The sequence below is a fragment of the Manis pentadactyla genome, chromosome 5, assembly GCF_030020395.1.
Source record: "Manis pentadactyla isolate mManPen7 chromosome 5, mManPen7.hap1, whole genome shotgun sequence".
Taxonomy (NCBI): domain Eukaryota; kingdom Metazoa; phylum Chordata; class Mammalia; order Pholidota; family Manidae; genus Manis; species Manis pentadactyla.
In genome coordinates this window covers 158,906,829-159,025,549 of record NC_080023.1, presented here as the reverse complement: position 1 = coordinate 159,025,549, position 118,721 = coordinate 158,906,829, and the positions used below count along the sequence as shown (strand labels likewise).

General features: G+C 46.5%; 2 protein-coding genes across 2 annotated transcripts; both read right to left on the bottom strand.

The window, feature by feature from the left end:
• Window positions 1-21,638: 21,638 nt before the first annotated feature.
• LBP (lipopolysaccharide binding protein) lies at window positions 21,639-49,083 on the bottom strand. Its single transcript, XM_036902302.2, has 15 exons — window positions 48,903-49,083; window positions 46,683-46,797; window positions 44,169-44,297; window positions 41,250-41,405; window positions 40,560-40,623; window positions 37,222-37,285; window positions 35,794-35,885; window positions 35,099-35,275; window positions 33,659-33,718; window positions 31,622-31,789; window positions 30,252-30,319; window positions 29,687-29,729; window positions 27,917-27,980; window positions 27,024-27,100; window positions 21,639-25,024 (listed from the first exon to the last, which is right to left on the bottom strand). The coding sequence occupies exons 1-15, from the start codon at window positions 49,024-49,026 to the stop codon at window positions 24,980-24,982; spliced, it is 1,446 nt and encodes a 481-aa protein (XP_036758197.2). The 5' UTR covers window positions 49,027-49,083; the 3' UTR covers window positions 21,639-24,979.
• Window positions 49,084-57,382: 8,299 nt separating this feature from the next.
• Window positions 57,383-89,922, bottom strand: BPI (bactericidal permeability increasing protein). The gene is made up of 15 exons (XM_036902303.2): window positions 89,720-89,922; window positions 86,900-87,014; window positions 85,474-85,602; window positions 83,833-83,994; window positions 82,547-82,610; window positions 79,397-79,460; window positions 77,750-77,841; window positions 74,586-74,762; window positions 73,457-73,516; window positions 71,808-71,975; window positions 70,648-70,715; window positions 63,132-63,174; window positions 60,382-60,445; window positions 59,236-59,312; window positions 57,383-57,721 (listed from the first exon to the last, which is right to left on the bottom strand). The coding sequence occupies exons 1-15, from the start codon at window positions 89,847-89,849 to the stop codon at window positions 57,683-57,685; spliced, it is 1,452 nt and encodes a 483-aa protein (XP_036758198.1). The 5' UTR covers window positions 89,850-89,922; the 3' UTR covers window positions 57,383-57,682.
• Window positions 89,923-118,721: the final 28,799 nt, after the last annotated feature.

Genomic DNA, 118,721 nt, shown 5'->3' with positions numbered 1-118,721 from the left:
ATCTGCCATGACCCTATTTCCAAACAAGGTCACATTAGGGCTAGGACTTCAACATATGAATTTAAGGGAGGGGGACAATTCAACCCATAACAGTGTCCTGTCAGCTGTAAGAAGTGAGGATGACAGTTAAAGTCATGGTGATGCTGACATGTGAGACAAGGTCCAGTACCACTGTTCCTCCGTGAGCCTGTATCCCGTCCCCTAGATGAACATAATGCTATTAATCTTGTAGGGTTCTCAAATAAGATAACACTTGGGAATGTGCCGAGTTCCTGGTATCTGCTGAGCCGGGACAGTGAGGTCATCTGCATTTGGGGCTATCCCTGAGCTGGCCTCATGAGATCAAATCTTCCTGGAAATGTAGAACCAACAGTAGAGAGAAACTTCTAATCATGGTTTTCACTTCTATTTTGGGTGAGACGTGAGGTCATGGCCAGAAAACTGGAAGTTCATGCTTCGGAATTCAAGAATTAAAGCTCCTCAAAAGCTCTGGGCTGACAATGTGCTCTGGAGACATCTTTACAGGCGCTATCTTTTTCGTTGGGCCCTCCAGGGCATCTTGAACATGTCTGATTTAATGTTTCTTTTGCCACCTCATCCTAGGACTGGTCTCCTCACTGCTGTCCACCCAAATCCCTCCTTTCCCAAGGACAAGGAGCTCACTCCAACCTGTGAATGCCCATGGGTGGCCTAGCCTTAGCATTTTTTGTTCTCTCCTTCCATGGGGCCAGTTGACCTCTAGCTTGTGCCCACCCCTCTCCTGCACAGACTTGATCAAAGCAGGGGGCTTGTGTCTGTCGTAAGTCCTTTATCCAGGCTCAGTTCCATCCATCTGCTTCTGCCAGGACTGGACCTGAACTCTAGTTTACCTAATTAAAAAATATCTTCACAGGCAATATCTGTACATGATAAAAAAATGGCACAAAAGGGTGAGAATAACTCTTCCTTCCACCACTGACTCAGCTCTCCAGCTGCCTTCCTCAGAGGCAGTATCTTTCTCACCCTTCCAGAAGCACTTTGTGACCACGGAAGCACACACGGTAACACAAATTCTCAACACCTTGCTCTTTGCACTTAACTAGAGCTTAGAGATGGTTTCACGTCAGCACATGTAGACCTGGTTCATCTAATTTAATGACTGCGGAGTATTCCATTATATGGAAGTTCACAATTTTTATTTACCCTGTCTCCTCCTGGTGGACATTTGGATTACTTCCATTGTTGCCATGACAAACTATACTGCAAATAACATCATTGTGCAAATGTGTTTGTGTGCAAGTATGAATAAGTCTGTGGGAGTTATTCTTGGAAGCAAATATTCTGGGGATATTTGCATTTACAAATTCTGCTAGATTTTTGCTATATTCCCTTCTAACACATTGAGCTCATCCATATTTGTCTGTTTCATTGTGGGAAGGGATGGGGGCTTTGCCTCTGAAGCTTGGTCCAGGAGCTGGAACCCACTTCTGATTTGTAGCCCATCACATGTCTTTTTCCTGACCACTGTTCTGTAATTTTTTCCCCCTCTGAAACACATGCTGAAATATATTTACTGTATAGAAGACAGTCTTCCTTATCTTATTTACAATTGTATGCCTATCTTCCAACATGCTATCTGCATATAGTAGGCAGTCAATAAATATTTGATAAATGAATGAGTGAAGGGAGACTGATGAACTTAAGAACTTGCCTTTCCATCGCTCACACTCAAATGGGCAAAATGAAGAAACATTTTGTGGTAGAACCAGTCGGCTGCCTAACCCAAAGCCATTTTCCTGCAAGCAAAATGTTCACTCATCCCCCATGTGACTCTAGTATATTCTGACTTGTCTAAGGTAGTTAATATCATTCCTTTGCCAGTGATGAGCTTAGAAACATGTGATCCAGTTCTGGCCACTGTTAGGTGTAGAAGTCCCCTGAGGAAGGTTTCCAAGGGACAATAAATAAGCTGTATGGGGAGATATAGCCCCTCTTCTGCTGGAGGTTGTCATACAGGAATGTGATACCTGGAGCTGTGGCAGTTATCTTGGGATAATGAGGGGAGCCAGCCAAGGACAGCCTGACATGCCAAGGATGGCAGAGCAGAAAGAGAAAGAAGCTATGGCTTTGGTTAAACAGGGAGCCACTGAATGAGCCAACCCTAGAGCTGCTGGATGTGGAACTTGCCATTATAGGAGATAATCATTTATTGCCATTTTCTCTTACTTACAGCCAAAAGCAACCTAAATGAAACCTATTGCCTTGATAAGTTATAAAACTCACATGCCTAAAGTATATTTACAATGCAGACAAAGGACATTGGAAATGTCAGGAGCCTTATATATAATGAATTTGTTTTGCCTAATCAAATTAGGGGGAAAAATGAAAACAAAAGTACTATATATATGTATTGTTGAAAATTTGGTAATATAGGCAAGCACAGAGGAAATAAAAGATTTCCATTTCCTTATTGTCAAAGGTAAGCAGTTTCAACATTTTGAAATATATTCTGCCAGTATTATTTCTCTATCTCTGTTTCCTTTCCTTACATATGAGGTAAAATATGTATAACAGTAAAATGTAATGTGATTTATTTAGGTGTTTTGTTTTGTTTAGCAAGCAGAAACATTTCCTCTCTGCTGTCAAATAGCCTTTGACAGTGTGATTTTTGATGGTTGTGTGCGCTTTGGGAGACTGCTCTGCTGGATTTCCTGTTGCAGCACCCTGCCCTCCAGTTAGGGATCTAAAAGGTGGTGACCAAATGTGGTGAGACTGCATTTCTCAAAGTGTGGTCCTCTAGTCATTGCAATAAGTCATCCAGATAACATTTTAAGATGCAGATTCCAGGGCCCATGACAGCAGCACTAAAGTGGACTCTATGAGTGGGGCTCAAGAATCTCCAACTATAACCAGCCCACCAGGTAATTCTGATGCACACGGAAGTGTGAGAACCTCAATACTCATCCCTGATCACTTTCGAGGTGAAACCTACCCACTCACAAGCTGAGTCAGGGCACATCTTCCATGTCCATTTTGGGTGAGTTTGGTTTTATGCCAGTCTCTCCTTTTCTTAGCTTGGACCATTCTTTGTATCTTCTACAACAACTGCTCCATATTCTGGACAATCTTGGGCCATCACATTGTTTTCTGTTATGAGTATTCTAATTGACAATTATGCTCTACTTCCCTGCAGCTCCCACTTGATGGCTCCAGTCCTGACTAGAACTGTCAAGAAAATGCCTAATTCCTTTCACGTACAATTTTACACCCATTCCTTCTTTCCTTTGTTCATTCAGTACAAATGCACTGGGTACCTGCCATGTGCCACACACTGCCCTAGAGCTGAGGCATAGTGGTGAGTGAGACTTCTCCCAAGGCTGGCTGCTACTCATCTGCCAGGTTCCAGCTTATGTATTGCTTCTCAGTGAGGCTTCCCTGGATGACTCCATCCAAATGGGCCCCACCACCCTTATTCTCTATCTCAGTACCCTCTTCATTGTTTAATTTGTTTTGCCTACATTCTTGAAGGATACTTTTGTTGGGTATAGAATCCAGTTCTTCCTTTCAACACTTTAAAGATGTTGTTACACTGTTTCACGGCTTTCATTGTTTCAGACCCCAAGTCATCGATCACTCCAATCACTGTTCCAAGTGTGACATTTTCCTCTCCATTTTTGTTTTTTCAGCAGTTGTATTATGATGTGTCTAACTGTGATTTGCTTGTATTTATCCTGCTTAGGGTTAGTTGAACTTCTTGAACCTGCAGTTTATATCTTCCACCAAATTTGAAAAAATTCTGGCCATTATTTTTTTAAATGCTTTTCTTCTGCCTTCTTTGCTCTCTTTTATCTTTCTGGGATGACAATTACATGTAAGTTGGGTCTTTTGATAATGTCCCATAAGTTCCTGAGGATTAGTTCACTATTTTTTCCATCTTTTTCTCTTTCTGTTCTCAGATTGGCTACTTTCTATTGAGGTTGCTTCATTTTTTATCACTTTCAACATGCTGTTAAGTCCATCCAGTGAATTTAAAATCTTCAAATATCGTAAGTTTTCAGTTCTTGGATTTCCACTTGGCTCTTCTTAAAAGAGTTTCCATATTTCTGCTGAAATGTCCTTTTGTTCATATGTTCATGAGCAAATTTTCCTTATGTCCTTGAGCATAGTTACAATAGGTACTTTAAAATTGTTGTCTACTAATTCTAACAGTTGGATCTCTAGATGTAGGTCTCTTGATTGCTTTTCCTTTTGAGTGTAGGTCATAGTTTGCTGTTTTTCACCACTGAGTAATTTAGGATGTATCCAAGACATTGTGAATGATACAAAAGCTATAGATTTTGTTATGATCCTCTAAAGAGCATTGCCTTTTTTTTTTTTAAGCAGCCAATTACTTTGGTTGATCTTAATGCAAAACTTGTTCTTTTCTGGGCTGGGAAGCAGCTGAAATTTCAGTGCAGTTGTTTTAGCCTTCATGGGGCTGTTTAGAGTCTGCATCACGCGTGCGTACTTCAGGAGTTAGCCAGAGATTTGGGAGTTCATACACGGAATTTGAGGCTCCTCCCTCTCTGACAGGTGTCTTCCCTTGCTTTCTGCCACTGTGGTTACCCCAAACGGTGTCTTCAGGCTCTTTACACCAGCAAGACTCTGACCTTCCCTCAAATTAAAAGCCATGAACCATGGGAAATTCATTGCTCTTATTTCAAAGTTTAACCCCCACCAGGATCTCCCTGCCTTGGATTGTTATTCAAGTGTCTGCAGATGGTTGTTTTTCACATTCTATGCAGCATTTAGAGCTGTGACAGGAGAGAGAGAGAGAGAGAGAGAGAGAGAGAGAGAGAGAGAGAGAGAGAGAGAGAGAGAGAGAAAGTCTGCTAGGAGTTGCTTGGCTAATACCTGATAAGAAAGAATCTCTATTTTTAAAATTATTTTTAATAGTCTGCCCTCCCATCAGACTATAAACTTCTTGAGGAGGGTGGGGATGGAACCGTGTCAATTTTGTTCATAATTGTATCCCCAACTCATGGTACAGTGCAAATGGTAGGGGCTTGGCACATGTTTGTTGAGTGTATTAATGAAGTTAGTTTCAGTCCTTACCTTCATGGAGCATATAGTCTATCAGAGAAGATAGATATTAAACAAATAATCTCAAGGTTAGAAAAAGGAAACAGAGTTAAGCAATATAAAAAAGATGACTACAGGTAAGACAAGTAATGACTCTATAGCCTCTTCCTATGTTGATAGTGACTGCAGTGGGGCGGTGGGGGACTTGATAATATGGATGAGTGCTGAAACCATAATATTTTCCAGGGAACTTCTTATGAACATGTCTGGGTTCCATCATGGAACAGGTAGCTCAGTGGGACTGGAGCTGGTTCTTGGATAACAAAAATTTCAAAATGCTGAACGATGTGGATGCTGCCCAGCGTTAGTGATGAGGGGCCAAACGCACACACTCTTGCTGGAGTGTAAGTGTGCACTTCACAGGGGTGTAATAGACTGAAGAGTGTCTCTCCAAGTTCATGTTGGAGCCTAGACTATGACCTTATTTGGAAGCAGGGTCTTTGAAGATATAATTAAGGTAAGGATTGAGATGAGGTCATACTAGACTAGATTGAGCCCTAAGTCCAATGAGAGTGTCCTTGAAAGAGGAGAGGACACAGAAAGACACTTCAGGAGAAGGCCATGTGAACATGCTGGCAGAAACTGGAGTGACGCTGTCACAAACCGAGGGACACCAGGAGCCGCCAGAAGCTGGAAGAGGCGAGAAAAGATCCTCCCTTGGAGTCAGGAAGGATCGTAATCCTGCTGACACCTTGATTTCAGACTTCTGGCTTCTAGAACTGTGAGAGAAACATTTCTATTGTAAGCCACCCAGTTTGGGTAATTTGTTAGAGCAGCCCTAGGATGCTAATGCAGAGGCAATTCGATAGTATTTATTTAAGTCACTTCAACCCATTAGTTCCACTGCCAAGAAATTACTGGAAGGATATTCTCCCATATCTTACCTTATCTCCCTGGCTCCGTTTTTGCTCCCCTGTAGACTGTTTGCCACGGAGCAGCCAAAGCCATCCTCTTAAAGCTGTTGATCTGATCGTGTCACATCCTCATTTAAAACACCTCCACGGCTTCCCACATCTCCTGAAATCTAAACCCCACAAGACCTTACACTGACAAAAGAGAGAGGAGGTTGGCCCCTCTCCATCTTGGAGACTGGCTACCACAGTCCATTAGCCAAGAGGTGCCCCAGTTTCTTCATTCCTTGTATTTTGTCAGTAAAGGAACAATGGAGCTCATGGGGAAGGGGCCTCTGGGCATGTGGATTTGAGAAAATTGGCATTGCTATAAGGAGGGTGGGCAAGAGTCATCAAGTATTCTTCCCAATAGAAAAATTGGATTGTTTCTTAATTTTAAATAAAAATCAGTCCTTTTTGTGGTTGCTTCCTTATTGTCAGTATTTATAATACTTAATGCAGTATTCCATAATCCCAGAATAACCTTAGCAAGGCCTAGGGTGATAGGGGTGAGAGGCAGTGGGAAAAGGGCACTGTTTGGTTGGGCCTCCTCTTCTCACAGGGCCCTTTGATTTAGACTCCCAGGAAGCTAATCCTCAAAGATAAATTTGTGCCTCTTAACTAGACCAGCATTGTGTCTGGTGCACCGGGAATGAATGTTTTAGAACACAGATCCTATATTTACCTTGTGCATAGCACAGGTACTTTCATGGTGTTTTTGTGAGTCCACACAGATCAGCCTCCCAGGGTACAGAGCAGAGTAGAGACGAATAGAGTGTATATATTTATTTGTAAAATGTAAGTATCTAAGTTTTTATACATTTATAAACCTATTTAGAATTTCTTCTTTTTGAAAATAGTCTAGCAGCCCCCGCATGGAAAAGGCCTGACCTTGTTAAAAGGCTCAGAACTGTTTTAGGTTATGCACAGTTATGGGTATTTCTTTTGGGGGTGATTAAAATGTTCTGGAGTCAGACAATAGTGATGCTTGTGCAACTCTATGAATATATTAAAAACACTGAATTGTACATTTCAAAAGAACCAGTGTTATGGCATGTGAATTGTATCTCACTAAAGCTGTTATAAACAATGTACATACAACCCCTCTCACACCTGGCACGTTCTGACGTGTGGTGCCTCAGTCCTTGCTCTCCAAACCTCATGACCTCTCTTTAGGTCAGTGCTATACAATAAAAATGCAATGTGAGAGGTGAGGCTTAGAACCTCACCCCACCTGTTCTGAGAGAAATCTTCTGCATACGTGGATGTTTTATTGCCCTGGTCTAGCTTGGATTAACACATAGTCTACAGGCACACACCTGATCATCTACATTTGCTCTCTTACAACACTAAACTATGTTTTCTACCTTTATCTTGTATCTACCTACCACTTCAGCATTTTATTAAAAATAATAATCATAAAGAGAGAAATGTGGTATCCACATATAAATCAAGTATAAAAATCAAATGAGTATTCATATTTGAACTGTGTATAGTTCATAATGCATGAGCAAAACCGAAAGTTTCTATGATGGCTGCCCTTGTAATGTTCACCATGTAACTTATTCACTATGTAAGAATTTGTTCTCCATGTAAGAACTTGTTCATTATGCTTCAGAAGATTGGAGACTGACGAAAATTAGGCTTGGGGTGGATTAATGATTGTGCATTGAGCATTGACTCCCCTATACAGAATTTTATTGTTGTTAACAACCATTTGATCAATAAATATGAGAGATGCCCTCACAACAACAACAACAACAACAAAAAAGTACACACTTCCAATTGTAAAATAAATAAGTAACAGGGATGTAATGTAATGTATAGCATAAGGAATATAGTCAAAATATTGTAACAACTTGGTATGGTGATAGCTGGTACCTAGAATAATCATGTATATAAATGTTGAATCACTGTGTTGTACACCTGAAACTAATGTAATACTGTGTGTCAACTACTCTTCAATAAAAAATAATTATCTACAAAAAAAAAAAATGCAATGTGAGGCGCACATGTGTAATTTCAATTTTTCTGGCCTTCTACCAGTCTTCTAGCTCATGCAGACAGGCCTGCCTTCTAATGTTCAGCTAGGAGCATGTGACAGTTTTCTGGAGCTGAATCATCTTCCATCCTCCCTGGGGATCCCCAAGGGGTCTCACAACCCACCTGGGGTACGCAACTGGAATCCCAGGGGCTTCGAGAGGGTATGGTTGGTTTATAGGGGAGAAAGAGTTGGAGAAGATAGGGAGGAAGGGAAGATGGTGGGAAGTGAGAGAAGAAAGAGGAGGAAACATTACCACTTCACCCAACTTAACTCAGACTCAAATGTGCATCCAATTACCTAGAAGTCTTGTTAAAACACAGATTTTGGGTGTCACTCCAGAGTTTTTGATTCAGTTTTGATTGTTGGGAGTGGGGACCAACAATTCTCATGTTTAATACATTTTCAGGTGATGCTGATGTTTTTGGTCAGGGGACCACACTTTGAGGTCCAGATTGGAGACAGTGCACCCCTTTTAGACACTGTTTTGCTCTTCATAATGGGTAAGCGGATCTGCTCCTTCCAAAATAAGCTTGCAGCCAACAGCTGAGTCCATTTGTTTGTTCACACAGCAGCAAGATGTCCAACAAGTCCCTAAAGGAGCTAATGAGCAACGTGGATTCACCTTGTCGTTGTCTGTCAGAGGAAAGGCTTCCATGCTTGGTAATGGGCCTTTGGTTGCTCCACGGGGCTCTGTGGCCAGAATAAAGCACCTTGTCATCTAAGTGGTAAAGGCCTTTCTTGACTGCATGCGCTGTCGGCACCTTACTTGACCTCATTGGAGCCACATGTCCCCATCACCATGCACTTGGGCCAGAAAGCCTAACCAAGCCACATTCTCCTGAATAACACCTGCTGATTCCCCACTAAACTGGGGGAGTAGTGGATGGCTTCTACCTATCCTCAGAATCCATTTATTTCTATCTTGCGGGTGTGGAGGTCAGGAGAGGGTGTGTGTCCCCACTGTGCAAAGGCCTAGGACATAGTGGCCACCACTCCCATGTACTGTTCTAGGAAGATTTGCTAGCCACCTGCACAGTCTGACCCCTACCTATGTGGAGCAGCGATGAAAGAGGGCAATGATGATATGCATCCCGGGTCTGCTTCAAGGCCAGGCCTGTGGCACAGCTCCAGGCTGGCTGCACAGCGAGGCCTCAAGAAATGCCAGTCTGGATAATTGTGGGTATGATTAGGAAAAGTGTCCCAATCATGGGCTGATATAGACTCTCTTGCTTGATGCAATTCACAGCCTCTGTCTGGAAGGAAATTAGCATTCCTGATAAATGCTTAAGCAATTTTCTGATGAACTTTAACAAGATTAAAACCTCTTCGGGGAAATCAGTGCCACACACTGAGCTGATTACCAGACATTCTTTGTCTTGTATTTAGTTTAATAGTGATTATCCAGCCATTCTCTTTTCCTGTGAAATGTCCTTAACAAAAGGGAACTGTGACTTGGCTTTGTGGCAAGATTGAAGTAAAACTTTGACATGTGCTTATAACTACTTAATCTGAAAAAATGTAAAACAGTCATTATAGACCAGACAGAACACAGGAATATTAGTTAACATTTATTACCTACTTTCTGCTTGCCAGGCATTATATGAAAAGTTTTATATAGCTCAGGTTAATTTTTCTTTATAATGAGTTGGGTTGTAAGAGCTATTTGTCTTGTAAGATGCTTAGAGAGGTGAAGTGACTTGCCCAAGATCACAGAGCCAATAAATGGCAGAGCTGGGTTTTGAATTCAGGCCTGTCTGAGTTCAGAGCTGGGGCTAGCAATAGCTACACTCGTCTGCCTCTGCCAGAGGAATCATAGCAGGAGATGAAGAGAGGGATGGTGTCTGCGAGAGGGCAGGGAACTGCAGTGGAGGGAGAGGGCCCTCCCAGGTAGAGGGCATGGGAAGGTACAATGGGGGAAGAGGAGGCTCAGCCAAGAATGGGAGGCAAGGGAGGGATACTGGAGATGGTGAGAAGGGCAGTCAGGAGCAAAGACGAGGGCGGGGGCAGAGCCAAGGCACAGGCATGTTGAGAGGAGATCGTAGAGTTCAGACTGGCAGCCGCAGAAATGGTCTCCAGGCCTCTCAGTAGTGAGAATGTTTGTCATCGAGGCATGTGCTGCTAGCTGGATTTTCATGGCTCAGGACTCCGAGAGCCCATCCCAATCCCACCATTTCTAGCTGTGTGACCTTGGACAGGTCGCTTCACCTCTCTGAGGTGAAGGTTTCCTCAGCTGAAAACTGGGGAGTAATGATAGCTTTTCTCTTACAGGATTGCTATGAAGATTAAATGAGGTAAACTACAAAAAGTAATAGCATCTGTCTGGCACCTACTAAGGCTCCACAAAAAGGTGAAATGTCTGTTTTCATGTTAAATGAATTTATGCTATCATGTGTCACTATATTCTCAGGAAAGCTGAGAAAAAAAAGTTTTAACTTCTTATTTTAGTAAATTTCAGACTGTTTGAAAAGTTGCAAAAAACAGTAGAAAGAATTCTTGACCACTCTTCACCAAGATTTTATACACACACACACACACACGCATGCACATTTCCCTCCTGAACTATTTGCAAGTCAGATGCAGGCCTGATGGCCCTTTACCCCTCAGTATGTCACTGTGTATTCCCTAAAAGCAAGCACATTCTGCAAAATGGGCACAGTACAATGATGGAAATCATGAAATTGACCTTGCCACAATACTATTATCAGCAGAGCACATTCAGGTTTTGTCCATGGTCCCATAAAATCTTGGCTCATATATTGCATTCAGTCGCCCTGTATCTTTAGTCTCTGAGTGGGTAACGGTTCTTTAGTCTTTTTTGTCTATCATGACCTTGACATTTTTGAAGAGTACAGGCCAGTCACTCTCTTGAGGCTTGTCTGATGTTTCCTTATAATTACATTCAGGGCAGGTATTTTGGGCAGGAGGGTGCTCAGTGCATCACATTACTCTGAACATTTTTGTTCACAACCTTAAAAGAGGGTCCCCTCGTGGGACGAATCCCCTGAGGGAATCGATCAGCATGCAGACAGGCCCCCACCCCCAGGACCCTGAGGGTGTGGGCCGGGTATCGGAGGTTAACAAGCATCCTAGGCCACCAGGGACCTATTTCCTTCCAGCCACACCATTCAAGACATGGCCAGTAGATGGCGGTACAGCCTGCACTTTAAACGCAGCTTCTGCATTTCTGGAAAAATCTGAGTGAGAAGCTTCCAGAGAATTCAAGTTAACATCTAAGCCAAGGAGAGCCTGGCTGCTTAAGCTGCCTGCCTCCTGTCCCTTCAGAGAGATTTCTCTTGATGGCCCAGGACTTCAAAGTGGTTAGAAGTTACCTGGTGTGTCCTAAGCCAGAATGGCCCACTCCTCTAGATGAAGACCCCTCTTTCTAAAAAGCTAGCCAGGAACTGCTAAAATAATAGTAGCAATAATGCCCCTTTGTCCCAAGCACTTAATGAACACTTTTGGTATGCTAGGCACTGTGACAAGCACGACTCATTCTCTTTATCATTTGATGCTCACAACCCACCGCTGAGGAGGGATTGTCAGAGGGGGTAACCTGCCCGAAGTCACACAGCAGGTCATTGTCACTCACTGCCTGTCTCCATCTTGGCTGAATCTTGTGCTTGAGTTAGAGGAGTGGGTGGGGAGTAATTATGTCTGTGTCCCCCTGAGAAAGAAGGGGATGCTCTTCCCTGCCTGTGGTGGCCGGGCCAACTGGGACAGGGAGCTGCAAGGGATAGGCACTAGACCAGTCCTCCTGGAAAGGGGGGCTCAATGGTCAGGGGGCAGAAGTGACATGGATCGCAGCACATGGAGGGCCAAAGGCACTGCTGTCTAGCAGACTCTGAGAGGCTGGAGGGTCTGGGGGCCTGGGTGGGACCCTGGGGGACATTTGGCCTTGCAATGTCCATTTTGGAGCAAATCATACTTGTTGAATTTGTTTCCAATATATTGCACTGAGGGGATTATCAAGGGGAGGGATCCATAGTATCTGGGAAGATGGTGAGAAATGAGCCAGGAGACATTGGCAGGCAGGGCTTTTCAGATGGAGACGTGGGCTGGGGGGCTTTTCATTGACGGGTGTGGTCAAGAGAAGTGTCCTAGAGAACAGAGAAGTTCGCCTGGAGCTCTGGAGGGCATCCTTATGAATATATATTGCTATGGAGGCAGGCGCTGCCAGTTGCTTATGCAAGACCTTATCTCCCCTTCCTTACCTGCAGAACCCTGATTTAGTTGAAGCGGCCACCTGCCCAGCTAAAGAGCTACATTTCCCAGCACTGGCAGCCCGTCCTGGCCAGTGAGACATGAGTCAACAATGCTGGGCGGGTGTCTTAGCCTGAATTCAATCAGGAGAGAAAACCACATGGTAATTTGAATAAGGAGTTTAATATACCGAATTATTAACTGTTACAGGGGATTGCAATAATGTGGGGTTGGCTAGTAAGAAGGAGAAGGAAGTCTGAAGAATACACAAGTAGCAGACCTAAGAAGCAGCCACTACTCTTAGGGCCGAGATAGAGCTCTCCCTCCCTGCCTGACTCCCCCCAGGGCTGCAATCCGGACGTTAGTGGGGACGGCATGGCTGTACTTCACTGGATGGCAGAGAAGCCGCTGTGTCTGTGCTGGCGGAGTTTGCCAGAAAACTGCCCTCTATGGTACCAGGGAAAGATATTCACAGGAAGGTATCTCAGTGGAGGTGCTTGGATACAAAATGAGCGCAGCTGCGGATGCGGGGGGAGGCTGCTGGCCTCTGTGCTGATGCCCGACCCTGCACTGCAGGCACCCGGTTCCTGCTGGAGTGGCTGCAGGAGGCTGCTAGGCGAGCCCACCCGAACCAGGGATGGCTGGGCTCCTGGAAGAAATCTCTGAAAGGAATTCAATTTAGTGAGCTTGCCCTTTTGCACTGCGATCTTCTCTTTCTTCCTACAGCCTGGATCCAGAGTGAAGAGGACTTGGAACAGAGCTGCTGCTGGCAATGTGAGCCAGAAGTCAACCATTGTGGTGGCAGCCCGCTGAGACCTTGGGGTTGTTTGTTTTGTAGCATACCCTGGTGAAACCTGACTAATACACATGACAAATATTTTTATACAATTTTTTAAATTAAGGTATTATTGATATACACTCTTATGAAGGTTTCACATGAAAAACAATGTGGTTACTGCATTCACCCATATTATTGAGTCCCCACCCCACCCCAATGCAGTCACTGACCAGCAGTGTAGTAAGATGCCACAGAGTCACTACTTGTCTCACATGAAGAAATTGTATATAATTGCCAGATAAAGCAAGTAGAAGTTTCCTCTGTATTGTAGAAGATGAGGAGGAGGTAAGAATTATGGTTAAAGGAAGAGCTAGAAAGGTCTTATACAAAGAAAAAGAGAAAGAGTCATAAAAATACTTCCTGGACATTAGAAATACTGGTGCTTACAAATGTGTTACAGGATCAGAGGAGTAAAAAGAACAAAATGGCAAGAAAGAGGTAAAACATTAAAGGAAATGTGAAAATACTCTATTTATATAGAACTCAAAAGACTCCCTGATTTGGGCAGGAATATAAAAGGAATATTATTAAATCAATAAAGCCTGGTTGTTAATTACCTAGAGGCTGAGCAGAGTTGTGTGTGTAAGACACAACTGGGAGCATCTCTGTCCTTGAGACTTCTGATTTGAAGCCACTGTGTTCTTTCTCAGAGGCACCTTAGCATGCCTTGTCCGTCCTCATCAGCAGGCACACAGGCTTCCTGCTGAACTCCAGTTTCAGAACGACCTTTGAGGGTGTCCCCAGGGATCCACAAAGTTAATAGCTTTTATTTTTAGTCAGATAGTTCAACACACAACCTCTCAATTTAGTGAGCATCCAGCTACTGGCTTTCCCAACGTGGCAAAAGATGGAAGCAACTGGCTTAGCTGGGTATAAGGAGGAAAAAAGGTGGCAGAGTAAAAGCCCCCGGTGGCCTCCCTCCAACATCTCTCAGGTGAACAACAGCAGAGACAAAATGACAGAGCGAGCAACAGAAGAACATGCCATCTAAAATGAATTTGGCAGATTTGAGCAAACGGGCAGTAGATCCCAGACACACAGATATCTGTGACGCATTAAAGGAAGACCTTGAGAGCCCCCTCCTATCTCCCGGATATTAAGTAGGTGTAACTTTCCTAAAAGTAACTGACATGATCTAGAAGGGTCTGGCCAATGTCTTTATTGGAAAGATGAGGACTCCGGGCAGAGGTGGACTCAAGAGACTCAGGGAAGATCGAACCTGGACTTGTCTTCAAGCCCTGGGGTGGTGGGAACCTGGGTGGGAGGGGACCCAGGAACCTCACCACTCTTACTTTCTCTGAGCCAGGCTCCTAATCCAAACCAAGCAAGGTGAGGAGAGGAGAATTGGGAGTGACACTCTGACATCACCCTTGCACAAGGCCAGCTGAACAGAGATAAGTAAACTGAATCACACTGAATAAATGGTGGCCCAAGTCCTTACCATGAGCCACATGTCACAAAGGGATACAGAGAGTCTGAATGAAAAACAAATCAGGTGGATATTAGTGATAATATTGCATTGTATATCCTGCCAACAGAGAATAAACCTTCCATTGAAACACCCATGAGAGCATTTACAAAAATTGACCTTTCCCCAAAATAGGGATAGTAGAGACCTCTTTGACCACCAAGTAATAAACCCAGAAATTAAAAAACAAAAGTAGAAATGAGATCAAAACAACCCAACCACATGAATAATTTAAAACCCCCTTCTCAAAATTTAAAGCTCCACTTAAAGTCAAAATTGCAAGTTCAAGCCCGATTGGGAAAAAAGAAAGAAAAGACTATGTCTCAAAACCAATGAGAAACAGCTAAAGCATACTGAAAGGAAAATTCAGCCCCAAACACTCACATTTCTGAAAAAGAAAAAGAAAAACAAGGATAGACGAATCAAGCACTCAACCGAGGATGATCTAGGATGAGCAACAAAATTAATCTAACGAAAGACAGGCAGAATGAAGATGGGCAGAAATGATTGAATTAGAAGACAAAATGAAAGTAGAATTGATAAATTGAAGAGCTGAGTCCTTGTGGGAAAAAAACCCACAAAATAATAGATAAGCCACTAGCTAGCCTAATCAAGGGGCAGGGGTGGGAGGCAGAGAGACACAGTGCAGAGAAGGCACAATTTGAGAAATGAAAGATAAGCATGGCAAGAGAACATTTTAATATGTATTTTTTAATTACATAAATAATGCACAGATACATGTGCATTAGAAACAAAAGTCAAGTAAGAAGAAAAAAATAGAGTAAAAAGGCAAAGCCCTTTGTATTAGTTTGTTAAGTTTGCCATAAAAATACCAGACTATGTGGCTTGAACAACAAAAACTTACGTTCTTATAGTTCTGGAGGCTGGAAGTTCAAGGTCAAGGTGCATGCAGGGCTGGTGTGTTCTGAGGCTTCTCTCCTTGGGGTACTGATGGCCACCCTCTTGCTCTCTCTTTACACGCCCTCTCTACACGTGCCCCTGGTGTCTCTCTGTGTGTCCGCATTTCCTCTTCTTATAAAGGCACCAGCCAATTTGGATTAGACCCCTGCCAATGGCCTCATTTTAACTTAATCACCTCATTGAAGACCCTATTTCCAAATATGGTCATATTCTGAGGTACAGGAGGCTAGGGCTTTAACACACGAATTTTGGGGGGACAAATTCAGCCCATAACTCCCTCTGTGACCTTTCCCCCTCATGTCTCACCTTTCTCCCCAGGAGTAACATGACTAACCAGGCCTTCCCATGATGTCTGGGGGGCCCAGGATGAGTCAAACCGAGGCCCACAGGACATACATCTCCATATTTTTTGTAAATCCAGTTAACAAATAGTTACATTAAAGCATTCTATCCTCCCACATGGACAAATATACCTTCACATTGATCTGGAAAACGAGGTTTGGATTTAGAATTTCTGGATTCCTCAGAGTTCCTGGCTGGAGCATGGAAGTGGGGCCTCCCTTAGGTTCCCATGCCCTGCCCTGTCTACACTACATGTGCCTCATGTGCCCACGTATGGAGGCTCCAACCTGCACATCCACGTTCCTCCACACCCGCCTCAAACCATGCCCCTTGGCTCCTGGTTGGCCCGGCTGTGGTCACAGCAGCGGCGGGCTCCATCCTCAGGAGCACGTACCTGGGGCGAGGCCCCTGCGGACCCTGGCAGGAATTCCAAGGTCCCAGGAATAGGAAGCCTGATCTAGAAGGAACAGCTGCAGTTATTTTTCAAACTCAGTGAGAAGCTGACCTTTGCATGACTAATTTAAAACCCATTGGCCTCTTTTATTTTTTATTAAAGTATAGTTGATATACAATATTATATTAGTTTCAGGTATCCAAGCCCCTCGGTACCTTTATCCCAGCCAAAACCCTTCTGCTCTGGTGAGGTTGATATTAGGTGCCCATTTTATGGGGGATAAGGCAGGGGCAGCATGGAGAAAGCAAGTGTGTCAGTTCCTGGGGCTGCCATCACAGGGCACCACAAACTAAGGGGCTTAAAACGACAGAGATACTGGAGGCCGGAAAGTCTGAAACTGAGGTAGCACAGGGCCACACTTCCTCTGAGACTTAGGGAGAATCCTTGCTTCCCTCTTCCTAGCTTCTGCAGCCTCAAACATTCTTGGTTGCAGTCTCTGTATTGGTCTGGTCTCTGCCTCTGTCATCATACGGCTGTCGTCACATCACCTTGCCTCTGTGGCTGGCCGTCTGTGTGCCCAAATTTCCCCTTCTTATAAGGACACCAGTCATACTGGGTTAAGGCCCACCCTAATGACCTCACTTTAACTTGATTACGTCTACCAAGACCCTATTTCCAAATAAGGTCATATTTTGAGTTATTGGGAGCTAGGGCTTCAACATATCTTTCTTGGAGGACAAAATTCAACTTATAACAGCAAGTAACTTCAAATCATGAAACGTTAGAGCTAAAAGGGAATTTCTCTGTTGGGGTCAGCCGGCTCCATACTCTCTCTCTGCATGACCTTAACCATGCCTAACCTCTCTGAAAATAGAAAGTTGTCAAGGAAATTCACCAAAATATTAACTATGGCAAAGGTCATCTCAGTCTACCAGGCCTCCCATCCCTGCTGCCTTTGTTTACCCTCCAGAACGTAGGCCCTTCAGGCTCCCTCTTGTTGCCTGCAGTCCTGTGTTTCCACACTCCTCACTTAATATTTCATGTCTCCTCTGCCTCCCACGCACCCTCTGAAGCCCCAGTAGATGGCTTAGAACCACCAGCAAGAGTGAGATCTGGGTGAGATATCCTTTGGGAGCACTATGATCTGAACAGCAGTGACAGGAACATGAAAGGCAGGGGCGCTGAGCATGTGTGGCACCAGCAGAGGCATAGATATGGAGATAATTAACTGTGGACTAGAAACTGGAGGAGCAATGTGACAAGGGCCTAGGGCAGCTTGTAATGGGAAAACAATTGGAGTATTAGGTTAAGTGACAAGAGATTTCAAATCAAATCAGCAGGTACATAGTAAGTGCCTGAGTCAGGGCTGCAATGAACCGTGGGTGATACTAAGGCATATAATATCTGTTTCTTGCCCTCAAGGAAATTATTATCTATTTAGGGAGGTTAGACATAAAACTCAGGAGAAGTTAGGTAACAGAATATTTAAATAGCAGTTCACAATGCCATACCATCAGTTGCCAAGTGTACTGAAGAGCAGATAACAAGCTTTTAGCATTCTGAACCAGGAGACATTATTTGGTTATTTATGGTCTAGATAGAGGCATATTTTCCTGCCTGGGAGAAGGAAGGGGTTAACCGAGCAGGGTAAGTCAGTGAAACTAAGAGCTGGTTTTTTACAGAATCAACAAAATTGACAGGCTTTTAGCTAGACTAGTAAAAAAGAGAAGATTCAAATAAAATCAGAAATGAAAGAGGAGACATTACATCTGATGACATGGAAATAAAAAGGGTGATAACAAATTACTATGAATAATTACGTGCCGATAAATTGGGTAAGTTAGAAGATAAGTTAGAAGATATGGATATGTTCCTAGACACATTTAACCAACCAAGGTTGGATCATGAAGAAATGGAAAATCTGAGTGGACTTATGACTAGTAAGGAGATTGAATCAGCAATTAAAAAACTCCCAACAAAGAAAAGCCAGGATCAGATGGCTTCACTGAGAAGTCTATCAAACATTTAAAGAATTAATGCCAATCCTTCTCAAAGTCTTCCAAATTACTGAAGAGGAAGGAACATTTCCAAACTCATCTTATGAGGCCAGTGTTACCCTGATGCCAAAGCCAGACAAAGACAGTACAAGAAAAGAAAAGAACAGGGCAATATCACTGATGACTATCGGTGCAAAAATACTCAGCAAAATACTAGCAAATGGAATTCAGCAGTACATTAAAATGATCATACACCATGACCAAGTTGGATATATCCATGGGATGCAAGGTTGGTTCAACATATGCAAATCATTCACCATGTTAACAGAAAGAAGGATAAAAATCACATGATCATTTCAATAGATGCAGACAGCATTTGACAAAATTCAACACTCTTTCAGGATAAAAACATTCAACAAACTAGGGAAAGAAGGAAACTACCTCAGCATAATAAAGTCTGTATATGAAAAACCCACAGCTGACATCATACCTGAAGGTGAAAGACTGAAAGCTTTTCCTCTAAGATTAGGAACAAGGCAAGGTTCCCCCACTCACCTTGCTAATCACCCTCCTCTGACACCAGATGCTGTGGTGTTTTTTTTCCCTACAAGTATGTCTAACAGTAACAATATTATACACAGCACTAATGGTAGTATAACTCCATTTGGATTCCTGGACCTGATTCCAATGTGTGTAAGGATGTGGAAGGGGGTCTTCCCACATATGCTAACACCAAGTAGTTTGTGAACACCAGCAGGGTGTTCAAGAACTCAACTCAATTCCGACCTATCTGCCCAGAGACAGCACCAGATTCCCTAGGTTAAGGGCTCTGTTCTACAAGACTGCCCTCCACTCCCCAACACCAGACACCAGTCATAAGCCCCAGGCAGTTTCCTGTTCTTCTGACCTACTGGCTACAGATTGGCAGTTCCAACGACCTCCCCATTAGGTTCTGTTAATTTGATAGAGTGACTCACAGAACTCAGGAAAACACTTAGGTTTACCAATGCAGTAAAGGATACCATAAAGGATACAAGTTAACAGCCAGATGAAGAGAGACACAGGGCAAGGTCCCAAATAAAGGAGCTTCTGTCCTCGTGGAGCTTGGGGCCTGGCTCGACATGTGGAGGCATTCTGGTTCCCCAAGCATAGAAACTCCCCCTGACTGAGAAGCTGGATCCAACACAGCAGAAGAGTGATAAGCTCTCCTCAGGGGGTTTGTGAGGGCTCATTGCATAGTCATGATTGACTAAATTATTGGCCATTGGCTGATTCAGCCTTCAGCCCCTGCCTTCTGGTAGGGGTCCAAAAGTCTTTCATTAACATCTTGCTACACTGATGGACAGTGATTTCAATGGGGTAGGGGGGGACTTGATAATATGGGTGAATGTAGTAACCACAATGTTTCTCATGTGAAACCTTCATAAGAGTGTATATCAATGATACCTTAATATATACATATATATATATAAAGTCTTTCGTTAACATGACAAAACACCCATTTCACCTTTAAGACTGCAGTGTTTTCAGGAACTGTAGATGAAGACCAAATATACCTTGGAAATATGTATTTCTTATAGTTCATTATATCACACACCACTTCTATCCAAACTAGTACTGGAAGTCCTTTCTAGAGCAATCAGGCAAGAAAAATAAACAAAAGGCATCCGAATTCCAGTGACATGTTTTGGCCAACGGTTGTGCCAATTGGCACTGCCACCCGCAGTGGACAAGTGTTTCAGTTACTCGACATTCTTGCCAACAATTAGATTTTGTCTGTGTTTTTCATTTTAGCCATTTTATATTGACTCTTACAATGATTCTGTGCAAGGACAGTTCTTAGAGGACCACTCCTGACTGAACTGCTGGTCCTAGAAAGCCAGCTAGGGCTGAAAGAAAGCTGGGTTTGACTGGGTCTGGGGGACTCAGGTAATGGCTCTGGGCCTACCTCTCCAAGATGAGATGATAATGGTGAGAACATTTTTTTAAAAACAGCCTACCTGTTCCTGGTATTTCTGTTGCTAGATCTGCACTAAGGGCCCCAAGAGATCACTTAAAGCAGGAAGAAAGCCATCTCCAAGGGAAGTAAAGAATTGAGCCCTGTATTCTTTAGTGGCCCCAGGAGGGAAATAGTTTTCTTCTGGCTCATAAAGCAGTTGTCCATTCTGCTGTGTTTTACTGCCAGTGCTCCTCTGCAGGCTGGGAGAAGCAGGCACAGGTGAACGTGCTGTGGGGGGAATTTATGCACCAGCCTCCAGAGGAAATCCTCAGGATACCTTTACAGATTTCTCTGTCACATGGGCCAGGTGCAGCCCCCTAGATCCAGGCAGCCTGAGGGGCTGTCAAGCCTGCAGTTAGGGGTTAGGTAAGAGTCTCAGGAGAGCTCTGGACTGCAGACATATAAAGAGGGGTCAATGCAACACGGATGGCCTTCAAAGCCTTGGAGGCTGACACCCCCTTTCTGCTCATACTAACCAGCGTGGATTCTGGAGTTGGCAGTTAGGAAGCCTGGCCAACACAGGGTTTGTAGTGCTGACAAGAGCGGAGTTGAGGATGAGTCAGCAGGTGGCAGGAGGTGGGGGCCCTCCAGGCCCAGCCAAGCCACAGAGAGCAGATATCAAGTGTCATCAGCTTCACACTGGTGTCTGAAGCCAGCAGTGTGGTGACCAAAGGAGTGGGAGGACAGAAGCCCCTGTGCGGTTAGAGGCAGAGAGGCCACAAGACCACCCTCACTTCTGACACTGATTGCAAGTTTGAGGGTTCCCAAGACCACCGTAAGTCCCATTATTTGCTAGAAGGACTCACAGCACTCACAGAAAGCCGTGCACTCATGATTACAGCTTGTTAAAGGGAAAGGACACTGCCTGAAACCAGGCAAGGGAAGAGGTGCATGGGGCAGAGTCTAGGAAAGTTGTAACTCAGAGCTTCTGGCGGACCTGTTCCCATGGGTCTGTGATGGCCTCACTTTCCCTGGCATCAGTGTGTGACAATATACACCGCGTGTGGGCGACCAGGGAAGCCCACCCAAGCCTGGGTGTCCAAAGTCTCTGCTGGGGCTCCATCTGCAGGCCTGGCTCTCCATCCACATGGGTGACCACAGTCTCCAGCCCCGGAGGTCCAGATGGCCCCATGTGACCCGAAGTCCCCAGCTTAGGTCACACTGTTGGAATGCCTGGTGTGACCCAATGCCCCCAGAGAGAAAAAAGACTCTCTTCAGGCAGGACTTCCCAAGGGCTTAGAGATTACCTCTCGGGGGCTGAGGGTGAGACCAGGTGGCCTCTTGAGCAATTTGAGTTCCTTACTCCTTGACCCTCATACTCCACAGCCATGATTCCACGTGCACCCCTCCCCTACCTACTCAGGCCCCAGCTCAGGAGAACGGGAGAGTGTGCAGATGGAGAGACCACGAGCGAATACCCAGTTGCTAAATTATGGAAGAGTCTCTTTAAGTTACTGGATCCCATTTCTGGGCATTTATTTAATGGATGTACCTACACACATACATGTACAGCATGACTAAGCAATGATGTACAGATGAAGGCATTCACTGAAGCACTATTTAGCATCGACCATTTGGCTGAGCTGGAGAGAGCTGAGCTGCCAGGTGTCAGAGTACTTGATTAAAGCGGCAACAAGCCAAAATGCTGGTGACTGGGAAGCCTTTAGTCACTCCAAATCCTATAAACAAGGGCTTGAACCAGAGAAAGTGGAGTGCGGGGGAGTTGGTGCAAATGTGGGGGCCATCTCACTGGTGAGGAGCACCAAACAGAAGGCTCTGGCAGTTTTACAGACCCTGGGAATGAGGTGTTGGGGGGAAATGGACGCAGGGCTGGGAGTAGAAAGTAATGACTACTTACTTATTCCTGGTGGGCAAAAGTTTTTCTCCCTGATAAAAGAGTCCTTGGCAGAGGTACTGAAGATGATCTCTGATGAAGGCCTCTCAGATAGAGATTTGGGAACGAAGGCCCCAGGGCTAGGAATGGGTAAAGCAAGACCAGCCTAGGGGCCTGAGCCTTGACTTCCACCCCTGGAGCCTGCAGTGCGTGGGCTGGGCACCAAGCCTGGTGTGGAGGGGGGCAGCCCCCTCCTCCAGGAGGCCTGTCAGGGGAAGCCTTTGTAATCGCCTACCAGCCTCAGAAAGCACACATCTAAGTTTTTGGTTAAAATGCTGGGCTTAGGTCCATCAGTATATAAAAGTGAAGTACTGGAAACAACCTAAGAAACCATCAGTGGGGGATTGGTTAAATAAATTGTGGTATATCCCCACCAGAAAATCCTATGCATCTTTAAGAAAGGGGAAGCTGTCTCATACATACACAAGTATGGAATTCTGTGCAGCCGTAAGGAGGGGTCATCGGGAAGTCAGTTAAAAGCAGAGCAGGAGAAACAGGCTATAGTCCACGGGGGGGTGTCTGGGGCAGTGTCTTAGTTTGGTGTCAGGATGAGGTCTGTGGTGCAATGAGCCTGTGGGCTCTTGGGGGTTCTTTGACAGCCCAGAGTTCTGACCATTTAAATCAGAATGTTGTGGCCCACATCTGGTCCTTAAAAATATGCAGAGCAGAACAACCTACAACTTTCCCAGGCAACATGACAAACTATTTTACAGTTTGTCCAGGATACTGAGCTGGTGGCTCCTACCGCACTGCGGGGCCGTGTGGAGGCCTTGTCAGTGCCCGGCTCGTCTCCCCACAGCAGTGCACGCAAACCTGATTCCTACCTGCTGGCACTTGTGGTTCCTGTGGCCGCTAGAGCCCGCTCTGCTCAGACTAGGGGAACCAGAGGGCCGATGGCTCCCAGGAGCTCCCCGCAACCAGCGACTGATAGAGGACGGTGTACAAGTACCCTGCCTCCTTGGCCCTTGGGTGGGTGCTCTGAGGAGGGGTGTACACTGGCTCACAGCCCACCTCCCCAGTGGGATTAAGCTCCAGCTACCTACTGTGCTAGCTGCGCCTTTATAGGCTGCCTTCCCCTCCCCACTGCATTTTCTGTCCTCCACAGTATGTCCTGGGCTCTTCCTCCACAGAAGCCGCTAATGCTCACCTCGTTGTCTCAGGGTCTGCTTCTGGGGAGCCCAAAGCAAGACAGGTGCTCATCACAGCAGCCATTTATCAGGACCTGGTTATGCCCCAGGCCCCCCCAGTAGCTTGACATGAAGCCATCAAATCCCTAGTCACCCATAAGGAGCCACATTTGATAGATGAGGGCACGGAGACATGGAGTTCTCCTCTGCATATTTTTGAGGACCAGGCTCGGGACACAGCATTCTGATTTAAATGATCAGAACTCTGGACTGTCAAAGAACCATCAAGAGCCCACAGGGGCCCAGGGGCCCAAAGCAAGTAAGCTGGAATGAAGGCCAGCTCTTTCCCCCAGTCCTGAGGCAATGTTCCTAAAGGCAGGGATGGGAACTGGGTCTGCACTGCCTCTACTTCCCCAACGCCCAGCAGCCCAGCACCTGCAGATAGGAGATGCATGTCCAGCCAATAACTATCAAATCCACACTAGGGCTAAATAAATCATTTACACGGATTATTCAGCCTCATTATAACAGCCCTTTGAAGTGGCTACTACTATTATCACCCTTATTTTATAGATGAGGGTCCCCAGGGGGAAAGGACCCGTCCAAGGCTGCAGGGCTAGTACTGCGTGACCCTCCCCCAGTCTCCCACAGGGAGGAGGATGGTGGTGGACAAGTGAACAAAAGGAAAGAGGAGGGAAGAAGGGAAGCCACGGCATACCCTGCCACCAGCTGGGTGACAGAGCATTGTCCCATCTTGGATGGCACCTCTGTGCTCTGTCACACACAGGGGAAATGGGTCTATTCCCTGTGAATTATCTGCCAGCCGGCAGCTCCATCCATCTGCTCACTAACTCAAATAAAAAAAAAAATCAAATGAGCTTTCTGATTCCCAGTGCCCAGGGGCCCAACTACATAACTTGGAAATGACTCTTCAGTAAGTCTGATCAAAGGCTGGTTGTTCAGTAATTAGAAATCATGGCCTCTTCCCTCAGGCTTGGGGCTCATAAACAACAATTGGAGGAGCTTTTTATTTGGGTCAGACCCAAAACCTAGCAGGAACCAATTTCTCCTAATTTACACCCATTTCCAAGGGGAAAAAGCAGCAGGAGGCTGAGCCTTTGCTCTGGGAGACCCACTGGCTCCCAGATCTGCAGCAGGGAAGAGCTGAGGGAGGGGCACATACGGAAATGAGCCCAGGAACTGCCCATGCCCTGGGGTGGGCAAGAACCACAGAGTGGGCATTGGCCAGGGCGGAGGGGGGAGCAGAAACCCTTGTTCTGCCACGAGGTTCCCAAAGCAGCGGCCGATGAGAAGGGACTGGTGGTTAGGGTTGTGCTTTGCAGCCCTCAGATGGGACTGACCATCCGAAGGCAAAAGAGGGTGGGCAGCAGGGAGGTTTACCTAGAGTTCCAGGTGGCCCCTTCATTGAACCATCCAGTAAATACTTATTGAGTCCCTGCTAAGTGCCAGCACTCTGTTAGGCGTGGAGATCGGATGGTGAATAACAAGATTGCCTTCCCTTAAATAAAGATAGTACAAGCTAGTGTGGAGGATGGTCCATCCTGGAAAAGTGCAAAGTCCAGAGTTAGAGGGTGTGGTGCCCTTGTTGAAGAGGAATGTGGGGGCAGAGGCCAGCAGACCTTCTTTCCAAGCTGAGACTAGGAGAGACTTCATCCTCCCAGAATCTCCAGGAATGTGTTGTGCATCTGGAATCGTAACTTGCTGAACCAGCTGTGGCCTCCAAGCCCCACCTTTTTCCTTGCGCTCAAACTCTCTTGTACTGGACGTTGGAGCCCAGGAACAGGAAGTCCTAGGAGAGACAAGACAGGATAGGGTGGTAAAAGCATCCTCTACTCCACAAAGATGCATCTCCGATGTAAAGGGAGGCCCACATCTGGCGAAACATAAGCTCTCCCGAGAAACCAGGTCAGTGCATAAATCGTGTGCCTCTGTCCCCAAGGTGTTCATAAAACACGGCTTTTGCCAGCTACCTTTTTTAAGGTGGTGATTTATCTGTCATTTCCCAAGCTGCTGCTTCCTGGCAGGCCTCATAAATGTCCTTTGTGTCACCTAAATTTTCTCTCCTTGGCGAATAACACAAAATTGTGAACTGTTGGAGTTTATCTTCCTACCTCCTTGTAAGTTTCCATCACCCAAAGGAGTGGGGATTCTGAACTCAAGGCAAAGTCCAATTCTTTACTCTCAGAGGTTCACTCCCTGCTTTTGGGGATCAAATGGACAGAGTTGACCTCCAAATTCTAATGAATATGATTGTATTATAATAAATCTTCGAATGACTTCCCATGTACCAAACCAAGCTAAAAGCTTTCATACTTGGCCTCTAATCTTCAGAAGAGCCAAGCAAAGTTTGGGCTACACCCCATTTTACAGAGGAGAAAGCTGAGGCCGGCTGCGTGGATGGTCACTCAGTCTTTGCTTTGAACAACGATCTGACTCCTTGTAAACACGCCACATAGCTGGAAGTTGGGTACCTCTAGAACAGGAGGACTTTGGACATTTGTTTTCCAAATCTAACAGTTGGTCAGTGTTTCGGTGTTTCTGACCACTCTGCTGCCCTCACTTTCTTTGGTAGCTGTTATCTGATGGATGTTGATGGTGTACCAGACACAAAACAGCATCTCCTTTAATGCTCCCAAGCCTGCTGTCCCAGTCATCCCACCTTACAGATGATATTCTAGAAAGATAACCTGAACTGTGGGGCAGAGACATAAAAATGCTTGGTCAGAAGAGTGGAGGGAATAGCGAAGAATCAGACATATTCTTTGGTATTGTGGATATCACTGCAGTATTTCCAGAATCTCTTGCCTGGCCTTAGTGCATCTCCATACCAATAGGTGTTTCCGAGGGGTGGAGAGAAGTAGTCCATCTCTATATCAATAGGTGATTAAGAGGGGGAGCAATCTGGACCAGAGAGGTTGGGTGGGGTCCCTTTTAGCATCTGGGTGGCAAGAGACATGGATGAGCAGAAGTGGATGACTGCTTGTAAGAAATAAATGGGTTTCTCCCACTTTATTTCTCCCTTTGATTTTGAGTTCAAAGATAATTTGCCCTGGGCTGGGAACATATTTAAGTATTACAGTATTAAAATAGTTAAGTAATTAAAATAGTTATAGTATTAAAATAGTTAAGTAAATTAGGGTCCATTTGATGGATAAGACAGTATTTAACATGGGGTGGTGTTTGGGGGAGGGTGCCCATTAGATTACAACAAAAAGAACAAAGGAAAAGAAAGACAATAGATGTTTTGGATGGTTGCAGTGCAACCATCCAAAACTGTTTTTAAAATGCTTAAAGGAAACAAAAAGACTGGAAGGAAGTATGCCAAAATTCAACCCGTGGGGAAGCACACCAAACATATTTATAATAAATATATTTATATATATTATTTTATAGTTATATAAATACATTCATAATAAAGCTCTTCCACTTAAGAATTTAGAAGAAATTTAAAAATTTTCCAATTGGCTTTTAGAACCTGGCCTGTTGGCATGCCTACGATTGCAGTATTTTCAAAATGGGCTGGTCTTGATGTTCCCCAGGCCACCCACGATGGTGGGTGGGGGGCAGTGTGGTACAGGCTGTGTTGTATACTTTCTGCCCCAATAGACGTGCTGCTTCTGAAGGATGTGTGGATGACCTCACAGCATTTCGCCCTGCCCGGAGCATCTGCCCCGTCTAGGCTTTCCCGGCTGCATGGCTGGGTCCCAACCGCTGAGTTATGGCCCCTGAACCCGAAAAGCTAAACATCCTCCTCCTGAAATCCTCCGGGCTCCCCTGAACACACTGACCTTGTGGATCTGGAGAACAGGATCACAGAGCTGAATATGCTTTAGCAGAGGGAGAGGGATGCCTTTTGCCAAGTTATCTGGAAGTTGGGGTACAACATTGAGAGAGACGTGTTCATAAATAACAATTTTTAGACAGTCCCCCCCCCAAAAAAGAGGTCCTCTCTGCAAACTCTATACATAGTATATTCCATTTAATTATTACCACAGACCATGAGGTAGATATATTATTGCCATTTTATAGATAAGGAAATTGAGGCACAAAGCAGCCCAGCAACTTGTCCTAGGTCGAGAGCTAGGAAGTGGCAGAACTGGGATTTGAACCCAGGTTGCCTGAGCTCTCAGCCGTGGTGTTATCCGGAGGAAGTGGCAGATGTGAGGCAGCATACACTCATGATTAGAAGCCAGGGGTATTTGGCTTTGCCCTCCATTCCCCGTCCTGCTTTCTACTGCAGCCAAATGAAAAGGGCCTCGTGGAAACAGGGTTTAGGTCTCTGCTTTATTTTTTGACCTGGGAGTTGGCAACTCACTGGGAAGTGAGATCAGAGCTGGGCTGCCTTGTGTCCTCTATATTAACTTGCTCTCAGTCTTTCCCCAGACACTTCAGGGGTAGGAGTGGGGGGCACTTCTGTGAGTCTCTCCTTCTCCCTTAGGAGGAGGTTTCCTGTGCTCCAAAGAGCTGCACCAATTTCCAAACCCCATGAGAACTCTGGAGGGAGATGAGGCCAACTTCCACACTCCCATCTCACAGACAGGCCACTGAAGCTCAGACAAGTGACTCACTCAAGGTCACAAAGCCTGCCGGAGAGCCCTGTTTCCCAATTCCAAGTCCATCTCCCTTTCCCCCAAAGAGCAGTGTCCACTCTTGATTTGGAAAAATCCATAGTGATTCTTACCATTGACGTTGGGATACAGGTTGTTGAGAATGTAGAAGTTGAGCAGTGCCTCCAACAGCGCCACCTGGTGGAAAGCAGGAGAGGTACACTGTGACACCTGTCATCTTGCCCAACACTAACTGCCACACTACCACCCTGGTGGGGGTGGTTCTGTGTGTGCTGACATAACAAACGTCTTGTAAAAAGTAAATTTCAGATAGATACCTATACCATGCTACTATTTTATAAGAGAAAACTGTTTTGAGATGCACATTTATAGGTGTGCAAAGGGACAGAAAAAATCTGGAAGACTACACACTCAACTGTTTCCTCTAGGAAGAACATCAAGGTTTGGCTTAGTCTTATCTTTAGTATTAGATTTTTTCTTTTACGGTGAGAATATTTTCCTGAATTAGTTGTGTAATAAAAAAATTTGAAAGTTCAAACAAAAATGAGACACAAATTTTTGCATTCACTGTGTGCCAGGTATAGGGCTCAGAGCATTACATATATATCTGATTCAATCTTTGCAATAACCCCTCGAAATTGGTGTTAATGTCCCCATTTCACAGATGAGAAAAACTGAGGCCCACAGAATGAAAGTGACTTGTTAGGAACTGGGCAGCAGGATCAGAATTTGAATCCAGATCTATCTGATTCTACAGTTTTTGCTTTTTCCATTGCACATTTGTAAGACCTCATAGGATGACTTTCTGTGAATCTTTACATATGAATGTTTTACTCCACAGACATTTTTACATGCCATGCACAGATGCAGTATTAGTGTGTCATTACCCACTTTATCCTTCATTCTCTGAAAGGAGTCATCCTTGGGGTCGCTGTGGGCAGTGTCTCTCCCCACACTTAATATGTTTCCATTTCATAAGTACTTAAGGGAACATCTGAGCAGTGGACGGCAGGGTGAGGATTATCAGCGGGGGCCAGTATCCATGGGGTGGGAAGGAAGAAGACAACTACTGCAAGTTAAAGTCTATGGATCTCCTCCTCAGCTTCTGAGGAACAGCTGTCATCACCCCACTGTCCCTCTTTTCAGAAATCTCTCCTTGATCGCTTCAGCCCGCACTGATTTTCCCATTCTCTTCCCTCGTTTAATATGGGGCTCTCCATTTCACGACTTTTTCATCTTTGTGGAAATCGCCTCTTAGTTTTGCCTGCCCAGTGATCCATTCTACTTGTTTTTAATAACAGGTTTCTCCCAGGGAACCCTCCCTTCTGATCTCAGGCCGTATGCTTTGGGATTGCAGATCCATGGGTTCCAGCTGTAGTTGAAAACCGTGCTTGGCCGATTGGCCTTGTCCAATTCCTGGCCACGGTGATTGGCAAAAGAAGGGGCACATGAACAAGGTCAACCAAATGAGAAAACGTGCCTGAGAATGAAGCCAAAACAGACAGGAGCGACACAGAGATGGAGAATCCTGACGCACTATTTTGAGCAACTAATCCAGGTACACCTGAAATCTCCAACCTTAGTTTCCTTTTAAATTATATGACCCTGTGTGTTCCTCCTTTTTGCTTAAGACTTTTAGCTGACTTTCTATTCCTGGCAGTTAAAATAATTCTGTCCAATAGATGATTTAATTACATATTGTCATATGGGGATGTAACTGTTCCTTGGCCCTATGTTTCACGTCCTTGAGGGCTTCTACATATTCCAGGGCAGAGAGCATCTCTTTCCTTTTCTGTTTCTTACTATATGTGCCATAGCATAGCTTAAACACTAAAATAATTAATGCCCTAATAATTTTATAAATAAAAACAATAATAACTTACATTGAATGCTCCAACTTTAGATTCTTTCAGTTCCACTTGCACCCTATAATGAATCAGAGAAGATTCAGAGATGTGGGCATTATGCCATGGGAAACCTAAGCAAAGTAGGGGTCCTTAGAAAGGAGGAGGCATTGACTTGGATGGCACAGGGCTGAGGATGGGTAGGGGTGAGAGTGAAAAAGATGATTGAGTAATGACAAAATGACACAACTTTACTGGGAAGACTCACAGAGGGGACGTGGTAGTGTAAAAGAGCTCAGTCGTTATCTGTCATTTCAGGAAGTCTAAAATTCATAGATTAAGAAAAAGCAGTATTGGTAAATTCTTTAGAAATTTGAAAGTAGTGGGGGTTAGGTGGAAATGAAATTTGTGGAGGCAGGATCAGTGGGGCAAAATGATTGGGCCAACTGGAGTCAAGTTGAAGTTTCCTTCCCAAATGGCGGGCCCCTAACATTGGTATCAGAATCTCATCGCATCCCCACCCCCAGCTACAGAGAATCCACGACTGTGTCCAAATGGAGTGAGCACAGTTCAGTGCTCCCATATGGGCAGGAAGCTGACTCACTTTTCTGGCTTCAGGAACCCAGTGATCTTGCTGGTATTGAAGGTCAACATGGCGGACACATTTGTGGCCTGTAAATTCCAGTAGAAGGAAACATGTCTAAATGAGGGAGGTTGTTGTGTACAGATGGGATAACTAAGAGGACAAGCTGTCTCCTCTAAGCAAACAGCTCAATGAGTTAAAAACAGGAACTTGCCCCCTTGACTGTAGACTCCCAGAGGGCTCACTATAGGTGCTCAATAAATATTTGAACTTGGACTTGAACATTTTTACTTTAAATTGCTGATTATGGTAGCAATTAAACTTTGAACAGATTCTCAAGAGAAGGTGCAGAGTGCTTACCCCCAGAGATCACTAAAGGATTGTTTCTAGCTAATCTTAGGGCCAAAAGTCAGCTGTAAAAACTATAATAATAATAATAATAATAATAAATGTTTTAATTTAAAATATATTGCAAACCACAATTTTGATAATGTAACAATGATATCAGTTGCAGATGTAGTATCTAGGAGCAATTGACCAGCCAGAAATTTGTCTTGTTGAATTTCAAACCTGAAACATGGGGGAAAAATTCTCCATCCAGTGAGTAGGACCCCCCCAAAGGATTCAAAATCCCTTTTCTGTTAGAGAAGATCCATTAAGAAAAGAGAGACCACTCTCAATATTTAACTCAGAGGGAATTTAATACAAGGAATTGGTTAAACTAGTGGTGGAATTGCTGAGAGGCTGAAGAGTTGGAGAGGCAACTCAGAGATTAGCAGAGGCAGAGAGCTGCTTCCACCCCAGGACTAGAAAAACAGAGGGAGAAACTGGGGTTTGGGAGTCACTGTGGAGGAGACATAGTCACTGCCCAAGTCTCAGTCCAGGACAGAGAGGGGAAAAAAATACTCTAGCTTCTTCCTTCTTCCTGTCTGTCACTCCTTTCAGTGCTTTCTATTGGCTAACCTGGTTGGAAGTCAGAGTGCTAGGGAGCCTGGGAGATGTAGTCTTCAGGGTCAGATATAGATGAGAGCAGAGCAGACAGGTCAAAGACCCCTATACCTTCCTCCCCACAATAGCCTAGTCTCACTTAGTGGGAGATATATATATATATATATATATATATATATATATATATATATATATATAAACAAATGAATATGCAAACAGCTACATAAATACCTTTATAATAAATATGAAGAAAAATAATAGGGTGCTATAAGAAAAAAATGACTAGGGGCTTAAGGTAGGTCAAGGGTAAGGCCAGTCAAGTAGGGCCTCTCTGAAGAAGTGATGTTTGAGTTGAGATCTGAAGGAATTAGCCAGGTGGTGAGTGGGGCAGGAAGCATTCAGGGAAAGGGAGCAAATGCTTTTGCAAAGGCTTTGAACCTTACCACACCAAGCCGGAAGATAGGTGCCCTGACAGAGCTGGGCAGGAGCACAAAGCCCTCAATCTCCATCTGGGGGGCCAAGGACAGATTCCCAGGGCTGAGGTGCAGTAAGGGAGCAGAGACCACCGCTCCCTGGAGCTCCAAGTTCATGTTGGGGTAGAGTCGGGCTAACTGTGGGCAGAATGAAGAGATTATGTCAAAAGGAGATATGCAGGTTTGCTGGGAGAGCCTTGCGGGAGTCTGATAAAGCTGAGAAGGAAGGCTTCTGGTTGGTTTTATTTGAAGAAAATACTCTGGGCCTTTTCCTCTTAACAGTATAAAAGGACATATAGAGTCTGTGTCATCTATTTCATGGCTGCATTGTACTCCATTGTGCATGGGGACTTAGTTGATCTAGCTCTACAGGGCATAAAGTTGTCTCCTAGGTCATTATAATGCCACCCCCTGTACACCCTTGGCTATTATTTGGGGAGATACATTTCTAGAATTGCTGAGTCAAAGGACAGGGATATTTTTAAAGCTTCTGACAGGTATTGCCAAACTGTTCTCCAGAAAGGTTGGAACAATTTTCCACTCCCCACTCATCCCTGGGCAGTGGGTGAGAGCTTTTGTTTCTCCATACCCTTATGATGCTCAGTAACTGTACATATGGAGGCCAGACACCAACACTTTCGAAATATGACACAACTAGATTCCACCATTTCAAAAGGGCTCGTAGTTTAACTAGAACTGAACTTGGGGACAAGACCTTCTCTTTGAAGGGAAATTGGTGGAAGAACAACAGTCTCACAAGCCTTTTGGTTATGCAAATATAAAATCTACATTCTACTATAGAAGGTTGGGGAGGCAAGCTGCTTTACTAAGAAGATGGGCTGATTTGCTTCTCTGCCAGATTATTGTGCAATCAGGAAGTGGGAGGGAGAATTACCTCCTCTTTTGGGGGTACAAAGGCTGTTGGAGCCAGGATGTGGTCAAGGGCCCTCCAAAGCTATCTCTGACAACATGGCAGCAAGATTGGTTGTTTGGGGGGGTCTAGGGAGAGAAAAGGGCCTGGAGGTGCCTTATGGCAGGAATGACTACGCACTGCAGGACCTGACATTTAAAAACTTTCCCACCATTATAATTCTTCTCAGTCATCATCCAAACTTCTTCAAGGCATGTTAAACACTATTGTCTTTCTGAGCTTCTTCTGTGTGGGGAGACTCGGAAGGTAGAGGGGAGGACAGGTGCATTTCTGTGGGATTGAATGAGATCCTGCACATGAAGACATAGCCCAGCGATGAAAGAGCTACAGGGTTATTCACTACAACACTGACGTAGCAAAAGACAGGAAACAACCTACGTTTCCTTCCATGGGAGGCTGGCGAAACAAACTATGGCCGGTCCATATAATGGTGGATGCACCAAAACAAGAGTGAGGGAACTCTTTATCCACCTAGATGGAATGACACTAAGGGGAAAAAGTAAGGTACAAAATGGTGTGTACAATGTGCTGCCATAAGTGAAAAAAAATGGGGGATTAAGTCACACATTTGTTTGTATTTACACAGAATATTCCCAGGGTGTATACAATCTGATAATATTGGTAGACTTGGGATAGAAACTAGGTGGTTAGTGGGCAGAAGTGGATGGGAGACTTTCCACTCTGTAGCTTTTGAATGTTGAGCCATGAGAATTTATTATCCAGTCAAAAGCAAATTTTTTAAAGCACCGAAACAGGGCTTGATCCCAGCGTGCCCTGTATACTTGTTTGATGTTATTAATTAGGGTGCATTTTGTGTTGACATTTCTTGGGGTTGTCAGATATCATCAGTAAAAGACTGGGCAACCTGTGGTCCCATGAGACATGGTGCTCAGGCCTCTGTTATTTGGGTTTTGAAGGGAAGAAACTGCAGAAAGAAGCCCCAGCCTTCACTGTGGGCCTCACTGCTGGCCTTCTGACTCTGGATCAAGCTGAGAGGAGTGTGGAGGTTTTAAAGAGAAGCCCCTGGTGGCTGGTGGGCTTGGCTTGCACCCACTGAGGGCCGGGGGAAGCCTTACCCGGGGGACGAAGGTACGGAAGGACTTGGTGGTCAGTCGGATGTTAGAGTTTGGTGGAATCTGCAGCAAAGAGACACAAGGACATGTTAGGATACTCCCGCCATTGCTGAAGGTCCAAAGGGAGATGGGGAGATGGGGATGTTCAAGACCATAGCTTCCTGACTGCCTGGAGTTACCATGGCCGTGATGAGATGCCTGTACCACATTCACCATGAGAACATGTTACTCTGGGGTCCCGGCTACTCTCCTTGGGGCCTTGGTGACATGGGGGACATACTCAGAAGATCTGCAAGGGTGAGATCTGCAGTCACACAGACTTAGGTATGGCTCTGGGCCTCATTACTTTGTGGTCTCAAGCTAGTCCCTTCACCCCTCTGAGTCTCAACTTCCTCATCTGTAAAATGGGAGCCATAGTGGTCCCCACCTGTAGGGTCATTGTGAGGGCTCAGTGAGCTGTGTGTACAAAGCATAATGCCTAGCATGTAGTGAGAGCTCAATAAATCAGGTACTATGATCCCATCCACTAAAAGAAAGGGCTGCACCATAGGTGGGAGGGGTGAATGAAACATGATAATAGAAGCAAAAGGCTTGGGCATGTGTGAGAAATCATTCAAAACACAGTTACTCCAACCATCCACCCCATGGCCTCCAATTTATTATCAGACCAAGGTGGATCACCCAAGTTGGACTGTATTGTGTTTCCCCCACCATCCTGGCATTGTTCACAATACCTGAGCATTACAAAAGGTACGAGAAAAAAAATCTTCTAAAACCCAGATATATTAAAGAAACTGAAGAAATGTTAAAGATGTGGCCCACTATAAGTTTTAGTATTCCTTATACAAAGGCCCATTTGAAACAGTTGTTTTAGAGGTAAATGCTAGAAAGACTGTCTCCCCTTTTCATCAAGAATCACTAAATCATATGCCCTTTTCACTTTGGCTACAAGGAAGCTCCTAGATAGATTTTTTTTTTTTAATTAAAAATATCAATTTATGGGCACAGTGTTTTCATAATTGGGCTTTACTTTTAACTTGGCCTTTATTTCCTATTCTATGTAACTTCATGTACTTATCAGTGTATCTGTTCTGCCTCATTAACTAAAATCTTTTTTTAAAAAAAGATTTAGAACATACCTCCACAAACCATCATGATGAGAGAAAATATGAATTAGAATAATAGGTCTAGACTGGGGGAAAAGTAAAATAGAGACAAGCAAGCCACAAAGCCTTCCATAGTCAAAAGGGAGAAAGAATTTTGACTTTGAGCCTCCTGGAAACCAAAGGAAAAAGGAAAATTGTGCTAACTTATATTTTCCCTGTTTTGATCTTTTTTCTCAGTCATAATTTACCATTTCAGTGATGTAAATGGGGTGGAAAGGAAAAAGGGAAGGACAGTTCACATTGTCATCTGTGAGCGCTATTCTGCCACCATCCTCACCGTGTCATCTGTGACGGAGAAGTTCAGATACCCTGCCTCGTGGTAAACCAGGCTGGCTGTGTTGAAGACATAGTCAGAGATGGCAAAGTAGACCATTTGACTGTGTTCCTCAGGAAGGTTCATGACAGGAGCAACAAAGGCAGCTGGGGAACGGTGGTGATGGTTAAAAAATTCACCCTGGAGAGAGAAATAGGATCCATTTGAACTTTTCAAAGTCTAAGCCAGGGGTGGACATCTGAGCTAGGGAGTCACGTATACAGCCTGACGAGGGGCACTGGCTGGAGACACTGCCTGAAACACGACCACTAAAGATGTTTTCCTTTGGGTCGAAGTGCTTCATGTCCAGAATCCCTTAATGAAAACTCCCTAATTTCTGTATATGAACTACGAGACCTACTGGCCAGCCCCTCTACACCACCTACACCCAGCTGTGACTGACTTCTCTTGCAGGGTGGGCAAAATGAAGGAGGGGAAGAGCAGGGAGCTTCAAGGCCTCAGAGTCCTGTGGGAGGATCCCGGCTGTGGGAACACTCCCCACCACTCCATATTGCCCTGCCCTTGACACAGCTGGAACCACCAGGGAGATGAGGGTGGATCTGAAGCCAGAGGGACAAGAGGTCCCAAGAAAGGGCTGATCCTGTGGGAATGCTGCACTGGAATGAGAACCACCCAAGCCCCTGCTCTAGAACCCTCACCTTAAACATCACGTCCAGCATTTGGGCTGTTGCCCGTGGGGCCTCCATTAAGCTGTAATCAATGCTGGCAAAATGGTCCATTTCTGTTGTCACTGTGAACCAGAGAAGGGGCAGAATTAGGAGCCAGGCAGTGGAGAAGGGGTGAGGGCTCTGACTGACCCAGGTCCAGTGACTTTCTTCAGAGACCCCTGCCCTCTGCCTTAAGACCCTTCACCTAGTTCAGCCCTGGGACAAAGAGCTGCTTCTCCAGGAGACAATGTGGGCTGCCTTGTCCCACTGGTAGATTAGCCACAGCGGGTGGTATGCTCATCCTGGGGCCTGAGTGGGTTTCAGGGTCTCACTCTCTCTCCCCTCTCTCTCTCTCTCTCTCTCTCTCTCTCTCACACACACACACGCACACACACACACACAGGGCAGAAGCCCTGATCTGGCAGCCCCTCAACACCTGGAGCTTCATGCTGAGGAAGCCACTCAATGGGGAGAATTCTCCAACCCAGGGTATTGCTCCCCAAGTTTATAACCAAGGCCTTAAACTTGGAGGGAAGCCAACCTCTTATCAACATGAACTAAATACCCAGGAAGGTCAGGCCGTGTCCAAAAGGCCCAGACCCTCCCTTCCGAAGCCCCAGGGGAATGGGAGTTCTGTGTCCCATGCGCTGGTTTATCTTTGCCTGCCTGGACCTCCACGGAAGGCAAATGTCACCCAGTCGGTGTGGGGGGCCTGGGGACCGAGACATCAGAGAACTTCTCAGACAGTCTATCAGGGACTGTACTGTCCCTCCACTTTATGTGTGCACCCGAGATCCAGGACCTCCACTTACAGAGGATTGTTCTACAAGTACATTTACATGTGAGGGTGAAGTTGTATGGACTGTACCCTGCCCTGCTGTTGGCAGTAGAGAAGGATGGCAAAAAACCTACATGTCCAGCAGCTGGGAACTTATTAAATAAATGAAGACATAGCCATGTGACAGAATACTACACAGCTATTAAAATGAGGTCTGTTAGAACCACTTTGGAAAACTGTTTGGCAGGATCTGATAATGCTAAACCTATGCACACCATGTGAGCCTGGAACTGACCATAGGTGTGTACCCGAAGACATGCATCCATAGGTACAGCTCACAGTTGAACACCATGGGGGTTGGGATGTGAACTGACCTCTGTGTAGTCGAAAATCTGCATGTAACTTTTGACTCCTGCAAAACTTGACTACTAATACTAGCCTACCGTTAATTTTGTGTTAGTAAATGATAAAAACAGACTAGAAGCTACATATATTTTACATAATCAAGACATGGGGAGGAAAGGAGACTTAAAATTTTTACTTTGTACATATCTGTCTTACTTAATGTTTTATAAGGTATGTATATGCGCTTATAGAAAATGAGAAATAAAGAGGCTTAGGGATGGGTGGGCTGTCCCTACCTGGCACAGTTTGGAGATAAAGCTGTAGGTCAGAGTTAACCAGTTTCTGGACCATTTCACAAATCTGAAAAATATGGGAGGAGAAAGGCTGAGTGAGTTCCCAGCTTTGGTCTGGCACCTTGCTAATTGCTTCAGTTGTGTTATTTCACAAATTTGCTATTAATCATCACCTCTACAAAGATTTGTCAGTGCTCATCATGTGCCAGGTACTGAAAAAACAAAAATGATCAAACACACATAGGTCCCAATGGGTCCAATTGGACCTTTAGAAATTGAAAGGCTGGACATCTACACAGCCTGCACAACCTGAGGAGGCGACATTGGTTGGAGGCACTGCCTGAAACTCTACTGTTAAAGATGCCCCAGTCCCCCAGAATTTAGGTTGAGTAGCAGAACTAGACAGTCAGTAGAAATAGCCACAAAAATAAGTGTATAATTAATGTAAATCTTAAATGTCATCACTCCGCAAGTTGGGTGGATTGACCGATACTCCTCGTTTCCCCTGGTGCCCTTGGAAGACTGAATGCTCACGTCTGGTAGGCTACAGTATACAGTAGGCACACAGAACTTGAGTTGCATACTTTTCAAGAAAAGGAAATGTGTGTTCCCAAACCGAGTTTCCTATGCTTGCTTTTGTAATCACTCAAATTAAGTATGATGTAAACCAGTGAAATATGACCGAGAAAATACTTATTATTCATATTCTATGAACATCTAAGATAAGTGCTCTGGAAAGGCAAGTTGCTTAAAGAAAATACTGTTAAATTTGGTGTGGACAAGAAAAATCATAAATATCTCAAAGGATTTTGCACTGGGATTGCTTTGCACATGTTTTAAATTCTCATTGTGGCTAAAGAAATTAGAGCTGGAATTCGCAGCAGATCAATGTTTTATGCAACATGACAAAGTGCAATGCCAATCAAGAGACCGTGTTCAAAGGACAGTGCTGGGCCCCAGGTCAAAATATGATAATTGAAGTTACATTTACTGGGTCTTAAAACATTTGGATTTATATGTAAATATTTTGTTTATGTGTGTGAGAGATCTCACTCTGAACAGCTTTTTTGACTAACTAGCTACCACCTCCTGTGCGAATGGATCCATGTGTTCATGAAGGGGAGGGACATGGGTGGGGGGCTCCAAGACTATGGGATGGGGCCCTGGCCTTATGTAGGGGTCATAGGTGCCTCCTTTGAAGGGGAGGGCATTTTAAGGGCAAGCCAAAGGGTGAGCAGACATAAATCAGGCACAGGGGAGTGGGGAAGGGCCTTGCAGTGGGTCGGGCAGGCAAGGAGTGAACTCCTTATCCTCCCTCTGCAGCTGGCCCAGTTTTGGGAGAGGAGACTGGTAGTGTGGAGCTGCCAGAAAGCAAAGAAAAGGAGTAGTGAGGAACATTCGTGGATGATTTCCCAGGAATAAGGAAACTGTCAGCCTCACCCAAGACTGTTCCTTTCCTGCTTTTCCTTCCCATCAGACTATCCCAGAGGCCCTGAGCCTGGATGTCTCACCTTTGAGGGGACCTGCATGATTGGGGATGCGAGGCCTAGGCCTCCATCCCAGACACACAATAGGGCCTCCCAGAGAGGCAGGTGGGGGTAGCGGCTAAGGGTGTGGTTGAGTTGAACAAACTTGGGTTCAAATTTGTCAAAATTGGGTCCTCCCCTACTGTGCAGCCTTTGCAGAATCTCTGTATCTATTTTGGGCTCCTTGCCCACAGAATACAGTGACAAGGCCAAGTGTTTCCCAAGGATTTTGGGGTGGTGGTGAGAGGATGAACAGTGAGTATATGTGACCCAGAGAGCAAGCACTCAGCATGCCCATTATTCTTAGCCCTGCTGGTCAGATACCATATCCTGCCCTGAGTGGGAAATTAGAAAGGTCTTGTACCAGGCTTACTTTTCCTGGGAGAAGGAGATTTCTGAAGATCTATAAAGATCAGGGGTCAGGTGAGATCTCCATCTTTCCCAAAGCACCAACTCCTGCTATAAAGCCTTTAGGATAAGCTGCTCTAAGTTCCAGAAGTTCAAATCCTGACCAAGCCCCTTACCAGCAAGGTGACCACAGGGCAAATTACTCCACCTTTCAGAGCCTCCTCTGTCAAATGTGAAAAAGGGCACCTCCTTCAGAGGTTGTGCTTAGGATTCAATGGTACTGCACCTGTACAGTAGTGAGCACATTGCTCCTGGCCAACCAAGGCTCACTAAATAGCCACCTTTATTATTATAAATAGTTATACAATGATATGTTATGTAAAACGATTAATTATATTAATTTCTCAAAACAACAATTATCATGGTAATGTATTACGATAATTACTATATAATTGATTATAATATATTGCTATTGTTACATCATTACTAATCATTATCACCATCATCAACATGGGAGTATTAAATCCACACCACGGAAGAATATCGTGTCCTACTCAGGCGTGGCAGCATGGCAATGGGGTGCGCAAGAACGCGGCTCGCGTATTTTCCAAGCCCAGCTACATCCCAGGATCCCAGACACAAAAAGGAACGGAACGCAGCTTGCCACACCCAACGTCTGCTATTCCCATCCTAACCACCAGGGGGCACTCAAAACCGAACCAGAAGATGGACAAAGAAGGGGGCGGGGTTGTGCGTGCGTGTGCGCGTGTGCGTGTGTGTGTGCGTGTGCGTGTTTTCCCGTTTACTCCTCCATTGCTTTCTCTCAAGCTAAGGGCACTGCTACAGACGCAGCTTCTGGCAGATGATGCCTCTGAGATGGGATTTGGGGTTGAAGTGAGTGGGAAAACAGGGTCAACAGGAAACCTCTTTGTTTTAGCCAGAAATTACATTTGGAGATTTCTCATATATACATACATATACAGATATATGTATGTATGTGTATATTTTTATATATAAAACTGACACTGCTGCCGCCTTCCTGTCCAGGGCAGGTGCTTATGAGCTTACCAGGTAAGAATCAAGTTTTGGGGTTCACACACTCCCAGAGTTTCTGTGGTCTCCACAAGCACCTAAGTGCTGGTTTCCTCTTCGACCTTGTGGGATGTAGGGCAGTGGGAGGCATCAAGCAAGGCCAAGCAGTGGGAGGCAGGAGTCTCCATTTGGCCGCTGCTGTATCACCCCCGGCCAAACAGGAACCATTCTCTCCCCATCTGTGCGGACTCAGAGGCCAGAGACTGGGGTTTTGTCTCCAGCTTTGCACATTTCGGCTGGGTGACATTGAGCTAATTACTTGTCCTCTCTGAGCCTTGGGCCAGACCCCATGGCTGTCCAGGGCCAGAGGTCAGTGAGGACTTGCACCAGTCCTTGAGTGGCTGGCCGGACGCCCATCTGCTTGGACATTCTTACCTTGCTCTCCAACACTCTTCGGAACCTGGACTCAATCTGACTGTGGAAGAGATTCAGCAACCACCTGGAGGCGGGAGCACAGTGGATGGTCAGCTGTGTGCCATGCAGAGTCCACGGGGTGCCTGGGAATGCCAGGCCCTGGACTCTGGCCAGACCAGTCCCCAAAGAGAGCCCACCCTACCCCATCCTGGTACTATACTGTGTCCCAGAATCTGAGACAGACGGAAGTAGAGTCCCAGCACCCAGCATACCCACAGATTGCACTGGCATCCCAGCCCCTTCTGGGCCCCCATCAAATTCTCTAGATTTGGGTGGGGGGACAGGGAGGTCAGCTTGAGAATCTACATTTTTCTAATCAAAGAAACTGAGATTCAAAGAGACTTGCCCAAGGGCTTGTGTGCTTTTCACAAAGTCTCCTTTGACCAAAAGCCTTTGTGTTCATTCTAATAGCGAAATTTCATTTGCCTGATGTTGGTTTCCCCTGAGTTGCTTTTTTGGTGCAAATGGCACACCAATATGCCTTGAACTTGTGTCTGTTAATATCAGCAGGGTCCCCCAAAGAAAGATCTCCAAGTGTCCCTGATGTGCTTGTGCATTACACCTGGACCCTTATGCTTATCAGAGGCAGGGCTATGGGCCAGATGATCTCAGGCCACAACCAAACTGGCTACTGTCCCAGCGGTGACCTACCCCAAATTTCCCGACATGTCTGCCTCCACATCGCGGATATAGCTGCTGCAGCTGGAGGCAGTGACTGTGGGCCTCCCAGGGGGCTGGCTGCCCAAGAGAAGGTTGACCGAAAGGGTGATGCCCTTGACCTGAAGGTCAAATGAGCCCTGTAGTTTCCTGGAAGAGATGAAAGAAGCAATCATTGGTTCCTAGATTAGGGTCAGCCACATTTGGGGAAGAAAATATGAAGCTCAATTCTTAGCCCAAAATAAGTGGAGCTGGAGCAAAAATATTATTACAAAAATTAATTACAAATGTGTATTATGAAGTAAAGATTTTTACAATATTGCAAATAAGACCACAAAAGATGAATAAGAAAGCCTGGGTCCATCTATTTATGGTCAGGGATGGGCAAGGCTTTTCTAGGTGGGATCCAAGACTCAGAAGCATAAAAGAAATGATTAATAAGCTTGCCAGCCTAGAAAATTAAACTTAACTGAGCAAAAAAATGTCCTTTGCAAAGTAAAAAAAAAATTGCCTCATGAGCCATCCAAAGAGCTAATTTCCTTAACATATGAGCTAATATACGAGCTAATTTCCTTCACATATGAGCTAATATATGAGCTAATTTCCTTAATACACAAAAAGCAAACCTCTTCAAATTAATAAGGGAAGGACAAAACAACCCAGAAGAGAAAAAAAGAGATCAAAGATATGAACAGAAAGTTCAGTTGCAGATAAGCATATGCAAAGTTATTAAAAATGAAAATAATAATGATGCCAATTTTCCCCTAACAGATTGATAAAAGTGTGAAGTTTGAACACCCACTGCTTGTGAAGGTGTGGGTCAAGAAGTCTCAGACACTGTGTTTAGGAGAGCATGTGGGATACAAATTGGTGGGATCTATCCTAATTTTAACACACGTATCTTTGGCCTAGTAAATTTACTTCTAAGTCTTTATTCTCTAGCTCCTGTGAAGATTTATGAATGGGGCAGCTCATTGAAGCATCATGGGTAATAGCAAAAAGTGAGAAAACAACCTAAATGTCAATTGTCGGGACAGATTCACAAGTCATGAGCATCTATGCTATGCAGCTTTAAAAAGAATGGGGCCAAATATAGTCCATCTATATAATGAAATATCAATCATCCATAAAAAGGAATAAAGTACTGATGTATGCTAAAATGTGGATGAACCTGAAAATCATTTTGCTCAGTGAAAGAAGCCAGCCACCAAATGTCACATATTGTGTAAATCCATTTATGTGAAATGTTCCAAATAGGCAAATCTATGGAGACTTATCTCAGATGGTGGTTGCCCAGGAATGTGTGTGAAGGGAAACAGGACTGCCTAATGGGTAGGAAATGATCTTTTGGGGTGATGAAAATGTTTTGGAACTAGCTAGAGGTGGTCCCTGCACAACACTGAATGTCCATAATGCCACTGAACTGTTTACTTCAAAATGGTTAATTTTATGTGATGTGAATTTCACCCCAATAAAAAGAATACATTTTTAAAAAGGAAAAAAAAATGGAGGTAGAATTTCATATTCTCATACAAAGAGATCTTTAGGAATATGTCACTGAAAAAGCCAGGACAGAAGAGTGTGGCCTGATTCCTTTCATGGAAATTGAATGAATGTACATATGTAGGTGATGTCTATACCGGGCACTGCTCTGAAGCAGTGCTGGCCAACAGAAATATAATGGGAGCCACATAGATAATTTAAAATTTTCTAATAGCCACATTAAAAAAGGCAAAAAGAAAGAGGTGAAATTAATTTTAGTAGTATTTATTATTTCAACATGTAATCGATATAAGAATTATTAATGAGAATTCTTATGTTCTTTTTGTACTAGATCTTCAAATCTGGTGTTTCACACTTACAGAAGATCTCTATTTGTATCAGCCTCTTTTCAAGTACTCAGTAAAGACATGTGGCTAGAGGCCACTAGATTGGACAGAGTGGGTCTAAAATGTGGTCAGGTCACCCAGAAGAGACAAATCAACCCTCCTGTTATGGGCTGAATTGTGACCCCCTCCAAACTCATAGGTTGAAGGCCTAAACTCCAGTACCTCCGAGTGTGACTATATTTGAGACAGTCTTTAAAGGGGTGATTACATTACAACGAGGCCATTAGGGTGTCTTAGGAGAAGAGATTAGGATGCAGCGAGAGACACCCTGGAGCTGTGCACACTGAGCGGAGGACCATGTGAGGACACACTGAGAGGGTGGCCATCTGCTAGTCAAAGAGGGAGGCCCCAGAAGGAGCTAGTCCTCTTGCACCATGACCTTGGACTTCCAGCCTCCAGAAGTGTAAAAAAACACGTTTCCGTCGTTTAAGCCCCCCAGTCCAGGACATTTTGTTATGGCAGCCAGAGAAGACTAATCCACCTTTCATCTGAGGACCTTGGAGGTCAAGGAATAGTTCAGAATGCTAGAGAGTTGGTGCCCATGGGAGTCACCCTTGACCAATGGCGAACAGGAGGATGGGGTCCCACTGCTGACTTGGGGTAACTTAGGAGTGTCTTTGACTGTACTGCCTCCATAGGTCCCCAGGAGGGGTGAGCTCCAGTTGGCTGCCAAGCTGACTTCCTTCCCTCTCTGCCTCCCTCCCCCACAACCCAATGGACACTTCCTTAGGTCACTTCCCAGATAAAGTCCTTGCACATGAATTCCTGCTTTAGGGTCTGCTGCTGGGGGAAGAAACCCAGAAGGCACAATATTAGTGAGCTTGCCCACAACCCCACAAGGAAGCCCGAGAGGGGAAGAGGCTCACCCATAAGAGCCAGGACTTGGACCCCAGTTCACCCCTGGGCCTGGGCTCCTTCCATCCACCATGGGGCCTTCTCATGAGCTAGAATGCCGCAGACCACAGGAGGATGGGACAAAGGCCACGGCCAAGGGCCCGAGAGCCTGGGAGCAAAGTCAACTTACAGGAACCTCTTGCGCACTTTCCACTTGCCCTGGACCCTGATGAAGGAGTCAGAGATGGTGAACGTCAGGCCCTGGCCGGGAAGGGGCTTCAGAGTGGAGCTGAGCAGCTCACAGCTGCGGATGTCCAGGCTGTAGAGAGAGACGAGCAGAGGGCAGCGCGGGCCCAGATTAGGTTCAGCCTTAGCAGGGGTTTCAGTCTCACTCCCCTGCCCCTGTCCTGTGGCATCTGGCTCCCCCACCTTACTGAGCACCTACTGTGAGCCTGCACCGACCAGACAGCCATGCTAAGGGCTTTACATCCATTATGTCAGGCCTCACAGAGGGGGGTCAGCACCGTTCTTGCTCCCTTTCTCCAGAGGAAGAAAGAACCTCCTAGAAGGGATGCATTTACCCAAAGTTACACCAGCAGGATGAGAGCTCACAAGTCCTGTGATCCCGGGTGGGATCCAGAGTGGGACATCAACACCCCTCTCTGGGTTTGCAGAGCCATCCCTCCCAGGACACCTCCAGGTGGGAGAACAGGATAATTAGATTCAGAGAGGGCTGGGGGTAGCCTCAAGAAAAGACACAAAAAGGGCTGGGAGAAGCAAACCAGACAGTTCCTATTGTGGGGCTGCCACTGGGAAAAGGAAGGCCACGTTCCATTGCACTTGCCTGGCACATAGCAGATGCTCACTAAATGTTTGCTGATGGAAAGAATAAAGAAGGAATGAATGAAGCCATCAAAGGTCCTGAGCAGGGAGGAGGGTTATGAGCTGTGAGCTTGATTGCCCTCCCTCTTTGCCTAACCCTCAAATAGTGTTTCAGGCCTTTTTTTTTTTTAGCATCAGCTGCTTGTGTCTAACGATCCTTTGAAGACACAGCTCAAAATGCCACCACATCTGGGAAGCCTTTGTTGACTCCTCCAGATGTGCAAACCTCAGGTGTTAATACTGGGCTACTTAAAGCTTAAGGTCTATCTTCCCTTCTCGCCTACATCCAGTGGCTACACTGGAGCCTGGATTGTCACTTGAAGAAGGTGGCAGTGTACTCTCTACTTTACAGATAAGGAAACTGAGGCTCAGGTCAGTCACACAGCTGGTACGTCTTCATTCATGGGTTATATGGCGGAAGCCATGCTACTTAAGCTATGTAGCAAAGCTCAGGCTTGATTTTGTTATTCTCCATTATACTATTGGCTTTGCTTTTGCTTTCATTTTTGCCAAGGGCTAAGCTAACCTTTGATGAGCAGCACGGAAAAGAGGAGAACATAAACTTCCCAGAAGCTTTTCAGGACAGTGCTCCTGAAGAATGGAACACACAGGGGCCAGATGGCGATCTTGGCATGGAATACTGAAACCTGCAGTTAGTTAGTCAAACATTGACTACCCTATCTCCACCTTTTGCAATGCCCCCCCTTTTGCAATCTAGTGAAGTTAGTGATGAAGAGTTTTATAGGAAAATTACGGAAATGGAGTTATGGGAGAATACTGAATGGAATAACCCTGTTAGTCAGCAATGCCATGAAAAAACTCCCAGATTAGTCCCTACAGTGATGGGGCCATGGGGACCTGCATATTATATATCAGGGAAATTTTGGTTTCCCCCAGAGGAAAGAGAAATATGGATAAGATAGGGAATTTAATTTTGCTGCCTACTGTGCCCTATGAAGGGATGTATGATGAAGATATAAATTTATGGTTTTAGATTGATTATAAATTTATTGAAGCCTCTAGAACATCTTTGTGGGAAAGAATAAAGCAAAGAAAATGAGAGTGGTGCCTGTGGATGAAGGCAGAACGAAGGGCTTGGAAGGCACGATAGAATAAATATTATGAAGGGATAAAATGTACCCGTTGCGTTAGAAATATAGATGATGATACCTGCCTAGCTAACTGTGACAGTGGGTGACCTGTATTTCAGCCTGAGCTGATAGACTCCATAGTCACTGCTACATGCTGCACGCTTCTGGGGTCACATGCATTACTTAGAAACCGCTTTGCATAGAAATGAGAGACACAATAGAGTACATGTTACTAAGAAAAGTTTAGGTCAAGGAACAGGAAAAGGTCACCTGTCTGATACTTGGCTAACCATGTATAGATCAGAAGGAAATAGAAAGAAAAGGCTTGCCTATGCTTGTTAATTAAAAGAATAAATAAAAAGTAATTTAAAAAAACCTCCCTGTCATTGCAGAAGAAGAAAAAAAAAGTAATCATATCCTTGTGCAAAACGGTGTAAATAAAGATGTCATCAGCACTTTGTCGAGAGACCTCCTCCAACTGACTCCGTGTCCTGTCTGTCCATGCGCCGACTCCGTCTCATCCTTTCGGGCAACCCACCTCTCGCGGGAGCTGGACTCCGGCAATTGTATGAATGGAGGAACTGAATCCCTTGCAGAACTTCCCTCTGAACTCCGCAAGTAGCCAACCTTGTACGCCCCTCCTGACACAATCCTGGGGCTCTCCGTTTTTCCTTACCAGGCCCTGTGCCCCTGCCCAGCTACCTGGGGGCCCCAGCAGAAGAGGGCCTCACCTGTGGAACTCATACTGCCCATGGCCAGCGTGCTTGATCTTGAAGTCCCCGGTGAAGTCAGGCAGCATGATTTTGTGCAGCTCACTCTGCAGAGCCACCAGCCCCTCCCTGGCCACTGTGGACAGACAGAAGCTGGGAGTCGGTGTGGTCCGCCTGCCTCCCTCCCTTCTAAGCCCTTCAGTGGCTCCTGCCTGCCCTGGGGAGAGAACCTGACTTCCTTACTAACAGTTATCACAGGGGCAGCTCATGGAGCCCCTCTTGTGTACCAAGGGCCTGAGAAACACTAGGGGGCATCATCCCATCTCAGGAGGTGGTGGGATGTGGGTGCCCATTTTATGGATGAGGAAACAGAATGCCTCTGTCAGCAGCCCCACAAGGGGAGGAATGCTGTGTGCTTGGGTGGGTTGTCCTCTGCTGTCCTTCCCAGCATCTAGCCTGTAGAAGATCTGTAAGGATTTTAGGCATAGATTCCTGCTGTTGGCATCTTTCTAGCTGGACAACCTTGAGCAAGCCCCCGACCTTCACTTCCTCCATCTGCCCAACCACAGTGACAACAATGGTTTCCTTGCTGGAGTGGCATGAGGATTAAAGGAGGTCGTTGCAAAGCAAATGAGGGTCTGGGAGGGTAAAGGCTTGGTGCCTTGCACACAGCAGGCCCTCCGTAAGTGCCTGGAACAACAAAGCAGGGTTTACATTATTAAAAAATATGGAAAGGACCAAAAAATCCAACTCTAGTAAAGGATTGGTTAAGTAAACATGGTACAGATAAAGAGAAACACCATCTGACTTCACTTATGTGTGGAATCTAAAAGAACAAATGAACAAACAAACAGAAATAGACTCAAATACAGAGAACAAGCTGGTGGTTGCCATAGGGAAGGGGGGCAGGGGGACTGGCGAAATAGGTGAAGGAGATAAAGAGGTACAAGCTTTTAGTTATAAAATGAGTAAGTCATAGGGATGAAATGTACGGCTTGGGGAAATAGTCACTAATACTGTAATGTCTTTGTATGGTGACAGGTGGTAACTACACTTACTCTGGTGAGCATTTCATAATATATATTATTGGTGAATGTAGTACCCTTAAATCAATATAATATTGTGTATCAACTATACTTCAATAAGTGAAAATAAAGATAAGAAAACAACATCAACAACAACAAAAAAACATGGTTAATTTGTACAGTGGAAAGGAACAAAGGGCAAATTTTGCCTGATTTAATAAGCAGCATTTACTAGGACCCTCTGTTTGTTCTGAGATGCAAGAGACCCAAGATTCTGCCTTCAAGGAAGGCATGTGTACACAGAAGTCCAGAGGCCTCCCTACTTCAGCTTGCAGTCTTCCCTCCAGCAAACGCAGGGCGGTCCTTCTGTCAGAATGGTACCTCTTGTCCCAGGTGAATTCCCACTTTATCTTTTCTACCTCACCTCCTTCAAGAAGCCTTCTCTGATTTCCTTCTCTCTGCCCCCACCAAGTCTGGGTTCCCAACAACCCTACCCGAGGGAATGTTGTTACCCCATTTAACAGATAAGGCGATCAAGGCTCCATGGATGTGAGGAGCAGCCCTGGGTGAATTACTGTGGAGAGCCGTATATAAACACCTCAGCTCCCTTGGATGGATTAATCCTGAGGCTTTGTTTCAGCATCTTTTTTAAAAAGAGTCCTACCTCGCACAGTCTTTAACACTGAGGTATAACAGTTAAGAAGTACCTAAAGGTCATGAATCTTAAAGACATTGCTAGGCCATTTTTAAACGTTTATGGGCCCATGTAATCATCACCCAGAGCAAGATACGGCATCTTCCCAGCACCCCTGCAGGCTCTCTTGTGCCCCTCTGGTCACTCCTGCCTCCAGAGGTAACCACCACTCTGACTTCTAGTTTTAAGGCGTATGTTTTGTTCCGGTCACAGGGGTGGTTGCTGCCTTCCTTTCCCATCTCATGTTCTCACCTTCCTATGGTGTTCCCTGAAATCATCTCCCAAATCAACTACTTGCACCCAAATCCTTATGTCTTTTGGCTAGTGGGGAGCCCAGTTAAGACAAGCAACATGTCCAAGCTGAACAGTGGCTGGCCAGTGAGGCCAAAATCCGAGCCAGGGCTGCCTGGCCGGGAAGGCAGCTACACCCCTGAGGGAAAGTGACCTGTGTTCCTGCTGTACCCAGCGCAGCCTGGTACCAAGCGGATCAGCCAAGTCCAGCCAACTGCCCCAGCTTCTTACCATACTCCAAGCCCTTGTCAGTGATCCTGGCGACCAGGCCAGCGTTGGCCCCCAGGGCCCCTGGGGCGGACATGAGCAGTAATCCCAGCAGTAGTGGGGGCAGGGCCCTGGCCGAGTTCGCCATCCTGGATTCCCAGTGGGGTGGGCCAGGACTGTTACCGCTGCTGGCTGGGCCCAGCTCCCTCATGTAGCCAGAGGGTGAGGGAGGGTGTGGCTTCAGAGTGGGGGCAGGCTCCTGGGACCAGGAATGGGAGGCTCAGGGACAGGAACTTGCTTGCGACACTGTTAGGGTCACGTGTTGGACACAGAAGCCCGTTGTTGCTGCACCAAGGCAGAGGGTGGATTGGCCTGGCCCCAGGTGACAATCTCTACCCATCCTTCCCACAAGAAGACCCAGTTTTACAAACTAGGAAACAGCCTCAGAGCAGCCACATTACTGGCTGAGGACCACACACCTGGTGAGTGGCAGAGCTGGGAGTCAAAGCCAGGTCTGGTGCCATGCAAATTCTCTCTTCTTTATCCTTGACTCTTGTTTATTTAAAAAAGAAATCTCCCCCACCTCCCGCCCTGCCCCACATGGGGAAACAGGCTTCCTCAAACCCTGCTGGTAGTAAGATTTTCTGGAAGACAACTTGGCAAATCTTTAAGCACCTGTATGCCTAGTGACCCAGCAATTTTACTTCTGGAACTTGACCCTAAGTACATAACGAAGTCAGCGTGCAAATATGTCACTGCACCAAGATGCCCACTGGTGTGCTCTGTGAAACAGGAAAGGGAAGAGAAGATCCCCACCTAAAGTGTCTGACAAAAGGGCATGGGTCAGATTGAATACGATACACTTAAAGCAGGGCTGCAGAAACAATTGCATTTATTGATATGGAAGATGTTCATGGGGATCAGTTTTCAATGGCACCACATAGCAACGTTCTTCAGCCTATTCCCATGTTTGTCGATCTGAAAAATTTTTAGCAAGGAGTTATGAGGGATTGTCTCTGGCTGGATGGGCAGGATTATGAGTGTTTTAAAAATCTTTTTGTTTGTTGGCATTTAAATTTTTAATTTTCTTAGAGATATATTTTATTTGCAATAAGTAAAGATAACACAATTTCATTTTTGAAAACAAAATTTATAGTAAGGATTTGGCTTAGTTTGTAGGGACCCTCCCTCAGGACTCCTTATATTTGTGAGCTTTGTTTCGCACTCCCCCACCTCCAGGAAGCCTTCCCTGATCACTGCCATGTTTCCCTGAGTCAGGGAAAGGTCCTCCTCTGAGGTCCCAGAATCTTCCATACTTTCTCCATCATAGCATTAACTATTCTCTGATTTTTCATAATTGTGGTCCTCTAAAAATATGCCCACAGATTTTCTGATATCCTTTCCATCAAAAAGTGGAGTCCTTTGAAATTGGGTGGGACTTTATGACTGCCTTAACAAACTGAATGAAGTGGGAGTAACAGTTTCTTCCCAGTGGGTCATAAAAGGCACTGGAATTGGGGTCAAGATCAGAACTTCATGTGCTGGGCAGAGGGAAACCTATAGCGGGGCCTCTCTGTTCCTCTGGACCCCTGTGTTCCCACCCATCAGGCTGAGGTCTGTTGGGGGTCCTCTGTCCCCCAACCAGCCTGCGTGCTCCTGAGGGTGGGACTGAGCCTTCTGAGCCCTGTGACCCTGCCAGCGTTAGGCAGGACCCGGCAGGACACTGATACTTACAGAGCTCCTACTACATTCTAGACCCTTGTGCCGGTTATGCACACTGCCTCTCAGCCCTGAGGCAGCCCTGGAAGGTGGGCATCCAGTCTCATTTTGAGCTGAAGAAACTGAGGCTCCACAGGGTGATGTGATCACTGGATGATTTTGGCCATAGTCACCCAGTAGAGATTTGAACTCAGATCTGTGGATGCCGTTCCATAACAATGGTTAGGGAAGGCTTCTCTGAGGCAACATGCTGAGGCAAGGCCCTAAGGACCAGAAGGAGCCAGCTTTTGGAAGAGCCATTCCAGCCTGGGCAGAGAGCAAGGACAAAGACCTGGCTGTGGGCAAGCGCCCGCAGGCGGCTCCTCGTTTGCCAGGGGTGTTTGCTTCCTGGGCTCAGGCTGTGGAGTGGGTAGGGGTCCTAGGCTAGGAGTTGGGAAACCAGGGTTCTGAGCTGGCTCAGCACCTGCCTGGCCATGTGGGCCTCAGCAAACCTTGTTTCCTCCTTGTACCTCAGTTTCCCTGTGTAAAATGAGGGACACAGAGCAGGGAACTCCCATCGGCTCTTCCAGCTAGGAAAGTGGGGGGCACAGTCTGGAGAGGGGGTCTTGGGGGGTACAGATGTCACCCTTCTTCTGGAGGTACGCTGAGGATGACCTAGGCTGGGGACCCTTGGCAGGGGCAGGAATTCCCACAGCAGCGACCTTAGGACCAGTGTGCCGCCTGGGCCCCTGGCAAGTCTCCACTTGCCCAGGGGTGAGCCCCTGGCTCAAGGTCTGTGCTGGTGACCCAGGACCCAGAGAGGCTCCTGGGAGCAGCGGGACTCCAGTGTTGCTGGGACCCCAGTGTTGCTCAGACCCTGGGCCTTTCTTCTGCCAGGCTGTCCACCCGCTTCCCTGGCAGTGATAACTACCACTGTCACCAGGTCTACAGCAATGAAACACTGGCCCCTTTAACAAGAGTGGTGTTTATTGTACTGTCGTTACAAAACTATTGATTGAAAGAGTTTGGAAAACCCACAATTTGCAAACCACAGTGCCTGGAATACTAAGCAGCATAGAATAGGTAATTGTTGGAAGTGTGACTGAACATAAAGCAGAAAACAGCATCAGGTGATGGCCATGGCCTCTGGGGCCAGATGGTCTGGGTTTGAATTCTGACACACCCACTGCATGACCTTGGGCACTTGGTGACTCGATTCCTCCTCTACAGGTGGGCTCAGCCAAAGGGCGGTGCAGCAGGAGGTCAGAGGTCAGGAGGAGAGAGGGGTCAGAGCACATGTCTGCTCCCTCTGCTTTGGTTTTCCGTTCTGGTAGTGGGTGTGTCAGTCCCCAAACCCTTGGCTCCAGCCCAGGATACTCCAGCCCCTTTCTTTGCAGCTTCAAGCCTAAGGACAATCGTTCCTGGGGGCTTGACATCTTTTGCCAGTGTCTTACGCCTGTTCCCCAACTCTATAAACAGTGCCTTCATTCGAATCCCAAGAGCCATCTGCCTTGGGTTCTGCTCTCCAGCCTAGTCCTGGACCTCGGTCAACACAATTAGCACACTGAGCATTTCTTCTGCACTTATCGATCTTTTGTGGCAAATGCCTTCCTCTTGTGTAAAGCTTTAAATTCTCTTTCAAGGTCTCTACAGGTCTTGTGTAGGGACAGCAGACTGCAAAAGTCAGAACTGAGAATACACAGCAACCCATGCTCTGCCACCAAGGATGTCTCTGGGGGCCACCGAGGAAGCCTTTGCATAGAGGTGACATCCTGTTGGAGCGTGAAGGTCACATGGAGGTTTGGTGTGGGAGAGAGCAAAGGGCAGTCTAGGAGGAGGGAGCAGCAAGCGCAGGAACACGGAGCAGTGAGGTGTGAGGGACTGGCTGCAGGAAGCCTGAGTCCTTGCAGAGGCTCTGGGTGACATGGGGCCGACCAGGCCCCTCTCTGATCCTCACTTCCCCGCAAATGCAGATGAAGCCATTGAACCAGGACAGCATTTCTCAAATCACCCAGGGAGCTTGTTTATTTACCCATTTATTTTAAACATATCTTTCTTGAGGTATAAGTTCAAGGTGTACATTTTATATTGCAATACGATTACCACTATAGTGTGAACTGACATCTCTATCAGGTCATATAGTTATCATATCCCTTCTTTGTGGTGGGAACAATTCAGACCTAGTTTCTTAGCAAATCTGAAGTTTATTATATGGTATTGTTATCTCTAATCAGTATGCTGTGCATTAGATCTCCAGAGCTTATTTATCTACCAGTTCCAAGAATGTACCCTTAAATAACATCTCCCCAGCTCCCTAACCCCAGCCTCTGGTAACCACTTTCCTACTCTCTGTTTTTATGAATTTGGCTTTTTTTTAGATTCCACATGTAAGTGATAGCACACAGTATTTTTCTCTCTCTGCCTGACTTATTTCACTTGGTATAATGCCCTCAAGTTCCATTAATGTTGTTGCAAATGGCAGATTCTCCCTCTTTTCCAGGACTGAAATATATTCCATTTCATGTGTGTTTGTGTGTGTGTGTGTACACACCTTCTTGATATGGGTGTTCTTGCCCTTGATGTGGGTACTTCCTTGCTAAGGGAACTCTTGTACTCTGCTGGTGGGAACATAAACTGGTGCAGCCGCTACGGAAAACAGTACGGAAGTTCCTCAAAAAATTAAAAATAGGACTACCGCAGGATCCTGCATGTCCATGATTATCGCAGCATTATTCACAATAGCCAAGACATGGTAATAACTCTTTATCCACTCATCAGGAGTCTGACAACAGATGAATCGATAAAGAAGAGGTGGTATATATATGCACCAAGAATCTTGTTACGTGCAAATTCTGCCTCATCAGTTCCTTTGGGGGCTGAGACTCTGCATTTCTAACAAGCTCCCACACGGGGCCAGTCTTGGACCATGCTTTGAGAACAAGGGATTACCTGAGCTCCAAGTTCCCTTCAAGCTCAGTGGTTCTGTAACTCTGGTCACTCTTATTGTCAGGGTGTTTTTCTGCCATGCCGCCCACACTCCTGAGAACATCGGCTCTAGCTGGAATAGAACCAGGTTATGGAGACCTGCAATTCGGATCTCTGTAGGGTAATATGGAGCTGAGAGTTTGATATTTATGGCAGACCCCCTCCTCCAGCCCCATCACCTGCAGATCTGTACACATACACATGGGCCCTAAGTCATGTGGATTTACAGAAGAAAAATAGTACTCTAGTGATGATTCAGTGTGGTTTGAAGATTGTGTCACCTACTTGGGGTGCTAGGAGACCCTCTGGAACAGGGTGACCCCACAGCCCCTCACCCCAGGGAGACTCTAAGGAACTTGAGGACCCTCCCATCTCTCCCTCCACCCACTCCTCGCCTCTACAATTGGCAGCATCTAAAATCCTGGCAGTAGCCTTAATAGGTTTGGGGACCCTAAGGAGCTTCTGTTAAAATCAAAATTTCTCAGCAAGAAAAGATTCTTGATATTTGCCAGAGCTCACTTTATTGGGTTGCTTTCCTGGAATTCCAGAGGGCCCTTGCTTTTACAGACAAAGAAATTGAGACCTAGGGAGGGGGAAGGACTAGTCGCACTGTGAGTCCATCCATGAACCTAGATTTCTGGCCACATTTCAGTGGTTCTGATTCTTGGGGTCAGGCCCAGCCAGGCAGGCAGCCCTAGATCATCCTTTGAAAATAATGACATAGGGACTTTGAGTCACACAAGTGTAAATTCAAAATCTAGATCATTTAATAAATGTTTATTGAGTATCAACTGTATGGCAGGCGTTGGGAACACAACTATGGCAAGCCAGGTATAGTCCTTACAGAATAGTGAGAATTACTGGCCTTACTAATATCTAGAACTTTGATTTCTTTGATTACTACTTGTTAGGTCCTATATCACAGATTTCACATACATTTGATTCTTATAACATCTCTAGGAGGTAGTTACTATTACGCTCCTCACTTTGCAGATGAGGAGGCTGAAGCCAAAGAGTTAATTGTTCAGGGTCACACAGCTAGTAAATAGCAAAGCTAGGATATGAACCCATGGGGCCTGGGACCACAGCTCTTGCTCTTAACCACCATGCCAAGAACCTACTGACGATACCACTTACTCCTCCCAACAACCTCACACCAAAGAGGAGGGCAGTGTTTCAGCTCCACTTTTTAGAAGACAAAATGGGACCAGAGAGGTGAAGTGATATTTGGCAAGTTGTGCAGCACATGAGGGGCTAGGCTGGCAGTTGAAATCAGGGCCGGGGGACTCCACAGGCCAAGCTCTGAACACTGAGCTCAGTGACCTCGGGCAGGACACACAGCCTCTCTAAATCTCAGACTCTCCATCTACCTTCAGAGGGGAGTCATGAGGATTCAGTGAGATAATATGAAGAGATTGGCCCAGGGCAGGGCCACTCATGGCCACTGACCAGATGTAGCAAAGTGGTGAACACAGTGGCTTATCTCCTTGTGACACATTGTACCCTTTCTCTGCCTCAGTTGGGGTCCCGTCTTTCATATTTCATAAGACAGCATTTTTTTCCCTAAAGGAACCCAAACAGGGCAATGCTTAACTCAGAAGGGACACTGCTCCAATGGTGAGCTTTTAGGCAATCCTTTAAAAAAAACAACAAAAAAGATTTATTGGCCTATATTTCACATATTGTTACAGTCACCCATTAAAAGTGTACAGTTCAGTGGTTTTTAGTATATGGACAGAGTTGGCCAACGTTCACCACAATCTAATTTTAGAACACTTTCAACAGCCCCCAAAGAGATGCCATACCCTTTAGCGGTCATTTGGAGCGGGCAATGCTTGGCCTAAAGGGAGAAGCTGCTTAAATAGTGGTTTCGTAGGCAGCGTGGCAGATAATTTGGAGTGTCCTGGGGGATGCGCTTCCAATCATACCTCCAAACAACTGCCTATTTTTCAGCCATTAGGGAGCCGTCCACAGGGCACAGTGTGTTCCACTCACCAGTCTTTAGGTCTAAGAGATAATTGCATTTTTTTTCTGTAGAGAGTGGGGCAGGGGCTGCCTGAATGTTTTGGAAAGTAGAGGCTAGGTGCAGGAGGGGGCCAACTATACCCAAAGAGAATGGTGGGAGAAGAAGAGGGGGTCGGGGAGAACAGGGTTATGTCCTTGTACTTACCAGCTATGCTTCCCTCCACAGTCAGAGGGGTCTTTAAAAAATGTAAATTGGATTGTATTGTTCTCCTGCTCAAAATTATCCAGTTATTTTCTTTGGAACAAAGTCCAGAGTCCTTAATAGTCTTCCAGGTCTCCCAGCCTCATCCCATGCTATGCTCCCACTTGCTCTCTTCCTTCCAGCCTCACAGGCTGATTTTCTGTCCCTATTCAGTGCTTCCATTTGCCTTTGGCAAATAGAAAAAGATATACTCTCTTGGTGGGCAGATTAGAGAAAGGAGTTTGTTCCTTCAGCCTGGTGCCTTTTTACAGTGTACAACCTGTACAACTGAACACAGTAGTCTTGCCTAAAATACGCTCAGCCCCAAGCAGATAAGGATTTGACTTCTGGGAGAGGTAGAAGAAGTGTGAGCTCTGATGGCAGAAAGGGTGGGAATCCCAGCTCTGCCACTTGCCGCTGTGTGATCCCGGGAGAGTGACTCAGTCTAAAAGGATTGAGCAATTTCCACCTTTGGGGACAGAAAATGCTGTGAGGAATACACGAAATCATTCATGTGCTGTGCTTGAGCGATGTCCCTCCCCTCCCCAGTGTGGCCCCAGAGTCTCTACCTCCACTTAACAGAGAATCAGGGATGTTAGCAGAAGCAGGTGCATTTTTCTTTAAAATTAAAATTAAAAATATCTTTCATCTGCTTTTCCTCAGTACAGACGCTTCTCTCCATTTTTACTAACCAACTTGAATGAAATCTGAATGACAGCAGAGTCCTAAGTTGTGCCCACTTCCTTCCACTCTTGACCTTCCAATGCTGTCAGAAGTCACAACAAAACATTTTAAAAACTAAAGCCGGTTGTGTCCTCCCGTATCCCACTGCCTACTTCAAACTCTTTCTTATCCTCTGGTCTCAGACCACAGGTCAACAGCTGAAGGGTTTGCCTGGACTGCTTAATCAACTTGAAGTACGATGCTTACCAGGACCCACGTAATGGCCTGAGATAGCCACTCCTCATGCCCCAGGCCAGTCAATGGTGCAAAGCCCCCGGGGAGACTTACCAAGAGTCCAAGGACAGTCTGGGCTGGTGATCTGGTTCCATACCAGCCTGGAGAGTCAAGGGGAAGTGCTAATTGCAGCCGAGGATGTGACTGACTAAAAACTCCAATACATTGTTCTGCTTTGGGACCAGTGGCTGGGCAGGAGAGGTGGAGTAGTGGAGCCATCACCTTGGTGCCCAAGTGTGGTTAAGAAAACTGGCTGGATAGCGACACCGTGTGGTGGTGACAGGAGCAACAGTCACCTTGGATTGATTACATAGCAAGGCGATGGGCTATGCTGAATCACTGTTCAACAGCGACACCGAGCGGCGATATGAGGAACAACAGCCCAGTGGATGGATCCACTCCACAGACCAGCTTGACATGGAAGCAAGTTCCCTTTGGACTGAGTAAACTCCCTTTGGACTTAGTAAACCCCAAGTCTTCTTGGGCTGTATGGAATGAGGGGTGTCTCAAAAAGGGACAATGGGACTTTCTGCTAAGGAAGGCATTTGGAGGCTCAAGAAACTAACTGAAGAAACAGGTGATTGTGCTGGAAACTGGCCCTTCAAGCCAATGAATGAATGAATGAATATAAAACAAGAAACAATACCATCACACAGAATTCCTCAGACAAAACATTTTTTGGGGGGCAAGGGGTGAAGCACAAATAGAAATATTGTGGTTATAACTGAAATGCAATTCCTGGACGAGATGTCTGTGCAGTCTTGGCTTTTGAAAGACACCCATAATCCCTAAAATAGACACCACACAATTTTCCAATGATCTGAGTTCAGAGAAGCTGACAAAACTCTCTGGTGAGAGCTGGAGAGGGATGCCTGGAGGAAGGTGGCCTGTCATGAACAGGTGTTGACAGTCGCTCACCTCCTGGCGCAGCTGACAGCCCCCAGCCCCCATGGCGACTTCAGCTGTACTGAACATCTGCACCAAACAGCAGGAAATCCTACGGAGAGATGGAAATGCTGTCATCAGCTGGACGTGCACCCCTTGTTTGTGAGTGGGGGTGGGGCACTGGGTTTTTAGGAAACTTTGGGAGCCTGCTTATTGGGAAGGAGAGAGCAGAGCAAGGCCTGTCTGTTGACAGAAATGCAGGGGTAGGTGGTAGCCACTCGGGGTCTCTGTGCTGGGGTCTGCTTGTCTGTGGCTGCCAACACCTATGAATCTGTCAGCAGCCTCCCTGGTAGCTGCTTCCTTCTCAGATGTGGAGAGGTTCGGGTTGCTGTGGAAGCCTTCATTTGTCATCCTTGCCTGATGGCAGCTCAGGAGAGCTCTTGGTCCAGTCAAGGCTACAAAACCACTTCTCTTTGCCCCTTCCTGCCCTTCACTCAGAATTTTCAGAAATTAAGAAATTAAATTGTGCCATGGGTCATTTTTTTTTCAATAGATGAACTTGGTAAAATGTGGGGAACATGGAGGATGAGTTTCCTCTGCTCTGCCAACTATTTTTCTACAGTCTCTTAGCCCCAGTGCTTCCCTGGTCTATAGAACTGGGGATTGACTGACTAGACATTGGGAGTGAGGGGCAGCAAGGAATCTGGGTGATGTGGAGATTCCCATGAGGGCCACAAGGTTATCAGGAAAGCCAAGGCAAGAAATGCAATAGTTTTCTTGCAGAATTATCAGCTTTGTTGGGACATGAGGGTCTTAAGAATCCTCAGGGTCCAGATACAGAGGAAGCCAGCAAATGTAACATTCAGGACTGTAGAAACTGGAAGTGTGTCTGGGTCACTGGGTGGCACAAAGATGGCTGTTAACCTGAGTGGATGAAAGTGACCAGGCAAAGTCAATTGTGGGGAAAAGGCAGAGGCCTGGGCAGAAGCCCTGGAGAACTCCACTGGTGAGTGAAGAAAGGGGAAGGAGGAACCAGCAAAGGAGTCTGCAAGGGCTGGGAGAGGTGGCTGGGACGCCGGGAGAGGAAGTCTTGAAGCTAAGAAGAGAAAGTATTTCAAGGACAGAGAAATAGTCTCAGATACTAGGGGTGTGGGTGTGGGTGTGGGGATGGGGAGAAGGTCAGGTTAGGGGAAAGCAAGAGATGGTCACCCATTCTGGTATCTAAATCCACCAGACTCTGACCACATTTTATACCCTGCAGGTTAGAATGATGCTGGATGCAGAGGAAGGCATGCAACCCATATTTGTCATATATTTAAATGCATTCACCTTATAAAAGAGGCCATCACAGATGGCCACCAAATGAGTTCTATTTTCACCAAGTGTAGTGTGGGAATGATGCATCCAATAGCTAAAGCAGGGACCTGGCTTTAATGTTGGACAGCATTTTATATCTGTGTGGCTTTTCTGAGACTTGGCCTTTCCCCTCTGTTCATTAACAGCACCCACCTGCAGGACTGTTGGAAAGGTAGAAAGCTTGATCCCAGGCTTGCACAGAGGAAGCTTCTTGGCAAAGGGTTGCTATTGTTGGGGGAGATTTGGCAAAAAGAGACCTCTGGGACTCACCTGCTTAGATTGAAGCACCAGATTGAAGAGCTGGACATGGGTGGGCAGTGGGAGAGGGAACCCCTTCTGCAGCCTCTCTGCAATGGAGAGAGAAGGTAAGGGCCAGGGATGGGTAAGGTAGAGGTCAGGCAGAGGACCCAAGAGAGCCACGTGGGTGGCCTCCCTGAACCAGTATGCCGGCTCTAGGTAGGGATTGGCACGTGTGTGCAGGCTGCCCTGGAGCATCCCACTCTCTCCTCCACCATGCTTCAGGGTCCTGGGACCTGCACATTCCCATGCTATCAGCCCCAGGGCCACATCCAGGACCTGTGTAGGCTTCGTCCCCAAGACCATCCTCCTCTGCAGGTGATGGCATTGCTAGTGTACACGAGGCCCGAATGGCAGTGGGGGTGGATGCTTGCAAGGGAGACATCCGCGGACGTGGGATTGGGGATATCTACTCGCGTGCACACAAAGCCTCTCAATGTTTAGGATGAAACCAGAGTTGGGCAGTGGTCAAGAGCATGCTCCCCACTACCATCTCATTCTACATGGAACTCCAGAGAATTCTAAAGTCATACCGGTTTCCCTGGTTATTATGGAGCCACATTTGTCAAGACAGGAGGATACATTATATTCTATATAATAATTTGTTGTCTGAATTTGTAATTTCCAAAAATTCTAGTTGCATGATATGTGGGCTTCTATTTGTACTCCTGCGCCTGGCTATGCAAACATCAGGGGCTTTGCGGATGTGGGGAGTGTAAGCCTTTAGCTGCCCTTTCTCAGTGTTGGAAAAACCAAGGGCTGTGGCTTCAAAGCTGGGATCAAATCCAAGCTCCATCTCTCACCTACTCTGTGACTCAGAACACGTCACTTAACGTCTCTGATCTTCCAATTTCCCCCAAGAAAAGCAGAGATATTAATAATCCCCCATCTTATGGGGTTTAGGATTGGATGAAGTAATGGATGGGTATGTGGTAGGAACTCAACCCATGAGAATTTCCCTTTATCCATCCCTTTCTGGGTCAGATGCCATTTGAGGTTTGTTTGAGGGGACCACCCTGCAGCCTGCACAACAGAGGCCAGGTATTAGGCGGCTCTAGGACTTCACCCCACCGACTTTCCCGAGGACTAAAAGTCAACTGTTTCCCCAAAGCTCCTTACCATTCACCTTAGGAAGCACAACTGTGGGCACGACATAATTCATGACAGCCTGCAGCAATTCAACCTGGCAGTCAGAGGGACAGGACCCACGTCAGGGCACTGTGGCATCGGGCTTCTGTCACCCTCCCTCTCACCCGGGGCCACCTCAGAGCCGGGAACTGCAGAGAGATGGCCACAGTGAGGATGTGAAAACTCTGCAGCCCCGTCAAGGTCACTGAAATGATCATTTGTGCTCTAAAGGTTCCAGATTTAAAGCACATTCTAAACTGTAAGGGGCAAGACGGGGACGAAGGTCACCAGAGAGTATTTAACATGAAAACCTTTGTGTAAGAAATGCATCCTCGTGGATATTGCAGGCTATAGGGCAAAGTGGTTCAACCTTCCTGAGGGCTATTCAGCAATTTCACTGAAAGCCTTAAAAATGTGTGTGCCTGGTGGGCCAGCACACATGCCTCTAACGCGTTTACCTTAAGGAAATGATGCAGGGTGGGGCAAGAACTTAGATGTAAGGATGCTCACCAGAGCTATAAATTTAACCCAAACAATAAATTAACAGCAACCTATATGTCCAACAACTGGGGAATCATCTGGGGCACTTCAACTCTAGGAAAAACTATGCAACTGTTAAGAGTGGTACTGTAGAAATAATTATCCACACTGAGATATTCATGATATAGTTTTGAGCAAGAAAAAACTGGCAGTGGAAACCATGAAATTCTATTTCATTACTAAATACAGCACAGCAAAAGGTCAGGAAGGATATACTCCAAATTAATAACTAAGTGGCTAAAATAGGAATGGTTTTTATTTTCTTTGTTCTGATTGTTCCATTATGTATATATTCAGCTTTTGTAATAATAAAATTCAAAAATAAGGTAACACCCTCAAGATAATTGCCTGGTGACATTTACAACTTATAAATATGTACATTTCTGTTTCTGGAACAATTAAGTTTTCTTCCCCAGTCTGTAATACCCTGGGCTCATCAAATGTGGTGCCCTTCTTCCCATGAATCTGGGAACTTTAAATTTTTACTTTCTGCAGAAGCAGAAGTTAGTTACTGACTCAGGTGAGAGGCTGTCACAGCCTTGGCGTCAGGAAATCCATGAAAATACAATGAATTTGCCTTGGGTCCTGCTGTTCATTGTCATCTTATCAGATGGAAATGCTGGCAGGATTTCCTTCGGGTTTGAAGGGCATGTTGGGATGGTCTGGCTTCAGGGTTCGGTTGCTTACAAGGTACCCACTAGGTGGTGATTTTGGGGGTGCATTTCAGAGATCCAGGGAAATGTTCTCCAGGGGTTCCACAGCAGGCCCCTGGGAGAATCAGGCCATGTATAGTAAGACACTCTGGACAGAATCACCGTACCATGACTCTAGGGAGTCGCGGGGGTGATGCTCGTCCAGGGCAGGGTGGCTGTGAAGAGCATCTGAGCTGATATTTACGTGGGCACCTCACCACCTGTGCCCTGGGGCAGGGATGGGAGGCAGGGATGAGTCTACTCGATGATGATCAGTGACTCTGGGTAGCGGAATAAGGGCTGGGGAGATGCCTGCTCCTCCCCTCCCACTTGCCCTTCTCCGTCTCTTACCAACTCTGCTGGTCACCCAGCTGCTCAAGCCAAAAAGCTAGGAGTCCTTCACCACCGTCTGACTTGCCGCACACATCAGATCTCTCGCCAATGTCTGTCTAATTCTAATGCCAAAGTATATTTCCATCTAATTCTACTTCAAAAGTGTCTCCAATCCTCCATCGTTGTCTTCCCTGGTTGGGTCCCAGGCTCCATGGTCTCTCACATGGACAGTGCACCTGTCTCCCCACCAGTCCACACGGTCTGACTCCTGTCCCTCGAGACCCAGTCCCTCCATCTCAGACAGGGGCATCTTTCATAAAGATATAAACCAGATCATGTCACTCTGCAGGAAACAGTTCACCGGCTTCTCCGATGCCCTTTGAGCACAATCTACTCTAGCCCAGAAGGCCTGGGGCAAGCCAGCCCTCCCTGCCTCTCCAGCCACATCTCTTATGCCCTCTAGCTACTCTGCTCCAGCCAAACTGGCTTCCTTTCACTCCCCAAACGTGCCAGGCTTGTTCCCACCACACAGTCTTTTCCCCTGCTATTCCCACTGCCTGCAACAGATCTTCACTCCACTGACTCCTTCAGCCCAAATATCGCCTCCTAGAGAGGCTTTCCCTGATCATGCGATCTAACCCTCAACCTTCCCCACTGCTTTCTACTCCACCCCCACTTTGTTTTCCTATAGCATTGATCTTGACTGGAATGATCTTCATTTCTTATTGTCTGCTTCCCTACGACAATGTAAGGTGCTAGAAGGGGTGACTTCCCTGTCTTCATCATTGGCATGTGTCCATTCCTGGAACAGTGCCTGCCACACAGCAGGTGCTCAATAAAATGTATAACTTGTTCAATCAACAAACATTTGTGGAGCAGATTTTCTTTGTCAGATTGTGCACATTTAACGTTACACCTCACCACACTAACTCAGGTGGAAAGGATTATCTCTGGTTTGCGAGGAACGTCTGAACGTCAGAGGGGCCCGCAGTTAGTAAGCACTGAGCGGAGTTTCCAGCTCAGGTCTCTCTGCTCACAAAGCTCCGCCCAGCAATCCTTCATATGCAAATTTATGCAAACGAACCAGAGGCCACTTGAAATGATGCGAAGAGCCAGAGTGACCCTCAGGACAGTTATCTCAAGAGAAAGGGGAGACACCCAGGGCCTCAGACTCACCGAGAAGGGGCCGATGTCTGAGTGCTTCAGTTCTAAGAGCAACCTGTGAGAAGGGGAGGGGAAGCTGAGGCCGCAGTTTGCCTGAGCTGTGTTAGAGCCCAGGGCAGAAGGGGCCACTCTGGTGGATGCTGCCTGGTTTTCCCACCAATATCCATTCCCCTTCCTCTGGTCACAGCCCCCTGATTTTTCCTTTGGGGAAGTCACCCATTCCCTACAATGTTAGTGCTTAGTGCTGGGGCGGGCTGGCCAAAAGGCAGAGTCCACTCCCCACCAGCGATTGTTTCAAGGAGGGACCTTTAATCCAATGGGACCCCATGTGTGACCCAATGGGAGTTGGTTCCAGGACTACTTCTGGAAATACTGGGAATGAGGTGTTCTCTTTGCTCTAGAAAAATTAGGGAGCTGCTGGTGGACACTTGTGCCACCATGTGGTGACGGCCTGGTGGGAAATGAAGCAAGCATAGTGGATAGCCGAGCCATGAGACAGAGAGAGGCAGAGGCCTAAAGACATCATTCGAGTACTTGGGTCCACCTTTGCCTAAAACCCTTGGACTTATCAGTTATCTGAGCCAATTAACTGTCTCTTCTTTAAAGCCTTTATTGCATTTTAACAGTGACCTAAAATAAAGAGGGAAATAGAGGAGGGGCAGAAGATGGCGGCGTGAGTAGAGCAGCGGAAATCTCCTCCCAAAACAACATATATCTATGAAAATATAACAAAGACAACCCTTCCTAGAATAAAGACCAGAGGACACAGGACAATATCCAGACCACATCCGCACCTGAGAGAACCCAGCGCCTCGCGAAGGGGGTAAGATACAAGCCCCGGCCCGGCGGGAGCCGAGCGCCCCTCCCCCCAGCTCTCGGAGGGAGAAGAGCAGGCAGAGCGGGAGGGAGACGGAGCCCAGGACTGCCGAACACCCAGCCCCCGCCATCCGGGCCAGAGTGCAGGGCGCTCGATACTAGGAAAACAGGGCAGCAAGAACAGTGAGCAGGCACTGGAGGCTGGGCGACAGAGGGCATAAGAAAAGCGCGCGACCATTTTTTTTTTTGCTTTTTTGCTGTTTTGTTTTGGCGAGCGCTTTTTGGAAGTCTTAAAGGGATAGGGACCCCAATACTAGGGAAACAGGGCAGAAAGACCGGTGAGCAGAGGCCTGAGGCTGGCACCGCAGAATAAAGAAAAACGAACGACCACCTTTTTTTTTTTTTTTAATTAAAAAAAATTTTTTTTTTTTTTTAATTAAAAAAATTTTTTTTTCTTTTTTTTTGGTGGGCGTTGTTTTGTTTTGGCGGGTGCTTTTTGGAAGTCTTAAAGGGGCAGGGCGGGTCACTTAATCCAGAGGTAGGGAATCCAGGATCTCTGGGCACCCTAACCCCTGGGCTGCAGGGAGCAGGGAGGCCCCTTACGGAGATAAATAGCCTCCCAGCCGCTCCCCCTCCAATGTGACTCCACCACTTTGGAGCAGCTGCCCGAGCCAGGCCACGCCCACAGCAACAGCGGAGATTAACTCCATAGCAGCCGGGCAGGAAGCAGAAACCCTGTCTGCGCGCAGCCGCGCAGCACAAGCCACTAGAGGTCGCTGTTCTCCCAGGAGAGGAGGGCCACAAACCAACAAGAAAGGAAGTCCTTCCAGCCGTCACTCGTCCCAGCTCTGCAGACTATTCCTATCACCATGAAAAGGCAAAGCTACAGGCAGACAAAGATCACAGAGACAACACCAGAGAAGGAGACAGACCTAACCAGTCTCCCTGAAAAAGAATTCAAAATAAGAATCATAAACATGCTGACAGAGATGCAGAGAAATACGCAAGAGAAATGGGATGAAGTCCGGAAGGAGATCACAGATGCCAGAAAGGAGATCGCAGAAATGAAACAAACTCTGGAAGGGTTTATAAGCAGAATGGATAGAATGCAAGAGGCCATTGATGGAATTGAAATCAGAGAACAGGAACGCATAGAAGCTGACATAGAGAGAGACAAAAGGATCTCCAGGAATGAAACAATATTAAGAGAACTGTGTGACCAATCCAAAAGGAACAATATCCGTATTATAGGGGTCCCAGAAGAAGAAGAGAGAGGAAAAGAGATGGAAAGTATCTTAGAAGAAATAATTGCTGAAAACTTCCCCACACTGGGGGAGGAAGTAATCGAACAGACCACGGAAATACACAGAACCCCCAACAGAAAGGATCCAAGAAGGGCAACACCAAGACACATAATAATTAAAATGGCAAAGATCAAGGACAAGGAAAGAGTGTTAAAGGCAGCTAGAGAGAAAAAGGTCACCTATAAAGGGAAACCCATCAGGCTAACGTCAGATTTCTCAACAGAAACCCTACAGGCCAGAAGAGAATGGCGTGATATATTTAATACAATGAAACAGAAGGGCCTTGAACCAAGGATACTGTATCCAGCACGACTATCATTCAAATATGACGGTGGGATTAAACAATTCCCAGACAAACAAAAGCTGAGGGAATTTGCTTTCCACAAACCACCTCTACAGAACATCTTACAGGGACTGCTCTAGATGGGAGCACTCCTAGAAAGAGCACAGCACAAAACACCCAACATATGAAGAATCGAGGAGGAGGAACAAGAAGGGAGAGAAGAAAAGAATCTCCAGATAGTGTATATAACAGCTCAATAAGTGAGCTAAGTTAGGCAGTAAGATACTAAAGAGGCTAACCTTGAACCTTTGGTAACCACGAATTTAAAGCCTGCAATGGCAATAAGTACATACCTTTCAATAGTCACCCTAAATGTTAATGGGTTGAATGCACCAATCAAAAGACACAGAGTAACAGAATGGATAAAAAAGCAAGACCCATCTATATGCTGCTTACACTGCTGGTGGGAATGTAAACTAGTTCAACCATTGTGGAAAGCAGTATGGAGGTATATCAAAATGCTCAAAACAGACTTACCATTTGACCCAGGAATTCCACTCCTAGGAATTTACCCTAAGAACGCAGCAATCAAGTTTGAGAAAGACAGATGCACCCCTATGTCTATTGCAGCACTATTTACAATAGCCAAGAATTGGAAGCAACCTAAATGTCCATCAATAGATGAATGGATAAAGAAGATGTGGTACATATACACAATGGAATACTACTCAGCCATAAGAAAAGGGCAAATCCAATCATTTGCAGCAACATGGATGGAGCTGGAGGGTATTATGCTCAGTGAAACAAGCCAAGCGGAGAAAGAGAAATACCAAATGATTTCACTTATCTGTGGAATATAAGAACAAAGGAAAAACTGAAGGAACAAAACAGCAGCAGAATCACAGAACTCAAGAATGGACTAACAGGTACCAAAGGGAAAGGGACTGGGGAGGATGGGTGGGTAGGGAGGGATAAGGGGGGGAGAAGTAGGGGGGTATTAAGATTAACATACATGGGGGGGTAGGAGAAAAGGGAGGGCTGTACAACACAGAGAAGGCAAGTAGTGATTCTACAACATTTTGCTATGCTGATGGGCAGTGACTGTAAAGGGGTTTATAGGGGAGACCTGGTATAGGGGAGAGCCTAGTAAACATAATATTCGTCATGTAAGTGTAGATTAGTGATACCAAAAACAAAGCAAAAAAAAAAAAAAAAAGGGCAGTTCCTGTGTGGTAACCTCCAACGAGTTCTACACAAGGGTATAAAGGGCATATAAAAGTGTAGGCAAAGGGTCTGTTTGTGTTTATACAGAGGATCAAAGCCTAATTGGGCTACCCCGAAAATGAACTAAGATACGATATGAAAAAGAACTTCCAACATCTGCACTCTCTGGAAGACTCATGCCAGAAGATGATCATCAAAAAACCCCAACAAAGATCCACGCACTGCTACAGCTGTAGATGCACTCATCCCACCAGTTCCTGGACTTGCCATGGGAATGAGGAAGGAGATATCTAAGCTGGCCTGTGCATACAGTAAAACAACAAATTTGACTGGATCTATACTGTTGGAACTCAATCAAGAATTTGGAGAAGTGCAAATTGTAGCGCTCCAAACTCTTACAACTACAGACTATTTACTGTTAAAAGAACCTATGGCATGTGAACAGTCCCCAGGAATGGGTTGTTTTAATTTGTCTGATTTCTCTCAGACTGTTCAAGTTCAGTTGGACAATATCCACCATATCATAGATAAGTTTTCACAAATGCCTAAGGTGCCTTAATGGTTTTCTTGGTTTCACTGGAGATGGCTGGTAATTATAGATATGCTTTGGTGATGTAACTATACTCCTATTATGTTAATGTGTGTGCGCAATTTAAGTAGTAGCTTAAAACCTATATATGCTGAAGTTACTCTACAAGAAGATATGTCAAAGAAATAATCAATCTTCCCATGTTTTCTTCCGCCTGCTACTTCTATAGCTTTTCTTCTTCCTTCCTAATTACAACCCTTAAATAGAATTCGTGCCTCATATCAAATTTACCGAGTATCATAACTCCTCCAAGTGGTAAAGATACCTCAAGACAAATGCTGGGCATAGAAGCCACAGGGCATAAATATGCAAAGAAGTAAAAAGCTATCCTTTTCAAACAATAAGGCTTCCCTCTCACTTACCAACTTCACATTTCCCTGTATGGCCCCGGAAGATGACTGGTTAGCCAGAGACGGGTAAGATTCCTCAAGGGAGGAACAACCTAAGACAGGCACAGTTGCAGGGGGGCCATCAGGTGAGAAATTGGGGATCAACAGAGGTGAGGCTTAGAACCTCACCCCCCCTGTTCTGAGAGAAATCTTCTGCATACGTGGATGTTTTATTGCCCTGGTCTAGCTTGGATTAACACATAGTCTACAGGCACACACCTGATCATCTACATTTGCTCTCTTACAACACTAAACTATGTTTTCTACCTTTATCTTGTATCTACCTACCACTTCAGCATTTTATTAAAAATAATAATAATAAAGAGAGAAATGTGGTATCCACATATAAATCAAGTATAAAAACCAAATGAGTATTCATATTTGAACTGACTGTTTAGAGTTCATAATGCATGAGCAAAACCGAAAGTTTCTGTGATGACTGCCCTTGTACTGTTCACTATGTAACTTATTCATTATGTAAGAATTTGTTCTCCATGTAAGAACTTGTTTGTTATGCCTCAGAAGATTGGAGACTGACGAAAATTAGGCTTGGGGTGGATTAATGATTGTGCATTGAGCATTGACTCCCCTATACAGAATTTTATTGTCGTTAACAACCATTTGATCAATAAATATGAGAGATGCCCTCACAAAAAAAAAAAAAAAAAAAAGGACAGACTTCCAATGGTAAAATAAATAAGTAACCGGGATGTAATGTATAGCATAAGGAATATAGTCAAGATATTGTAACAGCTTGGTAGGGTGATAGCTGGAACCTAGAATTATGTATATAAATGTTCTACCACTGTGTTGTACACTTGAAACTAATGTAATGTAATACTGTGCGTCAACTACCCTTCAATAAAAAATAATTATTAAAAAAAAAAAAAAAAAAGAGGGAAATAAGTGGCTATTTATTGAGCCCTATCATTCACTATGTTGGGTGCTTTATCCCATTGAATTCCTGTAACACCCCAAGAAGCAAGGGCCACACTCCTATTTTACAGGTGAGGAAACTGACACTCAGAGAGATCAAGCCACCTGCCCAAGGTTACCCAGCAAACAATTATCAAATAGAATTTCAAACAGGTCTCTGTTGTCTTCAATACCTTATGAAGCTTGAAGATTTGCACTTGTTCACCAAGAGTTGGGAGCCCAAGATTCCTGCCCTATGGCCTCTCACCACTCCCCCTCCATGCATATTTTAGAAGGGCTGTGCTCAGCCATCACCCAGCTGTATCTTCTCTGGCTCCTCTACTTGAGAGGCTCATGGGTATTTCAAGGAATATTAAATCCACAGGTATCTGAAGCAGTAACACTTGTCAAAGAGAAATTAGCAGCGTGTAAACCTCAGGAGCCAATCTCCAGGTTAAGGAAGACGGCTCTATGCCAGAGAAAAGGTGGAAATGGGCAGGAATGTAGGTCAAGACTCAATTTAAACAGCATGAGTGTGATTAAGAGGTAGATGCCAGGTCTAAAGGTTGAGGTCATCACATCTACTCTCTCTGAGTGTCTGTCCCCCCTTCTCTTAATCTCTGTGTTCTTCTTTCCCTCTTCCTACTTTTGAGTCTCTCTGTCTCTCTGAGTCTCTTTCTTAAATGTGTTTCTCCATCTGTCTGTCTCATTCCTTTGCTTTCTGTGGAGAAAGTGAAGTTTCCTATGGCCAGGATTCTCACTTGGCCCTGGTTGGCTCGCTCACTACACACGTGTGGGCAGTATGTTGTTATTGACTCCATATCAAGAGCTCTGCCCAGTGCTCTGGGCTGTATGGCTACAGAGCTGCAGGGCTGCAGGAGAGCAGAGCCTGGAGTGGTGGCAGTGCAAGGCCGGAGACTGAGATGGCTGCAGGGGTGGAGAGGCCCAGAGGTAGAGACCGGCTTGCTGCATCTGCGTACTTGCTCTGAGTGGACAGGATTCTAGTGATTGACCTGCCACGAAGGGAATAAAGTTGGGTATAACCCTTTCACCCCAAAAATGTTCCATTGTCATTCTTCGGTCTCATTGAATCCATAGCAAACTTGTTCGGGGCTGAAACTGCTGGCAAGGTGCTCTCACTGTGTCTCGCTCTGTCTCCCCTGCCTCCCTTCCTTCTTGTGTATCTCGCTCTGTGTCTATCTGTTTCTCCTTCCATTTCTGCATGTCTCTTTTCTCTGTGCATCTCTCTTTCCCTTTGTCTCTGGCTTATTGGGTGCTTATTATATCCCTGAAGTGTTCCAGGGGCTCTGCCAGGCCTCTAAGACCAGGAGGGTCAGCTTGACAGAGGCCCAAACACATATGAATACCTTGAGTGAGCCTCACTACAAAGCTGTTGGCAAAGAACAATTATTTGGCTTATTTTACAGCCTGGGAAGCTAAGGTTTGGGGAGTTTGGGGCTTGCCAAACTCTTGTCTGCACCTCAAATGCAGACAGCCTCAGCGTCAGAGCCCACACTTCTAGCCACAGCCTCCTCTGCCAGGATTCAAACCTAGCCACGGTTTCCAGAGCCTCCCAGGAGCAGAGGGCTGATGAAGTACAAGGATGGGGTGTGAAGTTGAGTGAGTTTTCCAAGTGCCAAGGAAGGCCGGGGACACGGGGTGGCAGGGGGCTGCTGTGGTTCAGTGTGGAGGGGGATCACCAGCTGGTACTGCCCAGCCATGAGTGACCCAGGACTGAGGGATGTCTTGGGATGTAGGACTTATAGTCCTAAAACTGGGACACTACAGGCAAACTGAGATGGCCAGTCACCTTGTGATGTGTGGCCTTATCAGGTCACTTCATCTCTGAGCATCAGTTTCACCATCTGCAAAACAGGGATATTGTGCCCACATTGCACCATTAGAGGCTGAAATGTGATGGCTGAACGGGAAAGCAATGGCACAGTGCTTGGCATCTTGCTGGCACAGGGCCACCAAGAATGCCCCCTGTCCCCACAGGTGCACTTACCTGCCCAACCGGAGCTCTCCAACAAGCCTGTCGGCCCTGGCACCAATTTCCACAGAAATGTTCATGTTCTACAAAGCAATAATCCAAGAAGTGGAGTCCCCTGACCCAGGGGCCAGGGCCTCTGCCAGGCCTCCAAGCCCAGGAGGGTGAGCTTCACAAAGGCTCGGCAGAGAAGCCCGCCCTGCCAGCTCAGACCCACCCAACCCAAGGAGGAGGGGGGCACTTCCTTTTGCTTTGCGCTTGTTGATGAGTCCCTCACTGTCAACCAATTACCACCCCCACCCCCACCCCCCACATACACACTCTTCCAGTTCATTTCAGAGTTCCCAGGCCACTCCTTTGGGCTATGTAAGCCAGACTCTGGGGCTGGAGTCCAGGCCAGCCCTGTTCTCACAGCCATTCATTCATTCATTCATTCAACCAAGGTTCCCACCTCAGCTTTTCTGCCCACTGTCTGCATGACCTTGGGCAACCCCTTCAGGATTAATCCACTTAATCTGCAAAGTGAGGAAAAGGTCTCAACTTGAGACCAAGCATGCCTGCCTAAGGCCTGTGAGTGCCTCCTGGTGGGGTGAGAGCCTGGCCCTCACCTCCAGTGGCCACAGTGGGTGCCACCAAATGTTCCTGGAGCGGCAGGGTGATCAAATGACTGAACACACAAATCCACAATGGAATAAAAACCTGAGTAAGTGAAGGCTTAAACACACAAATGAAGGAATAAATAAAGATATGCATGGATGAACAAAGGATAAACGAATGAATGAACAAATACGGAAATGATCAATTGAACAAAGGGGTAACTAAATGAAAAAATGAATGCAGGTATGAACCAGACAAGATATAGTGTATCTCAAGTTAGCAATCTAATAAATATGGAATGGATGAGCAAATACACAATGCATGATTGAATGAGCAAAGAGATGAGAGAATGAATCAGAAATAGTACACATATTTCAAGCTAAGGACTGAATGAACAATTGGAAGAATGAATGGCTGTAGACACCAGGATCATTTTAGTGCAGTGGCTCTGGTCTCAGGCCCTGGAGCCACACAGTCGAGGTTCTAGTTAGGCAGGACTCACACTCATACTCCTAACTCAAGGGCAGTGCTCTATGCCCTATCAGGGGCTCCCCATCTGCCCACACCTGGGAACAGCTTACCATGTCAATCAGGAAGAGCGGGGCTAAGGAGGAGTTTGGGAGGACAGCAAAGGCCTGAACCTCCACAGTAGGGGTGAAGGCAATGCCGGAGGGGTGCACTGTGAGGTGCGGCGGGGAGGAAGCCCAGATGAGGAGCTGCATCTTCATGTCGGGGAACATCTTGGCCACCTGCAGCCCCCAGCAGGGACAAGCAACAAAGACACGATTTTATTAAAATGTTTCTCAATCCTGGCTTGTGGTGGCCCTGCATAAATGCCTCCAATATCTTCCCATTGCTTGTTGAATAAATCCTAAAGACTGGCACCTGGCACTCTACTGCCTTCCCTCCACATGCATCTACCTCTTGCCCTCCCACTCCAGCCACACAAGGCTCCTTTCTGTTCCTCAAATACGACCCACTGTTTTCCTGTTTAACACCCTTTGCACTCTCTGTTCCCTCTTACTGAATGCTTGTCCCCCCATTCTTTCCCAGCTTGGCTCTTTCCCTTCCTTCAGGTCTTAGCTCAAATGTCACCTCCTCAGAGAGCAGTGGTGAGGACACAAGGGAACTGAGAAGGGTTTTGACATTCGCATCTCAGCATGCCTCCAATCCCCCCGCCCCAGGTAAACTGTTTCAGAAAAATAATGTGATTGTTATGCAAAAGAAGCTCTGAGATAAATCCCTGCTTCCCCACTCACACCTCCCCCACACCAGGTCCTCTGTACAGAAATTTCTGGAAGTGCCACCACTGGAGAGACTGTTAAGGACTGAATGTTTGTATCCCCACAAATTCATAAATTGAAGCTGTAACCCCCAGCATGGCTGTATTTGGAGGTAGGGCCCTAAGGAAGTAATTAAGATTAAGTGAAGTCATAAGTCTGGGGCCCTGACCTAATAGGATTAGTGTCCTTAGAGGAAGAGACCCCAGAGCCTGCTTTGCTCTCTCTGTGCGCTCAGAGGAAAGACCACCCCAGGACACAGCAAGAAGGTCGCCCTCTGTCAGCCGGAGGAGAGCCCTCGCCAGCAGCCCCATCTGCTGGTACCTGATCTTGCACTTCTCGGCCTCCAGAACTATGAGAAATAAATTTCTGTAGTTCAAGAAAATGTCATTCTGTGGCATTTTGTGATGGCAGCCTGAGAAGATAGAGGCTTTCATTGGCCACCTTGTCTAAGGTGACAGCATCAACCTGTGGGCCTCATCATTCATTCATTCATTCATTCAACCAAGGTTCCCACCTCAGCTTTCCTGCCCACTGTCTGCATGACCTTGGGCAACCCCCTCAGGCAACCCCTCAGTCTGCATTTTCTTGCGAATTTTTCAGGGTGCCTGAATAATACTTTACTCTCTCCACTGGACTGGAGCTCCAAGAGGGCAGGGTTATGGTTCGCGTCGCTGGTCGCCCGGCAGGGCCCCCGGGGCATGGTGGGACCCAATATATGTCCGTTGAATGGGTGGGCCCAGCAGCTGCCCTTGCACCTGGGCGCCTGGGCGCTTGGAGCTTTTCTCTGCACTGACGATAGGCTGCATGAAATTGTTCCCACTCACTCAGGCTGGGTTGCTTCCAGATTGGGAACGGGGCTCTCCTCAGGCCACTCAGCAGAGCCCCTTCCTCCCGGCACCCCCAGGCTGCCTCATGAGCTGCCCAAAGGGGAGCAGGCCCTTCCTTACCTCTGGTATGAGGGTCCCAAAGAATTTGGTTGTCAGTCGGAATTTAGATTCCTGTGGAATCTGTAGCATGGAAAGAAGAGAAAAGGGTCTCCGGGATTATGTTCTAGATTGGGGGGTGGGCAAATTCCATAAGAGCAGTGGAAGACGAACATACAGACGATGGCCAGACAATAGACAATAGAATATATGACACTGGCGCTGACCCACCCTTTCTGCAGCAATCAGCCAGAACAGTCAGGACATGATCAGTGCCAGCTTCCCTGCTTTTCTGCACCGGAAAAGTCACCTGTGCTCCGCAAACCAATCACATAGGATGCCCAGCTTCTGTTAGTCCACAGCCAGCTTCTCCCTGCCTCCGTAAGAGCATGTCTGACCCTCCCTTTTCCTCACTGTAAAGCTTCCCCTCCCCCTACCTGCCTTTGAGCCTCTGCCAAATGCAAGTGAGGTGGCTGACTCCCTTACCCAGAAGAGTTTTCCTTCAGGTGGTCTTTATTTCTACAGGGGAACATGGTGGGGGGTGGGGGTGGGGCACAGCATCCCTCTGGTGGCCCTACAGAAAGGAAGAATGGGGCGCCTCTTCCAGGAGCAGCATGGGAGGACTCTGTGTGGTTGGTGGGCAGGCTGGCATCAGGTTGCAGTTGGACTCTGGAGAGGATAGTCATTTCCTCACTTTACAGTTGGGTAACCTGAGGCCCAGAGCAGGACTCAGGAATATATAGGCAGAGGCAATGAAGGTGAGGCCAATAATGGTGAATGGTGGTGACAGAGCCTGATGCAGGGCAAGTACTCCATGCTGGCTGCTGCTTTCATTACTCATCAAGTGCTTCCTGCAGGCTAAGCCCGTACGGAGTGCTTCTCATGAATTCCTATCTATTTAATTCTCATGACTCTTTGAAGAAATAAACTGTTATGGGTGTTTTGCAGATGAGGAAACTGAGGTTCTGAAAGGTTGAGTAACTGGCCTAGAGTCATCTGGTTAGAAAAGCGGGGGGCCAGTATCTGGACTCCGGCCTGTCTGACTCTGGAATCCAGACCTTGACCTCCCAGTGTGAACAAAGACTCAGACCCAGAGGGTCTGCAGCGCTTGAGTCCTGCGCTCGTCCCACATCCACCCCCAGCCCAGCCTTACCATTTCGTCCGTGAGGGTCAGGTTCAGGACTCCAGCCTCTTGGTACACGAGCCCGGCTGTGTTGAAGAAGTAGTCGGAGAGGCCCAGGTACAGCATGCGGTCGTGGGTGGGGGGCAAGGCCAGCGCCGGTGGGGCAAATGGAGGGGGGCTGCGGTGGGCCAGCCTGAAAAACTCCCCCTGGGGGCAACAGAATGAGCCCAGGCATTCTTGAGGAATTATAATGCAATGTCTCCATTCCAGGAAAAAGTGGGCCCAGGACACCAGCCACGCATTCACAGGGGAGACAGCCAGGGCCGGAAACTAACAATAACATCAGATGTCCCCTGGGTGCTGATTTCTAAGTGCCTTCCCCACCCACCCTGTGAGGGGCGTGTGGTGACACTCAGGGAAGGGAAGTGACAGGGCCAAGGTCACTCTGGGGGTACGTGGCAGAGCCAGGAGTTGAACCCAGGCAGCCAGAGTCCAGCAAACACACTCCCAACCACTCTACTGGCTCAGCCTCAACCTTGCAAATAAGCACAGAAATTCTACTAAAAGTACAATTCTGTTTGTCTGGTTTCAGCTATCAAACTTGCAAACTTTTAAAGAGGCAACCATTTAAATGTGTGTGTATTTTGAACCCATATTATCCAGTTTTGGGTAAGAACGTTCATAGGCTGCTGGGGAATATATATGCTTATGTTTATGCTTATAAAGGGCAATTTGGCAACTTGCTGCAAAAGCAGATCATTTATCTAGCTAAAAAAATATTGTTGAGTTATAAAGAAGCAAATTGTAGATGGATACATATGGTGGAATACCATTTATGTAAATTTAAAGGCCTATAAACCATACTATATAGGAATTACAGACACATACGGAGATATAGTGAAAGTATAAAAAACACAAGCAAGAAGGATACACACTGGTGTCATCAGTGTGAGTCCCTCAGGGGTAGAGGGTGCCCCAGGGGGCCTCAGCTATTTATTTCTACAAGGTTTCATCTACAAAAAATCAGAGGCAAATACAATAAAATGGTAACATTTCTTTAATTTGGGTGGTGGGGAGGGGAGAGTGTATAATATTTTCTGTAACGGAATCATTCCATCACTTAAAATTTAATGACCACGCTGATGGACAGTGACTGTGAAGGGGTATGTGGGGGGGACTTGGTGAAGAGGGGAGCCTAGTCAACATAATGTTCTTCATGTAATTGTAAATTAATGATACCAAAATTTAAAAAAATAAAAATATAAAAAAAAATTTTAATTTAATGACCATGACAGTCACATTACATAACACTGTACAATTCTTATAAATTATAAAATTAATAGGTAGACCTTTTATAAAATTAACAGGTGGACCTATGTACCACCCAGGAACCATCTCTAATATATGTCCTTGGGTGAGAATAGCAAATGGAAGAGCAGCGGGTACCCACTCATGTAAGCAGATTGTCAGCGAAACTAGATGGGCTTTCACGGAAGTGTACATGAGTGTGAGGACCAGGGTGCTGGGAGGCTGACCACCACCCTTACCTCTGGGCAGGAGCCCCAGGGACCAGTAAACAGGCCATTCTCAATGCCTAGGGATAGTTATGTATCATTCTAATCCTTTATTCCATTGTATTGCTTAGATTTTTTAAAAGTCTACCATTTGGTTCAGCAATTCTACTTCTAGGTAATATTCAAAAATTGGGTATTGAGGAATCCAGCTCCAGGGATGTTCCGGGCAGCTCTGGTTACTTTTGTGGGAAAAAAATGGAAAGAGTCCAAATGTTCCAGAAGGGGGCACTGTCCGTGTGCCTCATTGCAAGCTGTCTATTGAAAGACCCCACAGCCAAAGGGCTACAGGGGGACATTTCATGGAATGATGTTCACATGACACTGCTCTGTTTTTAAAAGTTGTAAAAGTATGCATGACTTGCGTAAATGTGTGAATGTGTCTATGCCTATAATAACCATAATATACTATATATAATATATAATAATAAATGTAATAATAATCTATACCTATATATGTCATTTTGTGTGTATTTCTGCCTCTTTTATGCACGTGTGAGCCTAGTGTTTTGGCACAGACAAGGATTGCATGGTCAGAGGGATCTAACTTGTGTGTCATAGTGCGTATCTCTGAGTTGTAATATTTGAATAATATCTCTCCCTCCCTCCCTCCCTCCCTCCCTCCCTTCATTCCTTCCTTCCTTCCTTCCCTTTCATTTATTTATTTCTTGGCTCCTTTGTAGTTTCTAAATATTCTTTTTCTTTCTTTCTTTTTTTATTTTACATTGAATGTGTTTTACAATAAACAAACAAAGCCATCACCAACTGTGGAGGGACTGAATAAGGTACATCCAGAGGAATTCTGGGCGTGGGACCTGCTCCAGTGGGGTGATCAGGGAAGGCTGCTCTGGGCTGAGCACAGACCCACCTGGAGTATAAGAAGCCAGTGGGGGACAGGGGGAGATGGGAGGCAACGGGGTTCAGGCAGAGGGGATGAAGAGGACAAGGGCCCCTAGGTAGGAACAAGCTTGATGTGTTGAGGAAGTCCAAGGCCAGTGTGTCTGGTTGGAGGGTGGTGAGTGAGGGGGAAGGTGGCATGAATGAATCGCCAGCCAGCCAGCCAGCCAGCCAAGAAAAATATTTATGGATCACCTCATATATGTCAAGCAGAGTTCTAGGTGCTGTTCATACAGTCAAGAATAAAGCAATAATGGCCCCTTTCCTTTCGTCGCAGAGGAGACAGACTTGTGTGTGTGTGTGTGTGTGTGTGTGTGTGTGTGTGTGTTGGGGGGTTAAAAATAAGTGCTGCTGAGAAAAATAAAGCAGGATAAGTGGGAGCAGGGGAGGGAGCAATGTCAGTGAGAGCAGTTTGGGAAGGTCTGTCTAGGGAGAGGATATTTGAGTAGAGACTTGAAGGAAGGAAGGGAGTGTTTATGTGGATATCTGGGTAAGAGCATCCTGGGAGAAGGAATGGCAAGTGCAAAGGCCCTGGGGCAGGAGCAAGCATAGTTTCAGGAATGGCAGGGAGGCCAGCGTGACTGTAGCAGGGGGAAGATGAGGAGGGGAGTGTGGAAGGAGGGTGAGAACAGATAGGAAGGGGTGGAGTCACTGTAAGGTTTGTTTCCAAGGGTGATGCAGAGCCCCGGGAGGGTCTGCGGCAAAGGTGTCAGGTGTAAGTCTCACCTTCAGCTGTCCATCTAGGTTCTCAGCTGTGATTATTGGAGGGGCCACCAGTGAGTAATCGATCCCAGTCACATTATCTATTTTGGCTGTCACTAGGTGGAAAGAAGGTAGATCATGAGCTGGCTCCTCATGGCAGCACCTCTGGGGCCTGGGATACAGGGTCAGCATCCCCTAATGTTGAATCAAGAACCACAGTGCTGTTCCACCCCACCTCCTCCAGGGAGCCTTCCCTGAACTCCCTTTAAAGGAAAACAAACCCCCTGCTCCACTTTCACAGACATCAGCTCTTTCTTTCTTCTAACAACTCTGAAATGTGGCTGAAACACAAGCTCAAAGAGCAGAGGGATTGAACTGAACTCTATATGACCTCGGACAAGTCCTTCTCTGCTGCAGACCACTGCGGTCATTTGTAGAATGGGTTATACTGGTGACCTCCCAGATGTTTTGTGGTTAGGGGCTCAAAAGCCAGGGGATCATTTATTAGCAGTGATAATACCCCAGGCTGAGCCCAGCCTGGCTCAGGTTTCTCTGTTTCTCAGTAGTAATCAATGAGAATTAAATAAATGCTAATCCCTCCTTTAGCCCTTCCTTCCCATGTTAGAAGGGAAGAAACTGAGGTTCAGAAATAGTAACTTGGCCAAAGTGGCACAACTGGTGAGTGACAGAGCTGGGACTCAAGCCAAACTCTTTTTCCTGCCTGGTGAGGCCAAACCCTGGACAGTGCAACTGCATTAGACACGCCCAGGATGGTCTCTGCAGGGGCTGGGGCAGAGCCTGGGGAAGGGAATGCATCTTAAGTGGGTATATATCATGTGTCAGCCATGCCAGGCTCCACAGGGAGGGAGCCCAGGGGACAGTCTGGAGCACAAGCTCTGGAGTAAGAACACCTGCATTTGGATCCTGCTTCTGCTTCTTACTGACTTTGTGACCTTGGGCAAGTCATGGCTGCTTTCTGAGCCTCAGTTTCCTGATGTACCTGGAAGGATACACCAACTTCAGGGGATATTGGGAGGCTGGGAGGGGACAGTCCTACTGGGTACATGACACATGGTGATCACTTGGCAGAGAGTCGTCCCCCATCCACTGCAGCACCTCACAGTTTACCAGCCACTTGGGGATGGAGAATATTGGCCCCATGTTAAAGATATGGAAACAGAGGCCTGGAGAGGTGAGATGACCAGCCTCAGAGCTCAGGCCAGTCATGTGTGTCTGGCCTCAGGAAGCTGGGAGCATCTGGTTATTTGGCCCCTGCAGGGGTAGGGGTGTGTGGGTGTGCGTTGCTCTTCCACCTCATTTCCGTACCTGCCACAAGCACCTGGCCTGATAGGGTTCCAATGCCAACTGCCATCCAAGAATAATCTTGTGTGCTCCTTCCACTCAGCCTCTTCCAGAACCATGTCATGTATACCCATGGCCCCTGCGAAGGATGCACTTGGTCCACCTGAGATCATGTGCACCTACTATAACTCCCCACACATCCCAGCAACTCCCTGCATAAGGACTTTCTCCACTCCCAAGTGTCCAAGGGTTCTGCCATTCCTACCCAGACCCAGGCCTGTCTGGGACACTTCTGGCCCCATCACACTCTCCCTGTCTCCTTGCTCCACCCTCTTCTATACCAGCCCCCTGGCCCCACCCAGCTCTCACCTGGTAGTGTCTGGAAATAAGGTTGCAGCTTGGAGGACACAGAATGGGTCACTACCTCGCAGATCTGGGGAGAACCAAAGAAGTGATCAGTGGGGGTTTCCTGTAGGAAAATATCCTTTGGGAATAATGATCTGGATGTGTTTTGCTTTCCTCAAATGTCTCCTTGAAAATCATGTAACTAATCACGTTTCCCTTCTCTCTTTGGCCACCAGGATGCTCAGCACTGGAACTTGTAACTGTCTATGATTGTTGATCTGCATATCTGCATTTTTGTTTCCTGCCCTGGTGTGGAACTTTCCTGATGGATTTTTATGTTTTCTATTTTTTAATGTGGTTTTTGTTTGTTTTTGCTGTCTCAGATCCTTTGCAGAGTGAGATGGTGAGAAAACACACAACAGGTGGTCAGTGGTCAGCTTATCCATCTGTGTGTCTGGGAGCAGGGGACAGCCCTCTGCTTAAGTCTGGGTGGGCACCCTCATCTTTGCTGTGTATGGCTAAAGAAGCCCTCCCCAAACCCCTCTGTGACTCATAGGGGAACAAGCATCAGTCTGACAAGACCTGAGTCATATGCTGATTTTGCCAATGAGGAAATCACTTCATTTCTCTAGACCTCTATTTTCTCATCATGATGATATAGTTTAAGCTATTTGTTTTGAAGCAATAGATAACTGGAATACAGAGTTAAAATCATTGGCTTCCTTAACTGGAAGGCATTACAGTCAGGAGGATGGTCAGAGAAGCCCCTACCTTCACCAAGTTTCTCCTCCGCAAGTTGAAAATGATTTTCATGTCATTAATCCAACTGAGTCTCTCCAGTCCTTGGAATTCTTAACTGTTGGGCAGCCCCTGGCATGGCAGACCACTGTCTCCTAGAAACGCTCCTTCTAACGTCCCTTGACCAAGGACTCTCCCTGCACTCCACCTATCCCTCTACTCACTCTTCCCCAGACACCCTGTGAGCTCCTCTTCCCAGTGAAAATGTCAGCTCCTTGGGGCCTTCCTTCTGGTGTCCTGTTCCTTCCGCTCAGCCTCTTCCAGAACCATGTGATGCAGTGATGCACCCTCATGGCCCCTGCTAAGGATGCAGTTGGTCCACCTGGAGGTCATGTGCACCTGGTGGAACTCCCCACACACCCCAGCAACTCTCTGTGTGAGGACTTTCTCCACTCCCACGTGTCAAGGAGTTACAGTGCCAGAAATCGCCCCAACCAAAGAGGGGTGAGAGTTGGTGGATAAATACCCAGCTTCCTCAGCCTCTTTGGGACAGCTCTGAGGTGTGCTCCCCACGGTTCCTCTGAGAGTTGCCCGTGGGGCTGAGCCCTGGCTTCCCACAGCAGTAGTCCACTCAGTAATGCTCCTGTCCCCGGCTCCCTTCCCCACCCCTTGCTGTCATGCCTGGGATCCCCTCCCAATACTTGCACCTGAATCTTCATCTCAGCATTGGCCTGGGGGTTGGGGGACCAAGCAAAGTGACCTCCTCCATGCTCCCAACATGTGGCCACTGCCCAGACCTTGGTTTGCAGCCAGACCTCTCCCCAGAGCTCCAGCCTGAGGCCCCAGCTGCCTTCTGGACAACTGTCCCCGTGTGTGGCCCACAGGCCCCCAAGGCCAGCACATCCCAGCCAGACTCCTCTGGTTCTTACTCTTCAGGGCTGGCCCCCCACCCTCCCAGTGGGCACCCTCCACACTTCGCTCTCTCCTTCCCCTCTGTCAGTCAGTTATTTTATTTGGGGGATGGAGGGAGGAGAGAAGGAAAGAGGAAAGGAATGAAGGACAGAGGGAGGAAGCGAAAGAGGAAGGAAAGAAATGACGGAGGGAGAAAATTGGTTTCCTGGGTGTGTTTCTATCACAGAAGACTCTGGATGTCCCAAGAATGTCACCCTCTGAGGAGCCTGGGCCTCTGGTCCAAGTGGCCCAGGGGTGTGGGGGCAGCACCTGGCAGCTGGACACCCGGGCTGCCTGTTCCTCGGCCACCGCCCTCCAATGCTGCTGACCCATGACAACTCCAAACATACACGAACACTTCCTTCACACTATTACTTAACTACAAAGACAGTTGGACTGAGTCAGCCAAGCTGGTGGGTGAGCACACTTAGTAATCCTTATAACAGCTTGGTGGCGAAGGTACTAATGTCCCCATTTACAGATGGTGAAGCTGAGGTTCTGAAAGATCAAGTGATTGGCTCAAAATTACCCAGCAAGTCAGACTCTGGAGTCAGAATTAAAACTCAGAAATTATGACTCTACAACCCATTCTGTGACCCCCTCTGTCATGCACTTTGACAACCGTGCACTGATTTTTTGGTTTTTAAACTTTGACAGATCACCTTCAGATAGATGATCTGACCTGACGGATGTCTCCCTAGACATGTCATCAGTGCCCCTGAGCAGGAAACCAATGTCTCCCACCCAGAAGACAGTGCAGCCTCTTGGGTTCCCTGCGGCTCCCTGCAGCTCCCTGCCCCCACTCGTGGCCATGCCAGTCATTCTCATGGCAGCCAGAGAAATTTTCCTAAACCACAGATCTGGCTGGTTCACCCCCTTGCCTAGAACTTTCCATGGATCCCCCTTGCCCTCAGCTCACTTGGCTTCTGAAGTAGGCTCAGGGCATTCCTGGAAGCTGACGGTTCATTAGTAAAAACCCAGGCCATTTAGTAGTCCTTTTCTCAGGTAAAAAAGCTGGCTCGGTGGGTGGTTAGGGGGAGGCAGGGCTGGGGAACATTGGCCAGCGCATGCCTTCTGTACTGGTTCTGGACTCAGGGAAGAGTTCAGTCACACTCCAGGCTGGCAGCTTCCTCAATGGCACGTTTTCTTTGAGGGGGGCACCAACAAGGGAGCCTGGGGTGAGGGGGGGGTTGGGAAAGGAGGCCGGAGGGCCATGGAAGAGGGGTGGGGAGCCAGCGGCTGTTTCTCTGCAGGAAGGAGCTTTGCTGTGGGTGAGGGATGTGACCTTGACTTAGTCTCTCGCTGGAATCCTCTGAAAAATACACGTGACTGATCTGTAGAGCCGCACGTGTGCTTTCAAATGGCTGTGAGGACTGCCTACAGTCCCCTGGCACGGGAGCAGGAGGGTCCAGTGGTGTATGAGGCCTGTGGACACTAAGGGCACCACCCACTCTGACCAGTGATTTGACTCTGAGCCCCTCCTACCTTGCTGTTCATGGTGTTTCGAAGTGAAGACTCAATTTTTTTGTGGAAGAGCTGCATCAGCCACCTGGAGATTGACATAAGGGGACATGCATGAGGCATCCCAGGTGTCCCTGGGCCATATTCATGAGGCCACCTCCTCTGGGAAGTCTTCCTCCCACCTCCAAATAGGCCAAGGCACACTTGTCCCTGATCCCCATGGCACACACTGAGACCCTGCCCTCTGTGTGAAGTGACAGAGAAGTTTATGAAGTTATTTCCTTAACAGGTGTCTGGCGGGGCTCCTGCCCAGTCTCAGCCTCATTCCTCATCCCTCCCCTCCCTCTCTGCCCTTCAGCTATACTACTTGGCCAAATCCTCCTGTGTCCTATGTTTCCTCCTACCTCAGGTCCTTTTCATGTGCTGTTCCCTCTGTCCTCAACATCTACTTAATTAACTCTCACTTATTCTTTTCATCTCAATTTCAAATGTCATTTCATCAAGGAAGGGCTAGCCAGCCCCCAGTCTAGGTCAGATCACCCTGTTCTGTGCATTTCAAAGCACTTCTGTCTCTTTTTTTCTTAGTTATTATATCCTTTCATAATCCTTGGTGAGCCATTCACTAATGCAATGATTTGATTAATGTTTGCTTCCCCACTGGGCTGGAAGCTTCTAGACAACAGAGATCATGTAGCTAAGAGTCTGGGGCCAGACAGTCCTGGACTGAATGCCTTCTCAACACTCACTAGGTATGAAAACTCAGGTTATTTCACATCTTTTCTGTGCCTTGGTTTTCTCTCCTGAAGATGGGATAATGAGAGAGTAATGTCATCAGTCATTGGGTGGATTGAATGAGGTAATTCACATGCTTAGAACAGTGCTTGGTACACAGCAGGCCTCTAATCGATGTTAGCTATTGCTCAATTTTGTTGGCCACTGCTGTCTCCTGATCACATCTCACAGGCCTGGCACATAGCAGATTCTTATTGACATTAGTTAAATGAATGGGTGAATGCCTACAAATCTGTGGTGAGGATTGTACAGCTTAGTGCCCATAAAGTGATTAGCCCAGAGCCTGGTGCATAATAAGTGCTCAGTAAAAGCTGCTGGATGAATGTTGAATGAACAAGTGACTCCTTGAGGCAGGGACGGTGTCTGCAGACCTGCGGGCCCCTGGCCCCTGCCCTGTACCGAAGCCTCTGAACAAGGCCTGGAATGCAGGTGGTACTCAGGATGCTTTCTGAACACAGGGATGATTAGGAAAGTTATCTCTGAGACCCTCCCACATCCACAGCCCCAGGAGATCATACGCCAGGCTGCCTCCTGAGATGTGCACGTGGACACTGTCGATGCGGCTGCTGCAGCTGGAGCAGGCGATGGTGGGGTGGCCCGAGGTCGGGTCACAGCTCAGCTTCAGACCCGCCAAAATGGAGATGCTCTCCACACTCAGGTCAAAGTTGCCACTGGTTTTGCTGAAGGGAGAAAAGAGAAAAGACGTGGAGTAAGCATGTTCTTCCTCGCTGCATTCAAATCATTTGGGATCATACGTTACACAGCATCATTCCAAAGCTGGAAGGAGGTTCTGCTATCATCCCCATTCCGGGTGAGTTCAGAGAGGGGAGGCAGCTTTCCCAAAGTCACACAGCAGCTGAGTGAAAGAACCAGGACTCCAGCCTGAAGTCTGAACCCATGTTTTCCTGGAATAACCCTGCCTTTACCCACTTCCATAACCTCTGCCTTTGCTGTGTACCTTCAGGCATGTTTCTGAACCTCTCTGAGTTTCCTCACCCAGACTCTGAGCCAGCAGTGGGACATCACCTTTGCCACTAAAAAACTGGGTGTTTGGGGACAGTGAGTTTAATTAGTGAATCCACATACGTGAAATGGGGTCAATAACTCCTTCAGGGATGAATGAGGTTTGGATAAGACAGTGTGCTTGAACGTAGTTTGTCAACTCTTCCCTAATGTGAGGAAGTGTTACTTTTCTGTCATCAATGAATGAAATGATAGGTACTTAGGAGCCCGAGTAAAGAACTGAGCAATTCTGGTTGTGGAGGAAATGGACAGACCCTGAGGGCCTTGTGAGTGGGGGCAGCTTCATGCCCTCTCCACACCAAAGCGCCTCCCACTCCATTTTCCCCTGGGTTCTCCGCAAAGGAGAAGTTGCCAAAGTGACTGCCAGTCTGAGCCACGGTCACCAGTAGGCAGGGTCGCTCTTGGGAGAGCCCAGTATTTAGATTCAGAGTTGGAGTTTGGATGACTTGCCCCAGTTGGTCGCCCCTCCCTGCACCCACACCCTTGGCACTGCCTATCTTAGGGGGAGGTAGGTGCGTTTCCAGGCTCCTGACTTTGGACTTGGCCATGCGACTTACTTTGGCCAACGACACAGGAATAGAGGTGACCATGGCCAGTTCTGAGTCTAGGCCTTAAGGGGACCTGCATGTTTCTCGTCACCCTCTTTGCATCTCTGCCATCACCAGGAATATGCTCTGAGTAGCGCACTGGTCCGAGAAGGAGGAGGAGGAGGTACATGTGGAGCAGAACCACCTAAACCAAGCTCAGCCTAGATCAGCTGAACCCCACCTACATATAGATACGTAAGTGATAATATATGACTGTTGTTTCAAGCCACTGGCATTGGATGGTTTGCTATAAGCGAGAGCTACTGGATAAAGAGATAAATTAAAGATCCCACTTGGCCTTCCATCCTAAGCCACATGCACCAACTTCGTTTTGCCAGTGTCCTGTGTTGTGATGTGGACAAATGCTCAGCTATTAACAAAAGGCTGTGTTGGATCTTCTTACATGAAAAAGTCCCCCAGGAACCCTTTGGGGACAAGTGGAGATGGGCAAGACAAAAATTGGGCATTCCTGAGCTCTGTCTCTTATCCCTTCCAAATATCACCAAGAATCCACTCATTCACTCAACAAACCCAAGCTTGGAAACTCACATGAAATTCTTTCGTGCTTTCCATTTTCCACTGATCTTGACATTGGCATTTTTGATGGAAAGTTGAAGGCCCTCATTGGGCAACAAATTTATCTGGGAGCTGGGAAGCTGGAACCCATGGATAACCATACTGCAAAGAAGAAATGCTCAATTAGCCTCCTGGGGTCCACATGAGGAGTCAGTTAAAGATGAATGCAGACTCACCCCCTCACTTCACCCCTTTACCACACCCATTCTAGGAGAATCCAGAAGCTATGGGAGCAGCCTTGGGAACTCTGTGGGCATTGGGCAGAGTTGCTAGGCAGACAAATCTGCATTTGTGTCTTGCTCTTTCTTTATTATTGTGTAACCCTGGGCATGTCACTTAATCATCCTGAGCCTTCATTTCCTCATTTGTAAAATGGGCACAGTCATCTCTGCTTTGCAAGGTGTGTGATGATCAATGACAATAGACAATGTAATCTCATTGGCCGCAAGTTCTTAAAAGGGCAGAATGTGTCTGCCTCTTTCTCATTATTGCAGCAAAACCTGCTGTGTCAGACACATAGTAGGTGTTCAAAAATATCTGTTCAATGCAAAAGTGTATAGCATTCTGTAGAGGATGTTTATGGCACTCATACCCCCTTGTGGGAACGAAACTGCATTTTTATTTTGGAGAAACCCCTCTCCACATCCATTCCATGTTGTTCCAAAGAATGTTAACTTCACCTCCATCTTCGGGGGGTGGAGTTTTTGACTTGATCATAAGCTAATTAGTGGATTCTACTCCCCTGCCCCTGGCCACAGTGACTGGTTCAGGAGTGTGTACATAACCTAACATGCACTTATCAGAATGAGTCTCAGGGTTTTTCTTGAGTTGCAAGGGGAAGGTACTCTCCTTCCACAGGACCGGGAGTGCTGAGGAGATGCTGGTGGCCCTCCTGCCTCTTCGAGGGGACACCCTACCTGAGACTTAGATTCCCCCCAGGGGAACTGATGCTGAGAGGTGGCAAGAGAGAAACAGGGTCCAACGACAGGAGCCTGCCTCAAGCTGAAACCGAAGCCAGACTGACTGCTCCAGGAACTTCTCAGTCATCTGAGCCAACAAATGCTGGTTAGGCCCTCTGGGATTGGCCTTTCTGTGCTTGCCCACCTCCCACCCCCGCCAAATCCTAATTGATATACGGGCCTGATATGAGACTGGGGGTTCATGACACCCCTCCCCCTGCCCACACACACACTGGGAGTCATGACGAATCACTGAAAGACCGTTTTGTGGCTTCCACCATGCTCAGCTTGGGGCATTATATCCCCTTGGATGGTGTAAACACTAGCTTTGGGATCCTAACCTCTGAATTTAGGAGTTTGTGGCTCTGCAATTCTAGGTCTTGGTGGCCCCAGAAAATTGTAAGTCCTGCATACTGAGGCCTGAGCTCAACAGGCCTCACCTGTAGAAGCTGTAATGCCCTTTCCCAAGATACTTGATCTTAAAGTTTCCTGAGAAGGTGGGAATCTGGATCTTCTCCAACTCCTTCTGCAGCACAGCCACTCCTTGCTGGCAGGCTGAGGGGAGAGAGCAGAGGAGAGAGCAGGTCAGATGCACAGCCTGTGAACCCGGGTTGGCAAGGCAGGGCAGACTCTGGACCCTCACCCCTGTCCATAGCAAGGATAGTGCGGTTGGGAAGGTTCAAAGTAAGGGTCAGGGGTCAGCTAAGGTTTTCTGTAAAGGGCTTTGTGGGTCATACTGTCTCTGTCACAGCCATTCAGCTCGGCTGTTATTACAGAAAAGCAGCCATGGACAATATGCAAATGAATGGGTATGGCTGTGTTCCAATAAAACTTTATTTATGGACACTGAAATCTGAATTTCACAGAAGAGATGGTATTCTTCTTTTCATTTCTTTCAACCATTTAAAAAAGTGACAGCTATTCTTAGTTCATGAGCCATACAAAAACATGTGGCAGGCCAGATCTGGTCTGTGGGCTGTAGTTTGCCAACTAGCGGCCTAAAATATCACCCCATTCAAATACCCAGTCATGCATCCTATGAATATTTATTGGACACCTATTTTGTGCCCTTCTCTGTGCTGTGTCCTCACAGATACTCTATCTCTTGGGCTTTTGGACATTTGCATGTGCCATTCCTGCTGCCTGAGAAAACCTTCCCTCCCATCTTTACCTGATCCACTTATAGTCAGCAAACATCACTTCCTCCAGGAGACTTCTCTGATTCAGCAGACAAGAACAGTCCTCCTGGCTGTCATTCTCATGATGCTGTGGGCATCTTCTTTGAAGCTCCCATTGCTCTTTGTAATTACACACTTATTTGTGTGACTTTTTGATTAATATTGCTCTCCCCTACTAAATATAAGGCCCCCAGAGTCGGTTTTATTACAAATGTATCTCCTATACTCACCACAATGTCTGTTTTATTACAAATATATCTCCTATACTTGCCACAGTGACTGGTAGTTAATACCAGAATGCACTTACTATTTGTTGGATTAATAAATGAATGAATGTCCGAATGTCAGGATTTCTACCATCAGTTATTATGTGGCTAACAGCATCAGAAAACCAATTAAAAAACAAACATGTTACCTAAGATGGAGTAAGTAGTAAGATGAGACATTCTAGGCTTTTTGTTTTCCAAGAACCAATTAGGAAATCATCATCATCATCATCATCAACATTTATAAAGCTCTTACTCTGTGCCAGGCACTGTTCAGGGCTCTGTACATGTATTAAGTTACTGAATCTGAACAATCCTAGGAAGTAGATACCATTACCACTCCCAACTGACAAATAAAGAAGCTAGAATTCAGAAAGGTGGTCACACAGCTGACAAGGGATGGTGGTAAGATTTGGATCCAGGCCTTCTGGTCCCAGAGAATGGGAATAGGCCCGGTAACAGGCCTTCTGGGGGTTCAAAAGTGAACTATGCATACATAGTCACTGACTGGAGGGGAAAGAAATAATGGAACAGCCAGAATCTGTGGGTTGGCAGGAACCAGGTCTTGAAGGACCTTGAATCCATGCCAAGGGCTCAGGACATCTGAGGGCACTAGGGAACCACTGAATAGGGTAAGTGGGTGGGGCATCGGCAGATTTGCTGCATTTCAGAAAACCCCCTGTGGTGGCCACATGGGGCGTGAATAGAAGGGAAACTGAGGCTGCTGTGACCAGCCACGGGGACCTCTGGGCTTAAAGGCTGAGCCCAAGCCTCTGCTCCTGGGAAGCCTCAGCTCTGGCTGGATTTAGAGCAGAGCCATATTCCTTTCTCTTAACTTAGACGGAGCCTTCTGTGTGCACCCCTAGGGTTCAGAGGTGGCCTGCCTGGGCTGGGGTAGGAACTCAGGGATGGAACACCAGGTCCCCCTGAGTCCTGCCCTGATTCCCCCAAAGATACACCGGTGGAGGAGGCTCTGCTTTCTCCTAGGTCTGATTTCTCTTGAGGCTGGCTATCCCCCACCGTTCTGCAGTTCATCTATCTGCCACTGAGAGGCAGCATCGAGGAGCTGCAACCGGGGACATCAGACAAAACCAGGGCTCACATCCAGGCCACCCACTTCCCCAGCTGCTTCTCCCGGTTTCAGTTTGCTCATCTGTAAATGCTACGAGGAACAGTTATGTCCCACCCAGGTTAGAAATGAAGACGAAAGGAGACTGAGAGTGTAACACGCCTAGCACAGTGCCTGGCATAGATCTGAGAGGCCAGCTGCTTCATGCCACTCTCTCCTTTGCCTGGGCCTGCGTGAGTGCCCTGGGGTAACCTCTCTGGGTCCTCTGGGTGCATCATGTGCACAGCATGGCTGGCAAGGCTCTGCCCTGGGGGAGACCATTAAGAAGAGCCCGCCTCACATTCCGCCTCCCCCTGCCCAGTTTCCTCGTGGGCCTGAGCTCTGCTCATGCTGAAGACTGAGTCAGAGATCTAGGCGCAAAGGGCAGTCCTGAGAACCAGCTTTAGAAGGAAAGGCTTTAGAAAGGTGTAGGAGCCAGAGCTGGCAGCTGGGTAGAGGAGGAGGGGAGCCATGTGGACGCTTAGGGGCATGAGCACTGGACTCGGAATCCTGCAGAGCAGGGCTCCAACCCCAGGGCTCTCCAACCTGTGACCCTGGGCAGCCCAACTTGCCTCGGTTTTTTCATATGTAAGACAGGGGTCAGAGGAGCTGTGAGCTTCGCATGTGCTGAATTTAAGCAGCTGCCACAGCACTCGCTCAGTAAGTGCCCCTTGGGGTGAAGAGGAGGGAAGGAAGGCATATGATTACCATAGTCCAGGCCCTTCTGGGTGATCCTGGTCACGATGCCGGGGTTGGTGGTCGCTGTCACAGCTGTGCCCAGGGCGGTCAGCACTGTCAGGGTTGCCCACCATGGCGCGTTGTCAGGGCTCCTGGCCATGTCTTCCTCCTCCAAACTGTCCAAGCCTCCAGGCCTTGGAGGGGAACCAGGGATCTATAAAGAGCCAGCGGGGTAAATGCAAGTCAGGAGAAAGGAGGAAGGAACTTGGGTGGGGGCGGAAGGGGGGAGGGTGGCTGCCTGCAGTCCCCACCGTAGTTGGGGCCACAGCCCCAGAGGCAACTGGAAGTGGAGCCTGGGTGCCATGTGTGTTGTGGTGTGTGTATTTGAGTGTGTATTTGTGTATATGTGTATGTGTGTGTATGTGTATGTATGTGCCTGTATATGTGTGGTATGTGTGTTTGAGTGTGTGTGGCATGTGTATGTGTGTATAGTATGTATGTTTGTATGTATGTGTGCTGTGTGTGCATGTGTGTGTAGTTGAGACTTCTGGCTCTAGGCATCATTCCCCTCCCTAAGCACTGCATCCCCTTCTCTGAGCCCCCATCAAATCCTTCTATCTAAGGACTTCCTTGAAGCTGGGTGGTGTGTACATCAGGGTTCACTATATTTTTCTTTTCTTTTTTTCCCCACTCTATTGAGGTATAATTGACAAATAAAACTGTATCCATTTAAAGTATACAATGTGATGATTTGATATATGTGTACATTATGAAATGATCACAACCAAGGTAATTAACACATCCATCACCTCACATAATTATCAATCTCATGTGTATGGTAGGAACACTTGAGATCTACTCGCTTAGCAAATTCCAAGTATACAATATTCTTAGCTACAGTGACTATGCTGCACACATCAGATCGCAGAACTTAATTCAAATTCTATAACTGAGAGTTATACTTTTCTTCCTACTTTTGATTTCTTTGGTATTTTCCATAATAAAACATTTAAGAAAACAGAACCGCAAGCATTTGCTTGTCCTGAGAGTCAGTTGTGGTAGTAATTAAATGCTCAAATTTTGGAGTCCAGAATCTTAGCTGCGGTTTTAAATCTTAGCTTTGCCACTGTCTGGTGGTTTGACCTTGGTCAAGCCCCGGAGCCTCAATTTCCTCTTCTGGAGAGTGGGGATAATCAGGGTAACTTCCCTCCCTGAATTATTGTGAAGACAGGGCTTTATACCATCTAAAGCATTTAGCACAGTGGCCCCCTGCATAATAATCACACAAATGGTAGCTATTAATGTCACTCTGACTTTAAAAGTAATCTGTGTTCATTGGCCAAAATTTGAGTAAGAACCAAGAGAATAAAACTCACATTTAACCCCCAATTCCAGAGATACCAAGCAGAAGTGTATTTTAGAGTATTTCTCATTCCCTTCCTTTTTTTTGCTAAGCAAAGGTAGACTGTGTATTTTTTGAACAAAGAAAAATGGGATCACACTGGTCAGTTTTGTAAAGTTCCTTTTTATCAATAGACAGTATGTAGTGAACGTTCTCCCCCGCCCCCGAATATCCTAAGTATTCTTTTACACGCACCACATTTCATCGCCTCCTCATCCCACAGTTTTCTTCATCAAGCTTTTGTTTTGTCCCTTTTTACGCTTTGCTTTGACAAATGGGGAACTTGAGGTTTCAAAGAGGGAAGTGTTCTTCCCACAGCCGTGCAGCAGCTTGCTGCTCCCTAGCTGGGATTTAAACGCAGACCGCCAGACTCACCCCGCGCCAGCCTGAGTCCTCCGTGCTTAGAGGATGTGGGGGGTGTAGTCACTGCCCACCCCCACCCCTGCTTTCCAGACCAGTCTCTGCTCAGCCCCAGCCCCTCCCTTCACAGCAGCCTCAGGCCCTGGGAGGGTGGGAACCCCGCGGGGCAGCCAGCTCCGTCTCCATGGTGATGAGAGGAGGGGGTTGCTGCGGAGGGGGAGACCAGCTTCTCTCCTGCTGGGTCTCCATCAGCCTCCTGGCGCCCTGTCTCCCCGTCTCCCCACTCTGATTTTATGTAAGTTTAACGAAGTCTGCTGAGCCAGGAGGACGTGAGCCCTCCTCAGTTCTTTATCCCCTTTGTCTCTTAGCCCGGTTCTAAAAGGATCTCTCCCTTCCTGCCTCCATCCACAACAAGAAGAATCCTGGTTTGCTTAAGAATGGAAACAGCAGCCATATATACAGAGCATCTACTATGTGCCCAATGCATTGCATATATTATCTCCAAGCTTAAAAATATCCCTCCAGCAAGGGATGATCATTCTCCATTTTGGAGATGAGGAAACTGAGTGATCATGTCCCTGTCAATGTCACTCCATCTTTCATGGAAAGAAACTTTTTCCCTCTACCTGGGGCGGTTGGTTGCCAGGAGGACTTGCCACTCCGGGTCCTCACCCCAGCTACACCTTTCTGGGCCCCTGAGTCAGATTCTATATCTGTGCAAGGAAGAGAGCTCCAAGGAGTGGCCAAGACACATAGATAGGTAGACTTATCAGAGAATTAAGAGTTTTGAAAAATTATCTCACATAGTTTTGAACACCTACAGTCCTAACCACACGATATTCCTAAATCCCCTGGGCCCTCGTAGATGTTGCATCTGTGAGAGTGTCAGACAGGAAAGGAGCAGTAAGATGAAATTCACATGACTGTGACTTTCATTACCACAAAATTGGAATCGTAAAACCAACTGGCAAGTTTCTAAGTAAGCCACCTCCACTGGCTCCCCTCTGATGGTTCATGCCCAGCCAGATCCAGATGAATCCATCAGTGACTCTCCAGCCTCCTTTTCAGTATGGCTGCAGGCCATGGAGGTGCCTGCTGCTCCTGATCTGACTTTCTTCTCTGTATAAGTGATAATGTCTTCAACCCAAGTAACAAAAATCCCCAACGCACTTTGGCTTCAATAGTATGCATATTTATTACCTCATAGAAGTCTAGAGAGAGGGCAGGTTTGAAATTCTGGTTGATTCAGCAGCTAACAGACATTTACCATCTCTCCATCTCTTTGCTCTGCCATCCTAGTGTCTCAAATTTACCCTCACACTGGCTTCTTTTATGGTTGCAATATGATTGCAGCAGCTCCAGCTATTGCATCTAAATGGGAACCTTCCAGTGTGCCTCCTGTTTCTCCTTCTCTTCTTCCTCCTCCTCTGTTTTGGTATTTTCTGTAAGCTATTTCAAACATACAGATAAGAATAGGGTACCCAGGTTTATAAAATCTTAACATTATGCCATATGTACTTCTTACAGTTTCTTTTAGTTCTGTGACTTTTAATACATGTATAGCCACATGTACCCAGGACCACAATAGGAATATAGAAAGTTTCAGCATCCCCTCTAAGTCTCTCCTGCTATCCCAATTCAATATGGCTTAAATCATAAGGAAAATATATTATCTCAGCAGGAATTCAGAGGTGGGATGGATCAAGAGTCAGTTGATTCAGGGACTAGTTCTGTCCACCTTTCTACTCTGTGGTCCTTTGGATGTCAAGTGTTCCAGAGGAAAATGCATTGGCCTTAGGATTGGCGGGCCTGGGTTCATAATCCCAGCCAGTCTACCTACTTTCTCTGTGACCCTGGTTAAGTTCCCTGACCTCTCTGAAATTTGGGCTTCTCGTTTAAAGATGGGGAAATGATGCTCATCATGGAGGTTGTTCTGAGGATTACATGAGAGAATGGATGTGAATCAAGTCTCACAGAGAAGGTGCTCAGTAAATAGTCGTGATTCAACCTTCATCACTCACTGGCTGGAGAGTTCTGGAGCCCCCAGGAACATACACTAGAAGCACCACAAACTGGGTTCTCCATCCTCTGGCCTTTGGGTTTGGGCTGGGTTTGTGCAGAGTGAGAGGAAGCCAGGGCTCACATAGTCTCTGTGAGCCTGCCGCTCAGCCAGCACTGTGAGCAGACATGGCCCCTCCCCACACAGCAAGGCAGTTAGGAGCGTGGGCTGGGAACACCCCAGATCTGGGCCCCAATCCCAGCTTGCCACTTACTCATTCTGTTAGGTCTGAGCTCCGAACTTGCTGAACCTATTTGCTCACTTGCCCCCACACTCCATCCTCAGGCCCAGATGCTCAGGTTTTGTCACTGGCTAATGCCCTGAGCAGGTCAAAAATCTCATATTTGACCCATTTTTATTGCAAGACTGTAAGATTTCAAAGCAGCTGCTGTCTTTCAAAGTTGTTTTTCAGTTGAGTTCCAGGAAAAGATGCAATCACGACCTATTCTAAATCAGTTTGGTCTATTCCATGGGAGCCACACCTGCCAGAGGGACCAAGAAGTGCCGGAGAGATACCTTTGCCTCAGTAGCTTAGTAAAATCCCAGCCCAGGGGGGAGCTTAATGTGCATCTAGGCTCAATGACTATGTAGAAACACGGTCAGCAGGTGCTGACCTCACCCCTCCTCTAAACTAAAGACAACTTCATTCCCTCTCCCAGAATAAAAAGAATCTGCCTTCTCTTGCTCAGGGAGCTACAGCTTTGGAAGTGATTCCCTGTGGTCTTCTAATTTGCTGCAAATAAAATGTACTTTGTAGGACAACTACATCTGGTGGAGGTTTTTGATTTCAGCTTACCAGGAAGCGAACTCATCCTGAGCTGACAACAGTTTTACCATGAGTCCATCCCTGTGGTGCGCTTTGCCTCTCCCTCAGGCCCTGAGTCTTCTAGCTCTTTCCCTCCTTTGTCCTGCCCCCCACCCTCCCACATACACAGTCTGCCTTCTCTGTGTGTCTGGGTTCCTGAATATGCTGGTGGTCATTTTCTGATTAAAGGGGGACTTGGAGTGGATCCTGGGGGTGGAGGGGAGGATAGAAACAGGCCCTCATGCAGCTCTGACCTCAAGGTGTAGCATCTAAAAGGCAGTCGGCCACTTGCCTCCATGGAGATAAACCTCTGGTGGGAGGTGGGGTGGGTCTCCCCCAGCTTGCTATGCTAAAAAGTGTCTGTCTGCTTCCGAACCTCAGTTTCATAACAGAACTCTTTTGGGTACCCTGGTCCTGGAGGTGGGGGCAGGTCTTTCTCATGGTATTATTAATATTAGTTTTAGTATTATTACTGCAGTCCCAGAGTAGACCACAAGATATGTTCAGTAGTGAATACATGAAAGACGGGTTAAGAACCCCAGCATAAATCCCAGACCGTAAGTGTTTGGAGCCTGAGAAGGACAAGGAATCCTGAAAGGCTTCTGGGAGGAGGTGAGAACTGACCTTGGCCCTGGGGTGGCAGCCTGTCTAGTGAGGTGCTGTTGGAAGCAGGGCTGCTTCTGAGGCTGAAGCCATTGGCTTTGCACAGAGGACATTTCTGGGAAGAGCTGAACGCCGAGGGAAAGGAAAATAAAGCCAAGGGCTTCCCAGGGGGCAGAGGCGAGGGAGAGTGTGGCTCTCACTTCTCCTTTTTCTTGGGAAACTGTGTTGTGCTGCTGGCTGGAGCGGGCCGGGCCTCCTCCAGTCTGAGGGAGGATAACAGGAAGTAATGCAACCGGCAGTTGCCACATGGCCACGGGCCTCTGAGCCATTTCTCCTCAGCCCATTAGGAAATAGGTACATGTGCAGCCAGCCCCAGGGGGCCGAGGACTGGTCCCAAAGAGGATTGTTGCTGGTAAAGCAAACCATTCCCTGCCTGGCTTGCCCAGGGGTGGTAAGAGCCTGGGGCTGGGGACGCAGACAGGCTGGGACTAGAGGGAGGCCAGTGAGGAACAGGGACTGGCTTTGTCTCTGTTTGTGTTTGGCTGTGTGAATTTGGATGCATCCTTGGGCCTCTCTGGGCTCAGAGTCCTCATCCATAAAAGCAGCCCCCATTTTTAGAGGGCTTAAACCATGCCAGAAACCATGCCAAACCCGTGGCTAACAGTCTCTTTTAACCCTCACTCTTTTCTGAAAGTAGGCCTCCTTGGCTCCATTTCACAGATGAGAAAATTGAGGCTCAGAGAAGTTAAGTAACTGGCCCAAGGCCGCACAGCTGAGAAATGCCAAGGAGACGTTGAGGGCTTCAAAACGAGGGGAGACAATCCTGTTGGGTCATGTGAAGGAGGTGGCTATGGAAGGCCGGAACGCCTGGAGAACAGCCTCTGCGCTGTCCAGGCTGGGAGCAGCTCAAACAGGGCACTGAGGTGGAGCCCCCCAGGGGCTGCAGTGTGGGACTGAAAGGGGGAAAGGTTGGTGGGGGGTTGGGCCTTGGGGTCATGTTGTGGTGTTTTTCTTAGAGGCCAGTGGCCCCCCTCCCTCAGTTCTTCTCCTTCCATGACAGTAGTTAGATTTGCAGCCAGCAGGTTGAGGAAAAAACCACTGCAAAGTTAGCAACTCATTTCAATGTATTTGCATTTTTCTAAGCCAGTTTATAGACATTTGAAATAAGGAACCAAGGGCATGTTTGATGATAGTTGGTGGTTTGGCTAAGGGACCTCTGAATGCCAAAACTTGCCCTGCCAGTTCCGTGCCCCCTGGCCCCCACTACACCTGGGGGGCTGTACTCAGAGACTATCACACTCGGAAACGCAGTACTGATTCTTTGTCAGCTGGCCAGTGGCCAGTGGCCAAGGCTGGGCAGGAGCACAGAAGGCAGGGGGGTGGCCCCACTTCCCGCTGCTCGCCATCCCCCCTCCCAGCCTTTGGCTGGCAGCCTGGGGGAGAAATCCCAAGGATGATTGGCTTGGGTGGAGGGAGAGATGGGGACAGAGCGTGGGCGTAGTTTGCTGGTCACATGGCACAATTTGAAGAACAGAGAAAGGGCACCCAGCTGCGTGGCCCTTTAGCCACCAAGACTCCTGCCCACTAGGAAACAAGGGACAACCAATGTCTTAGAATCCAGCCAATCAGAGTAGCAATTACAAATTCCTAGGGGAGGAGAAGGACAAGGAGAGCGGAGAATCAGGTGGGGTTAGGGTGGGGATGTGTGCTGGCCGCCAGACAATGCTTCATGCCTGTGTGGGTGTGCAGACCCTTGGAAAGAATTCCAAGCCTCCACCCCCACCCCTCCTGTGAGTATCCACAGCCCAGAGGCCAGGACTTTCTTAGTGACATTGGAGCTATTAAAGGATTATTATTAGGAAACATTTATGGAGCACTACCTCTTTGTAAGGCACAATGGTAGTATATATCTTTCAATTAATTCTAATAAAGTTTGCCCTGCCTTCAGGGTACAGGCCAGGAGAACTTTCTGTGATTCTGTAAGCCAAACTTTTATCCTTTCCATAAATTCCTTTTCTGTTCACGCCAGCTACAGTTGCTTTCTGTCGCAGTTAGGATCCTTGATGAGTACAATACCATGAGTGCGTGTCTGTGTGCTGCACATGAGCACGCATGTGTGGCTCTAAGGGACTGAGGCCACCACAGCAATAAGAAACACAAAAGATGGTGTCCTAGGGTTTGTTCCCAGGCATCAGATAGTCTGAAAGTGGAGGCTTCTTCATGAGAGAAAAGGGCAGTTGAGCATTTCAAAATGTTTCTATGTACCATGTTTCATTTATTCCCCTCCACCACGGAAGAGTTAACATTTACAGTTTTATAGATAAAGACATTGAGGGTCAGGAAGGTGGCTGAGGCTTCAGAGCTACTAAAAGGTGAAGCTGAGGACGAGTCCAAATCCTGGCCTCCTCCCAGGGCACCCGGTGCCTGTCCCATGGGGCTCGCAGAGGGAGGCAGACTAGCTGGGTAGGGCTGGAAAGGGGTGGAGTGACGTGACTTCTCTAAGCCAGAGAAAACCCTGGCGGGGCTGGTGAGCTCCCCTCTGCCCCCACATGCCTCCCAGCACATCAGTGGATTCTGAGAGGACCATGCCTGGGAAGAGATCAGTCCATGGGGCACCTTAGAGGGCCACCTGGAGCCTACTGTGTGCCTTGCCCTATGCTGGCATTCCCTCATGAGTGGGCAACAGTGGAGCCCTGCCTGGAAGTTGCTGCCCGTTCATCTGGGGACAAGATGACTCCTGCAGAATGAGGCCACCAGGGCAGGCCCTCTCCACCCATAACGGGACAGAGCATTGTTGCTAACTGGAGGTGCCCTGTCTCTGCCTGAGCTCTGCCTGCTGAAGAGTCCGGCTTTACTGACTCAGCTTCTCCTGTCCCCCACCCTCTGAGGAGCGGGCTGCAGGGTTTTCCTGGGTTCTAGGTGGCAGAATGAAGAAGAAGGGGGAAAGGGGCAAGAAAGAAGGAAAAGACCAAGGTTCTGGGGTTAACTCTGGGGGAATCTATGGACAATGGAGACTCCTGTCTGTTTTGTTCCCTGATCTATCCTAGGTAGGGCTCTTGGTACATACTAGGTGCTCAATAACTGCTTGTTGGCTGAATGGAGTTTAGAGAAAGAGGACCCCCAAAGAGATGGCGTTGAAGTAAGTTCCCATTGAAGAGAGGGAGATACTAGGAAGTATTTCTGTAGACTGGGCATATTTCCTTTAGTATGCTTTAAATCACAGTGAAGAACTTGAGTCATTTTTTAATTATTTTAGCAATGACAGGACAATGGCCTCATGACTGCCACATGCCCTGAGACAGGACCAGTAGGCTTATACATATATCAGTTGGATTTCACAGCAATCCTCCTAAACATTCACTGAGCACTTAAATGCTGAGAGTATGGTTCTAGGCTCTTTGTAAATGTGCACATGCACATACACACACATCCTGAAGAGGAAGGCCCCATCTTTATAGTACAGAGGAGGCTACAGAGGCACAGAGTGGTTGAGTAACTGGCTCAAAGACACACAGGTGATAAGTGATTAAGTGGGAGTTGACCAGAGGACACCAGAGCCCACCCTCTTGGCCTTACACGCATCTACCAAAGCCCAGGCAGTGGGGAAGGGGCAAGCAAGTAGGGGCCACTGGCTCTGAGACGGCACGCTGCCTTGTGGCAACTGAAGGGGGCTTCTGATCCTGATTTTCTGTCCCCTCTTCCAGTCTCCTGTCTTGCCTGTCCAAAGGAAAAAAAAAAAACATTGACAGGACAGGGCTCAGGGTTCATCTGGCGGCCGCTGTTTTCCCAGCTGTGGACTGGCCACCTCCTCCCAGCCTCTCCAAGCCAGCCCTGGACTCCAGCCGTTCCAAAGAACCAGGACAAAGTGTGGTCATCGTGGGAAAATTAGCAAACACAGGAGCGAAGGAAAACAAAGATCAGCTGTAACCTCTCCACTCAGAGAGACTTGTGGACACCATTTTTGGTGCTTTTCTAGCGGTTTGTCTTTCTACCAGTGCATGTGTGTGTGCATGTCTGCATTTGTGTATATACACCCAGATATTCTTATTATACAGTTGTGTAACACAGATGTTCACCGACAGTATTGTAAATGTTTTTCTATATCATTACGTGCCCTTACACAATATTTTTCTTTATATTTTACATTGTTGGTGTATTTTAATTTACAAAGGTATTATGTGCAGCACCTTTTATAGTTTTTTATATTGGGGTATAATTTGCATACAGCCAAAGTCACCCTTTCTAGTGTTTATGTTTGAATTTTGAGAAAACCATATTCATGCAATTGTTAGGTGGGAAAATAGGTATGAGTGGGGTGGAAAGAGAAAAAGACCAGGAAAGTCCACTAAAAAGACTCAGAGTTAATCCATTAAAGCTCAAAAAGCCAGGAGCAACTTGGCCTGGAATGTTTAAATATTCTCCAGATAAAGGAGGGTACCTCAGCATAGCCCATGTCTTTGTTGTGTTAATCATGCAGGTCCAGCTTATTTTTTAACTTTACCTATATGCTGTTTTTCTCCTTTGGCCCTAATCAAGTAGTTTGCAATCTAGGCAACTAATTTAGCATGCATGCCCAGCCATAAACAACATGGTAAAAGGCAGGAAGGATTCCGTCTTACAAATAAGATTGCATTTTAATACCCAGGAAGTTAAGAGGTAAGAGTCTTAACTTACTCTTGAGCAAACAGACAATAACTCAGCTCACGCTGGGGGCTGGGCAGGCAGTCTTGTTTGATATGCTCCCAGACCAAGAACACCAACATTCCAGGGAGAAATCAGAGCAGGAAGTTCCTTGTGTTAAATTAATTCTAAATATTCAAAGACCACTTAACAAGTCTGCACCCCCAGCCCTTAGTCACATTCCAAAAGAATCTTTAAAAGGGGAACCCCCAATCTTTCGGGGAGCTCCTCTCTCTGAGGTCTCCCACACTACCCAAGTGTGTAACCTTTTCATCTTAAACTTTCTCTCTCCAAACTTTCAGAGCACCTCTCCTTGCTGAGGTGGCCTGTACGTTTTTTCTCTTTACGTAACTTTAAATAAAACTTTTACTCTGCTTCACTGCTGTGTCTCTGCCCTTCAATTCTTTGTTGCGGTGGGGACAAGGACCGAGGAAAATACACAACGTTCCCCCAACATATTCAGCACCATAGTCCACATATAGAACAGTCCCTTCACTCCCCAAAAGTGCCCTTGCACCCCTTAGCACTCAAGCCCTCCCATCACCCCAGTCCCTGGCAACCACTGATGCCTTTTTTCCCTATATGTTTGCTTTTCCCACAATGTCATATGAATGGAATCACAGAGTATGTAGTCTTTCGAGTCTGGCTTCTTTCACTGACCATGGTGCATTGAGGTTTACCCATAATGTTGCCTCTATCAGCAGTATTTATTTTCATAGTTGAGTTATAACCCATTGTATGGATGTACCACAGTTTTCTTTTCCATTCAGCAGTTGAAGGAATCTGCGTTGTTTCCAGTTTTTGGTGATTATGAATAGAGCTGCTATAAATAGCCATGTATTTGTCTCGGGGAAGTACCTTGGAGTAGGATTTCTGGGTCCTTTGGTTTGAGCCTAGGTATAAACAGTATCATTTTTTTACAGAAAAAACAAATTGCACTTTATTTATGGTTTTCTGATATTGCTATACAAATTGAAATAATATAAATAAACTCATAGTGTACTATCAATCATTCCTTCTTTGTAATGCACATGTGAACATACCTGTAACTCTGGGGGGGAAAATAAGTTTCCAACTGAGGCAAATTACCTTTGAAGCTGAAATCAGTCAAAGGGAAAAATAAAGTAGGAGAAACCCATTTATTGCTTACAAGCAGTCATCCGCTTCTGCTCACGCATGTCTCTCGCAACCTAGTTGCAAAATAGGGACCCCAGACAATGTCTCCAGTCCAGATATGACCTTACTCCCCCTCATAATCACCTATTGATATGGAGATGGACTACTTCTCTCCACTCCTTGGAAACACCTATTGATACAGAGATGCACCAAGGCCAGGTGAGAGTTTCTGGAATATTACCATTTTACCCACAATACCTCTAGATTATATAAAGAGGTTTATACTATATGTGTGGTTCTATAGTCTGCTTTTTCAATATTTCTTCCCTATTACCACCTTAAAATCTACTGCACCATTTTAGATTACTACACAATGTTCCATTGTATGGATGTACGAAAATGTATTTAAATAATACCCTCTTGGTGAATATACAAATAGATTGCTTCCTTTTATTTGCTCTTATAAACAACATCCTTGAACTAAGTATCTTCTCACATTTTCAGTTCCTTCTTGAGGATAAATTCCTAGATATGGGACAAAGAATAACAAATAACTCCATTTCATTTTACTTTTTCCTTAACATTCTTTTTCATGCACATATGAAAAGCTGATATACAACACAACCTGCATTGCAAACCAGGAGGAAAGGATGGTCTTTCCAATAAACAGGGTCAGAATAATTAGCTATTTGTATGGGAGAAAATGAAAATGATTCCCTACCTCATACCATACATTAAAAGTTCATTCCAGATGGATTAAGCATTTAAATATAAATGATAAAATTTACAATTTTAGAATAAAATACAGGAGAGCATTTTTATGGAAAGATCCATTCATGAAATCTTTTAAAAATAATATACAAAAAGTTTAAACCATAAAGGAAATATTTGATGTTTTACAACATTAAAATTGACAACTTCTATTCATCAAACACCCCTTTAGGAGAACAAAATGGTAAGTAACAATCTGCAGTAAGCTATGTGCAGCACACATAACTAATCAAAGGGTTGCATCCATAATATATCAAAACACCTATGAATTAATATGCGATGAATATATAACACAATAGAAACTGAGCAAAAAAACACAAACAGGAATTTTATTAAAAAAGCAGGAATGATCCATAAACATGAGAAAAGATGCTCAACCTCACTATTAACCAAGGAAGTACAGATGAAGACCCAATGAAATATCATTACATATCCACTGGACTGGCAAAAATTTGATAGAACCAAAGAATGTGAGGGTCTGAAGGGAGCTGGTGGGCATGTAAACTTTGAAAAGTGTATTTTCATTATTTTCAGTAAAGCTAAAGATGCTGCACTGTGATGCACTAGATTTACCCCCAAATAAGCACTTGGCATCTGTGTACCAACAACATATGCAGGAATACTCATAGAAACATTGTTCAAAAGAGCAAAAAAAAAAAAACTTGGAGGGAACTCAAATATCTATTAACAATAGAAAAATATGTTGCAACACGCATTGCACAATACACATTGTGACATGCAGACAGTGAAATACTATATAGCTGTGAAAGCAAATAAATTTCTGCTGCCTGTGTCATGGATGAATCTCAAAAACAGAAAATCCAGGTGGAACAGAAGTCACAGAAAAATATATTCAGTCTGACTCCATTTATATCAAGTTTGAAAAGACATGAAGTGAAAGAATATTGTAATTTATATATAAGGACTTTGTTAAAAAACAAAGTTCAATAAGTAAATTGGAAGCTCTAAGTGGCTTTTATGAAGCAATTCATATATGGGGTAGCATCCCATCTAGCAAGTAGAATGATGTGCAGAGGGATACAGAAAGGGAGAGGTTTTTAAAGGCAGGACAAGGAAGCCACAAACAGCAAAAAGGGCTATTTTGGGTGAGGTCACCTTCCTCTGGGGGATGGAGAGGCTGCACGTGACAGATGCCTCATGGATGCTGCCCAGAAAATTGCCGACTGATAGTTTTGGGGGAAGTTAAAATTGCAATGCTAGATTAGGTAGGAAGCCCCAGTTTGGTGACTTGACCTAGCAGAAGGGACTCCATGTTGGACATATGGCTTTTTATTTAACAGGAGTAAAACTGTAGAGAAAAGCAAGGGAATAGGTTATTTTGGGTAGGGTGCAGGAACATGGAGGGAGGGGTACATTAATCATATTTTTGTTTTCTGGGTCTTTCAGTGTTTTGACATCTTAAGAATCTTGCTGCAAGTGACAGATTGCCCTCCTAGATCTAGTCAATTTTTAGAGGTAACCAAGGGCTCTGCCAAGAGCATACCTTTTACACGGAAACCAACCAATCCGGAGTCCATACCCAGTACTTTATCTAACTCTTGTACACCAAGGCAATATTTCCACTGCTGTAAATCTTCCCAGGGCCAGCTACCAGGTAGCTAGAGACCACCCCTACAGCCCCAAAGCCCACCAGAATTATTTAAACTAGCCAGTTATAAGCTGTTTCCTCTGTCCTGCTTTGCCTTCCCTGCAGAAACCCCAATAAAGGCCATGGCCTAAATGCCCCCCTCATCCTGCTTCTGCCTCCTAACCACCCCAGGTCTTTCCCAAGGGGCCCTGAATGACATGACTGACCTCCTTCTTTGGGGAAACATAAATGATAAATTCTTTCAACGACATTAGCCTCTCTAATCACTTAGTCACCTCCATCAGTTAAAATCTGCAGTACCATTGATGCGGGGATTCTTGTTTGCGGAGTTGAAGAATGAACTTAGCAAACACCCAAGGTAGGAGAGCCAGGGAGAGGCCTTTATTGAGAGATACAGCGAGAGGACAGAGCTCCTGGCTAATGCCAGGAGGGGACAAGAGAGCCCGTGATGGTGTGTTGTCTAGGGGATTTATAGTCGGTTGAAGATTTTCAGAAATGTGGTTAAGGGCTAGGGGGGCAGACTTGTACCCCCTGTCCTGTCCTCAATGTGGGCTGGGTTGTTTTCTGTTTGCTAGGGCTGTTTACAGTGAAGTCACAGGTTATGCCAGATACCCTTCTTTATTTGTGGAAGACTCAAACATTCCAGGCCAAGTTGCTCCTGGCCTTTTGAGCTTTAACTGATCTCACTGAAGATGTCTATATTCCTAGTCTTGTAATCTTTACCCTAGAGAATTAGTGTGACCTTGACTTTGCATAATGCTTAACACAGAGTTTCTATAGGGACTTCTTTGCACATTGTTACATTGCTCTGACTAAATATCCTTCCTTGCTTTTTCTGGAGGCCCTCACCCTACTCTGACTACACCCACGGTCCCTGTCTCACCATTGCTGAGACGGGGATTTGTTTGATCAGGGAGGGGCACCCAGAGAGCTCCAAGGTGAGGGTCAGATTCTATTTCTTAAAGGGGTTGGTGGGTCCAAGGACATGGGGTCATTATTTTTCAAACTGCATATATTTGCCTTTGTATCTAAGATACTGTAAGGTTGAAGGCACTGGGGGGAGGGGTGAGCACGTCAGACACTGATGACTTGCCAAAGTCCCTGGCTGCTGCCCCCTCCCAACATGAAAAATGTGCCTTAGGCTAGCCAATCCTAGCTCCGCAGTAAATCTAAGCTCTCCCTCCCGCTACTTTCTTTAAAAACTTGCGGCCTGTCCTTCTGGGTGCAACTTTCCCAGCCTCCACTTCTGTAGACTGAGAAACTTCGCCCGGGAATTTGCATTCAAATAAACTACCTGGTCGTTTGTTGCCTCTCTTCCTCTGCTTATTTTGGCTAGAATTTATCTTACAGATACAATGTATCTTTTTATTCCATAATAAAAATGGGGGAAAAGTCCAGAAATGTTTTTATTTACTACAAAAGTAACACATCATTGTATCAACATTAATTTCTCAGCTTTGATAAATGTACTATGGTTCTGTAAGATGCTATCATTAGGAGAACCTGGGCGGAGGCTGTATTGGAATTCTTTATACTGTCTTTGCAACCCCGCTGCAAACCTAACTTTATTCCAAGATTAAAAAAAAAACTTAAAAGCAGAACCATGACGGAAGCTACTCTGAAGGATTTGGATTCTGTTCACTGAGCAATGGGGCATCACTGGAGAGTTTTCAAAAGGTGGGGCAGGGTCCAAAGGGAGTGAAAAGACAAAACACAGCCTCATTAAGAATTTCAAATATTGTCAGAGATGCGGAGGCAGAGCTCCCCTTCTGCCAGATGGAGATTGCCTTGACCATGGGTCCTGATGCCCCTGGGATGGGGGACACATGGAGGGGGAGCTGGAGAGAACACAGTGTCCTTTGATCAGAGTGGACATCAGCGGGGAAGGAGGGCCCCACAGGCTCGGCATCAGAGGGTCACGGGGGGAGGGGGAGTGGTAGGGGAGGATATGGGAAGGACAGAGTCTGCAGGGGCTGGTGGGGGGTGGGGAGGAGGCCTGTGAACAGAGTGCTGAGGAGCTGCCACCCTTAAGCTTCCTGAGTCCCCCAGACAAGCCCTAGGCCTGTACCTCCACGCTCAGCAGGGGGTCTCCTTCACCTCCTTTCAGCACCTGCCTCTCCCCTCCCTCCCTTCCTCTCAGGTCCCAGAAGGGGCCCAGCCCCTCCCTCTTCTAAAAATATGTTTGAGTCTTCTCAGCTGACAACATTCTCCATCATAAAATCAGACACAACTGTTTGATTCCAGGCCTCCCTCCCCTCCCTTCAGCTACAGCCCTCCCTCCCCTCCTCAGCCAAACCTTCTCAAAGCTCCATTTGTCTCCCAGGCACAGATTCCCCTTTCCTGTTGTCAGGCCACCCTCCCCTGGAACTTCCCACCCCATAGATAAGAGCAATGCCTTCCCTTTGGGCTACTCAGCCTCTTGCCCTGCTTTCTGTCTGGCCACATCACCCCTTGCCTCCTGAAGTATTATATACGGCTGACCCTTGATCACCCCCTGGGGCACTGATCCTCCCATGCAGTTGAAATCTGCGTATCACTTTTGACTTCCCTCAACTTAACTACTAATAGCCTATGGGAACTGGAAGTCTTACCAGTAACATAAACATCCGATTAACACATATTTTGCATATGTATTATATACTGTATTCTTAAAGTAAGCTAAAGAAAAGAAAATGTTTCAAATTGTTGCAAATCTCCAAAAAAATTTCCAATGCATTTATTGAAAAAAAACCTGTATATAGATGGATCCATGTAGTTAGAACCTGAGCTGTTTTAGGGTCAGCTATATTAATCTGCTTATCGTCTTTCTACAGCACTAGATCCTAAGACCAGCGTTATAGGTTGAATTGTATTTCTCCTCCCCAGCCTTCCCACCAAATTCCTATGTTGAAGTCCTAACTCCTAGTACCACAGAAATCTTATTGGAGATACGGTCTCTACAGAGGTAATCAAGTAAAATGAGGTCAGTAGAGTGAGTCCTAATTCAATATGACTAGAGTCTTATAAAAAGGGGACATTTGGACACCCATTGTAACTCTGGTGGGGAAACATTTTCCAAGCCCAGGGCAAATTACCTTTGAAACCAAAATCAGTCAAAGGGAGAAATAAAGTGGGGGAAACTCATTTATTGCTTACAAGCAGTCGTTCATTTCTGCTCACCCAGTCTCTCACAACCTGGCTGCAAAGTGGGACCCCACTCAACCTTTCTGGTCCAGATATACCTTTGTTCCCCCATGTAATCACCTATTGATATGAAGATGGACTACTTCTCTCCACCCCTTGGAAACACCTACTGATACGGAAATGCATTGAAAGATTCTGGAAATACTGAGATTTTACCCACACCCATATACACAGGAAGAATGCCATGTGAATGTGAAGATGGCCTTTCACAAGCCAAGGAAAGAGGCCTACAACAAATCTTCCCCCCACAGCCCTCAAGAGAAACCCACCCTGCTGACACCTTGATGAAGCTGACACCCAGCTTCTAGAACTGAGAGGAAACAAATTTCTGTTGTTTAAGCTACCCCATCTGTAGTATTTTTTATTGGCTGACTGAGCAAATGAAACCAGCTGATGACAGCAGGAACTTGGCTCTACTCACATCACTGTTTCCAGTGCCAAGAGCCTGGCACCCAGTGGGGACTCAGTCAAAACATTTGTAGTTTGAAGGAATAAAAAACTTCTCTCTGGACTTAATGGATACTCCTTTTGTTGATCTGATAATTATTTTAGATATACATTTATTAGAATAGGGGAAACATGTAAATGATACAAAGAGCTAGACAGTGAAAAGCATATCCTCGCAGAGACATTCTATGAAATAGGCATTAATGTTTATGTCGATGGGTGACCTTTTAAAGACCTCTACAAATCACTGTGTTCCAAACACACTGCTGGACAATTTATGTCTCCAAAAGGACCCTCAGTGACAACTGCCGCCATGTATTGTCCCCTTCCACATTGAAAGGGGCTGACTGTGATCAGATATTGTGGAAATTACAGTGTGTGACCTCAGAAGTTAGGTTGTAAGACACTGTGGCTTCCACACTGTCTCTTGGGTCACTCACTCTGGGGGAAAGCCAGTTGTTATTCTACGAAGCCAGAGGCAGCCCTGTGGAGAGGCCCATAGGATGAGGAACTGAGGCCTCCTGCCAACAGCCAGCACCAATTCATCAGCCATTGGAGTGAGCCATCTTCCAAGTGGATCTGTCAGCCCCAGTCAAGGCTTTGGATGGTGGTTTCCCCTGACAAATATTCTGACTGCAACCACATGAGAGGCTCTGAGCCAGAACACTGCAGCTAAGCCATTCCTGAATTACTGATCTGCAGAAACTGCAAGAAATAATAGATGTTCACTGTTGCTTTAAGCCGCTGAACTGTGGAGTCATTTGTTACCCAGCAATAGATAATGAACACAGCCTTGGAGATAGCTCCACAGCAGTCCCACTGAGAACAGTGTCATTCTGTTTAATGCCTGACATAGCTCCCATGGACATATTTCAGTCCTTGAATGGATCTCTGAGCAGTCTTATCACTGCATGTCTCTCTCCCACCGAAGCATCCCTTGGCTTCAGCCAATTCTCCTCTCACTCTCCTTGGGGCCTAGACAATGACTTCTCTGGTTCCTTTGTGGGCTTCTATTCTACCCTTAAGCCCTGGGGCTTCCTGGGATTCTGTCCTGGATCCCCTTCCCTTCCCACTCAACAATCATGGGCTAAGTCAAACTCTCAGTGGTTTAAGTCTCTCTGCAGCCCCTTATTATGCTGTCAACCCTGCAACCTCCCTCTTCAGTTCAGATCTCTCTAGAGCCCCAATTGTTACCCCCCTGGGCAGAGGCATCTCACAGGAACCTCAAGCTCAGGAACTCAGTTTCGAAGTATCTTTTCCCCAGTCCTGCTCATCCTGGTTTGTTCCATCTAAGAGATGTCCTTGCCTCCCACCAGTAACCTGATGCCATCCTGGACACCTCCTTCTTCCCCAAAAATAGCAACCAACCCAGCCTTGTGGATTTTGCCTCTTGGGTTGTTAGTTCAGCATTTCTTTTCTCTTCCTTGTCCGCCTGCATGCCGTCCCACCACAGTCCAGGTCTCCATCTCCTCCCACCTGGACCACCGCAGCAGCCTCCTCACAGTCTTCCTGCCTCCAACTGCTTCCATTCTCCATAAGGCAGTCAGAAAGACCTTTAAAATATAAATTTGATGATGCTCCCTCCTCTGTTTTAACCTTTTTCTGGCTTCTTATACTTTACAAAAAGAAGAAAAAAGAACACTCTTAACATGTCACATAAGTTCCTTCTTGAATTGGCCCCTACCAACTTTTCTCCAGCCACGTGTCACTCCTGCCTCAGGACCTTTGTACTTGCTGCTCCCTCTTCCTAGTATATGCTCCACTCAGTTTATTTATGGCTTACTGCCTTGCTTCCTTTAGGTCTCTGCTAATGGCCATTCTCTCTAGGTGGCCTTCCCTAACTGCTCTTCATGAAATAGGAGCCCCCAGCCCTTTATCCTGGTTTATATTCCTCTTTAGCACTTATCACCACAAGCATGTTACACATTTATTTGCTTATTGGTTTGTGTTTTTCTCTTTCCCACCAGAATGTAAGGTCCATGAGGGCAAAGACTTGGTCTGCTTTGTTCACTGTGCCCAAACGTAGTGCCTGAATAGGGCCAGGCATACAGTAAGTACTCAGCAGATGTAATCCATGAGTGAAATTCTTGCCTCACGTTTTGGGCCCCAGCAGCACTGAACTGCTTTTGGCTGTCCCCACACACCACACTTCTTCTCGCCTCTAAGCCTTTGCTCATGCTGAGCCACCTGCTGGAGAGCCTTTCCTCCTTTGCACAAATATTTCCTATGACTCCTTAAGATTCTGCTTCAGTCATCACCTTCCTCAAGTAGCCTTCCCTGAATGTTGTTGACTGGATCAAAAAAGACCCCTTTCCCTGGGGTAACTAACCTTTCCAGGCTCCAGGTTCCAATATTCTGGCCATCTCAGTTGTAGTCCTCATCAGTGCTGTTTAAGGATCTGTTTGTTTGTTTGCTTCCTTGCTTATAGTCAGCACCTTGGAACAAGCCTTTACTCTGCTAAAGCCGTAGCCTATTGCCTGGTAGAGTCAGTGCTGAATGAATGTTCTTACGAATGAATGAATGAGTCCATTTGGGTCCAGCCATAAAATTTGCTCTGTGACCATAAGCAAGTCCCTGTCCCTCTCTGGACCTCAGTTTTTCTCAATCTGTATAACCAGGCATCTCACCAACCAGCAGTGTTTATTACAAATACAGTTTCCAGTACTAGCCCTGGGGTTTCTGATCCTGGAGCAGAGGAGATGTCTGCCTGCATTTACATGGCCACAGGTCAGACTTATGTGGCAACAGCTGGGCCCCACCCATGGCTTCTGAGGCCCCTTCTCACTTTGCAGACATGAGATTCTGATTTGAAAAGAAACCAGAAGGGGAAAGCAGCACCTGCTGGCCCCTGGAGGACTGTGTGGGGGCGGTACAGGCAGGAAGAGGGCGAGTGCCCACCCCCCACCCTGACCCCCACCTGGGCTGGAGACTGGAAGGGGGTGAAAAGCAAGCTCAGCTGTGCAGCACAAGGCAGCTCTTTCATCATGAGTAAGTTCTCAGCTGCAATGTGAGCCTGGCCCCATCCCCTACCCCCGTCACCACCACTGCACCATCAACCCAGTTTTTTCACACTGCCCAGGCCTTTTCACCCCAGGGAGCAGCCTAGGGTGTCTTGGCAGGACCCAGAGCCCCTAAGTGGGAAAGCAGTCATCCCCATGAGAAAGGAAGGAGGGTGAGCTACGGTTTCAGGGAAGGAGACATCTCAGTGGTGAGAGTCCTGTAAGGGGGGTAACTCAGGCTAAGCAGTGGGCATTGGGGGACAGGGGATTGTGAAGCCTCACTTCCTTTATTTTTGCAGCTCTGTCACTCCAAAGAAATGTGGGGAAATTCCACTAGCCCTCTGAGCCCTCCTTACCTTCTCTGCGGCAGCTCTGACAACGTCATAAAGAGGCCTGTTGGTGCCTGCCATTCCTAGCACTCTGGGATTTGGGGACAGATCCCTGGGCTAGGGGTGAGGATGGTGTGCTTGAATCCTGACACTGCCACGAACATGCTGTATGGCCTTGGAGAAGGCTTTTGCCTTTTCTGGGTTTCTTTCCAAGGCAGGAGGGAGCAGAATGGAGGATATCTAAAGACAGTCTGTAACTCAATTACCCTATCCTTATACAGCTTATCAAGAGCATCAACTATCAATATGACTTACCACTCTTGATGTTGACTAGATCACCTGGCTGAGGTAGTGTTTGTCACTGAAGTAGTTATCCACTGTGAAATTACTGGTTTTCCCCTTTCACACTATGCTCTTTGGTCTCTATGTGCAGCCCACTTTAGGAAGCACTTTCAAGTTGATTCCTTTTGCTTGGCCTCATCATTCTTGAGTGCTTCCTTGTTCTCTGACACAAGATAGTTCAAGTTCACTTTGTACGTTCCTGGCCCAATCCTGCAAACAGCCATTTCTCTAAGGACATGGGTTTCATTTGCTGGGGAATGGTATTTAGGAACCAAGATCTGGGCGCTGGGTGTGCTAACTACTATGGGAGTATTGTGGTTCCCTGGTTCTCACGGTGGGCAGAGCTAAGGAGTATGTGTGCATGTGTGTGTGTGTGCGTGTGTGTGCATGTGTGCATGTGTGTGTGTGTGTGTGTGTCTTAAAGCATGAGCGCATACTAATGTCTCTAAAACTCAGCCACAGATTCTTCCTCCATTCTGTATTTTAACTTCCTTTCTCCATATATGGTTCCAAATCATCAATATATTTGCTCATTTCTTTTATCATGAAACACACTGATAGTAGTTTCAGAATTACAACACTAATATCTCTGCCAAAGCACTACCAATTAGAGTTCAAGATTTCTCTGTAGTTCTCTTTGTCTTTAAAATATATCCCACTAAGAAAGGGGTCAGGAGTCAGACTCCTGTGGCCAGTTACTTGAATTAATTATTTTCTTTGTATGGTTATATTTACTAATTTCACATACAGTTAAACTCATTTTTCCCTTTGTTTTCATGTTTAGGGTTTAGGTTTTCATGTTTTTATTTAACTTTACTTTTGAAAATGCAAAATGTTTATGTGGTTAAGAAGTCATAACTGTATAAAAATATATTGGAGGAAATACATATATAAATAGCTGGATATATAATATATTTATTCTTACTCCCATCTTTTTATTCTGCATTGCATTGCCACCAACTCCTTATGAGTAACCATTTTCAATATTTGCTGATTTACCTGCCTGGATTTCTTGTGCACAAATAAATAAATAATTTATTTTGCATAATTAAATAAATGGTCTTTAAAAAACTTACGTGTAAGATAGCATACTATATACAATTCTTTACACTTTGCTCTTATTTTTTCGCTTAGCAGCATATGCTGTAAATCACTACATATAGATTCATAGAGATCTTCCTCTCTGCTTTTATGGTTATAAAACATTTCCTTAAGTGGACCCATAGTTCATTCATCTAGTTTCCTACAGATGGACATTTGGGTATTCCAACATTTTGCCATTACAAATAATGCCTCAATGAACAACTTTGTGCATATATTTTTTGCATTTGTGGAATTATCCTTTACGATAAATCCTAGAAGTAAATCAGAGGATATAGCATATGTCATTCTGTTAGATATTACCAAATTCCCTTCTATAAGGCTTATTACCAAATGGCATTCCCACCATGTTGAGAGAGCCTATTTACTCAAAGTCTCACCAGCATGCATTGTCAAGCTTTTGAACTTCTGCCAGTTTGATAAATGAGAAATGGCATTTCAGCACAGTTTGATTTTGTATTAAAGCTGCTCATATGTGTCAGGCCCATTTGTATATACATTTCGCCAGGACACATGCTGGGCTATTTCAAACAATCTTTAGCAGACTGGATCTCAGGGTTGACCTCGCCCCTTGGGTAGTTGGTAGCTGTGGCTCCTGCTCATGCCTCAGGGCCAGCAGGGCCTCCACAGAGAACTGTAGTTCTTCATTCCCCATCCCTAGTCCCTGAAGGCCACTGACCCTATCCTGAGCCCCCCACCAACCCAGGGAGCGATTGCTTCCTCCACACAAAGAAGAGTCTGAGCGAAGGGGATGACATGGCCTCTGAGATATGCCGAGTCTTGACCTCCTCCACAACTCAGAGGGCCAGCTGGGGCCGAGGAATGACGGACCAGGACTCAGGGGAACTGCTGCTACAGGAAGCTGACTTGGGGGAATCAAGGCACTGACACAGCCTCTTGCTCCGCTCAGCCTTAGTCTTATCAAGTCTATCCCCCACTGCCTGCCTGAGTGACTGCCTGCAACTTAGGACATGACTGTGGCACTCCCAGCCCATAAACTTCTTTGGCTCTCCAGGGTGACAAAACTCAGCTGGGATCCTGCCTTCCCAATAGAATCTCCCTCCCTTGCTGACATACCCGATATCCATCCATCCATCCATCTGTCCAGCTGTGTTAAGTTATCTATGGATGCATAACAAATTACCTCACTGTCTGGAACAATAAACATTTATCAGTTCACACTCTTCCTGTGAATTGGGTGTTTGGAAGCTGCTTAGTTGGGTAGTTCTGGCTCAGGGTCCCATGAGGTTGCAGTCAAGTTGTCATCTGCATCTGCAGCCATCGGAAGGCTTGCCTGGACTGGAGGCTCCATTTCCAAGGTGGCTTGCTCACATGACCTGCAAGTTGGTGCTAACTCTCAAGTGTCCTAACAACATGCTAGCTGGCTTACCCCATGGCAAATGATCTAAGAGACAACAAGACAGAAGCCGCATATCTTTTATGATCTAGTCTCAAAAGGCACACACCATCACTTCCTCCACATTTGATTCATGAAGGTGAGTCTCTAAATCCAGCTCATACTGAGGAGGGCTCTCCTTCAGGAAGGCAGTAGTGTTCAGAAATCTGTGGACATGTTTTAGAATCGTTACACTATCCCTCCACCCAGCCAACAATCACTTATTGAGCCCCTGGCCCAGTTAGCAGCCCCTAGTCCAGAACCTCGAAGAGCATATCATCTAGCTCAGGAACGCACACTCAAATGCTCACAGTGTCCAGGAAGTAGTGTGAATGAGTAAAGCAAACCAGGTGGGGACTCGGGTGAGCAGGATGCCACATGCCTGGATGAAGGGAGAGGCTTCTGCCCAGTGCCACAAGTTTGTGTGAAGCCACCCTATTGTTAGATGTTGACAACTAATTCAGTTTTGGATTTTTTTTAACCCTCTATTTGCCTGGTTTGGCCCATACTCTACCAGTTTGCAAACTCTGATGCAGCCACACCAAATTTCTTAATGTTTTCCCCAAACATTTATTCATTCAACAATGCATGTTACACACATTAGACAAAAGACTTGGCAATCACCCCTTGCACACATTGTTTCCTTGGCCTGGAATGAATTCTCCTCTTTCTCCTGGGGGGATTTCTATTCCTCTTCACAACCCAGCTACAAATGTCCCTTCCTCTGGGGAACCTCCTTTGACCCCACCTCTTGGAGGGTGTTATTGGTTCCCTCCTCTGGATTCCTACCATATTCGTGTCCATCATAGCATTCCCCTGTCCCCGTCAACAGAAGGTAAGCTCTTGAGGGATGATTGGATAGACTGGTGCTGCTGAGTAGAGGTGGGGGTGACCACTGTAGGGCACCAGGTAGGACTTTCCAGAGGAACTACTCCTGGGGGCATGAACAGGACTTGCAGAAAAGGGATCCCCTGGCAGGAGGAAGAGAATGAGCAAAACCACAGAGTCAGGAAGGCGTGGCTGGCGTCTGAGGCTCTCAGAGTCCCAGCTCCTTCTTCCTTAGACCTCCCCCATGCTGGAGGGGCTCCTCACTGCTTCCCCAGACGGTGAGGGGCGAGGTCTGCGGGTCCCGGGGAGCTTGAAGTAGCTGAGGAAGGGGAAACGGCTGGAACAAGAAACCCAAGCCCTGCATGAGTCACCAATGGAGTCCATCCCACAATAACAAACAAGGACAGACTGGGAGGAAAAGAGAAACCCGGGGGTGCAGGGCCCAGAAGGGGCAGGAGCTAAGGCTGGGCTGGGGGACGGCCCTCAGGGACCCCTGCCTTGGAGCCTTGGCTTTTGGTTGCCAATGCTCTTGGAACTAGATCCTTCTCCAGTTCTCCAAGGTAGCCCCTTGCTGGAGGGTCTCCTTGTAGCTCCTGCCCCTTCCTACTGCCTCCTCCACTCGGCAGCTAGAGAGGTCTTTTGGAAAAAAAAAATCTGATCACATTTCTCCCTCCTCAGTTCCCTTCCATGGATTTTCATGGCTCTAAGGAGAAAGTTCAAACTCTGATCTGCAGAACCTTGCCTACCTTCCCACCTCTTTTCAGGTCCTTGTCCCTGTCACTCTGCCTCTTATGTGCCTCCAACTTGCTCTCCTGCCAAAGGGCTCTTGCATTGCTGTTCCCACTGACTATTATGCTCTTCCCTGACTTCTTTCACTGGCTGATTCTCCCTCTCTTTTCAGATCTCAGCTCAAGCCTTCAGCGCAGTTCTCCTAGACCCTTAGCATCTACTGGGTTCCTTTGATGGGTCCTTTATTCCCCTTTTAACAACCCATTTGTACTATGCATTCACTAGTAAGATCTGATCCCCTACTGCACTGTGAGCTATGTGAGGGTAAGGACCATCTGCCATGTTCACCCTGTTACTCCTAGCATTCTGCGCACCCCTGGCGTGGAGAGAGCATCTCAGGACTCCTATCCCTTGCAGGACATGACAGTGCTTGTGGCTACTGCCTCACAGCAATCAGGGGGGAGGCAAAGCAGTAGTCATCGGTTCCTTGTTCAGCTGAGAAAACTGAGGTTCAGAGAATTTAGGATCCCATGAAGTTGCGTTCAAAGACCACTGCACCCCGTGGTCCTGCAGTGAGTTAGTGGGTGGGCAGGGACTTGAACTCAGGGCCCCTACATATGTAGCACGGGCTCCTCTACCATGAAACAGTTTTAGGAGCAGAGCAAGTATAACAGGCAGTTGTCCTGGTTGGGCAGTGTGACACTGTGCATGTCACCCCTCTTTGGGTGGATCTCCCTGCTGTAAATTAGGACAGTGAACAAGGTAAGTTTTAAGTCTCAGGGGCTCCAAGAGGTTTGGTTCTCATGGGTTGTTTCCATCTCTGTGCCTGGCCCTAGATTGTGGGTATCCTAGGAGAGGGTAGGACAGTAGCTGAGGTTTTGTGCGTCCACAGGTGTCCTCCACTTCCATCCCAACACCTGGTATCAGGAAGTTCATTTAAACATCATATTTTCCCCTGAAAGAAGAAAAGGTCACGGAGGTATAAAACCATGCTGTCCATCTTTTTTCTTCCCAGTGTTTATGAAGTGTGCAATGATACCCAAACTTCTTGGCTTAAACTGTGTTTCCAGCCCCTTCCTTCTGGTTTCTTTGAAGAACTTCCTCTCACTCCATGCTAACCATCTGGTAGAACTACCATCATGTGTTCCCACCCAAGGGCGGGCATAGAATCTATTCTGGCCAATCAGAATATCCTCATCACTCTGACCACGGTGATTAGTTCAGGAATAGTCCTGTGACCCAAGTGAAGCCAATCAGGGTCTTCCCTAGAAGTAGTATATGGATGCAGGAAAAACGGTTGCCCTTGTAGTAGGATTGCTGAGCTGAGACCAGGTAGGCCTTGACCTCCTGGAAGCCGTCTTCCCTGGCCACAGGGCAGAAACCACCGGAAGAATGATGACAGAGCTCTGGCACCAGCTCTCACTTTGAAGAACCTGAAGTCCCCGTTTAACTTTAGCTAGTTTGAATTGAACTTCTGCCACTTACAGCCAAGTGTCCTTGACAGGTAAGGCTAATTGCATCCAGAGGAGGCCATAGGTTATGTTACTGTGCCCTTCAGCCTACCTGTTCTGGGTCGCTCTTTGCTCCCAGCCTCCACAATAATCTTAGTACCACTCCTTACTCTCACCATCGCAGAAGAGGAGCACCATTTCTTTCCAAACCAGACTTGTGCAGCTCAGTGTCAGCGGCACCCTCTGAGAAACAGATGCCCCAAACAGAGTTAGACGCACAAGAGATTCACTGAGGGAAATGCCTACAAGGATAAAGGAGAGCGGGAGCAGGAAGAGCAAAGGAGGGCCTTCAGATCATGCCACAGGTCCAACATGTGTGAAAGGAAAGGGGGAAGAGAGAGGGATTGTTAGAAAGAACTTCAGACTATGCTGCAGCACTGAGAAAGCCTCGGCCAGCCCAGTGGGAGCTCTGGCACGAAGCATGTTCCCAGAAGAGGCCCACAGCAGGCAGAAATGGTGAACCCTGTGTACATGGTGCTTAGTGGGAGGCTGCCCAGGAAGCTCAAAAGCTGTGTCCCAGGGGCATCCACAGCTCACTGAACTTCCTGCAGCGGGCTCTCATGAAGGCAGACCTGCATGGCACACCCAGGACCAGCCATGGCCGACACAATGCTTCAGTACCTACTCATTATAAGGCCTATAGGGGATTTTAAGGCAAGATTCCAACCCAGATTTACTGCCTCCACAGCCTGCGTCTTCAATGCCCATCTTCCTTAGGGACCACAGATGGCAAATAAGCATTATCTCCAATGCCAACTCATATTGATTGGCAGCAGCTGTCTGAGTTCTGTGTTGAGGAGGATTCCGAGGCTGCTTGTAGGTTCAGCCGGAAGTTCCATGACTGATTAATGATGTCTCCCATGGGTAGGAGAGGAATGAGTGTGCACACGTGTGCCAAGTATTTGTTTTCCTTACTGTGGGGATAAATATTTATTGAATTATGAATTCCGAATCTCCTGGCATTCTGTTTAAATTATGCAACTCTTTCCCCCCAAGTAAAACCATCCCCTGGTGAGATGTCCTGGTACCTGGCCCCGGGAATCTCAGAATCATAGGTAAAAATACCATTTGCTGGGGCCTATTATATGCCAGGCACTGTGTTAAGCTCTTTCAATACATTATTTCTTTGGATTCTTACAAAAATCTCCTAAGGAACGGATTAAAACCTCCATTTTATGCTGAGGAAACTGGCCCCAAGAGGTGAGGGATCTATGCAAGGCTACACAGCAGATTAGCAGCAGAGCCGACTTCCATTACACTCCGTTTTTCTCCACTCCACCAAACGTAAGACCAGTGATGAGTTTTGTTATTTCTCCAAATCTAGTGTAGCAATTGGAACATAATTCAGTTATTCATTTACCAAAAAGAGAGGAAATGAATACTGACTAGTCCTTGGAAAATCCTCTGGAAAGTCCCAAGTCCAATCCAACAGTTAAGCCTGTGTATTTGGAGGCTGGTTTCACAACTACTGGCCCCTAACATTAACAACACTATTTTGTGTGTTGTATATTAATTTTGCTGTGTACCACACACAGTGCGAAGCACCTTACATTCATTAACTTATTTAGTACCCACCACAGCCCTATGAGGAAGTAAATATTATTCTCTCTCTCTTACAAAGGATGAAACTGAGGCTCAGAAGGGTGAACCTCCTTGAGGTCACACCCAGTATGGGGCCAAACCATGCAGAAATGTATGTATGCATGTGTGTACTTTTTTGGTTGCATGTGGAGTTTGTGTCATGTCATAGAGAGTATTTTTGGAAGAACATGTATGGGAATAAAGGTGCAAAGGATGGCGAGAGGCCCAAGGGGTTGACTGTAATAGCACCTGTGGTTTATAAGCCCTTTTGGATCCATTTCCACCCTTCTTATGTCACCTAATTTCTTTTTGGGTGACCAACTATTCCTGATATGTTCAGTGTTAGTGTGACCTTGGGCACATGACCCAATTAGAATCTCTCTTTAAATTTAAAGGCTTGTGTAGCACAAGAAGGTGGTTAATAATGGAATTTCTAGAAATGTATAGCCTTGTCCGATTCCAGACTGCACAGTTCACTAGCATTCTCTACATTGGGCAAGCTGCAAGATCTCCCTGTGCCTCAGTTTTTTCATCTGTAGAATGAGGACAGTAGGAGCATCTACCTCATAACTGTTACACACTTAGAGGAGTACCTGACACATAGAAAGTTCTACTTTGGTGTTTTTTTGTCTGTTTTGAATTTTAGTCCATCAATCTTCAAGGGCTTACAATTCATTCTTGCCAATGAGACCCCTGGAGCATGTTAATTATTCCTGAGCTTTCTAGGGACAGCTCCCCAGCCTTCTCATTGATTCTGTGAGCCCCTGATACCTTGCCAACCCATTATTTCTCTGCTTAACTAACTCAGAGTTACTCTGTTGCCTTCAATGCCAGAACACTAGATGTCTCATCAATTCTGTTTCACTGCAAAGCTAGGACTATAGATCCTCCCCGCTACAGTCTCCCCAACACCCTGCACCTGACCCCAACAAGTCAGTCTGTTCTCTCCCAAATTCATGTCTGGAACAGTGGCCAAAACCATCCAGACTGGCTCCTGCAGTTTGGAGAGGATTTATTTGATTGCTTAATACATACTGCTAAGGGATTCTCTCATCTGTGTGGCATGGTGGAATTACTGGGTATTATTAGTCCCAAATTAACAATGAGCAAATGGAGGTCCAGAGATATAAAGGGACGTGTTAAAAGTTGCACAGCAAGATGGGATGGCTCCTAACCTAGCT

Coding starts and splice junctions, on each gene's coding strand:
- LBP (XM_036902302.2), bottom strand. CDS start 49,026: ATGGCGAACTCGGCCAGGGCCCTGCCCCCACTACTGCTGGGATTACTG. Junction 35,886..37,221: donor TTATCTCCAAACTGTGCCAG/GTAGGGACAGCC, acceptor TCTGGTTCACAG/TGACAACAGAAATGGACCAT. Junction 25,025..27,023: donor CTGTTCTCCAGATCCACAAG/GTCAGTGTGTTC, acceptor TGTCTCTCCTAG/GACTTCCTGTTCCTGGGCTC.
- BPI (XM_036902303.2), bottom strand. CDS start 89,849: ATGGCCAGGAGCCCTGACAACGCGCCATGGTGGGCAACCCTGACAGTG. Junction 85,603..86,899: donor GGGCATTACAGCTTCTACAG/GTGAGGCCTGTT, acceptor TCTTCTTTGCAG/TATGGTTATCCATGGGTTCC. Junction 73,517..74,585: donor TGACCCTCACGGACGAAATG/GTAAGGCTGGGC, acceptor TCCATGCTACAG/ATTCCACAGGAATCTAAATT.